The sequence below is a fragment of the Varanus komodoensis genome, unplaced genomic scaffold, assembly GCF_004798865.1.
Source record: "Varanus komodoensis strain SLA01 unplaced genomic scaffold, ASM479886v1 scaffold6_4, whole genome shotgun sequence".
NCBI classification, from domain to species: Eukaryota; Metazoa; Chordata; class Lepidosauria; order Squamata; family Varanidae; genus Varanus; species Varanus komodoensis.
This window is the reverse complement of record NW_025336347.1, coordinates 19,451,564-19,593,973: the sequence shown is the minus strand read 5'-3', so window position 1 is coordinate 19,593,973 and position 142,410 is coordinate 19,451,564. Positions and strand designations below refer to the sequence as shown.

Below are 142,410 nucleotides of genomic sequence, written 5' to 3'. Positions count from 1 at the left end.
GGAGATTCCACAGATGGTTTGCGAAATCCATGTTACAACTGCACTAGCTGGCAAGAGAGGAAGGTGGTACAGATACAGCTAGGATTGCCCAGAGGCCTAAGCCTAAGATGTGGTTTGGACTCCAGCCTCCATCAGCCCTCGTCAACATGGCCTATGGTTAGGGGTGATGGGTGATGGGAGCTGTGGTCCAACACCACCTGGAGAGTCACACGCTCTCCAGCCCTGCTTTAGCAGTAACTCAAGCATATGGAGACGCAACATGTCCCTCCTTGATCTTTTTGCATGGCTTACTGTCACAGGGGTTGTGGGGCAGGGTGAGAATCCTGAACGGCTGTGTGGGGAAGATGGGTTGTCCACCCTTTTCCCAGCCTGTGTTCTTGCGTATTAAAATCTGCTCTGCAGAAATCAATAGGCAGACAATGCTCAAAGTTCCATGTCACAGAAAACTTCCTCTATGATTTCTACTTGTGGATGGAAGACCTTTGTTCTGCTCAGCTAGCAGCCCTATGGAAAAGCTGGGGCTGGTTCCCTTTCCACAGCAAGGGGATGATTAAGGAGAGGCCCCTTCTCCATGGCAGGGTCTCTGTAATCCTGTATCAACTTTCCCCAACTTGGTTCCTTTCAGATACTTTGGACAACAGTTCCCAGCATTTCTGAGCATTGGCCACACTGGCAAAGGATGGGAGTTTTAAGACCAGAAATATCTAGAGGGCACTAGGTTGGGGAAGATGGCCTTATATATGGATCTTTCAGTTCACCATAAAGGCTAAAAGGAACATCTTCTACGAGGGGACATAATTCTGTGGAAAGAATCTGATTGTGACTGCTGTTGAGGTCAAGCTGCAGCCCCACATTGAACTTTGGGGGATCTGGAATGTTTCTTTTCTGATTTCTTGCATCCCTCATTCATATCCTGCTTTCCTTTTCTGCACTCTAGCGCAGCTATCCAAATGTGCTCTCTGAAGTGATTGGAGAATGATTATTAATCTGGAAAGCTTGACGGACAAACCAGCCTGTTTTGTTTTATAGTATAATAATGTTATTGTAGATACTGTTTTGTGCAAAGTAGGAATTTTATCATGAAATGAGAAGTTTTGTCTGTAAATAATCAGTTTAGATCCCAGATGACTTTATCACAGAGCAAAATTCTTACACGGTAATTCAATAAACTTTAATATACAACACAGACAGGGCTCTGGCTGCTGGTTTCCTTTGACGGTGACTTCCTTAATGATGCATTAAGAGCCACAAGTGAGGTGCTTTAGGATGCTTGATTGCCCATTTTTTCCCTGCCTATTATTCTGAGTATTTAACAGCAGCAAACTCAGAGAAGTTGGCAAGTGAAGCTTTTCCAAATACTTCTTTATGTGCCAGGAAAAGTTCCACCAGCTTAATTTCTGGATGTCAAACTGCTGTTAAAAAAGCTGGCCCCTGCAGTAAAAAAAAATATTCATAAAGTAGAATGCATCTAGAGGAGGGAGGCAAGGATGACAAGATGGCTGGAGACCAATTTCTGTGAAGAGTGATTGAAGAAGGTATGGTTAGCCTGAAGAATAAAGGTGGTAAGATGCAATAGAAAAGCCGTCTAAAAACCTTTGAAGGACTATCACATGACTGACAGAACCATTTTGTCTATGCCTCAGCCAACCCACAGATTCAAGCTACAAGAGAAGGGATGCAAAGATTGGAAGAGCTTCCTGACCATGTGAGCTGTTTGTCAGTGAATAGGTTGCCTTGGAAGGTGGCCATCCAGTCTTTGCATAAAAAAACTCTTATCAGGGGCGCTGCACTGGTGGAGCCCTATGTGGGCAAGGGGGTGGACTAGATGACCTTTGGTATCCCAAGTGTATTATTCTAAGCTCAGTAGCAAAGCCAGTGAAAAAGATGGCGAGCCTTCTTTGGAAATGCTGCCAGGCAAAATGCAGGCCTGCTTCTGATAACCACTTAATGTCGTTTAGGTTTATTACCCGCCCCACCCTGATGCTGCTTTGCACACATGCACATTAAATAGATTAAGCTCCCCCAACACTGCATTGCCAGCCTGGAAAAAGCAAAATCTTGCACCTGTTGCGTTTCTGCTCGCCTCAAAGGCGCATGAAGCGAGCCCCTCAACCGTCAGAAAGACGGTGGCTCCTCCACAAGCCAGAAGGCGCTTGTTCACGCTTGGGGCTTTCGCATTAAGGCCAGCGGAGGCAGGGGCTCTTTCTCTCCTCGGGCCCGTCGGCCGAGCCGTCCGGTCGGGAAACCCTTTCGGGGCTGGTTCCGAGACGGGAAGCGGGATGTGGCACAGGTTTTCCCCGCCATCCCTTTGGCTGGCGTGGGACTACAGCTCCCAGGTGCCTGCGAGCCCGCGGTTCCCTCACAGATGGCTGCCGCCTCTGTCGAGTAAAGAGCGGGTCTGGGGCGGTGGCGGCCGGAGGGGAGCGCCTGCATTGCAGCGGGTGGCGCGCAGGGGACGCGCGTGGGCAAGATGTCTGGCGCCGGGGGGGGGGGGATCGGGGGACGCGCTACGTTGAATAGAAGGGGGAAGCCTGCGGCGATCCGTCCCGCCCACCAACATGCATCGTGGTACGATTTGGCCAGACAATAGCGACGAGGTCAGGGCGGGGATTAATTCGGATCCGAGAGCCCCACACAGCTGCAGGATTGGGGCACAGGAGGCGGTGTGCTTCCGGGCTTGGCACATTAGCGCTGAATCCCTTCATGAAGGAAAGCCCAGCTTTCCCCAGCAAGGGATGCTCAGTGATTGCCAAGGGCAACACTTTCTCTGCACTAAAGGAACCGCGCTTCTTACCAACTGCCGCAGCGATGTTTCTCCCATAATTTTCTATAAAGTTTTGACGGGATTTAGCAATGTTGAGAGCCTCGATCCCATATCTGCTCTGATTTGTCACTGGAGCTCAGATGGATGTGCAGTAGAGTGCATCAGCAGGGTGAGTTGAGACAACTGCACTCTGTGCATGTTCAGAAGTGCACAGGACGTGTCCAGAAAAGTGCTACCTGGCTGTTAAGCCCTGGGGCTTATTCTGTGCTCCTGCAGCAGGTGGTGAAAGCAAGGTAGTGGATCGGGTGGTGTTTGCAGGTCAGGGTCCCTCATGCTCTGCAGTTCACAAATCAGTAGCTCTGGGGACCCTTGAGAAGCTAGGCAGGGTGTGGCTCGAGATTTGCCTGCAAGCCTCCTCCACGTTTACTTTTGCAGAAGACGAGGAAGGAAAGGAGGTGCACTTAGTTGGGAGGAGTTTGCCTTGTAAGATGTGCACAGAATTGCAAATTGAAGTTGGAGTAAAACCTGGAAAATGCCATACAGTAGGCATAGAGGAGTCTTTTTATCTCATGCCAGAGATAGGTAGGGCCTTACAAAAAAACAGGATGGGTCAAAGGTATGCTCATAGTCAGACACAAAATGATTTGCAGTTATAGCAAAAGCAAACAAACCAAACCTACAGGGTGGGGAAAAGAAAAGAGGAAGCAAAAAGGGAAAACATGTCAAGACAGAACATGCATTCCAAACTCTTTGGGTTACCATTGATAAAAAGGAAAAAAAGATGAAACAAGATTTGGCACTTGTTTCATCCTCACTCATACCACAGCCCCACATTCATACATATAATACATGTCCATACTCGTGTGCACAGAGACACACAGATATCCTGGGCTGCAGTTAGTCTTGGAAACGGCCACTGCAGTGAAATGCTTTTCCTGGCCTAACTGCTGCAGTGGAGGCAAGAAGGGGGGCCGGCAGCCGCCAGGGAGGTTAAGTGGGCCAATGGGCTGGAGGTTCCCCATTCATGCTTTGCAGCTTCTAGAATTCAGTATTTCAGCAAGATCTTTATTTTTTATTTCGTTAGAGTCATTGCAGGCTCTGTCAGCCCTGATTGTAACCTCTCAAGCAGGAACACCCTTCAAAGCCCGGAGGATCCATGGAGACCCTCCTCTTATCTATCTGCACTGCTTGTTTATATCTGATCAATTCATGGTATAACGAATGGATGTGCTCAGCAAGCTTATAAAAGAGCTGTCCTGGGGACTGCAGCTTGCTAAGATGATTGAGGGTCCTGCTGCTGATTCTAAACTCCCTTCTCCTCCAGGAAGGGACTGCAGAGTCAAGGCAGAGTGCTTGTTTGCATCAGAGAGTCCCCGGCACCCACAATTTAAGGGCCAGGGGGCAGGTTGACAGGGAAAGGACATCTCTGCCTGAGACTCTGGAGAGAGACAGCCATCAAAGTGGACAGCAGGGGGCTACAAGGAAACTTGGGCTGCCTTAGTGCAAAGGAAATTCCCTCCCTGCAGAGCCCCGGGGACCGGGAAGCAACCATTCCCAGACTGCACCCTGCTGCAGTGCCTGGTAAGGCCCTCTCGACCGCGCCTCCATCTCTCCGGCTCCTCATTCTGCAACACTCTGTGCCTGCCCGCCGCACAAGCGGTGGCCATGTCCCCGAGGGGATGTAGCACGAGCTTGAAATGCTCCGCGGCAGCTGCAGGCAGGAGGGGAGGGCGCTTCCAGGAAGGACTGAGGCACGGCCGGCAAGAAAAGAGGAAGGCCTCCCCCTGCCTGTGCTTGCTTTCCCAGTGCAAATCACTCGCACAGAAGCCGCTCCTTCGTGGGTGGGCAGGCGCTTGGTGCCTGGCCTGTCATGTCTGGCCTGGGGACATGCAGCGTTGATGGAAGGGCTTGGCTCCCATGCTGTGGCTTCAGCCAGCTGGGTTTAGAGGACCTGGGAAATTCCAAAGAAAGACTCCTTTGCCACAACCACCCATGATAAAATGGTTTTCCAGCTTTGGTGCAGTTATTTCCACACCCAGAAGATTTAAACGTGTCTCCAAAGGGTTATTTGCTGGCAGGAAGAGCTTTCAGCTAACATGCGGCTAGGCATGGCCCCTCCCAGTTTCCATCCACCACTGCAATGCAGCTTCTCAGGAGCTTCTGCAGGTGGAATCTGGCCCTTGGGCTGAAAGGGGTCCAGCCCCCTGCACCCACAGACATGAACTTGCAGTGCAGCTGGGGAATGGACTCCTTCAACTCGGCTTCATGCAGAGTACAGTCTATCTATCCCATTGCTCATGCAGGCGGGTTGCCTCTGCTACAGAAAAAGGCAACACTTTTGTTAAAAGCTGCTGCAGTGAAGCCTCGCCAGCCTTCCCCAGCCTGGCACACCCAAATGATTACAAATCACCCCCATCTGCTGACTGGGGGCGACCAGGTTGGGGGAGGTCAGTGCAGGCGATTTCAGCTATAGTTCTCTAAGAAGAAGAACAAGTCTCTCCATCCAGTGCCGCCTTTATGAATAAAGCACTACATAGTTTCTGGGGGTGGGGAGGCCAAGGTGGGGGAAGGCCCAAATTGGGTCAAAAAGCAGGAGAGAAGCTGTTTTACCTGTCCCTGAAGAATGCTTGAATGATCCCTCTGGGAGGGTCTGCAATTCAAAATTCAATATAAAACAGGATTGACATTTTGAAACCATACTAAAAATTGTAAAACACATGGTAGATCATAAGATATACATAAAATACCTATTTTTCATCCTACTGCTCTTTGCAGAAAAGAATGAATGTATGTTTAATATTTTAATGGTTATGATAATTTATAGGAAGGTGGGGCATCAACGTAATAAGTAAACTCTGCTTTGGCCACACACAATACTCTATAATTCCCTCTGAGATCAAAAGATTCACCTTGACCTTCTCCGCTTCGCTATCTTTTCTTTTCTGTCCCAGTCTGCACAGTCTTACCTGTACCTCGCAGTGGATCGGTGCAGGGTGGGGGAGCGGGTCCAGCTCAGCTCTACCCAGCCTCTCTGTGTGGGTACCAAAGGGCTCATTCATCCTTAGCTGGTGGCAGAGCTGCATCTCTGAAGTGCCCCTTGCCATGTTCCTCAAGAATGGGACCTGCCCTCCAGTCTCTCTGACGGAGCTCCGTGAGACGAAGCCCTCCGCCCTCCTAGTGGAGCGGGCTTCTCTATAACCTGGAACAGGAGGGATGCCTTCCCATATCAAGTGCTGCCTTTGCTTGGCAACACTTTGCTCCCCACCACAGCACGTTTCAGGCTCTCCCTGAGAGGAGGTGACCCCTCAGACCATCTCACTGTGAGCAAGGTCCACCGGATTCTGTGTCCCCACAGGAGGCACCCGGTGCCAGCAGGTGGCATCCTTGGGCAAAAATGCAGGATCCGTGGGTGCAGATGTAGCCTCTTGGGCCCCTTCCCCTGGAATGTTTTCAATCAGCGCTGGGAAGCTGCCACTACAATGGCTCATGTGGGCATTTCGGCAGTCGGCCAGCACTCGTTTGTGGGCAGCTTTGGAGAGTCCGGGAGCCAGTTTCCTGCTGCTGGAACCCATCCGAGATGAATCCCTGCCACTGCCAAAATTTGGCAATGCAATGACATCCCTGCAGCAAAAAAGGTGGATTTTTTCCCCAGAGCAATGTGAAACTCAGGGAAATCACTCCCCTTTTTTTGCTGCTGTACCACCAAATTTTGCTGGTAGATTCAGATGGGAGAACAGAAAAGGCTAGGGGAGCACAGTGGGGAGCCAGTGTAATTGACTGGTTAGACTGGGCCTGTGGAGATCTTGGTTCTAGTCCCCGCTCAGTCCTGAAGTTCACTGGGTGACTTTGTACCAGTCATGGACTGTCAGCCTAACCTACCTCACAGGAGTGTTGTTGTGAGGATAAAATGGGGAGGGCGAGAAACTTGTACCCTGCCTGGGGTTCTTTGCAAGCAGAGGAAAGGTGGTGCATAAAAGCAATGCAGGAATAATAGCAGTAATCTCCTCCTCCTCTGCATCAGAAGAACGCTGATGCTTTGGGCCTCCCCAGTGGCCAGCAAACCCACCAGCCCTCACATCCGACGGGGAGAGAACATGCAGATGTCCCAGCAGATATCCCTGAGGGATCTACCTGGAAGGGTTAAGGGATCATCGGAGTAAAGTGTGACCAGGCCCACAATATACTTTCAGTGGCAAACCAGGGCAGCACTGGCATGGCCGAGGCCACAGGCCTGGTGCTACAGCATGCAAACACTCCCAGTTCAATCTTGGCCATCTCCAGGCCGGGTGAGGAAAATCCAGTCTGTGCCAGCAGTGCTGGGCGAGGTGAATCCATGGTCCAGCTCAGCAAGGGGCAGCTTCCTATCTTCCCTGACTCTCAGTCATGTGCGGAACCAAACCAGGGTTTAAGGACGGTGGGACTGGCGGTGATCAAATGTAGGGCAAAATTAGGGTACAGGGATTGGTCTGTGCTGGCGAAAGGCTGCCAGACATTGTAGAATGGGTGGGTGGGTTGGAAGGATGATGCAGCTGCCTTCAAGTAATAGGTGGTGGAGGTAGGAGGAAGGGCGTGAGATGATGATGATGATGATGATGGCTACTATCACTGCCACTTCTTTCCTCTTGCAGGGAACCCAAGGCAGCTTCGCTAATTGTCCTCTCAATTTAATCCTTACAACAACCCTGTGAGGTATGTTAAACTGAGAGTCACCGTCTGGCCCAACATCATGCAGGGAGCGCCATGGCCAAGTGGAGACCAGAACCTGCCTCTCCCACATCCCGCTCCAGCACTCTAACCACGATGCCACACTGGCTGGTGAACAGAAAGGTGTGTGGGTGTTGCTGGGTGTAGAACAGAGGTAGGAAACATGTGGACTGCAACCCCCAGCAGCCCTTGCCACCATAGCTGGTAGTGAGGCATGATGGGAGCTGTGGGCCAACAACATCAGGAGGGCCCCATGTTCCCCGTCCCTGATGTACAGCCAAGGTGGAGACAGTGCAGCTGGCAGCGACGCCCTGCAGCCGGCCGGGGCAAGGGGAGGGGAGCTTGCCTGGGGAGCCCACTGGCAGGCCAGGAAGGCAGTGGGCCATTCCTACTGGTAATGCACCTGGCCTGTTCTTTGGTGTTATTCCTTCTCTGTGCCTACTAGCACGGGGTGGGGGCATTGACCAGGATGGGAGGAGGAGGACTTTGCCCCTCTCTCCAAGCACCTTGGTACCCAAGAGCAAACACTGATGCCTGCCTGTCTCTTTTAACTCCTTGGCTTGGCATCCCACAATTTGAAACAAAATGTGTGGGGCTTAATTTATAGGGCAGGGGTGTCCTGCAGTGGTCACACCTAGTCCCCTGGGCTTTTGCCAGTGTTCCACAGCCTTGGAAGCAAGTCCTGTGGGCGCAGTGGACTTACTCCCAGGTCTTAATCTTAAGACAACAGCCTCACTGTGAGAAGCGGCTGAGGAAGCCAGCTGTACAATGCCAGCGTTTGCACTTGCATCTCGGCAATCTGCACATGCTGATCTATAAATAAGCACCCTCCCTAGAGATTCCAGATTTTGCTTTGGTAGCAGGGCAGAGAGGGAGCCAGGAAAGTATTAGAGAGCAGAGGCAGGAAGCTGTTCCGACAGGTGCAGGGCGAAAGGAGGCAGTAAAGTGAGAGCCCCCCCAGCTGTCCCAGGTCCCTGAACTGTTCCGAAGTTGGTACCGTGTTTCCAGGGTGATCCAATCCCAATCTGCTCTCCTGGCTGCAGCTCTGCTGGGGGACTTGGGACGCCCCCTTCCCTCCGCCCCCTCTGCAGCTAGAGGACTAAAAAGGGAAGCAGTGGGTGCTTGTTGGACGACACTCCCCAGAGCTCAGAAGCCTGGCAGGTCCGCAAGCTCAGGGCTGCTTTGGGGGGGCATCCAGAATGAACTGAGCTGGGCTGATTAAGCCTTAGAACACGGCGCAGGTGAGTATCCCACATTTCCTACATTTTCTAAGAATGGCACACCTGGATGTCATTTGGTCCTGTACCTTTTTATTAAGTGCTTGAAAGAAAGGGGGGAAAGGGTGTCTTTAAGACAGAGACCTTCAGGCTGCAATGGCACTGCTTTTTGATCCCTAGACTTTTTGTCTTCTGCTAGTCAGTGAAATAACAAAATCCATGAAAGTCTTTAAAAAGATATTTTGAACTGTTGCTCACAATGTGACCCAGCCAACAAAAGGCACTCTTGAATAAAGCGTATTCTCAGAAGTTGAGACAATTACATGAGATGCGTTGCCACAAATGGGAGTATAATGGCATAAATATGCCAATTTTCAACACTTTTTCTATTGGTGTTTCTGTGGCGATGTTATCAGATCATTTTCGCATTTCTCGCACGTGTGGCCCTCATCAGGAAGAGGACACCTACTTTGATGTTATTAGTGCACAGTGCTAATTTTTATGCGCGATGAAATGTTGAGGCTTATCATGATGAAATCTTGTTTCCCCCCCCCATTTGCAGGGCCAGCAACTCCATCTGGGGAGGTGGCCATTCCAGGGCAATTACAAGCTCGTTTAATTCAGGGGTAGGCTGGTTCCCGGTAGATAGTTTGGGCCACAAATGCCATAGAGTCTTATGCCCATGCTTTTTGGGGCTAATGGGAATTATAGTATGAAACAATCAAGTTACTTACTCTTAGACTTGAACTCATCGTGAAGTGGAAAGCTGAATTGATTGTTCTGTATAGCGAACAACAAATACTCTGGGTCGGAACCAGATTTAGGTGGGATCAATTGCTCTGGTTGATGTGGACTTGCCCACACGTTTCCCTTTCCAGCTCTTACAGCCCCCTAAAAATGCTGCACAGAGACTGCAGTTGCATGCAAAGAGGCATATCAGTGGAAGGGAATCCCCAGTGTGGGGCACCCAAAAACAGAGACCTTCCATTCATGGAAGTTCCTTTCTTACAGAAATCAGATCCTGGTCCCAGTCCTCTGTATCACCTGAATTTGTACACCAACCCCCACAAATACTTCTGCTAGAATGAATTTTGCACAGTCTGGATTTACACTTAATATTTACATCTTTTTATAATAATTCTCACACAACAGTTTAGCCAGATCTCTGTCACCTTCCAGATGTTTCCTTGGGTTTTTCTACATGAAGAGTTCAAGCTGAGTCCTCCAACCTCCCCTAAAGACCCTGAAACATGTGAACTGTGTGACTGGAACATATTAATATGGTGAACGTGTGAGAACAGCCTCTTCTTTCTGCCTGAGTGAAGCCAGCCCCTCTGGGCTCTCCCACTCGAAGGCCAGGCCAGCCTAGGTTTCCAGCAGGGATGCCAAGGCCTTTCCTTAAAATCCTCTCTAATCCATCTGAAAACCCAAGCAAGGGCAGCCAGGAAGGAACTTGAGAATTCAGCTTGGCGTCTTTCCAGCTCTGCACAGCACGGAGCAGCAGTGGCTGGGCTGCCAGCCATTTGAAAAGCCCCCGCACAGACCCCCAAAATAATCTCTGCTATGACCCTTCCAGAAATGCTAGGAATTCTCCTGCAAGCCCTGCTCCAGAAATCATAGAAACAGAGGCAGGAAACTCAGAAGGAAGTAACTGCAGATAGAGAATCCACATCTCAGAAGAAAGGCAGGCATGGTGGCCCTTTTAGTTTAATAACAACAACAACAACAACAACAACAACAACAACAACAACATTTCTCCCCCCCCCTTTTTTTTTGTTCTTGCAAGGAACCCAAGGCAGCTTACAAGGTTCAACTATTCCCCATTTTATCCTCTCAACAACCCTGTCACGTAAATTAAGCTGAGTGTGAGTGGCCCAAACTGGCCCTATGTACTCCAGTGGCTGGGGAACATGGGCAGGAGGGTCCTGTAATAATTTAAAGAGTTATGGGACTGTGTTCCTTTAAATGTTGGTAAGTTTCAGAAGAGCAAGGGGGTAAAAGAGGGGGATGAGTGAGGTGACAGATTAGTGACTGAGAGTGTGAGGGCAGAGCTTGGAAGAGTGCAAGGAGAGAAAAATAGATACTTTTTCCTCAGAGAGGTGCTCTGTTAGCAGTTACAGTCAAGTGTGATCTGTCAGAAGTTGACAGACAGGGTTGTGGTCTGTCAGCAAATCTACAGAATCTGAAGAGGCAGCCTTCTCATTGGAATCCTATATAGTGCTGTGGGAACCATTTAAGCTTCTAAAAAAGGAAGCAGAATACTTGGAGGACACATTAGTGACTAGGGAGAGTTGGAACCTAATATGTTTAGGTATTATAAGTGTGAGAGAAAGAGAAACTGACAGTAACCTGAGTGCAGGAGAGAAATGAGGATCTGTGTGTGAGTGAGATATCTAAGTCAAAAATTATTCGTATATGTTGTTTTATTTGCCAAGGAAATACATTTTAGATCATAGAATCGTAGAATAGTAGAGTTGGAAGGGGCCACGAAGGCCTTCGGGTCCAACCCCCTGCTGTTGCAGGACACCAGTTTACACTTTCCCACTCAGATGACCGTCTGGTTTCACCTTGAATGTCTCTAACGTAGGAAAGCCCACCAGCTCTCTAGACAGCTGGTTCCACTGTCGTATTGCTCTGACAGTGAGGAAACTTTTCCCAATATTGAGCCTGAATCTGGGTTGTCGCAGCTTGAATGGATTATTCCATGTCCTAAACTCTTGTATCAGCAAAAAGAGATCTTGACCTACCTCTTTGTGACAGCCTTTGAGGCACTTATAGAGGGATCTCATGTCCCCCCTCAGTCTTCTCTTCTCAATGCTCAACATGCCCAGTTCCTTTCGTCTCTTCTCACAGGACAATGTTTCCAAACCTGGATCATTCTTGTTGCCCTCCTCTGGACCCTTTCTAATTTTTCTGCATCTTTCTTAAATCTTGGTGCCCAGAACTGGACACAGTATTCCAGATCCATACTTGAAGCCATTGGGCTTATTGTACAAATAAAGTTTTATTTTGTTTATTGTTAACTCAGAGTCACAGGCCGTTTGATTATCAGTGTCTCATCCTCAGGACCACATAGTCCAACGAAGGCTAATTAGTAAGGCTGGAACTAAAAATCCTGGTGGCGGCAATACATACGCAGAGAAAGAGAGGGAGATATCAAGAGAGCTAAAGACAGACCCCATCCAAGCAGGGAGAAGAGTGGGCCTGTGGGCCGCGGCTTGTCCATGCTGCGAACAGACTGCTGGACGAGGTACCGGCTTGGCCTGGCCCAGCTGGCCTCTTCTTTATGTCACTCCATGAGCTTTCTTGGCTGAGCAGCTCTCCCAAGCCGCAGTTGAGCTCTTCAGCCACCACGCCATCCTGGCTCTTGTTGATTTGTTAAACGATGGTGCACTGCAGCTTTCCTCACCCTCTAGATTTGCTGGAATAGGACCCTCATCATTCCTGAGGCCAGAGATGCTGGGAGTTGTAGTCCAGCACATCTGGAGGGTGTGCTGGACTACAGGGAAGGCCGATGCATGTGTCCATTGCATTTGTATCCCGCCTCTTTCCCATGGTGGGACTCAAGCTGGCAGATGGGAGCTCAAGCGGCTACTCATCCAGGTGCAGACCAGGCCTGTGCCTGCTTAGCTTTGGGCAAAGGTGCTGCATTGTGTGCCTGTGGAGCCTTCCTTGGGGACAGTGGTTCAGAAATGCAGGAGGACTTCCAAGCAGGATGTTCCAGAAAGTGCTGCCCCTGATGGGCGAGAGAGTCGCTACAGTGCTGCGGGCTGCTGCTGTCAGGGCAGGGCAGGAGCTAAAGCCAGAAGAAAGAGCACGAGAAGAAGAGCACGCCAAGGATCCATCTGGTCCAGCATTCGGCTCACTCAGTGGCCAGCCAGCTGCCCATGAGAAGCCCGCCAGCAGGACAGGCGACCGCGGCCAGTGGTGGCCTCCTGCTCCATGAATTTGTCTAATCCCCTTTTAAAGCCACCCAAATTGATGGCCATCCCTCATGGAACTGAATCCCACAGATAACTATCTATTGTGTGAAAAAGTCTTTCCTTTTACCTGACTTGATCCTCCCATCAATCAGCTTCATGGGATGACCCTGGGTTTTAGTAGTATGGGAGAGAGGGAAAAATCTCTCTCGGCTTTCTCCACACCATGCACAATTCTGGGCACCTCTATAATTTATTTATTTATTTATAAAATTTGTATGCCATCCATTACTTGCGTCTCTGGACAGCTTACAACATAATTTCTCCCTTTGCCTTTTTTTCTAAATTAAACAGTCATGGCTGTTGAAATAGTTTTTCATAGAGATGCTGGGAATTTTTGGCCCAATGTGCATTAATTTGCACTTGCTTAAGTGGAACCACATTTGCCATTTTGATGCCCATTCCCCCAGCACGGAAAGACGGATCCCCTAGGAGCTGCACACAATTGCTTTGGCGTTAAGCAACCTAAATATTTTGGTGTCATCAGCAAAATGCAGAACCTTCCAGGGACCCGCACTTCACCTACCTCTATTGGTATAATGTAGAGCTTCTTCCCACTCTCCGCTTTCTGCCCTTTAAGCAATTCCTGCTCCGTAAGTGGGCCTCCACTCCTATTGCGTATCAGGTAAGTTTGCCTAGGAGTCTTTGGTGAGGGACTTTGTCAAGAGCGTTTTGGAAGTCCAGGGCTTCGTTGCTCAGTTGAAGTCCCTGCCCAAAGAGGAAAGGGCTGTAGCACAGTGGAAGAGCACCAGTTCTGCATGCAGACGCCTCCAGGTTCAATCTGCAGCATTTCCAGGTAGGATGAGGAAAGACCCCTGCCTGAAGCACTGAACTGTGAGTCACAACTGCTAGTCAGTGCCAACAGTTCCTGCTCAAGTGGATCAATGGTTCAGAAGGCAACCTTCTCTTTCTTATGGGTCTACTCTAAGAAGCACTAGTGTTGGCTGTCACCTGATGGTTCTTCTGACACTTTCCATTTTGATTCCACTTCAGCCCAGTAGCAGTTTCTGTTTTTTATCCATCCCACCCAAAATGTTCTGTGATCCAAGTGGCAGCAGTTTTGCAGAGTTTGGGGGCATCTCTCTATGAAGCTTGTAATCCACCCCCTTACTGAGAGATAGAAACATAGAAACAGAGCGAGTCAGAAGGGGTCTCCCAGGCCATCTAGTCTGACCTCCGGCACCAGCCGGCTCCGCTCACGACATGCCCACCATGTGGACGTCCAGCCTATCCTTGAACACCCACACCGATGGGGCCTCAACCACCTCCTGTAGAAGCCCATTCCACACCCTTGGGGCCCTGACTGTCAGGAAGTGCTTCCTGGCATCCAAATGGAACCTGGGTTCCCTGAGCTTTGCTCCGTTGGAGTGCGTCCTGCCTTCCTCTGCAGGGGAGAACAGGTCTCTACCCACCTCCGTGTGACATCCCCTCACATACCTGTATGTCGCGAACATATCCCCTCTGAGTCTCCTCTTCTCCAGGCTGAAGAGACCCAGTTCCCTCAGTCTCGCCTCATACGGCATCCCCTGCAAACCGGCCACCAACCTTGTGGCTGCATTGGCTCCTTCACATGAGTGTGGGGAGGTGTCACTAGGTGGTTCTGTGAGACAGTGCATAAATACACAAACTTTTAATCGGACAATTTCCAAATAATACCACACTTCCTTCAGTCTAAAAGAAGCCATTGAGGTGATTGCAAACAACAGCAGATGCCCTGGAGGCGGGGGTGGGGGGGGGGAGATTGTGCAAAACTCCCACAATCTAGTGTGAGTGTGGAATCGTGCTCACGAGAAAAGCTCTTGGACTGAGAAAGCCCCCTTAAGTGAAGATGCCACAGACTGAGCCTTCGGCACATGTGCCAAGGAGACAGGCTGTCCCCCAAATGCAGTGTTCTAGCCAGGTGAGTAGTCAGCTCATTCTTGACTGCTCCTGGTCGCTCCGCAAAGGAGTGCTGCTTCTAGTGCTGCTGGTCAAAAGTTACTGTGCAGCTCCTCCATTTTCCCCTCCTGAATGCATTTCTGTGGTGAGAAAAAGAAGTGATGGGAAATCTGGGGACAGTGACCAGTGGAAGACACAGTTGGCTGCACCCCTGTAAAAATTTGCTGCACAATAACAATTTCTCCTGGTCTCCTGTTTTAAGTAAGTGGAAACTGACAGGATATTTCTCTAGGCCTAGAAGAAATAGTTGTTTTGAACTAAAGCTCCCAGTATCCTTAGCTACTAAAGCCAACGGTCAGGGATTCTGGAATTCTTTCCCCAAACATCTGGGCAGCACCTGATTGCCTTCCAATCTCAGGTGTGTCACAGAATGCACTACATATTACAATAATAGCAAGATGAAAGCATAGCATCTGGTACACCATGATATGTCTACACTACGGTCTTCCTGTATGACATGGGCCCAACCAAAAACCCAATCTAACCTGATGCCAGATGCCGACCAAGTTTGGGGCCAGCATTCTATGGGTGGGATGCTGTCACCAAGAAGACCCTATTCCAAGTCCTAGAAGTTCAGACTTAGGTAATGATATAAGCAGAAAGCGTGGATCCCAAATAATGGCCTGGATGAAATAGATTGTTGTAAACCTTCCAAAGAGTTTCAACTATTGAGTGGTACAGAAATGACAAGAATAATAATAGTAACATGGGGCAAGGCACCCTTATGGGTAGCCAAACCTTAAGTCATTTAGGGTTTGATACCTCTAAACCAATACTTTGAATTGAGCTTGGTGACAAAGAGGCAACACTGCAATATTTTAAAGGTCATGTAATATGAACCAGCCAACACCTGTGCAGCTACATTTTGCACCAGCTGCGGCCTCTGGGCTGTCTTCAAGAGCAGCTCCATGCACAGCACGTTACAATCATCTCACCAGGAGGTCACCATGGCACGAATCCAGGGTCGGTGGTATCTGACAAACCGGCTGACGGTCTGTGTTGGGGCCTCCATGGACAAGGGAGAATCAAGGCGTGTCCCAGACTGCGTGCCTGTCCCAGCACGAGGGCAGCCCCTTCAGCACAAGCTACTGCCCGAATTCCCCAAGCCACGAACCACACAGTACTTGTGTTTTGTCAGGATGCAGCTTCACCGAACTGGCCCTCATCCATCCCATGACTTCCTCCAAGCAGGGAGGGAACTTCTGCTCCACTTCAACTGGCTCTAGTGCAAAGGAGGCACAGAGCTACTGAACGCCCCTTGCCTCATTCCCCACTGTCTGCTCCTAACAGTTGCTGTAACCATGGAGCCAGTGCAGTATAGTGGTTAGAGTGCTGCCCAAAACTCAGGAGATTAAGATTCTAGTCCTCAAGTGGCCTTGAAGTTCATTGGGTGACTAAGGCCAGTGGCTGACTCTCAGCCTGTTGTAATATGCTCTATGTGGGGCTACCCTAAGATGGTCTGGATATTTCAATTGGATCAGAACAGAGCTGCCAGGATGTTAATGGGGACTGGCAGGTACTCATATATAACACCAGACCTCTGTCGGTTACACTGGTTGCCAGTTGAAGTCTGGGCCCAATTTAAGGTGCTGATGATGACCTACAAGCCCTAAACGGATTGAGTCCAGGACACCTGACGGAGTGCCTTCTTCCCTATGTGCCCTCCCAACCCTTGACATCTGAGGGGGAGGTCCTGCTCCGGGAGCCCTCCTTGAAGGAGATTAGGAGGGTGACTACCCGGAGGAGAGTCTTCTCTATGGTGGCGTCTCATCTACATAGAAACATAGAAACAGAGCGAGCCAGAAGGGGCCTCCTGGGCCATCTAGTCTGACCTCTGGCACCAGCCGGCTCCGCTCACGACATGCCCACCATGTGCACGTCCAGCCTATCCTTGAACACCCTCACTGATGGGGCCTCAACGACCTCTCGTGGAAGCCCATTCCACACCCTCGAGGTCCTGACTGTCAGGAAGTGCTTCCTGGCATCCAAATGGAACCTTGGCTCCCACAATATGCTCCCCAGAGAGGTTTGCCTGGCACAGACATCATATTCTTTTCGACATAAGGCGAAAATCTTTTTATTTTCCCATCATTTTAATGTTTAATTGATTTTAACTGGGGTTTTATCATCTTAAATTGTTGGATGCTGTGGTGTTTTGTTTTATTCCCTTTGTTTTTTTATTGTAAGGCGTCCCAAGACGCTAGTGGTGGACAGGTTGGGAAAGCTTTTAATAAATAAATAGGAGGCAGTGGTCCATGCAGGCCACCTCGAATTACTTGCAAGAGAGAAAAGGAAAGGATAGCAGTGTAATGATAGCAACTCCAACATGGGGCCAAGAAGGAATTCTGCAGGACTCGCAGCACAACCTCCCAGGGGCTGAACAGAAGTGCCCAAGATCACTTCCAGAGGTAGGCGTGGGATCACAGTGATCGTGTACAGTGATTCTCTGGCTCCCCCTCTGCAGAGACACTCCAGAAAGACCATGGCCCAGAGAGACCAAGGCAAATGAACAGGCCACACCCCTGCTGTTCCTCCCCCAGTACGAGACATCAGTAAGGGTGGCCAAAGCCATGGCAGTGCCAAAACAAGCCCTGAAGCTGGGCTGGAATGGGCTGAATCCCCTTTAACCTCTCTGGCACATTTGGGAACCCGAGAAGCCCCAAAATGGCTCTGATGGATACAGTGGCTAGAGACGCACGGGCTGCTAGTCAAGGGTGAGCTACAGAGGTGGGGAGGGGGAAGCAGTGAGGCAAGAGGCTGGGAACGGGGAGAAACCGCAAGGGAGGGAGAAATAAAGAGGAGAGGAAAGAGAAACAGCAATGCTAGAGGCTGGAAAGGGAGAGAAGGAAGACTACCCTAATATTTTCCACATGTTTATTGAAGAAAAAAAGCAGCGTGCTAAGGAGGTGCTGTTGGCGGTCCCTTAAGGTGTCGAGGTCCCTGCAGGCACTGCATGGGAGTCCCCTGGTTCAGGTAGAGACACACACGCACTCCCCGTGCATGTAAAGCCACGGAATGACCTTGGCAGTCAGAGAACTGGCACCTGGCAGAAATGCCTTTTCAGGCATGGGTGCACTCCGATCCCTCCAGCTGGCTGACAACTGGTTAGGATGGTCGTGTGGCTTTTACAGAGGACAGTCCTCACTCTGAAAGGATGCCTGGTCCACACCTGGTTCAAGAGGGCAGGACAGCAGTGGGCATCTGGACAACAGCCTGAGTAGCTGGCCACAGTCTTCCCCAAGATGGCCAAGCGTCTTTCCATTTACATCCAACAGGCATTCTTTCTAAATATGCGTGTATCCATATGCTAACCCATGCAAGAGTTATGTAGATTTGCCCCTTTCCCCTTAATGTGTATGCGGCTACCATACAGCCATTCAGAATAAGATGTTTCTGCCACAGATGTGAACGTCTCCCTAAATGAAACAGTCCCGAGGGCCTGGCTGCCTGCAGAGAGCTGCGTTCCTGCCATGGACGAGGGCGAGTGGCAAGAGGGGGCCCCCGCAGCATCTTGCGCAGGTGAGTCGTAGGCGGGTGGCAAGCCTGGTTCAGACCACCTTGTAGATTCCTTTGTGTCATCGATTACTGCTCCAAGGAGCGTACGGCCCCCAACACATCCACCCACCCTTTTCCTCTCCTCAGAACCAGCTGTGAGGTGGGTCAGGCTGAGGACACTGACCCGTTGGAGCTGACGCAGGAAATGTAGGGACTTCTAGCCGCTAGCCAGCTTGGCGAGTGGAACAAAAGAAGCTGGGACAAGTGGAATGCCGCGTGGTCTTCCACTTGGTTGCTTGCTTGTTTGTTTTAGTAAGCGCCGAACAAGCATTGTTGGCATGGTAAGCATTGGTTGGAGGTGTCAAGTTCTGCTCCGAAATGCACAGCAGCAAACTCTCCAAGCAGCAGCATCAACGGCTTGCAATTTTAGAATGCCAGCTGTTCCCCTTAACAAACTTGTGCTTTTTTTTGTTTAAAGCATATATAGAGGGGGAGGGGGAGGGAGTCAGTCAGACATTTCCTCCACCCCCACATCCCTCTTGAAATATTGATTAAAAGCAAATGACTTCCATAAAAGCAATTTCCAGTGCAAGCATTTTCTATGGTGCGTGATCTGGGCTGCTGGCCATCTATGGCCACTTCCTATCATTTTCAGGGCTGCTCCTTTGTTTTTCCATAAATCCTAGCCTACTCACAGCTGAGGGAGAAGACAGCCACAGCAATGTACCAAGAGTGAGATAAGGACTGTTTAACAGGGCAGATGACATACTATGTAGCTGTCAACAGAACTGCAGGCTTCTCTGCAGCTATTACCGGTGACATAATGATTGCGCCTCTTGTTATTTTTAAAAATTATTTCCCCAGTTATTATTTTGCTCCTATGGCACCAGAAGTTTTCTTTAACCTTGAGATGCTTATACTCTTTGGAACACTTGCAGAACCCCATAACCTCACTGACTTTTATTAATGTCTATCGATGCTTATCCCTCTTCCTTTCAGCAGAAGGGTACTATCCAGTGAGGAAAGGAGAGACATTCAACGGGAGATACCATGTGGTGCAGAATCTGGGGTGTGGCTATTTTTCAACAGTCTGGCTTTGCCAAGACGTGGAGTGAGTAAGCGGATCCTGTGCCTGTTACTCTGGAGAGGGGTAGCTCAGTGGCAGAGATGCTTTCTGCATGCCTGGCTTGCAGAAACTCCCAGGTGTGAACCCTCCCAATTCTGGTGGGGCTTGGGAAAGATTCATGGGTAAGACCTTGAAGAGCCACTGGCAGCCTCTGGCCATGTTCATGTTGGTTGTTGCCCAAAAGAGGATCAGGCTTATGATGGGTTGCTGGCCCCCTCCTCCTCGCTCCCTAGCATGTCATCCAAAGGACCAGACAAGATGACAACCCATCATAGATACGTACAACAACCCATGGGTTGTTGGGGTAGCTTGTTCCTTACGAACAAACCACTTTGGAGAAATCAGCCTGGGTTCACTGGCCACAACAACCCATTGTGGGTAACAGCTGAGTTGTCATGCCCTGATAATTCAGGCATTGAATGGGCAATGCTGGGTCAGATGGACCAGTGAACCAGCTCATTATAAGGTAGACCCTTTTCTTGCTATGACAGTAGTGGATGGACTCTTATTCTTGTCTGAGACCTTCAGAGGGAGGCTGTGGCACTCGCGCAGTCCGGGCCTTTGAGGGGCTGCAATGCATGCTTGTCAGACAGCCATTGGCAAGCCATTAGCACTGTTAGCACAGCATCAGAATCAGGGATGATGGGAGCTGAAGGCAAGAGTCAGGCTACCCGGCAGAGGTGCAAGCAGGAGAGCAGATAACCTGGAGTGGTTTCTTCAGGACTGTCCTGCATGGGTAAGAAACCACTGTGAAGAAGAGATCGGGGCTGGCATTGTGTTTTGAGCTGTGCCTTCTGCCAGAGACGGCTGGCATCTTCTTCTGTCTCCGGCCTGGCTTGGTGGGATGCCCACCACCAAAGCCGTTTCTGGGGAGGGGTCATCCGAGGGTGCTGCCTGGGCAATCTTTGAAACAAAACCTGGAGCCCGGCCCCTGTGGGACGTCTCTTCTGCCAGAGAACTCTCCACAAGGGCTTGGCACTGGCGATTTCTGGAGATGCCTGCTATGGAATCCCCTTCAGCTGGAAGTACAACTTGGGGCAAGTTTCTCGAGACATGTGCATGTGCACCTACTGTGGCCTGACCTTCCTGGAAGGACCTCAGGGCAGCAGACATTGAGGTCCTCATCCCCTTTTATCCTCACGACAACCTTGTGTGAGGGGTTTACACAGAAAGTCTGGCCCAAGGCCGCCCACTGGGTTCCATGGCTTGGTGGGAAGAGCCAGCGCCCGCCCTCGAGGCAGCTCATGTTCGGTGCGAAACTGCTCAGAGCCCAGAGAGGCTCTGATCTGCTCCTGGCATCGATGCATGAAAGGATTCTTCTTTCAGGAAGAAGAGGTGTGTAGCGGTGAAGGTGCCCAAGGGAGGGGAGGATTTTGCAGAGGCAGCCCTGGATGAAGTCAAGCTCCTTCGCTGCGTATGTAACTTTGAACTCACCCCTCTTCCGACCACCGGAGCCTCTACGTGGGTGATCAACATGTGGCCCAAGGACCGCATGAGGCTTAACCCCATTGCAAACCTGGTTCAGCCTCTTGCAAAAGCAACCCTGGGCAGCCCAGTGGAAGAAAGGGAGAAGGAGAGAGAGAGAAATGGGGTGGCAGAAGGAGAAACGGGGGACCCATCCATGCTTGGCTCTGCCCCACAACTGACAGTGGAACCCCACAAGGGAACGCAGTCATGGCAGGAGGAAGGCTGCCCCCCCACCGCCATCCTGCAAGAGGGCACCGATTAAGACATTGTTGGCCATCTCCCTTAACTTCAAACTGGATTTCCTCCCCCCAAAGCCTCATTAAAGAATCTGTCCAAAGTTCTTCTTTTTCTTCTTGTAGGTGAACAGCAAAAGGAGGAAAGACTGTGCTAGTGATCACGTCATCCGATTCCTGGATGATTTCAAAATGATTGGAGAGAATGGTTTCCATATCCTTTGATTTAGGCCACCAGGACACAAGAACTGGATACGGCATTGTGTTAAGACAAGACTGCCAGTGCCCATCGACTGAGTTCAGACAACATAAGTGACACTCAAAGGTTGGATTCTGGTTGCAATTGAAACAAGGGTTATTGTGTTGTCTGAACCCAGCTGTGCTAAGAAGTCATGAAGAGAGACCATCATTTGGTGGGTTGTGAACTGGGGCATTCGCCATGGTTTGTTACCCAGTCATGGAAAATGTGAGACCCTGGGCCAGTAGATCGCGCACCTGCTGTGGGAATAGTGAAGGCAGCCTTCCCCGGCCTTATGTCCTCCCGAGGTTTTGGGGAGCACACTGACCGTGCTGCTTTAGGTTGACTGAAGCTCAGGTTCCAAAGCACTGGAGGGGCTGGTTGGGGAGGCTGAGCTGAAGGGGGAGCCAAGCTGAAGATGGGGACATGAGGTGCAGGATCAGCCAGGGGCACTGTGGTAGCCGCTGGCGGCAAAGAGATGGCAGGGGCCGTAGTGCTCCGGGGCGTGCCTGCAACGTCCCTCTGGTGCCACATCCGAGGGCCCTGCAGAAGGGGGCCACCTCGCTGACCGTGGCCTGACTTGACTTTACGGATAGCCGCCATCTGCTGGCTAGATGAGCAGGGAACCCACGCGCAGACGGAGGTCCTGCGTGCATCTGGCTCTGGGGCAGAGTACCCGACTGGGTCTTGGATCAAGGCCTCGGCTTCTTCTGTGCACTCGGTATGAGGCCCTCTCTCCTGCACACTGTCAGCGTGAGAGCATGAGGACCCGCTGCCGCCGCCACCAGAGCAAAAAGGCCGGGAAATCTCTCCGTTAGCAGCTCCCTGACTCAGTCCCACATGTGTGCTTAGTGTTTGAGCTGCTGGGGCCTTCGCTGCAGTCCCTGCTGAGCAGCCAAGGGCTCCAGGGCCTCCCGCTGCCCTTTGTGAAGAAAGCCACACAGGAGGTGAGTACAAGTGTTCCGGAGGAGCAGAGCCAGGCTCCCATCAGGCCCGACCAGCACCTGGCGCCTGGTGCATCTGAGGGGGAGCCACGCGCCCTGGCAGCACCCTCTGGCGCCGATGCCTTGCCACGTCTGGCCTGGCCTAGCCTGCACCCAGGGCCCGCCAGCACTTGCCTCCCAGCCTCACACCCCTTCTTGGCTCCTGGAGCACCGCCAATTGCTGCCACTGGGCCAACCTGTGGGCAAGGAGGAGGTGAGTAGCTTTGGGGGTTTGCTGTGCAGGCCGGAGGGGCAGTGGGAGGGCCTGCTGGGCAAACCCACCCCAGCCTTCCCAGATCTGGATCCTGGCTTATTTGCTGCTAAGTACAGGCAGCTGGTCTAGGTTGTTTTTGAGGGAATGGTGGTGCTATGTAACATGGCATCTTGGTGAGCCCCTAGGGGTTAGCTTTGCTGAAATTCATACGCATTTGGTGAGGCTAAGCCCTCCTGTATTTCCCCACGAATAGGTGCAAGTTCTTCTTTGCACCAGACCTTGGAGACTTAGAGAAGAGGCTGTTTAAATTCTGTCCCCATTCTCCTCTGCATCACCATGTGCAAAGCGTGTGAGCTATCCTGAAAGGTGCTTACAAGGGAGTGCAAGAGGCCCCAGCAGACAAGGAAAGAGTAGCTGGGCTTGAAGGGCTATTAATCTGGAGAGAAATGATTGGGCTTTTGTTTTAAAAAATTCTGGGATCTGTTTCTGAGCATGTGCAGAATGATTTTCTCCCAGTACAAAGGGCGGATATTTATGGGTATAAATAAAAGTGCATTTCCTTTGTGAGAGCAAAGCTTTCTCACTTGGAAGACTAGGTTGGTGTGCTGTGGAAGCGGGCAGCCTGTGCCCCCTCACTCTCTGTCTGACTGCCCAGGCCGGCCAGCAGCATCCCCCTAGCGAAGGTGCTGCCTGGGCTGACTCGCTCACCAGTGCAGCTGAGCAGAGGGCCTCTGGGCTAGGCCGCGGCTACGGGTGGCCACCTCAAACCTAGACCTGGAGGGCCTGTTCCCCAGTGTAAGGCACTGAGGAAGGCAATAGCGTGGCTCCTCATCGTGGGAGGCCGTCACACGGGCTGCCAATTGCCAGGGCCGATACTCCTCCTCCCACCCTCTTCTGCGCTCTGGTTCATGTAGGTGCTGCAGGGCTTGCATTTCCTGCACAAGGAATGTCGCATCATCCATGCTGACATCAAACCAGAGAACATCCTGCTTTATGTCACAGAAAAGAGTCTGCAGAGCCTTCTGCACAGTACAGTTTCCTTGGAAAGCAGCGTGGGAGTCAAGTCAAAGAGGCCAGGTAAGGAGAAAAGGCTGCTGAGATTTTGTTTGCTTGAAGTAAGATCGAGTTTACCCACATTCCCTGAAGCATGTTTGGTCTCTGGTCTCTTTGGTCATGGCTGTTGAACTCTATCTTCCATCATCCCTGAGCACTGGCTATGTTGGCTGGGCTGATGGGAACTGGAATGCAACAGCATTGGGAGGACCACAGGTTTCCCTGACCATCATAAATGCAGCCCTCCCCTTCTTTCCCTTAGGCTCCAAAACACCTGCCCATCTCTTTGCAAAGCAGTTCTTGATTGGTACTTCACAGCTGCAAGACAAAGTAACTCTAAACACACTCTAGTAAGGTGGGAGAGGCCTCTGTGCATATCAAGAATGATAGTCAGACCAAATCTAGAGACTTCTCCCCAACCCTCCCCTTTTAGTAACTCTGTGGGCTCAGGGTAGCTCCTGCAAGTGAAGACCCAGCTTCCCTCTAACTGAGGAGATCATCTCTCCTAACGCCTTGGCATGAGGTCAGGGACGGGGCAAAGCAACCGCTCTCCATCCTCCCCTTCTTCAACTCCTCCAGTCGCTTCCAAAACATTCCTGCTCTCCTGGTTGGCCTGGGAAGCTTCTGGCAAGAGACACAGTGCTTGGAAGTGCCCTCCGGGTCGCTGCCAGCAGGTTCCCAGGCCAACCAGGAGAGCGGGAATGTGCCTTTAGTCATGCTAGATATTAAGTATTGTGGAGAGATGAGGAGAGACAAAGCCCGGCTTGCAATAGAAGCCACGCAGTCTGCATTTAGACATAATTTAGGATGGACTGTTGGGAAGCAAAAGCAGACTTAGGATATAATCTGATGCATGTTTAAACATGAAAAAAGTCTTACAAAAGTTGGCTGGGGAATGCTGGGCACTGGAACAGGTTTCTTGTTGCACCTGGGAAAGCAAATAACTAATGCAGTTTTTAAAAACTGACCCCCCCCCTTTACCTGGATCTTTTTTTAGCCTTAAATGAAACACATCTTCCTTATCATTGCCCTTGGATCCCATATGAAGAAAGGGTGTACCCTTGTGGGTCTGATGTACTTGAAAATCTGCCTCACTAATTAAAACCTATCATGCTTAAAAACAGCCTTTTTTTGCAGATTGGTGGGTGGCTCAGGTTCCCAGGTAAGTGGCTTTGGCCCTGCCCTGGACAGGGTTGCTCTCCCTCTAAAGGACAGGATTCTCAGCTTAGGAATGCTCCTTGACCAAGAACTGTCCCTGGAAGCCCAGGTGACGGTGGTGGTGAGGAGCACTTTCCTTCAGCTTTGGCTGATCCATCAGCTGCGTCCTCACCTGGATGAGAACTGCCTAGCAACTGTGACACATGCACTGGTTACCTCCTGCTTGGACTATTGTAATGCGCTCTATGTGGGGCTGCCCTTGAAGACGGTCTGGATACTTCAGATGGTGCAAATAGAGCTGCAAGGATGCTGTCAGGGACCGGTCGTTATTCTCACATAACTCCAGTCTTCTATCAGCTCCACTGGCTTCCCATTGAAGTCTGCGCCCAATTTAAAGTGCTGGTTATGACCTATAAAGCCCTAAACGGCTTGGGACCAGGATACCTAAAGGAACGTCTTTTTCCCTATATGCCCTCCCACCCTCTAAGACAGGGGTCTCAAACTCAACTTACCTGGGGGCCGCTGGAAGTAGAGTCTGGGTGAGGCTGGGCCGCATCAAGTATTCCACCACGCGGTGGTGGTGGGCCGCTCATCCCGCGTCATCCCGCGTGGCTCCCGGAGGCCGGCCCGGGTGCCGCCGGCGCTTTGAAGGCCGCAGGGCCCCTCCCCTGTGCCCTGCCCGTCCCAGCAATTGGCCCGCGGGCCGCGAGTTTGAGACCCCTGCTCTAAGATCTGTACCGGAGGCCTCCTCCGGGAATCAGGAGACAGAATACTCGGAGGAGGGCCTTCTCTGCAGTGGCACCCTGGCTATGGAATGTGCTCCCTAGAGAGATCTGCCTGGCACTGTCATTATATGCTTTTTGGCACCAGGTCAAGACCTTTTTATTTAACCAATATTTTAATGTTAATAGATCTTAATTATGATTATAATTATTTTATCTGTCTAACTTATTTTAATAATTAATTTTATACTTCAGTCATGGGATATTTAATTTATTATTGTTTGGGATATGTACTCTGTATTTTTAGATTTTATTGTAAGCTGTCCTGAGACGAAAGTGATGGACAGCCTAGAAATACCCTAAATAAATAAATAAAATACAGATCTAGATCTTTCATTCAATTGATTAATTTCTTCTTGGGGGATAATTTCCCTTGTAGTTTGGAAAAGGTGGCCTATTTTGCTTTTAGAAGGTCACTTATAAGGAAGAAAATTGGTAGTGATGATAAACTGCATATTTTAAATGAATAATTGTACTTGCTGGAATGTTGACTTAATTTTTATTTTAGTCATGTATTTTAGCTGTTATTTTTATGGTTACACAAAAATAAACCTTACATGTTCCTTGTGGGATAGAGGATAGAAGAGACAATTTTTCTATTATCAAAGCTAAAGCTTATGCTAGGTGACAGACTAGATAAAAGAAAATTAGGAGAAAAGTCATTAGAAGCCAAACTGGGTAACATTACTTAATGGATGGAGGGCACAAAACTGTCTAATGTAAAGCCCTATCTATAGGTGATAGAAAATAATCTTTCTCCAGGATTCGAATGCCACTCCTTAATTGCTAAATTCATATCCTACAAGACATAAGTTTTTGCTGTCGAGAGATCACACCTACAGTAGGCGACATCAGGCTGCTGTTGGAAACTGGACCTGGCATCCTCACTTGGCACCGATCTCTCCCGAATGACCACGGGGAGCCCGAGGGACACAGCAGAGCAGGCAGAGATGCTGCCTTTCCTTACTCTTGGACCTCTGCTTTCCATCACACAGAGCTCTGCATTCTGTGGCCACCCTGACCTCCTGTTCTTTACGTGAGCAGGCATGACTCTGCTCCTGCCATGCGCTCCTGCTAGGCACGCTTTCTACACAGAATCCAGTGCCAGGCTTTTCCAGCAATGTATTCTTCTTAATAAACCTGCTTTCCCTTTTTATACTAGGCTGCCTCCTCTGTCCCTTGAAACTGGGGCACACCAAACGGGGCATTAAAAGCCCGCAGGGCAAATCTGATGCACTCACTTGACCAGCACAGAACTTCTAACAGAGTTCTCTCAAATATACATCTGACAATGACAACTCTACACTGATTTTGAACTGGTTTTCCTCAGGATGGGACATCATATCCTTCCAGTTGTTTCAGGATTGGTGTGAGGGTAAATTCTAGAGCTTATTTCCACATCTTTGTCCCTTCCAGAGGATGACATTGCTACTCTTTTGGATTGTTGCAACCTAATGAAAATGGGAGTGAAAATTGCAGACCTGGGAAGCGCATGCTGGACTGTGAGTATATTGCCAACCACTGGCTCTTATTTATTATTAGTTATTGATCGCATTTGTATGCCGCCCCATGGCCAGAGGCTCTCTTATGACCAGTGTACCTGATTCCCTCCTCCTGCTCCTGCCTCCTCTGTTGACGTGAGCAGGCAGCCAGCTGTCCTGGCAAGAGGGCACCATACTGAAACAAGAAAGAACGGCATTCTGATGTATAGCACAGAACATGTGCAAGAGGCCCACTTCTTGGTATAGGTCTGCATCTGGTCTATTGTGCTGGGAAAGAAGCAGAGCTTGCTACTAGGAGGACAGGCAGAAAATAAGAACAACATCCCTATTGCAGGGACTGGCAACTTGTGGCCCTTTACAACTTCCATCTGCCCTAAAAAATGATGGGGTTGATGATACCAAAACTTTGGGAGGGCTACAAGTTGCCACAGCGGTCTGATTGGCTTTGTTCCAATATCTGTTTGGTCAAATATTCATGCATGCTGTGCCCCACAGTGGCCTTTGGGAAGCCACAGGCAGGATAAGAGTACGGTCACAGCTTTCCACTCATGTTTTCCAGCGGCTGCCTGCAACTTTGGAGGTGAAATGGAGCCATCATAACTACAAGCTTACCCTCCATGAATCTGTCTGATCCTCTTTTTAATCTTACCTAAACTGGTTGAATTCTAGTATTTCTGTATATCTACTTTGTCTATACTTTGCTTAATTTTATAAGCCTTTATCATGGGCCTGCTCGCCGTGCAGTCAGACATGCTTACTCAGAAGTAAGTCCTACTGGGTTCAATGGCACTTTCTTCCTGGTAAATGTGTTTAGGACTCCATCCTTGCTTACCTTTCTTCGGCACTCAGAAAGCCTAAACCTTTAGCCCTCCAAATGACTTCGGACTCTCAGCTTCCATTACTCCCGGGCAGCATAGGAATGATAGAAGTTAGATGATAGACTCCCAATGAGAGCAGTTTTCCTCATAGAGAAAATCCTTGCATGAATATCTTGTAGCCAAGCTCATTTTTCCCCTTGGCCCAAATCCATACCATACTTTGGTCACCCTAAAGATGCATGCGAGGCTCCACCCTCAGTTTACCCGTTGTTACTGTTGTCTCTTGCAGTACAAGCCTTTCTCCAAAAAGATCCAGACTCAGCCCTACAGAGCTCTAGAGGTCCTTCTGGGATTAGATTACAGCACCCCAGCAGACATCTGGAGTGCAGCGTGCCTGGTAGGAACACGGTCCATCAGCAACTGCAGTGTAAATGTAATGATGACACTTGCCTTTGGAATCTCAACCATCTGTTTACCATCACAACCTGAGATATCAGGGCTGCCTGCGAGAGATAGGAATTGATTGCCTGTCAACTGATTGTGCTTCCTTAGCTTCCCGAGCCGCTTGACAGAGCTTTGACCCTGGGCGTCCATAACTGCCAAGAAACTCAGGCACCGCACCTGCTTTGATCTTGTTGTCCCCCCTCTTTTGTTCTGGTTACTTATTCATCTTAAAGCAGATAAGGAAAGTCCGGCCTATTTTTTCATATTTCTATCCTTTCTGACCGCATGACCATGGATGCTAAAAGCAAAACATTTAAGGTGCGATCCTGACAGTTTCTCTGGGGTGCTGTCTCCAAGAACCTGTGATTTTGGACATGGGCCCCCAAAGGGTGAGTCCCCACTCAGCCCCTTTGCACCTGGCACGGAAACAACCATGCCAGCGGCCCCCACACCTGGGAGAGCAGCCGGGCTTCGGAGGAAGAAAGGGTGGGGAGCGGGAGGGGCGGTGAAGCTGTGCCAATTCCAATCAATGCCCGGGTCTCCTTCCCACTAGAAATACCGATGACCAAAACCGCGGTCAAGAGGAAGTGTGGGGTGTGGAGAGCAGTGCTGCTCCACCTCATACCTTCCCTTGGATTCTCATAAGCCTCCAAGTTGGAAGCAGCATAGAAGTACTGTTAACAAATAAAGAAACCTGAAAGTCGTAAGCCACATGTTTGTAGCTTAGCTTTATGACAGATGAGCAAGTTAAAAAAAAACTAAAGCTCTCTAAAGATGTATAGTTTAGACATGCCCTTGGAAGGAATAACTGAGCTATCCCTGGCTGTGGAGCTAATCTTTCAACTCATGACCCGGTCCTAAATCTTCCTGCAGTTCTGTCCCATTTCTTGTGCTCCCATTTAGCACGAGCTCTCACTTTCACACACAAAAGGCGCTTCCAGATGCAGCTTTTATGGTCCTATCGTCTTGCCTCATTCACAGAAATTTAGGTGGAGTCCAGACATTCTCCTCTTCCACTCAAAACCCTCCCATGTTTTTTTTCACTGCTTCTTCCATATTTTTTCTTTGTATGTGCATGTGTAGAGAGAGAGAGAGCATGAGAGAGAGAGAGAAGGGAGGAGAGGCAAAAGAAGTCCACGATGTATCTCCATTGATACTGCCAGGAGTCCCCAGCCTGGAAAACCCCCGTCTCTCACTGATAGCAGAACTTGCTTATGCTCTGGATCGCTGCTCATAATGTAGTGCTTATAACTACTGTGGAAAGAGGCTCTTGAACTGAAAGCTTGTTGTCTTCCTTACTGCAAAAGGAAGGCTCCTTAGATCATCCAGGGGATCGGGCATGCCTCTGGAAGCCTCAGAGAAGTGCACACGGATGCAGACAAGGGGCAGGTGACCAGTTTCAGATGAGGGCCGGAATGGCAGCCAGGGGATCCTCCATGGGCTGCGCGGTCTCCTTGGGCCCTCCATTGCAGCGCTCTGTCACCCTCCCCGCTGGGAGAGGCATGACGTTCTGAGCAGCCATGCCTCCCAGCACTGGCGGGGTCCCCAGAAGGCACCCCGGTGGTTCCCTCCCCTCTGCGATCAGAGGCAGCAGCGGGGCTCCCCCAGGAATCGTGCGCTCGCATCCTGCCAGGTGTCAGGCGCATGCCCGGGAGGCTACTGGCTTGGGCAGGTCTGACAGATCAGAGTCCAAAGATGAGATTGTTTTTGAAACAGTGCAAACTCCAGTTGCAAGTCAAGGTTCTGAGACTCCGCAGCAATTAGCTGGGGAGGAAGTTAACCCAACGGCAGACAAAGGGGCCAGTCCGCTCAGCCACGGGCACAGGGAGGTGTTGCAGGTCAAAGGGGGAGATGGGGAACTCCTGCCTCCTGAAGAGGTAGACCCAGTTGCTAGACATCATGATGGGAGAGCGGTCCAACTAAGGGCACCACGGAAAGAGCAAAGGCATGCCTGCTGTCCCAGCACCCCTCCCCAGGGGTTACGATGCAGAAGAGTTCATAAAAAGAGTTCTGGATAATGAATGGCAGAAAGGGTTCAACATTCACTATGTGAATGCTCAGAGTCCTGAATTTGACAATAAAAGATTACTAGTGGAGATACACTGTAAAACTGCAATTGCTTGGGGGGAGAAGTGTGGCTTACAACAGGTGGGGCTTAAGGAGGCTGGGAGGGGAACCTTCATGAGCTGGAGGGCCCCTTTCCATGCAATTGACCTAATTCACAGGTTTTAAGATCTTTACCCATAAAAAGGCTTAAACAGCACTAGCCAGTACAAGTCTCAGCCATGCAGTCAGAGACGGCTAGTTTTAAGACCTTCAATAAAATAAAATAAAATAAAATAAAATAAAATAAAATAAAATAAAATAAAATGCCTTGCAGAAGCTCGAGGGCCCCATACTTTGGATTTCCAGATTCTAAGGAAATCATATGCTTGGATTTGCCTGATCCCATTAGAGCACAGATCTCACAGCAGGCGGCCACCTGCAAGCAGGATTGCAAGCTCATGTCAGAAGTTGCATTTCAGGTGCATTGCGCACATTTCAGCCTGCACTGTGCTGAACGCACTGTCTGCACTGGACCATGGTTGACTGACGCGAGGCTCTTCTGTGTCTTAGGCTTTTGAACTGGCCATTGGAGAGCGGCTCTTTGAACCCCAGGCTGGACGGTATTTTTCCAGAGATGATGGTAAGGCTGGCACAGGCATTGACTTCCGTGAGTCCATTTTACAGGAGAAACCTGCAATTTAAACCCCTAAACTTGCTTTCCACCCATTTCAGATCATGTGGCACGGATCATCGAACTCCTGGGCAGAATCCCACCCAAAATTGCTTTGTACTGGAAGCAGGCATCACAATTCTTTACCAGGAAAGGTGAGGATGTAGGGGTGGTAGGCCCTCCGTCTATCCTCTCCCCACAACCCCTGCCATTTGCAAATGGAGCAAGTTGCTCTGGGCACCACACTGAAGGCCAGATTAGAGTTTGCACTTGCCTGATGCAATTGTGGAAGCACAAATATGTGAAACCTTGTAATTGGGAGGAATGCATGATGTCTCCAGATCTCGGTGCAGCTGTTCTCTTCTGCTCGTTTGGCAGGTGCTCTTCTGCGGATGTCCTGGATCTCCTCCTATGACCTCTATCATGTCCTCACGGATAAATACAGCTGGCCAAAGCCTCAGGCCGCCCCATTTGCCAGTTTTCTCCTGCCAATGTTGGAGTATGCTCCAGAAAGAAGGGCAGCAGCTGAGCAATGCCTTCAGCATCCCTGGCTCAGTCCCTAGGAATTCTGACACTCTTGCTGTGTGCCAGTCCCAGCTGGGGACCAGAAGCAGGCCGTGCTCATCAAAGAAATGCCTTAGGGCCAAACTAGCTGTAAGGTTTCTTGCATGAATTTGGTTAACATGTACATGTTGTTTGTTTCTTAAATATATATTGCAGCCATGGGGAAGCTGGAGCAGCTCCAGGTCCATGAAGAAAGGGGGGTTTGATTTCTCTTCCCACCCCCATAGTCTTAAGTAGGGAAAGTCAACCTGCAGCCTCCAGATGTGTCTGACTACACTCCCATCAGCCCAAACCAGGATGGGCAGTGAGCAAAAATTATGGGAATTGCATAAGCATCTGGAGGCAGTGGCAGGGAGAGGGTTACATGCCCCCTTCCTTCCCTGCTCTTGACAGCTGAGCTTCCCCAGCTGTTCTTTATGACCCATTACATGCCTAGCTAAGTGCATTCAGGTAACTGACCTCAGGGCTAGTTTGGCCTTTGGTCTGTGAAGGGTGGGGCTACAGCCACCTGTGGGACAGCTGGTCACATGATCCAAAGAGGTGCTATAATATTGGCTCTTCCTGCAGCCTCTCCATCCCAGGTCTGTGAGATTTCTTTCCACTAATATGACACAAAGTAAAGACAGGTTGGCTTCCTTCTGGATTCACAACTGAAATGACAAATGTGCATACTAGAACATCCAAAGTTGCCTCTGCTATCAGTCCTGCCCCTCCTATGTCCTCCCTTCCAGGCAATTAAAAACGATGACGTGTTTCGGGAACATTCTGGTATTTATGAATTCATTGGTTGCCAGTTGTTTTAAAAGGCAGAATGGCTCTGGGGGTTGAGAAATGTGTCCTAGTGACATCATTGGTTGTGGGGGAAGCAGGTTTCACTCAATTAGCACAGCAGCTTCTGCTTCAAATATGTAGAGCCATTTTGTCCATGCTCAGCTCTCAAGGGGAAAAATATATTTGTGTGCAACACAGTGGATCATACTTCCAGAGGGACCCTACTATTGCAGAAATGTTAGGTCTGTCCTCCCCACAGTCCTTCTCAGTGTATTTCTGCATCTGCTCATTTTTTCATGGTTTTTACCAGAAATGTTGGCTGTCTTGAACACCTCATCAGCTGCCCTGATCTGAGCAACACTCCAGTTCCAGCTTACTTAATGTGAAAGTATCTCATGAAAAGGGTTTTGACCTTACCGTGATGTTCCCAATTTTGTTGGGATAAATGTTGCATTTGTCATTTGTTTTCCCATACTACTTCAAAGCTTCCCCCACTTTATTTTTGGGGGTATATTTTTCTGACCATATTCATCTATCTATCTATCAATTAATCAAGAAACCTACTCCAGCAGACACTTTGATTTCTTTCTACCTGTATAGAGCACTTGGCTTCTTTTACAACCTATATGTCTTAAGATCCAGTGTCTCACCTGTAATTTCCTTGGGAAAGTTATTTTGTTGATATCAGTAGGGCAAACTTCCCCAGTCTAATGCCCTTCAGATGTTTTGAACTGTGACTTTCAGCAATGCACTGGCCATGCTGACCAGGGCTGATGGGAGTTAAAGTTTAAAGGATCTGGAAGGCATCAGGTTGGGGAAGAATGCTGTAGGGACACACATGTAACTTGATTATCCTTTTTAAAAGAAAGAGAGAAAGCAACCACAAAGAATACCAATCAAGGGACAAGGGAAACATGTGCACACATGATGTACAGGCAACAAGCACCTTCCAGATACATGTGTTGTTTTTAGTTATTTAGTGCTGAGGTAAAGGTACCCTGCATGAGAACTTGGCCATGTGCTAAAACCAGGTTCTAGGGCTGAGCCCTCTTAAGTCCTGGTTCTTATCCTAGGCAAGTACTATGCTTGAACTACCTGTGGACTCTTAAGGCCGTCTTCTTCACCTGGGACCTCCCAGATCTGGAAGACCCCTGGTTGGTAAGGGCTGGCCTAAAGAGGAAGCTTATATTGGCCCAAACCATTGGTCCATTGTGGCTTATTATTGTGAGGCTGAGTACAGATGTGCATATTTCTAAGGTTCTGCACTCAGCTCCCTTTTTGGCCAGGCATTCAAGATTCTTCTCAGGAAACTGAGCTCAGGAGCAACCAGTTCTTTCTGCTTTCAGGTGAGTGTGCAGGTTGATTGGCTGGCCCATGTGACAATCACAAAACCACTTTCCCACACCTGCAGGGGCAGCTGAAATGGAACCAAAAAAGAGCACTGTGTTTTCTTTCTTTCTTAACACTCAATAAACTGCTAACCAGATAATACCATGCAGTTGGTGATTTTTCTAAAAGGCTGACAGCTTTCCTGAAGAGGCAGCTTGGGGGCCAAAATCAGCCCTGGATTTAGAACTAGATATATTTGGGAAAAGAGGGGAAGTTGGGGCAAACAGATCTTGATCAACAGCAGGGGAAAATGCACCATCTTTCAGTATCTACATTAATAGGTACCTACCTGGAATTTATTTTTAGACAGTGGTGCACTAGGTTAAAAAAGTGCACCACTGCAAAATTGGGAAGTATTTGAGGATTTAAGAAAGGGTGCAGTGAGGGGGTGGCTTGCAAGCAACCAAGCTGTTCCTTTAACATTAGGTTTATTACTGTGTTTTGGCCCACACAGATGTTAGCAGTGGTGGTGACAATTTGCTGTTTCTGACTACTCTCTGTGGCTAGAATGCACAGTCGCTCTGTGAATGGCTCTCTTCTGTGGCTTCCTAGGCCTGTAAGCTTCTTCTACCCCTTTTCTTTTTACAAACAAATAATGATCAGAACTGCAGATGACACAGAATTGGGAAGAATGGTCAGTCAAAGAAATTCAGAATTATCTTGATAGATTGAAATTATTTTGATTACATTAGACCAGGCCAAAAAGAACAGAATGAAGTCCTGCACTGAGCAGGAGGTTTGACCCAATGGCCCTTTTGGCCCCTTCCAACTCTACGATTCTAAATACAAATTTAGACGTTTTTCATTTAGGGAAAATAAATAAAATGCACAGGTAAAAGATGGGGGATACCTGGTTTGGCAGTAGTACATGTAAAAAGAATCTTGGAATTGGAATTGATCACAAGCTGAGTAAGATTCAGCAGTGTGATGAGGCTGAAAAAAAAGAAGCAAATCCAATTTTAGGTTGCATCAGGAGAAATACAGTTTCAAAATCATGGTTCTACTATGATTTAGAACTAATTTCAAATACTGTATCCTGTTTCCTGTACACTTTAAAAAGGATTCAGGAGAACTGGAATGAGTTTAGAGAAGGGCAAGAAGAATGATAAGGGCAACTAGAAATAAGGAAAGATGGAATGAGTGGGTATAGAATCATAGAATAGTAGACTAGGAAGGGATCAGGATATGAAGGCCAACCTCCTGCTTAGTGCGGGAGTTAAACTATACCTCTCAGGTGACTCCAGTTGCCTTTTGATGCCTCCAAAGTAGGAGAGCCCACAACCTCCCTAGGTAATTGGTTCCATTGTCCTACTGCTCTAAAAGTCAGAAAATTTATCGTGATTTTCTGTCAGCAATCTGACACTTGAGCCCATTATTGCATGTCCTGGACTCTGGGATGTTCGAGAAGAGATCCTGGCCTTCCTCTTTATGACAGTCTTTCAAGCACTTGTGAAGTGTGATCATATTTCTCCCCAGTCTTCTCTTCTCTGGGCTAAACATGCCCAGTTCTTTTAATCTCTCCTCACAGGGCTTTGTTTCTAGTCCTCGGGTCACCCTTGTTGCTCTCCTCTGAACCCTTTTCAGCTTGTCTGCATCTTTTTTAATCTGTGATGCCCAGAACTGGACACAGACTGAGGCCTCCAGACTGAGGCCTAATCAAGTACTGAGTAAAGGGGAACTAGCACTTCACGGGATTTGGAAGTGATACTTTTATTAATGCAGCCTAAAATTGCATTTGACCTTTTTGCAGCCACAACACAGTGTTGACTCAAATTCATCTTGTGATCTACAATATTTCCAAGATCCTTCCCACTTGCAGAATTGTTGAGCCAAGTATTCCCCATCTTGTAAGATGAATTCGGTTTTGCCTTGAGGAGAGAAAAACAGAGTGAAGGAAAATATGACCCCACTTTTCAAGAACCTAAAGTGTCACACAGAAGAGGGCTGTAACCTGTTTCCCATCATCCACACCTGTAGGACAGCGAAGTTATGGGAAGGCAGATTTTGGATGAGCAACAGAAAAAACTTCCAAAGGTTCTTAGCAGACAAGACACTGCAACCGATTGCCTGGGGGGTCTGCAATTTGCTGGAGGTACTGTAAAGACTGGTGGTTGCCAGGGATGCTTTAGATTGAATTACTGTCCTGCAAACTGGCTTGGATTTGTTGGCTTAAATGCCCCCTTCCAGCTTTAAGATTATACAGCTGCTGTACGAAAAGGAAGTCCATTTCCGCCAGCATAAGTGATCTAGCATAATTCAGATCTATCCCATTGCGTGTCTAAGGAAGCAAGTCTACGCCTAGCTGGCTGGGGAATGCTAAGTGTGGCAAGCCTTTTTCCTGTTAAACATGCACTGAATTGTGCCTTCAGTGTCTGTGTACTTCTAGTAGATGTCTGAAGGCAGAAGGAGTGCCATTTAATTCTAGCTCATTTAAGCTTTCCACACTCGCAATGCAGCCAATTTAAGCCACACCAGCTTTAAGCCTCCAGCGCCAGACCTTCCCATCGGCGCCACACACGGCAGAGCGGGGCTCCAGCGCGATTGCCGAGACTGGAGCACGTTCGCGCGCGGCGGAGGGAACCGTCCACTGACGCCGCAGCGCCGCGTTCGTGAACTTGAGGAGGCGGACGTAGAATTCACGCGCTCCGAAGCCGAAGCTCACTCTCGGCGGGCGCAGACGCCCGCTGACACTCTCGCTACGCGGGCTGGGTGATTGGTCCACCGGGTTACGACAGAGGGGGCGGGTAAGTCCTGATTGGTGGGGAGGCGACCGGCGAAGCCAATCGGAGGGCAGAGCGCCGGCAGCTGGAAAGAATGGAGTCGCAGCCTCTCGATTCGGACTCGGGCGTGGACGAGTCCCTCGTTGCGCCGCTGCTGGAGCTGGGGATCCCGGAGGCTGCGGCGCGGCGGGTGGGTCGCCTGTGCGCGCGGGGCCGCGGGGGTGGGCAGGCGGGTGGGTCGGTGGCTGCCTGGGGGCCTGTTCCGCTGACGGCCGTCTTTTGCCCCCTTTCCCCCCACAGGCTCTGGCGCTCACTGGGGGTCGATCTGCGGAGGCGGCGGCGCAGCTGTACTTCAGTAGCGGCCTCGATTCGCAGGTACTTTCCGGGATTCCTGCGCTCGGTTCCCTTCTGATCCTGCCGGGACTCGATTTGTGGCCTAACCCTTCTGCTTTTTTCCTCGTTTCTGCGTCTCCTTATGCTACAAAACCTTCTTGCCAGCTACGGCTTTGAATGCCAGTTTTGCAAACCCTTTGGAAGGTGTTTTGAGTACGCAAAGAGTTCTTTCCCCTCAGCATACAGCAGTGCGCCTGTGTTGGAAGGTGTGACTTCCTGAGATGATCCTGAGTTCAAGCAGCTCTAACCTATTATTAGAAACTGGCTCCCATCGCCTCCTTAGGGGCATGCTTATGTGGCCTGCGTCTGGTCTTTTGAAAGGCCTGTGAATGGCTACACCTGAAATACCCAAAATGTAGAATGTAATACAATTGCATAGATCATGCAGCTACAGCTTCACTGGGATTCTCCATTCTGCCACTCCCAATTTTCTCCCCTCCAGATCAGGTACACTACTGCAGAATGTTGACAGGCATCACACCGGGAAAGGCTGACCTACTCCAACCTATTTAAACACACAGTATGTACATATTGCAGGATTCACAACCTTGGCATCTAACAGTTTAGTAAACAGCTTCACTGGTTTATACTAAATGTTATAGATAACCAGAAAGCCTAAAGCTGCAAGAGTATGCATGTCTAGGCAGAAAGAAAGCCTTATAATTCCCAGCATGTTCCCAGCCAGGGTTGGGGTATGCTGGGAGTTCTGGTTCTCTTCTTCCTGTCTAAACATGCATAAGATTGTGCCCGAAGAGTAATTAGTAACTGGACATGCACGGTATGCATTGCGGACACACTTCCATGTGTTGGACTGCAAACTGATATGAGGTGTCAAGCTGGGGAAGGCTGACGCAGACCAAAAAAACCTCCCTGGGCAATTATGCACCTGATCTAATGGGTGTGTGTGTGTGTGTGTGTGTGTGTGAGAGGGAGGGAGGGATGCACAAACATTGTTACTGATGCCACGCTACTGGTTTTGCCTCTTGTTTTACAGTGTTTGCTAAGCTGAAAAGATAGTTCCCTGTCCTTCAATAGTTTTGCTTTCTCAGTAATATGAACAGTGGCAGAGGATAACAGAAAGAGGGGCAGAAAGAATGTGAACAAGTGCAGTAGGGCAAGGCTAAGTTTAACTTCAGTTGGGAATGAAGGAGAAAATTGCTTGCTTTTGTTATTTGTCTTTGCTGTCTGTTCATGAAAATTAATGGCAGGCATGTTAAAATGTATTGGATATTGGTAACAAAGGGTGTGGAATGTACATTTTCACTCCTATCCTCATCTTTAAGACTTCAAAGTTGGGCCCACTTCAGAAGGGTAATAATGTACACATTTTAGGTTTAACAGTACTGGAAGGTATTGTCATGCACACATAGGTTTAGCCTGAATTATGAAGGGTGGCTGTATGCGTTTCTGTCAAGAAACCTTTCCCAGCCTGTAGACTGGACTGCAGCTCTCATCCTTCCCAGCCAACATGTCCAAGTCAGGAGGGCACGAGTGATGCCAACTGTTGCTCCAGTTTTTTCCTTCAGACATGGAGGAAGGATGAAGCTTGTGTGTGCCCTAATTAAGAAAGCAATGCAAATCAGGCTACCAAGAGGTGTTTTCTCACACCCCCAAAACCTTGCATTGATTAAAACTCCTGAAGAATTGCCTCCTCAGTGGGAGGAGATCCTTGTCTCACTCTAGTGAGGCCTGATGTGCAAGATCAGAATAATCGCATGTTACGTGCAGCTCTTTGGGAGCAGCATTCTTGCAGGGTGGAAGAGGAAATTGCTGCAGGTCCACTGTGTGTGCACTTGGACGACTCTCTCTGCTTGAGGCCTCTTTCATATAAATTGTGCATGTTGAGGTTAGCGGCCCTGAAATTGCGCATACCTGCCTTGCTGATGGAACCAGTGGAGTTTGTGAGATTGACCTTGGAGGGTCCTGCACATTTCTTTCCATGGAGAAGTGGCACTTAATGCTTGCAGGTCTGTGGGGGACATGGCTCAGACACCAGAGCTCTGCCTTGCTTGAGGTGGTGCGGGGCCATAGCTCAGAGAGAGAATGCATGCTTCGCAAGCAGAAAATTCCAGGTTCAATCTCTGGCTGGAAAGAATTTCTGTCAGATACCCTGGAGAGCTGCTGCCAGCCCAGCATGAGACCTACTAATGTCTTGGTCTTGCTGACTTGCAACGATCTCAGAAAGCAGCAGGTGAGGAGGACTGCATAGGAAGTGGACGAATGGTCTGACTTGATATAATCAGACAGAACACTCAGCCTCTGAGGCTGCCCTCCAGGTGACACGTCCAAGGAAGGATCAGCTGGTGGCAACAAGGAGGAGGGCCTTCCCTGTGGTAGCCCCCAAATGATGGAATCAGCAGGCACCAACTCTACTCTATTTTGGGTGCCAGGTTAAGACTGCTCTCTTTGCCAAGGCACTCAGCGGCACCAAATGGCACGTGGTGGGGGTGGGGTGGGTTCCCAGCTGTTTTTAAACAGGCCTAGTTGTATGGACTGGTTTTAATTGTTTAGTTGTTAAACTGTGGTTCTAAATGTCTGCATGTAATTTCATGATGTTTTGTTGCTGTTTTAGTCTATATTGTATTTTATGTGTTAACAGCTGTTCACTAACCAGGGAACTTCTACCCTTGGGCGATATAGAAATTAAATACAAGGCAACTTCCTAGGTTTCTAAGTGGAACAGACCATCAAGCAAGTCAGCCTTGACTACTTGTTCCAATAAATTGTTATTTATGTTAAATATGCTTCTGTCTTTTTGTAAGCCATCTTAAAATGACTTACAAAAATAGAAGGATTATGTGTGTTCATGTGTGAATAAACCACATTTTTATATAAATATATTTCACTAACCCTTGCACTTCACTATCTTAAATCTGCCTGGGTATAGCAAGGAAGATTTTTTAAATTATTTGCTGCACTTACTTCCTGCCTTTCCTCCAGTGACTTCTAGGCAGTATACATGGTCCATCCTCCATCCCTCACAACAACCTTGTGAGATAAGTTAAACTGAAAGCTGGAGACTGGCCCAAGCTCAGCCCCTGAGCTTCCTAGATGAGTCGGGATTTGAATAAGGGTCTCCCTGGCCCTAATCCACTCCAACTGCTACACCATTTCATACAGCTGCTATGCTACAATAGAAGGGACTTACTGTCAAACTTTCTTTCTAGGAGGAGGAAGATATACAAGGCAGTGGTTACTATAAGATGGTCTTTGTGGTGAACATGGAACTCTCCATGGGAGCTGGAAAGGTAAAACCCCTCAGGTGTCGTTGCCTCTGTTTTCCGTTGGTGGCAGCCCTTCTAAGGTGGCTTCAGGTGCTGATCCAAAGCTGAAGAGAAGTGAAAGCAAGCAAGAGAGTCTTAATAATCAGGGCCACTTGGTTTGTTTTCACCTCTTTTGATGCACCTAGGAATTGCAATTGAGTAGCAATATTGATTATTTGGCAAAAGCCACGTAGGGGAGCCGATTTTCTTGATTTGCTGTGTTTCTCGTTGCAGGTTGCTGCCCAGGTGGGGCATGCAGCAATTGGCCTGTACCAGCTGATGCAGGAGAGACCTGCTCACAGGGACATCGTTAATCAGTGGGATGAACAAGGGTAAGGATTAGGCCAGAGGTGGACACCAGCCTCCTGAAACTTCGCCCAGAGTTCTGGGCGGGGTGGATTTGAAAGGTGGTTTGGTTGGAAGAGTTCACTTTGGGGTGCAACTTTACCTCTTACTGAAGAAAATTTTATTCAAAGAAGACTTCCCTGATTGACCACCCAGAGTTTATTGGTGTCATTTGAGTTTAAATATTTGAACTCTGTATTTTGTATCTTGATCCTTTCTTTTTATTGTTCAGCTGTGTAGGTTAGGTTTGAAGCAGTATGTGAATGCTTGAAATAAAATAGAAAACCTCCCTCACAGCATCGTATCATGACTGCAGCAATAAACCAGAGAACACACTCTTTAAGTTAGACTAACATTGGAGTCCCATTCATTTCAGTAGGTCTACTCTTCTTGAGAGTCAGGGTTCCTTATAGAATTGTGGACCAGAACCTGGGAGATCCAGGTTGATTGTGAGGCTCACAGGTTGATATTGGGCCAGACATGGACTCTCAGTCTGCCCTACCTTGCAGGGTTTTTGTTAGGATAAAATTAAGCAGAGGGGGACTAATTAAGCCGCCTTAAGTTCCTTGAAGGGGAAAAAAGACAAAATGGAAATACAGTAAACAATATTAGTTATAACCTTTAAAGACCACTGTGCAACTATAGGAAGGCTTCAGTTACACCAGCGTGCAGTTGCCCTCCGTTCCCAGCAAAACTTGCTTGGAATGGCAAGGAGTGGGCATGACTTACTTTGCAGGCCCCTTGCCTAGCTCCTGGGAGCATCGGCTCACACGGCAAAGTGGCTCTGGAGTTCTGACCCAAGTTAACAGCACTTCCCGTGAGGTTGCCTGCACTACACCATCAGCCTGCTGAACCTGATGCCAGAGAGCAGCGCCTGCATGTAACCAGTCATGTTTGTGACGTGTATGTGATGGTCGTGGGGTGGGAACGGTTGCACAGGCTGTTGCCTGGCGCCAGGTTTGCATAGGCCTGGATCCCCAGGTGTTCGCTTCAGCTTTGAGTGCCACTCCTCTTCTGAAAGGAGTTTAAGGGATTTAAGCACCAGCTCTGAGATGTGAAGAACCTTAGGCCAAATCCAGCCGTTGGGGGTGCCCAGGCAGTCACTGGGTCTCCTCCCTGCAAGCCAGTGGCTGTTTCCTCACTTTTGTGTGATTTGCCTTCCATTCCAAAAGACTGAAATATTTTTCCTGAGGCTTAGTTACTGGTGACAAGAGCCTAAAACTAACATGCGTTGGCATTCGTGGTATTGCTGGCCAGTCCGTTTTGCCTCCAACTGTTCCACCCACCACTGAAATGTGACCCCTGAACTTCTCCAAAATGGAATTCAGGCCTCCTTGGGCTGAGAGAGCTTCTGCAAGCACCCAGCCTGCTAGGTGCCCAGCCTTCTTCTACAGAAGCATAGCCAAGTAATTTTCAGTTCTACGGCTGGGATTCTGACTTGGCTCTGGCTAATGGGAGTATCCTGTCTGGAGTTCTGATGGGATGTTCCTGCCAGCAGAAGAAGGGGGAGGTGGCTTCCACCGATCTCCCCCATGTCCTCCCCATCCAAAAATTTGCTCCCAAAGGCTGGAGATCCTTCTGGAACGGTAGTGAGAATGGGTGAAATTGGCCTCCATTGCTTTCCACTGGCAGGATCCTCTCTTGGATCTCAGTTGTATGTGTGAATGGAAGGCGCTCTTCCACTTGGAGCAGCCCGATTCAGGGTGTAACCTCTGTTGCTGTGCCTCTGTCACCTGGCATAGAAGCTGAGCCTCCTTTTGCTGAACATGCAGGCCCTCCCACCTCGTGCCTTACAGTCTCCATCCTTTGCTTCAGTCAGAATCTTGGCCGCAGGTCAGTGGCTGTGTTTGGGCAGGGGCTGCTCTCACATTCAAGTTTGTCTTGCCTTTCTCAGGGCCAAGAAAGTCGTACTTCAGGGACCCAACACTGACCAGTTGCTGGAGCTGCACGCCTTGGCGCTGAGCCTGGAACTGCCAACATACTTAGTGCAAGATGCAGGGAGGACCCAGGTAATTAGCAGGATGTTCTGAAAGGTTCTGCTTCCCCAGGTGGGCCGTCTTGTACCGAGGCAACATGCCTGGTTTTTACAGTCTCTGGGAACGCCTGGGAGGCACGCGCGGCACAGAGAAGGGGTGGTGTTGGTGAATTTTCCAGTGGCATGAATTAGGCAAATGAAGCATGTTCGTTCGCAGATACGTCTGCTTCTAGTTGCAAAACTTGGGATATTCTGTTTGCTTTCTTGGGGTCACCTGTATTGTGGGGGGACTAAGAGATCAGGGCGCTAGCTATACAACGGCTGAAGACTAGTACTGAATGTAGAAGTTTTGCCATTTGAGACTTAAAGTGCTGTTCTGGGCCTGATGTTACAAGTATGCAGCTCGCTTGTGTGCAGTCTCTCTCTCTCGCTTGTTCTCTCTCTGTGTGTAGTGCTTTTTAAAGACCTCTGTCTGTAGGAACTGTGAATACTAGAAGCAAAGGATCCTAGTAGGCTATAGCTCAGGCTTCCCCCAAACTCCTGCCCATCAGATGAGCTGGACTGCAACTTCCAGTATCCCCAGCCGGCAGGATCAGCCTAGCCTAGAAAGGAATATGTGATGGTAGCTCTTTTGGTGGCCACAGCCTGGCTGTAGGAGGCTGTGGCGCATTGTCCTCCTTGTACTTTTCCCAGTAAGCAGTGACTGCTTTATTTAAGGAGGCCTTTAGCCTTTAAGTGAGTCAGGTGGATTAAGGCGCTGTTTTTAATAGTAATTTTCCTAATTTTTTATGCTTCCTTGTTGTAGTCCAGATGTTATCTCATCAATGTAGAATGCCATCCTATAGAGATGAGCGGATGCTCTCTTTGCCTTCCTGCTCTGCATTATTTCCACAGCTGTTTTCTGCAGTCTAAGTGATGTGAGGGGAGGCCAGAGTGGCTTTGCCTCCTTGCCATTCTAATCCCTCCCCCTCCTGCCTCCCAAACCACCCACTGAGGTCACTTTTCCTCAAAGAGCAACCAGCATGATTTTTTCTGTGTGGACTGCATGACGGCAGGGGAGGGGCAGCAGCACTTCCTCCTGCCCAAAAGGCCGTGTGCTGGGAATCCAGCCACCACGCTCAGGCTCCTCAGACAATATCTAGGTGCCTTAGGATTGCTCCCTTAAGGTCATGTTTAAAACATCTTTAACTGGTTTTCCAAACCACCTCGAATGCCTTTTTTCCAGAAATGTGACAACAAATTCAATCAGTCAATCAATCCAAACTGGGAGTTGCAGATCATCTAACACATCTGGAGGATATCAGGCTTCTTCAGCTATTGGTCTGAAGCACGGAACAAAGCCGCACGCGTGCTGTTCCGCTTTTAGCTTTTGAAAGCGTTCTGCCTTCTGAGAGCTGGTTGCAGAATGTGGCTTTCGTTATGCATTTCCAGCCTTGTGCCTCCTGGGCCCCGAGGGTCAAGCTACAAACGAAGGATGTTTACAGTTGAGCCAAGCCTTCTAAGCTCATACCCAGTTTAAAAAAAAAAATAATTTCAGTTTGATTTTTAAATTCAGCTTGAAAGGCTGTTGATATTGATCATGTCTTTTGAAGGCAAACGTTTAAAGCAGTGATGCTGAGAATTATTTATTTCAGTATTCTATCCCCTGGCTGTATTACACATTCCCATAACTGGAATGTTAAAAAGTAACTCTCATTTTTGAAAGGATATTTCAGCAAGAACCGGAGAAAAGTGTTTCACAGACTCCTGTGCACTGTTGAGCAGGGTGGGGAGTCCCTTTGAGCCACAGGGCTGAATCTCCTTTCAGAGAAGACATGGTGCAGTGATGGGCCAAGGCAAAGGTCAAGGGGTCTGAGCCAATGTATCCAAAATACTGGCATGTTTTAGGTTAAACTCTTATTGCCAATAAATGAGCAGAGGCATTTCAGCCTTTTAGAAGGGGGTGGGATGGAATTCTTCATGAAAGTGGGCAGGCTCCAAAGCACTGGAGGTGGGGGGAAAGGGGTCACCCGTTTGGGGAACTCCGTCGGTCTGGTCGGATGCACCCCCACCCTAGTGCAGACTGGCAGCTCAGGACAGTAGTAATCTGGCCACTACGGTGAGCTCAAAGGCAGTACCATGTGCTGAGCGGCTGGCCCCAGCCCTGGCCTGCTCAGAATCTGTGGAATTTGACTCCTATCAGCCCCAGCCAGCATTACTGATGATCAAGAGTGCTGGAAGTTGTAGTTCCAAGCAGCAGAAGGCTACCAGGTGGTGGAAGGCTATACCTCTGCAGATCCACCATGCTGAGCTAGAGCAAGGAGTGTGAAGCCGTAGTGGGACCATCACCCGACTTTCACCTACTGGTGTGCTTGTCCAACGGTGTCCTGTCCTTCCTGTTTCAGATTCCAGCTGGGTCCCACACGGTCCTTGCCATCATGGGGGAAGAAGAGATGGTGAACCAGGTGACAGGCCAGCTCAAACTGCTGAACTGAGAAGTCCTTCACAGCTTGGCTCGGTCGTGTGTGCCCTTCTTGGAGCAGGGGGAAGAGCGAGCAACACAAGGCCCACCTGAGCAGCATGGAAAAGCATGGGGGCAGCTCTCCTTTAAAAGAGGAGTGCTCCTTTTTATGAAGCGGAGGCTGTACAGATCTGTTGCAGTTGGATTGCCAGGGGAGTCCCAGCTGGGCTTTGTAAGAAGATGGGTCTGTATTTTCTGTACCGTGTACAAACTAGGAGAAATTCCTGGCAGGTATTGCCTGGGTTTCTTTTTTGCACCATGGAGAAGCCATGGAAGGAATCCTACCATGGGTGGAGCTTATTAGGTGCAACCCTTCCCAGCAGCAGGATATCTTGTACCTACAGCACACTCCCAAATTATCCTCCTTTCTTTTAAAGGAAAGGAAGGGAAGCTGCAGCTTCTGAAGGCATCTTGTTCTCGTTCAGGACCATCCTTTCTGCTTTAGGAAGCTGTACATTCCCTGTTTAGTCCCAGTTCTACCCCTCCTATCTTTCCCTGCCTCTACTGCTGGATTATTTCCCTTCTTACACATCCTTTTAGTTACACAGTCCAAATGGCTTTAAAGGAGCTGGATTTTTCAGGTCGCACTGGCTTTGTGTTGTCCTGTCTCCAGCCCATGGCAAACTAGAGAATAGCTGTGCCGGCTCCAACCAAGAATGGGCTTTAAGTGGAGATTGTGTGGTGGGAGGCAGACCTTCCAGCAACAGAGGGGGAAGTGGGAACATTTGGCTGAGTATAGCAACCACTTCAATAAATGAAGCAACGCCTCTGAAGTAAAGCCACAAGAAGGAAAGCTCTGGGGGAGTTTGCTGATGATCATTGCTTCACTGGTACTAGCCAAAACACATTCATGGCCATTCCTTCAACCACACACATACATGTGCATGCATGCGTCTCACACACACACACACACACACACACACACACACACACACACACACACACAATATATATGATGAGATGGAATGTCATCTTTCCTGTGATGTAATGGTGCAGTTTTGAGGAAATTGGAGAAATGTCCAACCATCTTAATGTTCCTGTCCCAGAACAAGAGTGGGAAACCTCTTGCCCTGCCCTGCAGATATTGCTGCACTTCAGCTCCTCTTAGCTCTAGTGGTGTCGCAGGTGGTCAGGAATGATAGAAGTTGTAGTCCAGAAACATTTGCCTGGCCAAAGCTCCCCGTCCCTGAAGTAGGCTAGTGTATTGTCTCCTCAATAATGCATTTGGGCTGAGAGGCCCAGGGTCGTATAGCAGGTCTGTGGCAGAGGCTAGATGGTAATCAGGCTCACTTGCTTTTCTGGTTTTGTGTCAAAACAGTTGGCCATCAACCATATTCCTTCTCACTGCCCTCTTCTCTCTTCCTTGTTGGTGGTTGTTGCAAAGGTACCTACTGGTAGCCATTTTAGATTCCTTCTGATGGGCCAAAGCTGGGGCAAGTCTAGATGAGCAAGGAAGCATAGAATAGTGTGGTTCATCTTAGCTTTTTTAAATGGATAGGCTGACCAAGGCTTAGAACGTGAGTGGGTCACTAACCCAATGGCTGAAGACTCACACTTTGACCAGCTTGCATAAGCTTCATCTTTGTAAGTGGAAATGAGCAAATCAGGTGGCTTGACCAAAAATTACCTGCTTTTATTTCTGGCAGGGCTCCTGCACCTTCTAACAACTGCCAGAAATTCAGTAATTGCATTTTTCCCTCCAGCATGCAGATATGGTGAGGAGAAAAGGCTTTTGCTTTAACTTTGTGTTGTATGCAATTATTAAAGACACAGGCAGCTCTAGATAACACTCATGGCACATGCCCTGTCTGTTTTGTGATAAAACTGTGTGTTCCTGTTGGTGCAGTTTTCAGTGCATGCTGAAAACTATGCAAAGTCTTCCTGCAAATGTGCTGTCGAAAATATGTTATGATTCCTCTAATTGAGTAGGTTTTCTTTCATTTGCAATCTGAAATGGGTGGTATAGCCTCAAATGCATAGATGTGAACTCGGTGCCTTCCAGATGTTTTAGACTACAATTCCCATCATCCCTAAACATTAATCATGCTGTTTGGGATTCAAAAGAGTTGTAATCCAAAGCACGCAGAGCCAACCTGTGCCCATATTGCTCTGGGACTGCGATTATGCTGCATTGGTAAACGTGGTGTGTGCCTTTTAGATCAGATTTTTTTTTCCAGCAAAGGCCACCTACAGCAAATCTGAAGCCGCACAATATCCCAGAGCAGTTCTCTGCTGACATCAGTCTCCTTCAGAACAGGGCACAGTACTCTGACTTGGCCCAAGATCCTGACCCTGTTTAACAGGTCAGAAAGAGTGCCTCCAGGGCTTCTTTCTGAGTAGGTCATGCAATAAAAGTGTTTGTTAGCTTGTCCCTGTAACCCTGCTCTTTAGGTCAAGTATTTCACCAAGCAGTGACACAAATTACTGGCAGAGGCCCATCTTGTGGATGGCTGTGGAAGACAACCCCCCCCCCCCCCGCAACTAGGTTAAGAGCTGCTTGGAATAAAAGGCAACATGATGTTTACAGCAAAGTCATAAACCCCCTGATGGTTTGAAGTGACTCGTGATGCAGGGTCCTGCTGGTGGGTATACAATTTGCAAAGTTTTATGTAGCAGGAAAGCAAACAAATTGCTTTTGGATATTTAGAGGGCATGAACCATGTGGCTGGAACAGTCACAGAGCAGGCTGTTTTCATCTCTGCTTTATAAGCAGGCTTCCCCAACCTGGGGCTCTCCAGAGGTGCTAGACTAGAACACATCGCTGCCAGCCAGTACATGCTGGCTGCTGGTGAAGGGTGCTATAGCCTGGCCTCTTTGGAGGGCCCAGGTTGGAGAAGACTGCTGCTTTTCACCAAGCATTACAATCTATAAAAGCAGGCTGGCAGGCAGAGGATGGCAAGAAAAGGGCCAGTGGCTGAAGGAAAAGAGCAGTAATGTTCAGCCAAGCTTTAGCAGCTTTTGGGTTTGCCACTCCAACAGTGCTACAGCATCCATTGATCACTCAAGATCAATCACTGTGCAGTCGGATCCTGTGCCTGCATACCTGGAATTAGATTCCATTTAGTTACATGGGGTTCCTATATAAGTGTCAGTAGGATTGTAACCGTAATCCATTGCTAACAACTACCCCTCCCCACTCCCTCTCTGGCTACTGCTATGCAGTCTTTTCCCACTCAACAAGAGTAGTTTAGCTTGCCACTTCCTCCCTTCCCTATCTCTTTATTTTGATGGGGTGTGAGTCCACTGGCTTTTAACACCTATGTGCTATAAAACAGTGTTGGTATTGTCGAAGTCATGACCATTCCTTCCCTGCTTCTGACTGCCAGATTGGCAACTGAAGAGTAGATTTGGCTCAGTGCTCTCACTTGTGGAGATCCTACAAGTCTCCCTATGACCTCATAGTACCTGTGGTTGCCACTAAGTTATAGATCAGGTGGGTGACCCTGCAGGTTGTGGCCTGGTTATACGTTGGCTTACATTTGAACTACCTTCTTTTTCTCAAGTTTTGCCTGGCTTCTTGTCAGTGCCCAAGAGTTGGGTGCCTGAGGCCCATCTGAAGCCTCTGTGGCTCCTCAGCTGGGCATGCCCCCTTCCCTGCCTCCTTCCCAGCGACTGATTGATTGCCGATTTCCTGGCTTTTGTGCAGACCCCCACACCACTTTACAAGGTTAAATGCTTCTCCCAAAACTTAGTTACAAGCAGTAAGAGCTTTAAGCTACAAAATGGTGGAATTTTGGCCACTGGTAGAATATGCCCCTCCCCAAACCTACTCTGGGAAGGACTGAACCAAGTTCTTCACCCCTGCTTTAGTTCTTACCCACAATGCAGCAAAGAAGCCTTTATGTTTAGCCACAGCTGCCCACATTCTGCATTATCCTTGCCTCTCCTATTCTTCCTCTCTGGTTTTATCTTTACTTCATGTCCATTGATTCTCTCACACTGTCAAAATTTCGATTGCAGCATGGGGTCAGGGCTAGCAACCTGTACTTTTTTCTTGTCAAACTCCACAAAAGGTCCATGTACATTGATAGTGTTGTATAAACAATAATTAAAATGTATGCAAACTTCCAGTAGTACCTGTTCTATCACCAGGAGGACTAGAAACATTAAACAAACAACATTAGAGTTGACAGGACATGGCAGCTAAACAACACAATAGACATGAGATCAGGATACTTAGGTGGCAGCCCTAGACACATAAATATGTGCAGATGTTTTTCTGAAATCAGAAGGATTTCAAAGGAAATGGTTTTAAGAGTGGGGCTTTATAAGAGGATCTGCCATGAGGGAAACCAGGCCACAAGGCATAAAGCTTGGTCACAACAAGAACGATAACCAGGACACTTAACTACTAATGTGCAGGATGGATTGTTCTTTTGATTATGGAAGTCCGGAGAGATTATGTGAGGTGCCCATGTGGTCCCCCTTCCAGGCACAGAGCAGACACGGATCTGGTTACTCTCAGGTTGCACCATGTGCTCTCGTCGCATGCTCTGGGACCCATTTTGTGCTTAGAAAGCATTGGGAGCTGTGTGTGTGGAGAGGTGGAGCCACTGTACTGCATGGAGGGAGAGCGACCCACAGCTGCGGTGGTGCAGCATGTGCTTTGTGTGGAGGAGGTCCCAGGTTTGATCCCTGGCAGCTGCAGCTTTCAGAAGGGGATTTGGTGAAAGTCCTCTGCTGGAGAGCTGGAAAGGCTGCTACTAACTGCAGCAGAGCGGCCTTCTCCAACGGGCACCCTCCAGATGTGTTATGCTACAGCTCTGACCTTGCATGACTGTGCAGTCTGGGGCTGACAATTGTAGTCAAGGGTGCCAGGTTAGGGAAGGCTGGGGTGAACTAACAGGATGACGGAACAGGCAGTTTCCCATGATGTTCCTAGGACCGTGTCGGGTACAGCGGAGCGGGGCTGCGAGCACAAATGGAAGTGCTACACGGACTCGGGGAAGGAGCTTTTCTGCTCACGTGGCCAGATGCCGCCCCAGGGCACTTTCAGGAACGACTTTGAAAGCGATTGGTCGGCCCCAGTGCACTGCAGCATTTCTGCCACCAGATGACTCCCTTGCCCACTTGCCACAGACCAAGGGAGCCGCCGTGCCAGCTTCCTGTTCTCTACATCCTGGCAGCGGAGGAGTGAGGCTGAACTGTTGCATTGTGGGCCTGACAGGACAGGAACAGGGCTGTGGTGGCTTGGCGTTTTTTTTCCTCTTCCCTTTTTTGAGGGAAAGGCGAGGGGTGGGGGATGGGCCTACAGAATCTCAGCCTACCAGAAGGCAGTGCTGAGAGTAAGCGCATTACATCCTCCAGCATGCACGGTGAATGTTAAGCCAGGGAAGGAGCTGCTGTTTTGAGAGGCCTCACACAATAAAGCATTAAAATAAGCCTTGCTCTACCTTCACGTGGCTTACAGGTAAGATTGGCAGAGCTTCTGCAGGTGGAATGAGATGGCAGATATTTCATAGCCCCGGGGGAGCCCTCCCAAGGTTCGCAGAAGTACCTAGAAAAAAATCCTGAGAGGAAGGGGGGTGGGTAAGCTGAGCATGCTCAGTGAACAAAGAATGCAGAAGAGAGGGTTAGGAGGGATCAGAAATGGAGTATCCTGGAAAAGAACGTGGCTGGCTGGTACCCCGAAGGGGAGAATTATGCAGGCAACATTTTGGTGTCCATCCCTCTCATTTATCAATGTTCCTGAACGCTTCATGGCATCCATGTAGATTCTCTCCCCTTTACAAAAACAAAACAAAACCGAATTGACATTATGGTTTCTGTGTTAAGTTTGTTTCCAAAGTTCACATGTTAAGATTTCAAAATAAGCTCTCTGTATGAAATCCACTGTTTGATGTTACCTTGGGGTTCTTGTAAGAGCCATAGCTGGATCCCTATATCTGGAAGCAAGGTCCATGCACATAAGCTTCCAATTTTTTCATATCTGCATGGAACTAAATTCCAGTGAATTCTATTAACCTTCCACTATGTTTTTAATAGTAGCAGTCCAGCCCAACTTGGGTTTATAATTCCATTGGCTTTCCTGAAATTCATTTCCATGCAAACAGTACATGTGATCGAGCAGTAAATGCACTCAAATGGGTTATCCAGCAGAGTTTCACTTTAAGACTTCAGATCAATGTAAAACAATTGAAATGCTTCAAAAGATGGAAACTGTGCATGTTGTTACAGAATGGTCAATTACAGCAGGTTTTCCATAGTTTACACAGGCTAAGGAAGCAACCAAATGGAGTCAAGACATCTAAGCAACTATAACACTTTTCTGGATTCCCATATCCAAGATAGGAGACAGGACTCTTACCCTGGACCTGAGAATTGGAGCTCCAACATTCCCCCTGCCCCCATGACAGTCATCTGAGGAAGAATTACCTTGGCTGCCCTCCATGGTTGGAAAAGCAACCTGAAGGATGGAGGAGGGAAGAGAAGGGAGGAAAAGGACAGTGAGGAGACCAGGAGATCAAAATATCCTGAAGCCACTCCAGTCTGCTCCTCTCTCTCCCCAAAACATCCCAGGTAGACAGGCAAAAGAACCTATCAAGCGAAATGTGCAGGGCTAGAGAACAGCGAGGCAACTAACACCTCTGCTGGGTTTCCTGTTATGCATAGGACCACTGTAAGCCTCTGAGATGAAGGCTAATATTCTTCACAGTAGGATTGCAGGCTAACACTGCTTTACAGAATGGCAGTATGGTACTCTCCCGATGTTTTGGACTATCACTACTATCAGGATTCCAGTGCAGAGTCCGTGTGATCTCCTGGACTGGAAATCAGGAGACACGAGTTCTAGTCCTCACCCAGCCACAAAGATGACTGTGATTTGGAACTTGTCAGAGGCTCCTTCTAACCTACTTCATAGGGTTGTTGGAAGGAGAAAATGGAGTGAAGGGTCATGTATACTGCCTTGGACTTCGAGGAAAAGCAAAGTATAAATTTAGGAATAAATTCTGATCATGTAAATTACAACTAGAACTTGTACGACGTTAGGGAAGGCTGCAGTACCATTTTTATTCTGGGAAATCTGAAGAGGGAAAAAGCAGGTACTGAGAGAGGCCTATGTCAAGAAGTAGATGACAGCAATGGAACAGGCTTGATGCTGCAACCTTGTGCTTTGTGACTCACTTTCCTTATCACTGCAGAAGTGGAAGGGCCGACTAAGCAATGTCCACTGGGCACTTCCATCCCAGGGCAAACACCAGCAAGGGGATCAGTGCTGCCTCAGTGGACACGTGCCCCTTTGTTCCACCATTGTCAAACTGAGCTACCTTCCACTTCCACAGTTCCATGTTTATCTTTCAATTTACAAGCCTAAGTTTCACAGAAAAGCAAACTTGGAAGGACCATGAGGTTAAACTTTCCCTCTCAGATGGCTCTCCATATTTTCATTTAGATACAACACCCAGTAACAGTATTGTAAACTGATTTTTAATTCATCTGAGATGTTGAGGGGGACAATCCTTGGATCAGACTGGGGAGAGAAATATAACTATGCAGTTAAATGGGCTTACGCCCATTAATTTCCCTATTAGGACAACCAATTCTGCATAGGATCAAAATCTCCCCTCCCCCACTGCAGCAAGCTGTGGTTAGGACAAAGTTTATTGCAAAGCCAAGCACTAGCAGAAGAGACAGTGACTCAGGCTTTCAGCTGCAACCTGAAAATGCAAGCTTGAAAAAGGTACTGCAAGAACCAAGGCCTGCTCTCAAGCTGGATTGAGAAGATGCTGGACTATAATATGTATAAGGCTAGGGGTCCTCATGGGCAGACTGACAAGCAGCTATGATTCTGTGGCCGCCCTTTCTGCAGAGTAAGACTTTCTCAATTGCCACCAGGAGTAGCAATGCACTGTGTGTTCCACAAAAAAAGTGTGTTTGGATTGGAGATAAGTTTACCTTGAAGGGGTCAGTCTCCTCATCACAGAGATATATAAGCGGAGGTAGCCCCAAGTTTAGCTTGGTGTGCAGGGTCATTTAATCAGTAGCTTCTTACTCAGCTCATTGACCGAGCTCTCTTTCGAAATCACTGGAAACCAGGAACCAAGTTCAGCATTGTATCAAGGCTCCCAGTGAGCGACTATTACTCCAAGGTCATTGCACCACGACCGGAGAGAAACCCCATAGACACATTTTTCATGCAAACCCTGCTTCAAACCGACCCTCGCACGTCCGTTTATTCGAGTTTTTGCTCTTCATCTTAACGCAGAGAAGGAAAGCTTTGTGCAGCGGGGGAGGGGATAAAAGGCAAGGAAAAAAAATAAGGTGTACGCCCAAATCCAGGTTATGAGGATATAATTGTTAATAGTACTATCGATATACGCGATGCATTAGTCGGGGCATTTCTAGACGAGATCTCCATTGTGCAATCGCATTCTCGGAATGTTATGGCAGGATCTGGATGGGAAAGCATTCAGACGGCATCATTCTCCATTCGTAACCCTCTTGCAATTTTCCCACTGCTGCTTCCGCCTTTACCACCCAAAGAGTCACTTAAGCAATAGCTGCACAATGCCTTTTGATGAGTAACAGCAGGCGCCCTCCCTCTGGACGCACCCCCAGGAGCCAAGCAGTCCCTCCTTCGCCGCCGCCGCCACCCAAAGAAGCTTACGCGGAGTCACCGGAGAAGCAGGACAAAACCCGTATCACCAGGGCGCCCGCCCTGGGAAGACGGACTGGGGAGCAAGTCCCAGTGAATTCCGTAGGCCTGGGCCCCGAGAGATGTTTACGGCAGGACGGGGCTGCAAGTCTGAGCGCCTGGGGAGGGAAGGGAGGCGCGATTCACGTGAGGCGCAAAAGCCGAGCGTGCAGGGCATATGAAGGGGGGGGGGGGGGAACAATAGCGTTCTTGTCAAAGCGCGCCTGACATCCAGCAGCCATACGAGCTCTAACCTGTCCTAAGTAGCGAAAGCCTTCCCAGCCGAACACACGCCCTCTTTCCTGGCGCGAAACTCCCCCGCAATCACCCCCAACTATGCCCCTTCTTTCACCGCCTCCAGCTCAGCCACCCAGACTGGCGCATGCGCCGTCTGCGCAATGCCCATCCTCCCAGACTAGGCAGGACTTTCCAGCGCCAGCGCTGAACCCAACCCCACCGCCCCCTCTTTTTTTTTCGGTGCCACGTGTCCCCAAGCAGCACTTAGACCCACGTGGGACTGACCAAGACGAGCCAATCAGAAGGTAGCCTCGCCCTTGAGCACGTAGAACAGCAGACCCACGTGCGCAAAGTCGCGGATAGAAACTCAAACTCCGCTCGCATAACCTCCTCCTCCTCCTCCTCCTCCTCTTCTTCCTCCTCCCCACTCAAACTAAGTGTTCGCTCTGAACTAGTGGGGGGGGTGCCGCGTTTTATTTATATAGCCCTGCTCAGTCTGACGCAATTAGAGCGGCATCCTTAATAACCAATAGAGTAACGGACCCCTGGCCAGGGGGGCATACGGAGGTTGTGGAACTCAGCATACAGGCAAATGGGAGGGATTGACTGCTCTCTTAGAATACGGGGAACAAGTGCAGCCAATAGGCGGTAAGAAAGAGTCAGGAGGTATCGCGGAGCGAACGAAGGGAGTAGAAATCGTGCGGGAAGCCCAGCCAATGACTAGAGCCGGTGGGCGTGTCTGGGGCGCCCCTGGCGCCAGCGCTGGGAATCCCCGTGCGCTCAGTGCCGTTTCCGCCCGGCCTGCTGAGGAGGAGCTGTTGGCCGTTCACTGTTGCCGCGGAGGGGGAGGGGCCGTGGCTGCTGCTCTGTAGAGCCTAGCGCTCGGTCCCGCCTGCCGTCTAGGAAACGCCGTGGCGCCGAGCAGGGCCTAGTGCCGGGGGCCCGGGCAACGGGCCGGAAAGGTCAGCCAAGGCAAATAATGAAGGGGTGTGTGCAGGGCTGAAGGGCCCGTCTCTGAGAAGGGCGCCTGTGGAGGGGGAGGGGTGGGAAACTTAGAAGGGGCTTCTCTGTGGCCTTTGCTCTGCTTCAACTGCCAGTCAACTTCTCCTTGGTCTTCCAGCAGGCTTCAACAGCAGAACTCTCTGTGTATCCATCCTACTTGGAGGTACGGGAGTTATATGCCTGACAAGGTGGGAGATATGTGTTGGAAATGGTTCTTCCAGGGGGAGAAATGGGGCCTCTCGCATTTTTTGCGTTTGGGCAGAAAGAAGGAGCTCGTGCTCTTTTGCTTGTTTCTGACATCCTGGTTTCTCTGCAGCTTTGGAGGCGTCTGGCTTTGAAGCGTGTTCCGTGTGCGTGCGTACGTGTATGTGTGTGTGTAAGGAAAGGGATGCGGGGGTATGTGAGTGGGGAATTCCCATCGAGTTGTGCTCATAGGGAAGCCGGGGAGGAGGAGGGGGAGAGGTAGGGCTGCTTTTCATTTCGCTCCCACCCATCCCCCACCCTGCTTGTGGGGGTGGGGATCAGTCTGGCCAGTGCCAGGCGCTGGAGGAGAGCGGGGGCGTCATGGCGATCGTGTTCCATCTCCTGTGTGTCTGGTCTTGGGGGATCGAGCAGCCAGGGGTGGTGGAAGGTGTGTATGTTGTGGAGTGGCGAGGGAAAAAAGGAGAATTTTAAGAGAACCTTAGCATTTCACTGGACTTGGGTTCCCAGGCAAGAGCCTTGCCACACAGTGGTGAGGAGGAGGAGGTGACGGCGGCAAAGAGCCTGTTAAGTCTTTTTTGGAATGCCTACAGTGGGAATGTGAGAAATCCTTTCTAGGACGATGGCTTCTACTTCAAAGCAGCTGTTTGCCAGGAAATGAGAGAGAGAGAGAGAGAGAGGGAGCCTCTCTGCTCCTGTGTGAGTTCACCATTGCCTCTCCTCTCTTTCCATCCCTCCTCCTCCATGTGCTGAAGCAGCTTCCCCTGAGCTGCTCCTTTCCTTCCTGCCCCCTCCTTTTCCTCGGCTGTCTGCTTCTGACTTGCTGGCTCCTTCAGGCAATGGGGGAGGAGGTGTTTGACCTGCATTTTCTGCTTTCTCATGGTGCTTGTATGGCGATGGTGGTGCACTTTAATCATCTTCTTCTGCCTGCCTGCTGTAGGAGGCTGTGGCATTGATTTTCCCCTGCTTTTTATTCTTTGAGACATATGTGTTTTATCAGGGTACATTTTTAGTGTCCTGTCTTGATCCCAGACCCTTAACTGGCAAGACAATTCCTTGTAAACACGGTAGTAGTACTGTAGCAAGATCTGCAAACCTCATCTCAGAGATTGTCCTTGTGGGGTAACCATTGGCTTTCTGTTTGGAACGGAGGTCTCCTGTGTTTTGAGATGTGTCCTTTTTTATGATTTTAGGGGAATGGTTTGTTTGGTATTTGGAAAAGATTAGTAGCCCCCATAAAGAATGCCAGGAGCTTCTTCTTTGAGAATAATACAGTTGTGAGAGGGTTTAGTTGTTACTGTTAACCAGGAGCTCTCCTCTGCTTCAAGCAGTAGCCCCCGTGTTCTTTGTAGAATGTAAGGAAATATACTATTGAGATTCCTTCTGCTGAGACTAGTGTTACTTTAAGGAGATAATGGCCCTTGCAGGGCGGTCTCCTGCAGTTTCCCTCTGTGGCCCATTATGTAATTGGAGTATTTAAGGTTCAGAGGCAGAGGCTGTGGGCAACAGAATGAATTGATTTTGTCTTGTAGGGGGATGGGGCCATGGCCTCAAAAGGCATCATTTTTGGCAGCAAATACATATCCTGGATTGCAAAAATATTTTCCAAATGAGTTTTCAGTGGAGACTTGGGATATGGGTTACAGGCAAGACAAAGGCATACTACTTCCTTAATGGCGCACAGGACTCTCCCTTTTCACCTATGAAGGTGACATCAGACACTTTTTCCCCTACAGCTGGCCCAGGAAGTCGGTTTTGTTAGCTGCAGCACAGAGGTGACTGAGGGTGTTGCTTTGCTTTGGATCCTGTGGGTGAGTGTTCAAGGCAGTAACAAGCAGCTAATGTTGGCTCTGGAGCTCTGGTTGCTACGTGAGAAGCTTCAGTAGTGTTGGCTGCTGTCTCCAGGGAGGGACAGCAGCACAACCTCCATTAGTACTGCACTTAGGAGATGGCTGGTTCACACACTAGGAAGGGACTTGTCTTTCTAGGGCATGGAAACCCTGAACCAGAAGGCTGTGAATTTAGCCCAGCTGGTTAAAACTACAGCCTGTTCTTTTTTTCTACACCCCACCCCTTCACTCTTTGGGAATGCATTAGGATGTAGCCTGATAATCCAGAGATGTCTTGTTTGCAGCCTTTGCAAATCCAAGACAGAGAGAATGGATCAAATCTTTCTGAAGTGAGAGAAATACAACCTTGGATTTGTGATTGCAGTGTCTGTCTGACTTCAGTTTCCCTTCCAGTAAATCAGAGAGCCAGATGCTTTTCTTATTGTTTGTAGGTCTCTTTCCTCCCCTTCCATTGCCTGGGCCCCACTTGCCTTATTGACAGGAATTTCTGCTTTGTGCAATGGGTGTGTACAGCAGACACCAGGCTCTTAGCGCTGAGAGGATTTTCCAGTCAGGACTACAGTGCAGGCAAAATATGACACATTTTGCTATTGCAAGTGGCAGCAGAGTACATTTTAAGGAATTGTCCCTTCTAGCTAGGTAGTTTGGCAAAGCATATATTGAGCTGATTAAGGCAGGTTTATAGCAAATAGTGTTTCCCCTGGAAGTACAATTGAATGGTAGTCTTTCTCGTACTTATGACTGCCCCTTCCCAAGTCTAGTAGGGCTGTTCTACTCATGGTTCTTGAAATCTGCTAGTTACTTTAGTCTAATCCCATAGTAAATCTTATAATGCAGACTTTCCTAAGGAGGTACCCACAGTTGCTATGGGAGGTCTGAGCTGTTAGAGGCGTTGTTATATGCTTGGTATGTCAGGAGGCAGAGTGCTTGGGGTATCTTCTTCCAAATCTTAAAGCACCATCAGCTGTCTGACCTCAATGACGAACAATATTAGGGAAGAATGAAGGAATTGGTGCTTCTTTTGCAGACACTGTAAGACATGTTTACAAATTTGTCTCACTGTGAACCATACTTTGAGCTACCTTCTTGGGCTGGTATTATGCTACTTACCTGATTTGTTACATAGGCTGCAATCCTACACACATCTTCCTGGGAGTAAGCCCTGTTGAACTCAATGGATCTTACTTCTGGATAAGCAAACATAAGTTTACAATGTTGATCTTGTGGGAGGCTAATAAGAGTGTGGTTTTGAGACCTTGTGTAGATGTTGTTCTACCCCCATGGAAACATTCCAGAAGAACCTGACATCATCTGCTTAAGTTAAGGGGTGGTGTTTTTATGCTGATAACCAACACTTTAAATTTGGTTCTTTGTTTCCTAACATAGCACTAGAGCAAGAGCAGACTCCGGGATTTCAGATAAAAATATTCTTTTTACCTGCAGTACTGTTTACAGAAACATTGAACTGGATCATTACTAATTTTAGTAGTTTTATCTTTGATTGTGAGGAAGGTATTGCAATGTTAGACATTGACCTGGAGTAGCTGAATCCAAATGTAGCTTACATAAAATTGGCCCTGAAAAGTACAGTGTATTTGAACTTAGAAATCTCATTTTCAAGACTGGAAAATGGTTGAAATTCCTGAGCCACAAAATTAGACTTTTTGGAAACCAGCATTAAAGGAGCCTTAGCAGCCATACACTTAGGCTTTTCCAGTTTTGATGATTGCACAGTGCAGGAAGCCTTAATAAAGTTGTGTGATGTAGTTGCACTTTGAATTTGAAGGATCCTGGTAAGTTTTAAGATAATGAATGCTGTTTTTACGAAAGGTATTGGTTTGGCTCAGGTGCCACAATTTTTAATTTATAATGCTTTTCTGTTAATTTAGCTGGGATTGCAATAGATGCTTTAGCTTAGCACTATGCAGTGCCCATGTACTTTGGCACTTGCTTGTATTTTATTTTGGAATATCTCTGAAATGGAGTGAATGTGATCTATTCAAGGGGCAAACAGAATTAATGTAGAATGACTTAGTCTTTGGTTCTATAGTCATAATTAGCATCTTGATTCAATGATTACTGCAAACAGAATGTGGAAAAGCAAGGACATGGCATTTAGGTATCTTCAACTTGGCTTGGAGCACTTATTCTACAGAAAAGATGAGCTAGGATGTCTTATAATCAGTCTGCTATCCACTACCATTTCCCATTCCTCTAAATTAGAAGGCTGATGTCAGGACACAATTCAGGAGAATGAATGAGGGTAGTGTTGACTTTTAATTCCAATGAAATAGATATTTGTTTTTTTGGAGGGAAACTGGATATGGTTCCTGGGTATCTACTGTATGGGCAGTTTAGCCCTTCAACCCTCTTGCATTTGGTACCCTGTAGTACACATTTTGAGTACCCCATGGTTTTGGTTTTTATTTTGAAGCAAAGCTGAAATAAAAGGATCATAATGCAGTGGTCCTCCCAGTGTTGTCAGATCTTTATACATGTATATCAAGAAAACATGAGTGGTAGAAATCAACATTGAACAAGTGACTTTCAGTGGAATGAATAGTGAGCTTCTAATTTGAGGAATGAGGAACTGAATTAAATGATAAAGACTGGATAGCTTCTAAGTTCTCAGTTTGAAGATTGACTAACAAAGTAGATAAGGAACTTGTTTTGAAGTTTTTTTCCCCTCTGACAACATTGCCATAAGATCAGAGGGTCAATAAGACATTTGAAAAGAAATGCAATGGGTTTGGGAAATTGAAAAGTTAGTTCTGTTTCTCTGCTTTAGCACATTGTATTCATGTTAGAGTTCTGAAACAATTTCTATTGATATCCAGCTGAAGACAGTGGGACTACACAAGTGTAAAAGAGGTGTGTGATTGGATTCCTTAGAAAGCAGTTCTGGAATTCATTTATTCTTGCAGTTATCTGTGTTGACCATCAGAGTAGTTCTGGAGTCATGCTTATAGCCTGTACCCTTTGTTTAAATAGTATACTAGGGAAGCACCATGGTTGTACAAATTAAAAATATTACTCAGTATATCTTGAAATAAAATATCTGGTACCTATTAACTATTTTGGCTACATGTGAGTGTTTCAAGTGTTGCCTGCATACATATGACAAATTAATATATGAGTGCTGCTATTTTCTTTTTTCTTCCTTTTTTTTTACTCCATATCATTTATTTGGAATAAATATCAGCATGTCAGCAGCTCTGGTAAGCCAGACTCTCTCAGAAGATGGATGAATATAGAGATACTATCAAAACATACACTGCCTAAGTTTCCATTTTTAAAGTCAAATACATCTTGACACCTTTAACCTAAAAACCACATCTTGAGTACTTCATATGTTTGCAACTATGGCTTAGTAAATCTCTTTCAGAGAAAACAGATTTGGTATTCTTTGGTGTAGAGGAAGAGTTTCTTCCAAAATGTGCATCCTTGTTAGTAAGACTTAATAGAGCAGGACTTTCTCTTATCTGTTGCCAAGATGTTTCATTCTCCCAAAGGAATGACAGTCCCCTAATGTGTGTTGTGCAGAAGTTGCTACTACCACATGGGTAGAGTATGACTAGTGAGGGTTTACAAGACAACATGGTGAGGAAAATTTGGAAATAACTGAATGCCACTTCACAAAATCTGATCTTTAGCTGCAGAGGCTGTGGAGTTTATTCTTGTACAATATAGTTGGATCAAAATAGGACTTCTTTGTGCTCAGCTGCACATGATCACACCTTTCTAGGTGTTCTAAGCCTATTAATAGATGAATAACCTTTGGGTTATAGAATTAAAGTGAAAGTTTGACACTGTTCTGCTGTGGAAGATTCCCTTCTCTTTCTCCATTGACAATATTTAGCAGTAACTTTTGCTCTACTGGGCTCTCCCTACAGGTAGGCATTGAGTCAGTTGCTAGGAATCTTAGTATATGCTTTTAGAGCATGCTCAGACAGTTCCTAATACTCAAATTAATTTGTTTATGATTTAAAGGGATTGACTTCCTTTTCCAAGTGTTACATAAATCTGGAAGAGGGGTTTGTGCATTCAAACTGTAGCCCCAGAGCTGACATTTTCAGAAGAGTGTCACATTCTACTCCAGCATTTCTTATTCTGAAAGCATTTAAAAATTAAAAAACTTAACCTTTATGGGAAAAAATCTGAGCAGCTTTTTCTTATTGTGGATTGAAAGAAACCAAACAAAGCACTGAAAAGTTACTAGCTGAATGTGATGTTAGGGAATTGTAGAAGAATGACTTAAAGGGTGCTTTGTTTAAGCTGTAACTGCTGTTTGATGCAAACAAGTTTGCTCCTGCTAGTCCTTCAGGGCTCATGAACCTCAAGGTGTAGGAGTTAGAGTCTGTTGTACCCTGTGCCTCCGTAAAATTGTCAGTGAAAGTTAGGGTAGAAAATGGCTGTTTCCAGCCACAAATCACACACTAAATTTGACATGAACAATTCCTTCTGCAGGGCAGATTAATCTTGAGAGGCAGGGCACAAGAATACATCTGAAACATTATATTGGGGTTCCTGATACATGGGGATCAATATATGCACTCATGATTCATTATTAATAATAATCATTTTAGTTGAACTAATTTGTTCACATTAGGAAAACTTCTGTTTGTACTTATACTTTGGTGATAGGTTAGGCCATAAGACTGTACAGAAAGCACAGGATTCTTTAAAAATAATAATTTTAAGCCCCACTTGTCAGTGGTTTGTTCTCGTACAGACCTGTTCCAAAATATATTCCTGTTTTTGGATGTCTGTAATATAGAAATTGTTTTTATTCTGTGTATGTCAAGTGAGATTTTACACAGAATGAAGGGCAGGGTAGTTAAGGATATGTGCCCAGTGGCATCAAGTACTAAATGATATATATTGTTTAAAAGGGTATGGAGGAGTGATATCACATTTTACTTCCCCCATTGCTTCTTATATAAAATGGTCACAATTATGTTAAATCCTCCTTCCCCCAGGCCAGGCATTAGTCAGGAATAGTCAGGAATGCCTGGAGTTGTTATCTGAAGTATCTAGATGGCACCATGCTGGAAAAGGTTTAATGAATTTATTGCCAAGTATTATGCTGCCCGTTCAAGCCTGTGGTCTGCTTTATTCTCATGTATAATTGGAACATAAAGTAACAAGACACACAAGTATCCATGACTGAAGTTGCTTTATCTAATAAATTGGACTGCAATACTTCTACAATTGTTTGCATTTAATAGATGCTGGATGAACTCAAGCTGATGTCTTCCAGTCTTAAATTTAGTTGACTTGTTCATTAAAAAAAAAAAAAAACAATATAATGGAGCAAAATGGAGGGTTATAGGAACCTACCAATAGGTTCCTACCAACTCACCAACACAGGTTACAGCCAGTGCATAAACATGTCAACATGTGTTCACAAGTTATTCTGAATGTATTCTGAAAAGGTGTAAATTGGGTTCTGTAGGAACTGCCATGTTCACCTTTCTCGTACTTTTGTGATAGTTATGATTGTTAGAAGACAACCAGTGATGGGGCAGTCATGATTGGGTCTCAGTCACTGACACTGAACTTAGCATTATAGGGTCTTAATATTGTGATTTGTATTGGTTTAGTGAACTGGTTTTGGCTAATGCCAACCTTGTCTGGACACTTATTTTGGTGTTAAGAACAGCTTATTTTGGATTAGCTTAAATCTTTTCCTAATTGACTTAGTTGTGACTGAAATAGATTTGATAAAATATAAATACGCCTTCATGCAAAGGTTTGTATTAGTTAAGTTGCATTAGTTGATAAGACAAAAGCTTTTAAACCAAGATAGCCATGAGGCTGCAACATTTCAGTATATACAAATTTGCTTTCATAATGAGGTCTTCCTGTTAAGCCTGGGTCAGTTTTGAAATTTGTTTACTTGAAATTTGCATAGATAAGACCTGCTGTTTCTGTAAAATGTTAATTGTATTTTCCCTTCCTTCATTTACTTAATGGTCTTTCTTTATCCACTTTGGCTCAGTCTTTCTCTTGCTCTATGTATGAGGAAAACCTTAACATTGAAATTAAAGTATTATTTGGAATCTGTTCACTACAATCCCCCCCTACACCACTGCGTATATTTTGAAAAGAATGTAAGTATGTGACATTTCAGTTTGTTACTAACAAATTCTGTAGATTAGTCACTCGAGTGATATAATAGATGACTGTACACAAGTGCATGGGGGGAAAACACAAAACTTAACAAAAGTCAGGAGAGTTTGAGGTTTGAACCTTGATTGTTCGATAAAAAGGAACTTCAAGTAGATAATAAAATAAATCTGTAGCTGGATCAATTTTAGCAAAGTTCAGTCATATGGGCATTGGAGACTTGTAAGAGGCAGAAGTATAACAACTTGTTTTTACTGCATTTCTGCTTAGTGGCACTACAAATCCCAACATGCTTCATTCCACCTTAAATCTTATTGCATGCTGGGACTTGCAGGGTTCACTGTACCCCAGTAAGATTAATGGCTAGATTAGTAGCTCTTTGCCACAATCAAGCCACTTCTAGGCTTTGGTTGTAACCTTGAAAAGTGTTCTCTTTTAAAGGTAATTTGAAATGTGTCTTTCAGAGCAGTAATCTGTTGCAACAAAGAAAATAATCCTGTAGTACCTTAAAGACTAAATAGTTTATTGCAACATGGGCTTTTGTGCAGAAGGGTCTATTTCATTATAATTTTTTAATTATGGAACCATAGGATGGAGGGGAGGACATCTGTCTATGCACAGACATTCCAAGGGAAACCATATTTTGCAAACAAATTTATATGTTATTTCTCACTGTTGCTATAGTACAACTGGCAGGTTGACTGTGTTGGATAAAAGCAACGCTACTTTCTGTGTTAGATCTTTAAGAAGTTAAAGTGCATGATTTGAGCTGAACTGCCACTATCTACCTTCTTGAAGTAAAATTTCCAGTTGTTGTTCCGTTGTGCATGTTGGCACTATGATACTTTGATGACCTGTTTAGGGAATTAAATTGTTTATATTATCCAATATAGACAGTCTTGTCAGTGCAAATCTTTGCACTGCATCTATTATCCTCTGGCTTTTTGGATTACATTTTAAAGTGCTGCATATTTCTTGGGTCTGTTTCTTTTCAGCCCTATAAATGCTGAAATCCTGCTCTAGGATGTCAAAAATATTCTTAAGGTTTTCTGAGACATTTAAAAGTGCCAGTTAGTTGTCCAATCATGATAAGTGAACCAGATGGCCACCTCTTTTTGCTTACCATATTGATGATGTTACAGACTGCTAGAACAAAGTTGGAACTGCAAGCAGCACAGGTAGTTATTGGTACAAAGCTATTGGAATGTCCAAGAGGTTCATAATTGTCCAGGAGGTCAATTGAGGCTCTCTTCGGCTCTCCTAACTTTGTGTAAGACCTTTCTCCGGATAGATTGTTTGTTTGATGTACTGAATCCTTCAGTCTTATGTAGTGCTGTGTTGATTTGGGATACTTGCCTTCTATGCAGGCTAAAGCTTCAGTTATTGAAAGTTCAGAGATCTTCTTGAGTATTGTGGCTAGATGAGAGAACAGTTAATGAGGCCATGTCTGGGAAGTAGGTTAGGAAGTGCTGGTTCTGAAGCCATGGGGAAAAAGGTTCACTACCTCTGTCTGGCAGTGTTGCAGCTCTTTTTCTCCTCAAGAAGAAAAAACTAGTTTTAAGCAACAAAATGTCTACCTGTAGAATGCAGCAAAGACCTATGTGGAACCATTTACATCTGATGAAGTTAACTGGGCTCACAAAAGCTTATGGTATAATAAATTTGTTGCAAAAACCTGTTTTTCTGTCTTAGTCTTTCCTCAGTGCATTTGTTCATAGTTAAACTCTTTCATTGACTGTCTAGAAACAACATATTTTTTTTAATCTTGGGGGAATGTCTTTCCTAGACCATGTATGGGAATAAATAAATGTAAGAAATCACTTTTCAGAAGTTGTGGCATGGAAGGGATAAACCTTCCCAGACTCCAGAGTTGATTAGTAGTGAAATACAAGCATTTGTCCAAGATCTGAACTAAATAGTGTAAATATGCCCTTTTCTGAGTGCAGACTACAAAAGGGTGCACCACTGCCTTAGTTCTTCATTATGATATTTATGGTCAGCATGGATCGGTCATTATACAAATGTTATAAAAAATTACCGGGATTAACACCATGAATAAAAATTAGCATGCAAAACAAGAACGTCTATCAACACTGTGAAGTCAGGAGTGTCCTCCTGTTCCTGTGGATTTGGGAAAGCTTTTTATTTAAAAGTTATTTTAACTGTTAGTTTATTATTATTGTATTTATAGATTTTAATATATAGCCGAGATGGTACCAGTTTTTAAATTATTGATTGTATTTTTATGTATGTTGTGAGCCGCCCCGAGGCTTTGTTGCGATGGGGGCAGCATAGAAATGTTTTAAATAAATAAATAATAAAGCCTCTGCCAAATAAGTATGGGGCCTGAAGACAGCCACAATTCAACATTTAGATTCTGGAGGTATTGAAAGCCCTTCAATATTTAGTAAGACGTACATCCCTCTTAAATGGTGTGAAGAACAGGGTCTGTCAGAGCAATATATCTGTGCACTTTAAAATTTGAGCTTCAAGTTCCTCCTCTCTAACAATATTTGGACTTAGTCCTTCTGCAAAGCTGAATGATGGAAGATTAACAACACACAATAAGAAATACTACTTCACACAGTACTTAAACTACAAAGCTCAGGCTATTGGGTAGCACAGAAAAAACCAGTCATGAGAATGATAAAAATATAGAATTGGATTTGGCAGGATATGGTGATAACCACTAGCTTAGATGACTTTATAAAGGGGACAAGTTAGTGGAGGAAAAAAGGCAATCAGTGTGTGGGGTTTGCATGATTGGGAAAGGAAAAAAAGCAATCATACCTTATATTCATAACTGTCCTTGTTGGACTCTGTTGTGTTTTCTGAACCTGCAGGGACAGTTTACAAACTGCCCCATGACCCAAGAACAATTCATGGGTTCAGGGGTGGCTTGTAAACTCACCTATCCACATATACCCTTGCCAGGTTTGAACATGATAAACCATATGCAGCAAGCATAGGGGTAGGGAGATGATCTACAGTGACTTATTTTCCTTCCCTAAACCCAATCAGTGGCTTTTGGTTATATGCGTCTTCCAATCACTAAGGAACAACAGTGTGAAAGGACCAATGAAAAACCCATTGTGGTACATTGATTGGTCTGGGACTTGAGAACATTGGTTTTCCCACTGAGCATGAAGCTCACTGGATGTCTGAGTCAGTTATTGACCCTTAGCCTAACCTACCTCAGTGGTTAGTTGTGAGGATAATATGGAAACAAAGAGAACCATGTTAACCCTGTTGAGTTCCTTGAAAGAAGAAGAAAACTGGGATATAAATGTAACCATCTATGTTGTTGTTAGGGGCTTCATTAACCTTCTGATCAGGAAACATGACTCCTTTGATATAACAGTTTCATTGAATACTGAATGCAAAGTGCTGGTTATGACTTACAAAGATCTGTATAGCTCGTGGCCTGGGTTGCAAAATCTTTGAAGTGAGCCTTCTCTTGATATCAGCACCATCAGAAACAGATTTCCTGAGGACACAAGTGACAGTTTTCTCAGTGGCCATTCCCAGGAAGTCCTTGCCAAGTAAAACTAGGTTGCTCCTTACTCTGTTGTCCTTCCAACAGCAGGCAACCTTGCAGGCATATAAACTGGTCTGCTGCTGAAGGGGTGTTTAATTGGTTGGTGCTATTTATTTAGGGAGGGGTCGTAGCTCAATGGAAGAGTACATGCTTTGCATGCAGAAAACCCTAGTTCAATCCCTGGCATCTACAGGTAGAACTGGGAAAGAATCTGGAGAGCTGCTGCCAGTCAACAATACTGGGCTTGATTAGGAAAATGGAATGTTGGATTAGATAGGTTTTTGGTTTGAACTAACAAAGTACATAATATGATAAGGTAAAATTTCTGTGTGGACCACTATTATGGTAAGAGTCTGCAATTATCTTTTAAGCAGTTATTTGTGTACTTAATCTGCACTGCTGGTTGGTCCTTAGATGTTCACACCTTCAGGGAGGGTACTAAGACAAAGAGGTGGTAAATTGACATAGGTTCCTTGCATTCATTTTAAAATGATATCTCTGGGTCCCTTTTTGCTGTACATTCCTTCTTAGATTGAGAGTGCTTCATGTGTGTAACACAGTTGTGTTGCATGTTTGGTCAGAAGTAAATGATCCCTAAAAAGTTCTTTGGATTCTAGCCTCAGTCCTATTCTCTGCACTTTAACTCCCTTTTATTATACTTTTAGACTGAAGAGAAGACAAATAGCAATGCAGACAATACTATGCTTACCACAAAATGTAGGGAAAAAGGCATTTTAGTCTGGCCACAACTTCCACTTGAACCAGCCTTGCTTGGGACAGTTCTGTTTTCTTCTTTGGCACTTAGACCATTTTGTGATTGTTAACTAGACTTATAGCCCTGCTATATGTTACTTCTCCACATGCAGAGGATTGATTTGCCACACTGTTGGCATTCTCTTCAGATGAGTCACTTGTCTCTGTTTTGCTACCTGTCTTTCCTGAAACTGTCAGTTTATCAGTGTCTATTCTCACTTTAAGAATGTAGCTGCAGAGATTTAACAATAGATAGATTTTTATTTGGTTGATAGAAGGAACTCACGACCATTTTGTTCACTGTACTCTTAACATTTTCTGAATAGTGTTCACTGGATATGTTCACATGAGGCAACAGTTCACCCCGTATATAAGCTGTACAGTATAGGTTGTTTGCCCTTTCCTTTCCCCTGGCCTTCCATGTGGTATCCTAGGTCCTGCATGGTAGGATCTGTATTGTTTCCCTTGCCATGCTCTGAATACAACCCCTTTTTCTTCTGGAGCCCTGTGCTGCTATCAGTGATAGGTGCTCCCTGATGCCAAAGCAACACTTTGGAGTAACCGTCAATGGCAGGAGCAGCAGAAATATACAGAACTGAGGGTCCCCCCCCCCCTTCAGATGTCCAAAATTCAAAATCTTACCTGGCCAAAGTTCTGATAACATTTGTCTATTGTCACAGTGCAGTAAGTAATATTCATGGACATTGACAAAACAGGGCCTACATATAGATTAATTTGCATGTGCTTGACAATATTTCATGCCCCCCAGCCCCCATGCTCAAATTTGCCAGATAGGATTTGGAAGCTGTCAAAAGTATGTGCTCATAAAAAGGGGATGAGAGGTAGGCACCCTTTTCTGAACCCCCCCCCATCCTTGTTTTTCAAGTGAGAGCTCACTGATAGCTCTCAATTATGCATTAATCAATCTGCATGCAGCTTTGCCCTGTCCATGGATGTAACCTGTGCACTCTGACAATGGACACTTACCAGGAGTTTGGTGAGACAAGAATTTACTTTTTGGGCATTGATAATTAGACATTTATGACTGAACTAACTTACTTATTTAGGGTACACTCTCAATTATGTGAATTTCTGCCCCTTCTGCCAAAGTTTATTAAGCCAAAACTGGTCCTTTAAAAGTGCTTTTTGGTCATTGGTGGAGTGGCGGCCAAGGATTTTTGTACTTGTGTACTTGAATAGCTCACTTGCCATTTCCTGTAATCTGATTGGTCTCCTGGGTTTGGACAATGCAAGAACCCATTGTAAGTTAAACAACCTCTATAACAAACCAAAAATTGTCAGGGTGGCTTGTTGCTCCATAATAAGCCACCCTGTGGGAAGTGGTCTAGATTCTTGTGTCATGCAACAATCTCAAATGTCATATTTCATGCATTGTTGTTGTTAAGGAATGGTACCAGTTATTTCTTGAAACTAGGCTGATCCTGCTAATCTTTATTATTAGATTATTGGGTTTTCTTAACTGCTGAGGAAGGACAGAACTGCATGGTAACATGGTAACAGAGCCAGTAGTGGTCTAGTCAGAGTCTCAGTCTCAGTCTCAGTCTCAGTCTCTCTCTCTCTCTCTCTCTCACACACACACACACAATTGCCTGCACAGTGCCTTACTTTCTGTATATTAGCCATTCTGTATGAGTGTCCTATGCTGTAGCTTCCTAACAAGCAAGCAACTGCTTGAGAGATACGTATAGTTCCAGCCTTGCAACCACTAGTATGTAAGATTATGTTCAGAACCTTTGCTCTGATTGTACTGGTTTGACTTTTAGAATATTTCTAGAAACTGGAATACTAAATCTAAAACTGGTGATGCCTGTATATAGTAGATTTCTGGTGTCAGCTGTGGTACAGGTATTTCTGTTTACTAATTCAGGATTTAGTTGTATGTGAAAATCCAATGATTGTCAAGGAGAAAAATGTATAAAGTAGGTGTGTGGGGTGGAGGGTGTGGAGTACAATAATACCCTTTAACCTGCTAAAGTTGGGCATGGGTCAATATTTTTGGTCAGTAACACCAGTTGCTTTTCTTGTGGCTACTATGGTTCTAACCCTACAATAGCTTTTGACCTAATAAATTCCAATTTTAGGGAGGGAAATGTATCATCTTGGATAACCAGTGTTGCTGAGGGTATTCTCATATGAATATTTGGATAGGATAGCCACCCATCCTTTAATGTGTTTCAAGCTTTTACTTTTTCACTTTAAATGATATTCAGAAATTAGTTCTAGAATTGTCCAAGCTGCTGCTAACTGTACTGGTTGCTGATGGTTTTTTGTTTTAGTTTTTTTGGTCATGGCTGCCATAATAGTAAGTGCTTGCAATAGTTGAACTAAAGTGTGAACACCTATTTCAACCATTTTGATTATACACAGAACTAGTTTTCTTGTTTATAGGGCAGAAATCTATGAAACACTCAAATATAATTTAACCAAAGTGGAGGGTACACCCATAAACCACAACCTCCAGCTTCTTGAAAAACTGACATCCATACACAGTATGAGATAGGGCAGGGGTCCTCAAACTTTTTGAATAGGGAGCCAGTTGAAAGGTCGCAGCAATGGGCGCGGGCCGCCAAGGTGGTGTGGGCTGTGGGGGGGGGGCGTGTGTGCGCAGAAAGGCAGGTGCATGGCTGCGCAGAGATCGTTTTCTCCCAACGAGTCCAAAACCATCTCCGTGTGAGCAAGCCAGCGCCTTGAGGCCGGCTTGCTCACAAGGAGATTGTTTTGGACTTGCTCGGAGAAAAGGAACTTCCGGCAAGGCACCGGCTTGCTCGCAAGGAGATCCTTTTCTCCGAGTGAGTCCAAAATGAGCACGGTGAGCTATGGCGGGCCGGATGAATTGGCATGGCGGGCCAGATGCAGCCCGCGGGCTGTAGTTTGAGGACCCATGAGATATGTAAGTTGGCAGTGATACGATAGGAAGCTCATCTGTAGTCACTTAAAGAAGGTCACTCAGTCCTCGAACCTACACTGCACTTTCAAGGGTGCTTTCACATCTTCCCCCTTTGATGTCCACCTTTGCTTTGGCTGGTGAAGTTTTTGTTATCATTTACCCTCTTGTTTTTGGGTGCAATAAATGACCAAAAAGATTTCTGTACTTTGAAAGTCTTGGGGAAGTTTAGTAAGGTGCACAGCTATGTTGCAGTAGAGCTCTGTGTCTGGAGATACAACTTTTGAGCAGGTCTCTGCTTGTTGCTGCTTTACATTAAACCAGTTTAAAGACTCAGCCTTCTGCTTTTCCCACATGTGGCATGCACCACTCCCTGATTTTGTAAAATTTGGCTTACCTGTGCATGCATGGTCATACAAGTTCTGTAGGTTATCGATGGGAATCTAAGAATTTGGGAGGAAGGTTAAGAAGGGATTGGTACATTTTCCATAAACATATGGAATTTATGTCATGTAGCATCTGCACATGGACGAAGTAACTTTAAGTGGTTGCCTATTTAGGTTTGCATTGTTCCCCAGAAACAATTACATTCATTTGTAGGGAGGGTGCAGCAGCATGTTGTCCATGAGGAACATAAATGTCTGCATATATTCACAGTAAATACATTTTTGCAGCAATGTAACATAGCAAAGATTCATTCCAAAATTGACTGTAGTGAATGTAACTGACCATTCAGCATCCATTTGTGCTATTGTCTTGTATTTTCCACATTGAAGGCATAAAGCTGATTCCTTATGATTGGCTTCAAAATCATACAATAAAGACAGTTTTTTATATTAAGGAGTGTTCAAACAAGAGTAAAATGTGTATCTGGCACCCTGATTATCTTTCAGAAGCTTATAGAGAAGTTCCCAAACTGTTGTTTCTTCATTAAAATGCTTTGATCTCTGTTCTTTCTGTGTATCTCAAAACATTCCAATATCATCCAGTTTAAATTCCATTTTGAACACTTTCAAAATAATGTGAGACCCACGGAAATGATGTGTCTGCATACTTACGTTTTTCTTTATTTCTTAGAGCTTCCACCCTTTCCCCATATCAATTTGTCAACAGTCTGCAAAACATACACGACCATTTGAAGTATTATTTCTTGCTAACTTTTAAGAGGAAGGAGGGTTAAAATAAGCTTATAATGGAAGCAGGGGCTGAACTTTAAGTATGGAGTAGCTGCCACTGCTCCATAATTGCTGCACTGTGTCGTGTTGCCATGGTTCCCTGTGCCTGTGTCTCTGCATGGTTTCTGAGAGTGGGGCCAAAGCAGCCAGTTACAGCAGAGCTGTTGTGTACGTGTTTGGGGAGTTGAGACTTTTACTGGTAAGGAAGAGGGCCAGTGCTTATGGTATTGGGACAGGAGTTGGGTATTGCCCACCCCAAACTGCATATGTTTCTGTTTCTTTGCATTTTCTTGAAATAAATTGTGGGGGGAGATTATAAGACAGAGTAATTTTACTTCCTCTCCATCATCCCTCTGGCATGGGGCAATAACATGAAATGTGGGATCCCTTCCTCTAGCAAATGCTGGGGTGGGGTAGCTGTGGGGAAGGGAGGCTGCTGTTTTTGGATTGGCTCAGGCATGTTTTCATCAGAGATCCTTGGCTGACTTGCCATCTGCATAGACTGTGAATACTTCTCTCTGGCGCAGACCTTGTTCCTCGGGATTGCATCATCTCTGGGAGAGCAGCCAGGTCCGGAGCACTAGTACAAAGACTTTGTGAAGCAGATGCGGCCTGTTCTGTCTCTGATGCATTCCTCCTCCTTCCTGTTCATCCTTCCCACAGGATTCCAGAAAGAGAGCTTGCTCTGAGAGCCTCTCAGTAGGTCAGCTGCCCTTTGGACTCTGAATCCCAGCTGCTTCCTGTACACCTGGCTGATGCAATGTCTGCCTTTGAAATCCCTGCTGGAATTCACTCTGGAGCTGTTTTGTTTGCCTTTTCTGGGAGTGGCCAAGCAGGCAAAGTGTGCCTGTCACATGGTGTCCTTGAATATAAGAAACATACAGCCAGACTTGCAGATACAGAGCACTCTCTTTTCCAGTCCTGCAACAGTTCCTGGCGTCCCCCCGGCCTCCCTTCCGTTGATAGCAAGCATACAGTAAATGTATAGTACAATTGCTAGCATTTGTATCCAGTAATTTGTTGTGGCCTATGTGAATTGTCCTGGGAATTTTTGTAGTGTTGAAATGAACTTGAATTCCAGTCAAGCTGAAGGCTGCTTGCTACATCATTTTTGTATGACCCAGTGTATTGCATGATATTTTTTAAAGTCAAAGTTGTCTTCTAAACAAAATGGGAGCAATACTTTACTGACAGGGTTTTATAGGATTCACATCTGCAAAACAGTTTTCAAAGTAAAGACCTGCACTAACTTTTTCCAATATAGTATTTTATTTTAACCTTTCAGCATTTTTTTCTATTTAGATTTCAATAATATATTGAGTAGCAGAAAATTCAGGAGTGCTTGGCTTGGTGTTTTGATCCCTTTGCTTTTTACAGTGAATCTCAAAAGACTTGGATGTTAATTATTTATGTGTCGAGTTCCCATTTTGTGAGTTACTATGCAAACATTTCAAGAAAATTTGGATGGACAAATCTTAGTGCTAGAGCATGGACCTTGCTTTCAAGGGTTCTAGAATTTGTCACTGTTTACATTCCCAATTAAATCTCTCTTCTCAGGCTGCCAGACAGAGATTGGTTGAGTCCTATTTCCAGTCAGGGTTAACTGCTAGGTTGGATGGTACATTATTCAACTTTGTAAGACAGTGGTTCATTTTGGTCCCTGATTTGTGTCTTTGTGTCAGAGATGAAAAGCTGAGGGTTTTTTTTTTTTTAACAATGTAGAGTATTCTAGTTTTCATTTTTGTAAGTGTCAGTTTGGTCTATGAAAGGTTTTGGCTACAAAATTATGCAGTGACAGTGTTTTGTTTGGAATGAAGAAGCAAATAGCAGTCATTGATTAACCTATCAGAATTTTCATATGTTGACAATTTCAAAGGAGTAACTCTGGTTTTTCATGTCTGAGACAACTGATTGCAGTGTTGAGGATACTGTAGGATAAATGCAGTACATCTGGCAACATGCAACTAAAATATGCAAATTAGCTGCAGTCCTCTAGCTCGTAATCTATTTCTAGCTCAGCCTTCAGTGCTGAAGTTATTCACCCACTTTTTTTGTACATGTCATCTGAATCTCTGTTTTCTTCAGTTTATTCTATACTTTCCTTATTGGTCAGCTCTTCCAGACTATAGCCAGTAGAAGGCAGGATTGAGTTTTATTTATAAATCACAGAACATAGGAGGAAAGACCAAATAAAGCCTTTTATCTATGGATGAATTTGCAATGGCACTGTCTACTGTTTTCCTCTTTTCAAGCACTATAATTATAAAGCTTTTGTTAACATTTGACATGGCAGCTCTAAGAACTACAGCTTCTTATTATTGTATACTGCTCTCTGGGTAAGCTTTCTGGTCAGTTCACAACATTTAAGTCACCTGTCCAGATTTATAACCAGGCCTGACCCTGCTTAGCTTCCATGATTGGGCAGGATCAGGCTCTTCAGGCTATATAGAAGCCACACACACACACACCATATTTTCTGTACAACATACATCTATGAAGATGCATGTTTTGTACCAACACTCACATTTGACCTGTTACCTGTGTCCAGAAGCCAGTCTAGATATAAGAATCAGACTGAAAAAACTACTCGGGCAGTTTTTTCTGCATTACAAAAGACTTGCATCCTCATGCATTAAGTTTACACCTGTATCTAAAAAGTTGGCTGTGAGAAGCTGCATTAAAGTTAGTTCTTACACTTTAAAAATTTTAAACTAATTAACCTATCAGAAATTTATTTATTTATTTTTATTTTTCAATTTATAGCCTGCCTTTTTCCTGCAAAGGGCTCAAGGCAGCTTACATCATTTCTCCTCCTCCATCTTATCCCCACAACAACAACCCTGTGAGGTAGGTTGGGCTGAGAGTCTGTGACTGGCCCAAAGTCACCCAGTTGGCTCCATGGCTGAGCGGGGACTGGAACCCAGATCGCCTGAGTCCCAGTCGCATGCTCTTAACCACTACACCACACTGGCTCTCAGATAAGGTAGCATTAGATATTGGGTTTTTCTTTGCACTGTTTTTCAGTTCCTTGGGTGTTTATCAGATGCACATGTATGTTCACATGCTGTAAGTGAATACAAGGACCTCTTAAGAGACATAATACCTGTCTTCATGCTGTTCCAAAACCATTCCAGCTGTTTTGTTGCTTTAGCTGATACCAAGCTAAGATCTAATTGCCGTATGCTGGCTTCCATGTTGGCTCTTTTACCTCTGAGTGTGGTCTGGGAAAATGAATCCAGAAGTGTTGGATGCATTTTTCTTGTTTAGGGCATGAGTGTGTATATACTTAACATTGCTGGACTCTGATTCTCATTGAATCTACTTTAATATCATATACACATTTTGCCTCTGTTTGGGTCATTGACCCAATATTAGTTTTCTAATCTCCTCTTGTTTGCTTCTTTCTCAATTTTAGTACATGTTTTTCTACTTTTAGCCAAGTTCTAGAACCATCTGAATGACATTTTCAGCACTAGTTGGGCAAAGCTGCTGCTTTTCCTGTTGATCTTGCAGAGCTATCAAAACTGCAAGAGCAGATGTATATTTTAGGAAGGACAATATTAATGACTAGTAATATTTCCATCTCTTTATAGTCTTTACTACAGTGTTGTAAGTGACCATGGTGCTTTTGATAGATTGTTGAGTTTGGAACTGGGAGAGTCAGGTTCAACTCCCTGCTCAGGTATGACACTAATGGTGACTTCGGGTGAGAGCTGTACATGTCCAAACTTTCTCCATAGGGCTTACCTGATGGGAAAAAAGGGGATATTGATCTTGAACTTTGGGGACAAAATAGGGAAAGGTTTAATTCAAAAAAATAATTGCAGCAACTTGCCAAATGGATTAGACCTATGATTGAATGTAACCTCAAAAGCATAGTTTAAGATCAGATTTAAAAAGAAGATAATAGTTTAATGTAGATTTTTTTTTCTGCAAGTGAGTTCTTTAGACTTCTTTAAAGCTTTCAGCAGAATGTTGTAGGGCTTGGGAAATTTCACGCGTCTAAAAATATTTTGTCAGCACTGGAGGGACAAAAATTTGGCTAAGGAAATCATTCATTCTGCTAAAAATTCAGAGGACCAGTTTAACTTTGCATCTATTGAATCCTGCTGCTCTTAGGGTATAGCCAGTATAGTTAGGTATTCCAGTAAAGAAATGGTAAAATTGTAGTATTGACAAGTTTCTTCAGACTAAAAAGTTCTTTATCCCTCTCATATATTGCAACATGTAAAGTCATAAAGACTCGACAGTGTCCCTTTTTCTTTGGACTATAGGACAGGATTTTCTGCCTTGAGAATTACCAAGTATGAAGGAGGATAGGGCATGAGGCCACATTTTTTAATAAAAGGAATGATCATTGATAGTTTTCCTCAGAATTTATACAGGGTGGAAGGCCCTTGGCCTCTGTCCCCCTTCAGCCCCAGTCATCATGGTCAGTGATGATGGGAACTGAGGTCCAACGGCATCTGGAGAGCTACAACTTTTGTAAGTATAGTTTTAAATTATGATCATATTATATGGATGAATCAGGTTGTAATCAAGTATATTCTACCTTTTAAGCTCAAATTAATTAACCAACATACTTAAATACTGAAAGGTGTCATTTTAATTGTCTTCCCCTACTTGGTCTAGTTTGTTGTGTATGTGTAACTGAGAATTTCAGCTATAACTTACAATCTGGTTGTTCTAAAACAATTTAATTATTCCGACTGCATTCAGTTTGTATTGATACTATAAATCAAGGGTTCTACCTTCTCCAGATTTCTGCATAGAAAACATTTTGTGAAATACCTTTTCTGGCTAGTTCAGTCTTTGCTATTCCCACTTCAAGGCATTGCCTCACTCAGTTTTTCCTTGAAGCCCTATTAGCAAAGTTTCTGTGGAACTAAATGTTTAGGGTTGAAGTCCAGGTTGGATGGTAGCAAATTTCAAACAGAACCAAGGAAGTAGGCAGAGCTCAGTAGAGTTGACAGGAAGCAAGGAAAATGTTTGGGAAACTAAATGGGAAAAGGTGTCAAAATGTAGTAGAAAAAAGGCTAGCTGAACAAAGGAGCATAGTGAATTCTGCAGCAAGAGCTTGAAAGAATGTATGGATGGCAGAGGCCTGACAGTAAAAGTGTGTCAAGTATGTGGATAGGGGCAATCCAGTAGAAATTGTTTACTTGGACTTCAAAAGGCTTTTAACCAAGTTTCTCACTAAAGAGTCTTGAGAAAAGTAGCAGTCGTGGAACAGGAGGGGCTGTTCTCTTATGGATCAGTGGCTCACGAAAGAAGAGAAAGCAATGAGTGAGAATAGATGGTAATTTCTCCTAGTGGACAGATGTAAATAGTGGGGTCCCACAGGATTCTAAATTAGGACAAACACTCTTCAACCTATTCATAAATTATCTGGAATTAGAAGCGAACAATGAAGTGGCCAAGTCTGCTTATGACATCAAACCGTTTAGGGTGTTTAAAACCAAAAGGGACTATGAGGAACTCCAAAGGGGTTTTTCCAAGTTGAGAGAATGGGCATAAAAATGAGGGCCAGTGTGGTGTAGTGGTTAAGAACAGAGGACTGGGACTCAAGAGATCTCTAGGCCCCACTCAGCCATGGAGCCAACTGGGTGACTTTGGGCCAGTCACACACACTCACCCGACCTACCTCAAAGGGTTGTTGTTAGGATAAGATTAAGAGCAGGAGAAGGAGAATTGTGTAAGCTGCTTTGGGTTTGTTGCAAGCGAAAAGGTGGGATAGAATTCAAATAAATAAGACAAATGTGGTTCAGTGTAAGCAAGTGTAAAATAATGCACATAGAGCAAAAAATCCCAATGTAAGAATAGGCTGATATGGTCTGAGCTTGCAGTAATTGTGGTAGACAGCTCAATGAAAATGTCAGCGCAGTGCACAGTTGCTGTGAAAAAATTAAACTCTAGGCATCATTAGAAAAGGAATTGAAAAAAAAAAACACTGGCAATATCATACTGCCATTATACAGATATTTAATGTGTGAACACAGAATGTTAGGTGCAGTTCTGATTACTGCACCTTTAAAAGGGTACCTCGAATTGGTGAAAGTGGAGAGAAGGGCAACTAAAATGAAGGAGTTGGAGCAACTCCCTTATGAGCAGGATTAAATGAAAAGGTGGAATTGTTATGATTAGAAAAAAAAGGTAAGGAGAAATGTGATTCTGGTGTTCAAAATTATACATGCTGTGAAGAAAGTGGAGAGGGAAACCATTTTTTCCACTCCTATAATACTAAAACTCAAGGTCATCTCACAAAGCTGATTGGTGGTAGGTTCAGGTCAGATAAAAGGAAACATTTCTTTGCACAGCACATGGTTAAACAATGGAATTCACTCTACAATACAGTATATCACAGAAGTGAGTACACCCCTCGCATTTTGTAAATATTTTATTATATCTTTTCATGTGACAACCCTGAAGAAATGACACTTTGCTACAGTGTAAAGTAGTGAGTATATAGCTTGTATAACAGTATACATTTGCTGTCCCCTCAAAGTAACTCAACACACAGCCATTAATGTCTAAACCGCTGGCAACAAAAGTGAGTACACCCCTAAGTGAAACTGTCCAGATTGGGCATTATTAGCCATTTTTCTTCCCCAGTGTCATGTGACTCGTTAGTGTTACAAGGTCTCAGGTGTGAATGGGGAGCAGGTGTGTTAAATTTGGTGTTATTGCTCTCACTCTCTCATACTGGTCACTGGAAGTTCAACATGGTGTTACGCTCCCTCTCATACTGGTCACTGGAAGTTCAACATGGCAGCTCATGGCAAAGAACTCTCTGAACTCTCTGAAAATTGTTACTCTACATAAAGATGGCCTAGGCTGTAAGAAGATTGCCAAGACCCTGAAACTGAGCTGCAGCACGGTGGCCAAGACCATACAGCAGTTTAACAGGACAGGTTCCACTCAGAACAGGCCTCTCCATGGTCGACCAAAGAAGTTGAGTGCACATGCTCAGCGTCATATCCAGAGGTTTGCTTTGGGAAATAGACGTATGAGTGCTGCCAGCATTGCTGCAGAGGTTGAAGGGGTGGTGGGTCAGCCTGTCAGTGTTCAGACCATATGCCGCACACTGCATCAAATTGGTCTGCGGGGCTGTCGTCCCAGAAGGAAGCCTCTTCTAAAGATGCACAAGAAAGCCCTCAAACAGTTTGCTGAAGACAAGCAGACTAAGGACATGGATTAGTGGTCTGATGAGACCAAGATAAACTTACTTGGTTCAGATGGTGTCAAGCATGTGTGGTGACAACCAGGTGAGTACAAAGACAAGTGTGTCTTGCCTACAGTCAAGCATGGTGGTGGGAATGTCATGGTCTGGGGCTGCATGAGTGCTGCCAGCACTGGGGAGCTACAGTTCATTGAGGGAACCATGAATGCCAACATGTACTGTGACATACTGAAGCAGAGTATGATCCCCTCCCTTCAGAGACTGGGCCGCAGAGCAGTATTCCAACATGATAACGACCCCAAACGCACCTCCAAGACGACCACTGCCTTGCTAAAGAAGCTGAAGGTAAAGGTGATGGACTGGCCGAGCATGTCTCCAGACCTAAACCCTATCGAGCATCTGTGGGACATCCTGAAACAAAAGGTGGAGGAGCGCAAGGTCTCTAACATGCAGCAGCTCTGTGATGTCGTCATGGAGGATTGGAAGAGGACTCTAGTGGCAACCTGGGAAGCTCTGGTGAACTCCATGCCCAAGAGGGTTAAGGCAGTGCTGGAAAATAATGGTGGCCGCACAAAATATTGACACTTTGGGTCCAATTTGGACAGTTTCACTTAGGGGTGTACTCACTGTTGTTGGCAGCGGTTTAGACATTAATGGCTGTGTGTTGAGCTATTTTGAGGGGATGGCAAATTTACACTGTTATACAAGCTGTATACTCACTTTACATTGTAGCAAAGTGTCATTTCTTCAGGGTTGTCACATGAAAAGATACAATAAAATACTTACAAAATGTGAGGGGTGTACTCACTTCTGTGATATACTGTATATAGTGATGGCCATCAATTTGGATGGCTTAATGGGGGAATTGGAAATATTCATGGTTGAGAGGCTTATCGATGGCTGTTAGTCTTGCCTTGTTGGTTGTATGCTTCCTCAATTATTAGTACTTGGGTGAGGGGGGGTGTACCTTTCTTGCTTGGGGGATCCTGTGGGCAGCTGTTTTGCTGCTGTGTGAACAGACCGCTGGACTGGATGGCCCATTGGATCATTTGTTCTTATGACTGGGAGAAATACTTTTTGGTATAGTGACAAAAAGGTGGGTGCTGGTGACTTGAAAGGTTAAATAAGGAAGACTGGAAATTGGAACTTGTGGATCTAGAACCCACTGAAATGAAAATGAAATCTGTGACTATATTCTCTTGCTAGCATTTTCCCACCACTTTGGTGTTGTGCTTTGTATATCATATATTTGATGAATGTATGACACTTTTTAACATTATTCAAATACAGAGCAATAGTTGCATCTTAACATTAATTGAATGGGTTTTAAAATCCAAGAAGCTGAAAATCATAATTAATATGGGTTTCTTTCTCATCTTTGCTATCTTAAATGCTTGAAGCTTATTTTAAAACAAAAGCCAGAATGGTGTTTGAACAGACCCTTCAAGCTTTACAAAAATGATTCAGGTTCAACATGAGTTAGACAGACTCTGCCACCACTTCTATTTTGTACCTTGTTTTATTTAGCTAACATGCCCAATTAAATGTACAAAAACTCAATATCATTCACCCTAAAGGATGAGATCAACATGTTGGTTATGTTGCATCATTAAGTCACATATACTAAACTCTTAAGTCATTCTTTTGTTCTGATTTCCTTCTTCTCTTTGATAGCAGAGCTATTGTAATTCCAAATCTGAATTTAAGTTTACGAGTTTTGTTCTTGACTATTCTTGTTCTTGACCTGAAATGGCATCCGATCATGTCACCTCTTAGGTGACAAGCTGATTCTATCCATATTGTAATTTGTTTTATAACTGCAAAGTCCTAATCATCAGCTTTGATAAGGATATAGGAATTAGACTGAGAGGCATCTTAGGTTAGTAATTACTTCCAAATAAGTGTATCAGTTACACTTGTAAGTGTATAACTGACTTAATTGATTCGCTCATTAGAAGGGGCAGGTATAAATGCCCAAATAAGTTAAAATTTATTCATTTGATTAGTACAGTGCTCAGCACATGAATGGGTTACTAAAGTATGAGGGTATAAAAACACCCTCATTTTGTTTACACTATTTTCTTGGTTCCTGGGTTGTTGAAATGGGCTTTCCTTGACCAGCTTGGTTATGTTCTCTGTCATGAGAGAAAGTTAGTGATTGTTTTGTGTTGAGATCTGTGCTTTGCAGGTGACAATATAAGATACACATGGATCTTTCAAGGTATCCCTTAGTATAAATCTCACCATTATAAGACTCTTGAAATACTCTATATCTGCCCTGTGCAATGTCAAATGAAGAAGTGAGATCAGCACAGGAGACCTTGTATAGACTGATGAACTCTTTATTTTTTTCAAGTCATTTCATTAATCAAGTCTATCTTGATTCCTGTCTGGCTCCCTCTCTTGATTGGCAACTCAGTTTTCTAAGGACAGATGCCCCTTTTGGTCTTTAAAAGAAAGGTGGGAGTTATCACCATTGCTGTGCATTAAACATTTCCCAGAATGTTTGCTGCTTTGTATTTGGTGTATTATGTAGGCCAGAGAGAATTCTAATGCTTGGACATCCTTCTGTTGCCCCGTCTGGGGCTCCAACTAAGCTGGAAACCCTGCCCCCTTCTTTTTGAGATTCAGAGACACAGCTCGAGGGATTCAGTAGAAAAGGATTAAGCCCCCACAGAGCCGTCCTTTTGGTTTGAACCCAGCCTAGTCCAGGGGAGGGGGCACCCAGCTTCATTGTCTTATTGTTTTTATAGACAAAACGTTTCAGCCGGCTCTTCATCTTGCTCCCAAAGTCTCAGCCACATCAGTCATATAGGAGTGGAGAATAAAAGGAGATGGTTGAAACAAAGATTGCACTATTCTGTTGCTCTTGCATCCTGAATGATGAGGTAGCTCCAGATTTGATAGTTGCAGACTTGAGATGGCAGAGTAGCCTTCTTAGTCTATTTGGGCAACTACCATACAGCATCACTTGGACAAATTGATGCTGTCCTCTGTGCCTGGAGCAATGTTCCCAGATCTAGTTATCAAGTCACCTCAGTTTTCTTTAGATTGGCAGCCTGGTTGTACCCTGCCCATGCTATTGCATAACTTGCTCTTGAATGTGAACAGGGCTACATCCTAATTTTGGCTACTTCCAGTGTGAATGCTGCAGAATTCTACCACAAGGCCAGGAAGTATCTATTCCTTTATCAAGTTCTCTTTGCTTTTTTCACCTTTGTCCTTTCTATTATCTCTATTTTTTTAGAGTCCCCATTACTTTGTTGTTGCATTCAGTGTCTAGCATATTGCTGATGTGTCAAAATTAAATAGTGACAGTGCTGGAGATTAAAGTTGCCTAGTTCTCTTGCTTCTGTCCTTCTAATACTGAAGTCATTCCTACAAGATTCTGTCCATAATTATTTTTTTGCCTTACATTAAGGATTAGTTTTGGTGTCCTTCCTAGTTCCCTCTGTGTATAATTTGGGAGGGTTGGATTTAAATAGCAGGTCTGTTTGTCACTCTGTAGAGACCTCTTGGAAGTAGGGAAAAAGGTGCTTACCATTCTCTGTAGCAACATTTCTAAACTGTCATTCAGTGCAGGCAAACCCATATTTGGATAGTTTGGTGAGCCTGAAAGGAATCCTTGGGATTGCCATGCCTTTGCCTGTGAATATGTGGAGCATTTTTCCCCCTCAGAGTGCTACTGTAGCTCACATTCACAGTTGAAGACAGTGGTAAGCATTTTTATAGAGAATGAAAGCCTTAAAAGAGGAATTTCATTCATTTATTTTCCTCGTGTGTGTGTGTAGGAACCCATCTAATATCTCAGTTAAATTATTCTTTTGCAGAAATGTTCAGTACATGAAATGTAGTCCTTGAACAGGGCTGTTCCTTTTATGGATGCAGACAGCTCTCTTGACTATGCAAGAACATCCTGAAGAGAATTCCCAGCCCCTCCCAGCAGGATGATGTGATCCCCCTTTCTCCGCCCTCTTTCAGTGTAGAACAAGTAACAGCCTTTTGTATGCTGACCTATCAGGGAAGCAATGTGCCGTGACACCTGAATCTTGCTTGCTGAAGAGATGAGAGTTGAAGTTGCAGGCCTTTGCTGTTTATCCTAAGCTATGCTAACACTTACTACATGCTTTGAAGGCTTGTTCCTTGCACAAAGAGTAATACTGGTGGCATGACTAGCCTGAAGAACTGGAAGAAAATACAGAGGTCTGACCAAAATGAATGTGCAACTTCTGTTGCTCCCCTTCCCTCTTTCTCTACAGTTATCACAGAAATTTCATTCTTGCATATGGGTAATTTGTATTGGTAGGGAAGTTCTTGAAAGACTATTGAGGTGGTTAGCAGCTGTTCAAATTTGATGCGGTAGGGATGGATTACTAATTGTTTAGCTTGGTAAAAGTATCATTGCTTCAGCAAGACAGTTTGTGGAGTCTCCATTACTTAACTGATGAGTTTTCCCAGTCTGCTTTAGTCCACAAGTTCCTGCTGCCTTCCCTGATCTTGGATGCAAGCACCTCCTACAAGTATTCCTGTCCTATTCCAGTAGGACTGATACCTTTCTGGCAGTCACTGATGCACTCACAAGACACATATAAGATACCTCTTCCTTACTGGAAGGCATCTAAAGTTGTGTAGAGCAGACATAAGCCGAATTAAATTGAATTTCCATGTACTCTTTCTTACCTGTGTTTCTTTTTCTCAATTGGCCCCATGTCAGTACCACTTCTTGCTTGACATTTTCTAGCAAATGTTAGATACCAGTAAACAGTTTGAATGGTGTGTATGTGTTTTAAGTGCTGCTCCTCTCAGAAAAAATGTATGAAAATTGGAGTTCACTCCTTTGCTGATAGCTATTTGTATGTATTTTTCCCAAGTACAATAACTGTTTAAGTATTTATGTTGCATTCCAATCTAACACGAGGCACCAGTATGTTGCACTGTAGTATCAAAGTGCCAGGCATTAATGGGGGCCCCACCTTGGTTTTCTTATTACTCCCTTGAACTTGCAACTCTCTTCAGCTTTCAGATATACTCCCCCTCATGCTTTTGTGTTATCCTTGTCCCAAGTGTCAGTGTAGATTTTGGAAGATTGATATTAATCTTCTGTACAGCAGTAGCCCTCATTCACTGATTTTGGCTAACAGAGTTGTCATGAGGATATTTCTTACATAAACTCCTACTATGCTGCTTCCTGTTTCTTCTCTTGTTGGCTGCCCTAACTAAGACTGTCTGTTTTCCCCTGCAGTTCCATACACAGTTTCCCCTAATTCTTACCTCACCCTCCAGCAGTTCTGAGCTTTTTCTCTTCTACTGGTAGTTCTGCCCATGTGAGTGTTTCTTGCAAGACAGGCCTGCAGACCGGTCACCTGTGCTCAGCAGTCTCTTCTGTGGCACAAAAAGTTTCTGAAGGTGAGCCAGGTAGCCATGTTTGAGAGCAGATTATGTAAAAGTAAGACAAAGGCAAGAGACAGCATGCATCACCTGAAGTTACTCATTCTCTCCCCCCTCCCTTTTAAAGCTCTCATGCCTTTCAACTTTAGGATGATTTGCAGAGTAAACCATATGTCTGTAGCAACAATAAATAAGAATGCAATGCTTTGTTTCTTTCCCCTTGGCAGGTTTCCCCATGTCCGTGACGTGTTGGCCGAGGCTTTGCGGCTGCTCCCCGCCCTTGGAGCTGCCAGTCGCTACCCTTTGGACTCCGTGATCCCTGACAAACGTCATGAGCATTGCAATCCCTCTGGGAGTCACCACACCAGATACATCTTATTCAGATATGGCTGCTGGATCTGAGTAAGTGTTGCCTTGCCTGTTAGTATGCGGAGGGCACAGACTCAGGCCTCGGTCTTCAGACCTCAGCTATCCTGGTGAGCCTGGGATAGAAAAGAGTAGTTAGCTTGGAAACAAATAAACCAGAAATCTGTGAGGCTGTATCTGGTACATACTAGATCAAGATACAACACCAAAGAGCATCTTTGTCCCTTTCCCCTAAACTGCATCCAAGAAGAAGCACTTTGGCTAGAATACTGCTTTCCCAAAGATCTTTAATTCACATCTGTTGTGTAATACCTTGGTTGATAGGTGTCTCACAAGATATGAGCCCTGACAGTACTCTTCTTTTCCTCTCCTGTAGCCTAAGTTGCATGGTGCTGCTGATACAGATGGCTGTGTGATGTGGGTAAGGAGGATCTTTCAGGCATCGGCCCTCTTGCCTATCTCAAACTGTTATGTGGATTTTTATTCCTTTAGTATAGTTCTCTTTTCCTGAGGGAGGCTTGTCAAGTAGCTTGCGGGAAATTTCCTGTGGTTCGGGACATTATGACCCATAGCACAAAACCCCAGATGAAGTGTCCACAGAAAGGCAGGTGCCCAGAGCTGAACTGCTCCTTGAGCTTAGTCAGGCATGGAAAGAAGACCATGCCTTCCTGATGTTCTGTGTTCATGCTGTGGAGTACTGTGACTTAGAGGGTCAGATGCACTACTTAAGCCACCTGTTTTACAGTGTACATGCAAGTGGGACTAATCTCTGTGTATCTGTCCTCTTAGCTGGGCTTTTATCAAGTTCTAGCATACACAAGCCATTCCTTTTCCTTGCACCTTTTTCTTACATGGATACACAGTGTAGGAACAGTCTTCCCCAACTTGATGCTCTACAAATTTTCTGGACTACAGTCTCTAGGATTCCTGACCACTGGCTATACTAACTAGGGTTAAAGAGAGGTTAAGTTCAAGATTTCTAGGTACACTTTGGATAAGATTACTGTAGGACAGCACTTCTGATTTTATTTCATAGCACAGTATATTAGGTTTCATTGAGATAGAAGCACCAGCCCAATGCGACTTCAATCCTATGCAGCTTCCCACAGAACCAATATCTTTTACGCTGTTTCATGTTAATCTGTCCTGGACATACATCTGTTTTTGCAGCTTATTCCAGTCAGATCTTGTTTTGCTAAGAATCATTGCATTGTTTCATTTTACTTGGCTGTGTTCGCACTCAGGGCTTCCCAGAAACTTTCAGGGCTGTATTCTATGATATTATCAAGCTGCAGGGTCTTACAGTTTGCCATCTGGCATAGAGAAGCCTGAGAGGGCTCTTTCTATTATACTTCTTGTCTCTGCCCATCTTGATTGTGTGGAGGTAGAAGCGGCTGTGGCTACCAGTAATGGCTATGAAAATATTGTTTTGAGGTGGTCGACTTCATGTTCATGAAGTCCGTGAATAAAAAGTCTATCAATTCCTGTCCTGATCAATAGCCAAAAGCCACACTTACAAAAGGATATTTGCTTGAGTCATGCAATTTTCCAAGGGCTAAGAAATAAAGAACTTAGACCAGGATAAGGAAGTGAGGATATGAGATATAGGAAGGGAGCTGTTTTCACCAATAGAACAGCAGGAAAGGACAGATGAACTTAAGATAAAGCTTTTATAAGTAGAGAACTTATTAGTTTTATCAATCCCAATGCCTCTGAAGCCTTTTCTGCTTAATTTACTACAATAGGGTAATAGTTATGAGAAACATGCAGAGATCTTACAGAGACAGGATTTCTAGTAAGCAAGCATTTTCTGGTCAGTCTTTTTCTTCCTGACAATAGCCTTTGAAAGTTGACTGCAGTAGCAGAGGAAAGAATTTCCTAACATATATTCCCAATGTATGCTTGCACTGGTGGCTCCTCCTCTTACTCTTCCCCTCTTGCTCCCTCTAAAGAGAGCAATTTCTCCTTCTGGCATCCAGGCTTTGGCTTCATCACCTACAGCTTTTCCTGTTTCCTTTTCTATAACAAGGACTCCCACAGCCTTTCACTAATTGCCCATTTTCTATCACATTTTGAACTGATTTTTTTCTGCCACCTTGTGGTAGAAAGTTGTAACTTCAGTTAGTAGCAGTTGGATGGGCCATTTCTTGTATAGTCATTTAAGGAAGCAACAGACCCTTCATGTTGTGACTTAGTAGAGTTGCTGTCTATCCAGGTCATAGATATTTCTGTAGTCCTTCAGGGCATGAAGTATGCATGTCCTATTGTTGCCAAGTTGACGCAGGTACTTCTATCACTTAGAAACTGTGTCTGGGGTCATATCTTTATTAGGTTAATAATAACAGTTGGAGAAGCTGTAAGTAGACCTTGTGTTCTGAAAGGTATTTCTGTCTAAAATCATTGAGTGAGTGGGGTACAGAATTGTGGTGATAATAAAAGGGGACAGTTAGAAGAGCAGACCTGTTAATTTAAAATTCACAAACCGATTAAATGAATTGAGTAGCTAGCACAATAATTTAAAGATAAGCATTGTCAGTAGCTTTTTCCTTTTGGTTGTTTCTTGCTGTAGCAAGGTTGTTATACTCCTTATCCTTATCCAAGCTGCCCTGTCTGGAGGCAACTGTCAGTCACTTGTCTCTTCTCCCTTTTTTTCTTTCACAATTTGGCCTTCATGGATTCAGTACCTCACTTTTCCCTCACAAGTGTTTCTATTCTTGGCTGAATAGCTGTATGGCATGGGAGAAAACATTGAGATCTTGTTAATTATTTGAAAAGAACAATTTCCTCTACTGATTGGTTCTGCTTTTGGCCCTTTCTGCAGCCCAGAATCTGTGGAAGCTAGCCCAGCTGTTGGGGAGAAAAATGTTTACGCAAGTCATGGTTACGGGGCCTCTCAGAGGCATAGCTACCGAGGGTTGCCTTATGCAGTGAGTACCATCTTTGTTACTTGCAGTAGATATGTAGTTCACCCATCCCCTTCTCATTTCCTTCTGGTTTGTGTCCCATTGAGCTGCATATTCTCTTGGAAGATGACAGATTTGCCAAGCAATACTGTGTTTCTAGTACTAGGATGGGGTGTTGTGTGCTTTTAGAAAGCTTATTGCAAATGTAGTATGGGAGTAAAAACTAAGGGGGTATTTTTTGGTGGCTTTTGTGATTCTGATAGAAAATTCTACAGTAGAACTCCCTTAATTTAGTGTTGTTATTTTAATAAATGTTGTTGTTAAACATTTTTATGATCCCCCCAAATATTCTGACAGTAAACATTCTGATTTTAGCATCAGGGGATTCATCTGACTTGGCTTGAGGGCTTCCTGTGCCGAAAAATATAGAATGGTTGCGTTTATTTATTTAATGCAATTGCATGCACTTGTACCTTAATAAATCAAGTTGAACCTGCAACAAATTGTTGAGGTGTGGAGTGTTCCAGTTCAGGTTTCCAGCTACATTATATCATTCAATCTTCTCCTCCCTCCTTGTTTTCCATTCTTCTTCAATAAGCATTCCATGCCCTGTGCGCATGCCAAATCTTCATTGGGCTTTGTTTGGGTTTTCTTTCCATTCTTAGAGTATTGCTTTCCCTAAGAATTTTTGTATTTCTGCAAACTATGTGGTTCTTTCTCATTTGTAGCAAATCATGATTTGCTGCATGTCGTGAGCAGAGCCGGCTAGAGCCGGGGGTCAGACTAGATGGCCCGGGCGACCCCTTCTGACTCGCTCTGTTTCTATGTTTCTATGATGTTTTGGTTTTATGTAGATAGGCATTTGAAAATTGAATTAACTATTAGTATATGTGCTATTCTGTAAGGCACCTGGATTCAGAGCTTGGGGATGGACAAAGAGTACAGTCACTCTACACTTCTAGAACAAGTCCCTGGTTAAGTAAATATTGAGGTAAATATTGAGGTCCTTTCTTTGCTAGCCTGAGTTTAGATCACACCCCAAATCTTTGTGTACTGGATAGGCTTTTGAATGTGTATTTAAGCTAAAAAGTAGAACATCATACCTCTTTCTTCTCTCTCCTGCACTTTTTTAATGTAAATAGCACTGATGAAAATCTTTGTTTTCAGGATCATAATTATGGAGCCCCTCCTCCTCCAACCCCTCCTGCTTCTCCCCCTGTTCAGACCATCATCCCTCGTGCAGAACTGAATGGCCTACACTCTCATGATGAGGAGAATTCTGGTGACACAGAGAGCTCTTCAGAGGCAGAGTCTATTCCTAGCTGGTGTCACTGCAGTCTTTCCCAAGATGGCTTCCTCATCAAATGTGAGAAGTGCAGGTAAGATTTTGCCCACAGATAGCCTGATGAATGGGGCAGGGAGGAGCATGTATAATAGATTTCTCATTTGCTCAGTAGACCTTCCCCTTGACCGCCTATTGCCCCATTAATATGGGAGGTAGTCAAGAAACTAATTTGCATTCAGTCAGAAAGCAGCATTTCACAAAAAAGCCAAATCCTGCAATAAATTTTGTATATATTATAATTCTCCAATAAATTGAGTGCAAAACTTCAGACCAAGTAGTGAAATGATCCCTGAAAGGCCATATCTACTTTCCTAGTCACACCTCCTTCATTGTGTGGCTTGCTGGCTTTTTTACTGTTTTCCTCCAATTCTAAAAGGTAGATATGCATCTTTTAAGGTTTAGTGCTGGTGATAAGAGGCTTGCCCTAAAGTGTGCTGGTATATTTGTTTCCCCTTTTGCCTTTGGACCTGTTTACTGCCACAGTGTGGCCCTTGAGAGCTCCAAAATGGGATTTGATCCTTGGGTTAAAAGAGGCTCTGCCCCCGTGGTCTCCATTTCATGTGTTTGAATTAACCAATTGTGGTTCTTCGTTGTGGCCTCTGTACATCACACATAGGGGTGCTGTGCCTGCGCAGTGCCTTTGGCTGGAAGATTGCAAGCTAACAGTTTTTGGCGGGAAAGCTCCGCTCCCCCTCCCCCATGGCCTATAAAGAGCGGAGCATCCGCTGTTTTGTTCAGTCTTTGCGACCGCCGTTCACTGTGCCTCGTGCCGCTTTCGACTTTCGCTTAGAGCTGTTACCTTGCTCTCGATTGTCCTTCTTTCCCAGTTTTTTCTTCTGAAACAAGAAACAAAAACCTTGCTCCCAGTTCATTGTTCCTTGTAGTTTTTCTCTTGTCATTTCTACTTTCGATCTATCTATCTAAAAAAAACAAAAACAAAAATATATACTTACCCTCTGCACTATCCCTCTCTTCTTATTATTCTGCGATGGCGCAGTGAGCGGCTTTCTGCAAATGTGTGGACTGCGGGTCAAAAATGGCACCAACTGACCCGCATGACCTATGCCTCCTCTGCCTGGGAGAGGGGCATAGGACGGATAAATGCGCTCATTGCCTGGCCTTCTCCAAGCAGGCCAGGAAGAACCGCAAAAACCACCTCTGGAGACTCCTTTGGGATCGGGCTCTGATGCAATCAGACCCGCTTGTTGCCATCCCAAAACCTGGCTCCGCTTCTGTGGCCCCACCCTCACGGCCTTCGGATTAAGGTACGTCTGCTTCGGTGGCTCCCTCTGCTTCACCTAAAAAGAAGCATGGAAAGCGGAAGCATGCCGAATCCGAGAAGTCGGCAGGCATAAAAAGGCCAGGAAGTAGAAGGTCTCCAAGCCTCCCAAGAAAACCAGGAATTCGGACCATCCGGACCATCCCCGACATCGGGACTCGGTTCTGATGGGCCCCTCGGTACCGGTGGCACTTACGGTACCGACTCCGCCCGAACCGGTCCTCCAGGAGGCTATGCGGATAACCCCTCGAGGGTCTCCCCGCCATGTGGTTGACCTGCCTGCACCCCTTCCAACTCTACGAGGTTCAACATCCGACGGGGAAATCCAGGATTCCCCTCCTAGGACGAGGTCACCGACACTCATGCCCGCGGTCACAATGGAAGCGGACGTTGGACTGTCCCCACTGGGGAGCCGGAAGAGCCCCTCTGTAGAGCAATGTCTGGAGAGCTGGCGTCGCCCCTACTACCATACTTGGGGTGATCCACTCTCCGTAGGGTACTACCCTGCTCTCAGGGCACGATCCTCTCCTCCATCCCGTGAACAACCGCGCTCATTGGATCCGAGGCGGGTGTCACCTCGATCCTCACAGGGTGGAAGCAGCCACTCCTTCTCCCTGGTGGAGTCATAATCTTCGGCCCCACCCTACTACGGGGCCGACTCGGAGGTCGACTCAACCTCTCCGGACGTCGCTGTGACATCCCAGGGTCCTGCATTGCCTGATGAGTCCCACGTCTCCTTCGCGGAGCTGATGTCTAGACTTGTCCAGTCCCTGGACATCGATGCTGCCCAGCACCCGGGACCGACGACGGACAAGTTCTGTGATGTCGTCCGCGGAGAGCAATCGACATCCATTGTCCTGCCACTCAGAATCACCTTGCGGCAGGCGATGACGCAGCCCTGGGACTTGCCATCACATCCTCAGCCGACGTCCAGGAGATATGAGTCGATGTACAGGGCTCGGGAGGAGGACATCCCCTTCCTCCTCCGACATCCCAAACCGAACTCTGCGGTCGTCGAATCCTCCCAGGGCAGAGAGGTGAGAGGGCACATGGCACCGAGAGATAAAGAGGGCCGAAAAATAGACTCCCTGGCTAGGGAAGTCTACGCTGCTTCAGGCCTGGGGCTCCGTATATCAAATTACGAGGCGACGTTGGCGAGGTATCAATACTTTATTATGCAGCACCTGCACAACGTCGCCTCCACCCTCCTGGACCACCAGGGTGACCTCGCGAAGGTCCTGATTAAGGAAGCCATGCAGGTCACGGTGCAGCAGTTATCCACGGCGAGGCACCACGTGGATACTGACTCATGGGCCTTGGTCGGTGCCGTTTCTCTCCAAAGGTATGCATGGCTTTGGAATTGTAATTTTCCAGAAGAAACCAAGCGCCGGATTGACTGACCACAAGCTCAAGAAGCTTCATGAATCGAGGATGATGGCACGCAGGATGGAGATACAGTCCCACGCCAGACGTAAGTGGTCCTGGAATCGTCCATCCTACAGGCAATCATATCAACTGAGGCAGCAGCCACAACACCGCCAGCAACAGCAACAGCAGCGCTGCCGTCCTCAGTCCCAACAGCGCTTCCAACAAGGCTGCTGTCTTTTCGACAATCAGAGGCAACGTTGACGGGACTGGCGAACCATTCCTCACGCTCCACCAATACCCACCCCCCTCTCATCTGGGGATCGGCTTCGAAGCCGACTCCCCATTTGGGAGTCCATCACATCTGATCGGTGGGTATTGTCCATCGTTCAACACGGCTGTCAAAAAGAATTCAGCATAGTTCCTCCGTCGAGTCCGATCCGGTCCACTTCATGTTCACCGGTACTGCTCAGTGAAACACATCAACTTCTTCGTAAAGGAGTGATTCATCAAGTATTCCCATCTGACGGACTTCACGGATTCTATTCCAGAATTCACGGAATTCTATTACTTCACGGTCCCTAAGCGGGATGGTTGTCTACGTCCGATTTTGGACTTACGGAACTTAAAATAAGTTTATTGTACCAAAAACGTTTCGTATGACTACCCTTCAAAACATTTTGCCGTTGCTAAGGACAGAGGATTGGTTCGCCTCATTGGACTTGAAGGACGCCTACTTCCATATTTCAATTCACCCAAGTTACAGGCGTTTCCTTCGTTTTGCGGTTGCAAACCAACTTTATGAGTTTACAGTTTTGCCTTTTGGACTGGCTACGGCTCCGAGGGTTTTTACCAAGTGCATGGCTCCTGTCTGTGCCTTCCTACACCTCCAGGGCATACAAATTTATCCATACCTGGATGACTGGCTGTTGGTGTCGCAGTCCAGAGAAGGGCTCCTTGCGGCCATCCATACAACTTGTGCCTTGCTCAATAGCCTAGGCCTACATATTAATACCGAGAAATCTTCTCTTCTCCCAACACAGACGCTCACCTTCATTGGAGCCCGCTTGGATTCGACGTTGGCAAAAGCCTTCGTCCCTCAGGACAGACAACAGACTCTTGCTCGCCACATCCATCGAATCCGACGAGAGGGAATGGTCCCGGTGAGGTCTATCCAGAGGATCCTGGGGCATATGGCTTCCTCAGTTGCCGTAGTTCCACATGCCAGGCTTCGGCTTCGCCCACTGCAACTCTTTTTCAACAAGGTGTACCATCCTCAAAGAGATCCGCAGTCGAGACTGATTCAGATCCCAACTTCCGTGCTTCACTCTCTGCGTTGGTGGTTGGAACAGACCAATCTTACAATAGGAGTCCCCTTCAGGGTGCGACCTCCTACAATTACCCTTGGTGCCGACGCGTCTCTTCTAGGATGGGGAGTGATATGCTCCGGCCTATCTACCCAGGGTACGTGGAATCATCTAGAATCCACGAATCATATCAACTTCCTAGAACTACTGGCAGTTTTCAAAGCCTTGCACTCTTTCGAGGACATCCTTCATCATCAGATTGTTCAGATAACTTCGGACAATATAGCTACCGTCTTTTATCTGAACAAGCAAGGGGGAACAAAGTCACCGACTCTAGCCAGGCTTTCTATGAAAATTTGGGACTGGTGCATCCGGAGACACATCATGCTGATGGCTGTTCATCTAGCTGGTGTAGACAATGTGCAGGCAGATCTTCTCAGCAGGCACATGTTCACCTCTCACGAGTTGGAACTGGATCCCCGTACGCGCAACCACCTTTTCCGGCGCTGGGGGTTTCCCGATGTGGACTTATTCACTACCCAACAGAACAGGGTGTGCGAGGCTTACTGTTCGAGAGCAGGAATCGTACACGCATCCCTATGGAACGCATTCATGATCCCTTGGAACAATATGAACTTCTACGCCTTCCCTCCAATCCCTCTTCTGATGAGGGTCATAGCAAAGATAGTGCACGACCGAGCATCGGGGATACTAGTTGCCCCTTGGTGGCCACGTCAAGCGTGGTTTGTGAAACTACTCGACATCTCTCGTGAGGAATTTCTTCATCTTCCATCGCTCCCATATCTTATAACACAGATGGACGGCACACTTCGCCACCCGGATTTGCTCTCATTGAACCTAACAGCGTGGTGAATTCGATGATTGATGTTCCATCGGTGCCGACGACAGTTTCAAAAGTTACGAATCCGACAGCTTCTACTAATCCATCGGTACCGACGATGACTTCGACCACCTCGGATCCGATTGTCAAACCCAATCACTCGGCTGCTTCCCCCCTCTCTGGTCTCTCTGTACTATCCGGTTCGAGTCAAGACCCGTCGAATCCGAATCCGATGTTTTTGCACCCTGATATTCAGCATATCATCGACTCTGCCTTAAAGCCGTCCACAAGGAAGTCATATAAGGCTAAATGGAACCGTTTTTCCGCCTTTGCCGAGTCGCGGTCATTCTCTCCATTCCTCTCATCCATTCAACAGATTCTTCAGTTCCTCCTGGAATTGCGGACCATTCCAGACTGAAGCCGTCGTCCATTAAAGTGTATACAGCTGCAATAGCCTACTACCGTGGCTTAGTCGACGGATCACCTCTGTTTTCTCATCCGATCCTCAAAAGATTTTTGAAGGGACTATATAATCTTAACCCATCAATTAGACCGGTTATGCCCACATGGAGCCTCTCTGTAATTCTACAGGCCCTTATGAAGGCCCCCTTCGAACCTTTGGCGACGGTGGGTCTTCGATTGGTCTCTTGGAAGACAGCGTTTCTTGTAGCTGTCACTTCAGCCCGGAGGGCCAGTGAACTTTGCGTGCTTCACATAGACCCTCCTTATTTAAACTTTCACAGGGAGAAGGTCGTTTTACGCCTCGACCCATCTTTTTTGCCTAAAGTGTCTACACCTTTCCATACGGGACAAGACATTGTGCTGTCTGCCTTTTTTCCATCACCGTCGACTCCATTGGAAAGATCTTTGCATTCACTCGATGTTCGCTGTTGCTTAGCCTTCTACCAATCGCGAACAGAGTCTATTCGACGATCCAATAAACTGTTCATCAAATATTCTGCTAGGGATCAGGGCGATCCAGTCACTCTGCAGAGACTTTCTAAGTGGATAGTCCACACTATAGTCTTATGCTATCAATTAGCTAAGCTCGAACTGCCTTCAGTTCCTCAAGGCCATTCTGCTAGAGCTGTTGCAGCCTCGTCTGCATTCGCATCCAGGGTCCCGATTGATGACGTCTGCCAAGCCGCTACTTGGGCGAACCCTTGCACCTTCACCAGGCACTACCGTCTCGATGTTCGAGCTCGACAGGATTGCTACTTTGGTAGAGCTGTTCTCTCCTCCGTTCTTCAATGAGGACACCTTCCCTTCTCCTTTATGGCAAGCTTGTTAATCTACCCATATGTGTGATGCACAGAGGCCACGACGAAGAAAAGCAGATTGCTTACCTGTAACTGATGTTCTTCGAGTGGCCATCTGTGCAGTCACACAACCCACCCGCCAGCCCCGCTCGGTGTCGGTGAGTGGACACATTCATCGGTACCGAAAGTTTCCCTTTTTTTCTTGGTACCGATCCCTTTTTCCTATCTCATACTGAAATTTTTTCCACAAGGGGGCGCACGTTTGGTCGTCAAAGACTGAACAAAATGGCGCACGCTCCGCTCTTTATAGGCCATGGGGGAGGGGGAGCGGAGCTTTCCCGCCAAAAACTGTTAGCTTGCAATATTCCGGCCAAAGGCACTGCGCAGGTGCAGCGCCCATATGTGTGACTGCACAGATGGCCACTCGAAGAACATCAGTTACAGGTAAGCAACCTGCTTTTGCTGATACTTTCTGAGCATCATAATATCTGAAACCATGCCTCTCTGTAAATTAGGTGTGAATGAGAACAGGTCTAGGCTGCATAGAGAAGGACAAATCTGTTAAAAATACTCCAGGCCATCACTAGATCGACCAAGGCATTTAAATGATACAGCTTTGCACTCTCAGTTTATCTCCACAATTATACAGGATAGAAATATGCTCTTTTTAAAACTGAAAAATGAGTCTCTTGGGCAATATGGACATTGTACTGGTTTCAGAATGCATTATTTGCTAAAGAAATGCCTTGAATATAGATACATGAAGTTAAGATTGCCATTATAGTCATTTCTACTTTATGTAATTCTTCAAGAGCACCTGGTATACAGTGCCAGCTTCAGGTTTCTATCATCCTTTTGCAGGGGAATTGGCAGGGGGAAAGTGATCAGACTCCACCGCCGGAAGCAAGACAACGTGTCAGGTATGTTCAGAACTGGCAATTGCCAGCAGACTCCTGGGACTTATGAATGAGGAGTTGTCCTGATGCAGACTTACTCTTTGTTATGCCTCATTGCCTCTAATAACTCATTTCCATGATGAACACTACTTGCCCTTTCCTCATCTGCTTCACACCTTAAAGGTTAGGGTAGGCACATTGGAAATGCTGAGGGGGCAGATGTAGAGCAAGCTGTCATTGTGAGACATAGGTGATGGGTCTGCATGACCTCTCCTTCCCAGGAGAGAAGTATAATTTCAACTCACTTTGAGGGCAAGCAGAAGATTTTTCAGGACAAAGGAAGATGCCAGTGTGATGTTTCTCACTGCAGGTGGAGACAGCAGTGCAACTGAGAGCTGGGACGAGGAGCTTTCTCCCTCCACAGTGTTGTACACTGCCACACAGCATACCCCTACAAGCATCACTCTGACAGTCAATCGAGTTTGCAGAGCTAAACCCAAAAAGAGGAAAAAGAATACCGAGAGAGCTCGTACTGCACCAAAAGCCAAAAAAATCAAGGTATGTGAACAGAGATAGCTAACAGCAAATCCATTGTTGTAACAGATAATTTGAGTTAAAAGGAACATATTGAGCTCCCTTATACTGAGTCAGATGGTCCCATTTTGTCTAGTACTGTCAACAAACCATGGGGTTCTGTTCATGTGTAAACTAGGTCAGTGACGTTGTTCACATGACACAGTGTGGTTTGTCATGCGTTATTTAACCCATGCTGAGTTGTGTCTGTGGGCACTACTTATCCGACACTCACTTGGGACTTGTCATCATGCAAACCCAGTGAGTATGGATTATGTGAGGATTAAACAGCTGTAGCTGAGCACATGGTCTGTTTTAGGGTTCTGTAAGGGTTCTCAACCCCCACTCAGCAGGTTTTACATGACACAACTACTGGTGGGAGTTGAATATGCTAAATGGAAGCGATTCTTGCTGCAGTGATGTAGTGCACTGTTATGATGTGGAAATGGTCCCAGTGTGTTCCACTGCTGCCTGAAATGTAGTCTGGTCACTGCACATTTGGAGTGCCACTCCGCCACCTTATACTGAGCTGTAACTATGGCGGAGGGGGGAGAGGGTCAGTGTTCTTTGAGATGTCCTTTTAAAGCATTTTACCTATGGGGATTTATTTATTTAAAGTATTTATATGTCGTCCTGTCACAAAAGCCTCAGGACGGCTCACATAGATAAAATACAATAAAATATAACATAGATAAAATTATCGACCCACACTGGCTGCATGAGATGCATGAATTTACCCAATTATTTAGTAAAAAAATAAGCTGGCCAATCTGTTCCGGCATTCTAGCCAGTCAGTGTAAAGGCAGTGGGATAAATCCTGCATGCTTGGTACTTTAATAAAAGTATCAACGCGCTCTGAAACAACTTTAAGCAAATTACTTGTATTTAGAGCTTTCCAGTTTCGCATTAACCCCCACTCTGCACAACACCTTACCTTCTGGTTCTTCTCCCACAAAATTACTTTTGGATTAAAAGTCTGTAGGCTGAAAACTATGCTTTGGATTTGAATACAGCAACGTCTACTAAGTCTAACTATTCTTGAGATTGTGTATACATGTGAAGTTGTTGCTATAAAATTAATGAAACATTAAAGATTTTCTTTTGCTTAACTTATCCCATTCCGTAAGGACATGAAACAGATCTTCAACTTGGGTGGGGCTTTTGATACCCAAATAAAAGCAGAAGATTTCATTCTGCTGCTTGATAACTACAAAAATGACATTGGGGTGGAATACTTCCATAATGCTTGATGTTGTGGCTCCCTTGCTCTTCTTGCAGATGCTCTTTGCCCAATTGATTTTTGCTCAGTAGGAAAGTTATTTGGCTGAGACTCAGCACAAGTGAAACAAGTAATCCATGTGTGTGGACTGAAGAGGCTCTGGAAAAGATGATTTTCAGGGGGCATGGCTGTCTCTTCCTGAAACATACATTTGTTCAGTTCTTCTCACCTTAAGTATTGTAAATTCTTGGTCCTTCACCTTTGCAGTTTAGAAGCTACAGCATTTATTGAACATGAGCTCAAATGTATAGAGTATAAACACTGATGGCTGTTTGTCTTGTTTTGCTGACAGGCTTTTAGAGAAGGTTCACGGAAGTCTTTGCGGATGAAGGTGAGTAAAACAGTGTTTCTAATCCTGTTGGGCACCTCTGCAAGATCACCCAAAACATGCTTTATAGGATGATCACTGATCTATACCTTATATAGGGTATTGTATATATTCTGAAAATCTTGGTCTGTGATATTGTTTTAATGTATTTTGTATTCAATGTTGTAAGCCGCCCCGAGGCCTTGGCAAGGGGCGGCATAGAAATGTTTTAATAAATAAATAAATAAATAAATAAATAAATAATATACAGTGGTACCTTGGCTCATGAACTTAATCCATTCCGGTACTCTGGTTGTGACCCAAATTGGTCATGAGCCAAGTTAAATTTCCCCGTAAGGTTCAATGTAAATAAGGATGATCCGTTCTTATTTTTTTATAAGAAAAATTTTTTAATCAGAAAAATGTGAAGCAAAGTGACAAAGAACAACATAGATCGCAGCTATCACCCCACCCCACCCCAAGCACGAGCACAGCCATCTCCCTGCCCCCCAGCACAACCGTGATCCCACCCGTCATCCCTGTACACGCCTGTCATCCCGGCGTGCGGGGTGGGGGGAGAGAGACGGGCGCAATCGCATGTGCACTTGCGGGGGGGTAGACGGGCGCAATCATGCTGGGAGGGAGATGGCCAAGATCGCGGTTGCACTCGTGCAGGAAAGACGGGCGCGATGTCGGCAGTCTCCCCCCTCCCAGCATGATTGTGGCCATTTCCCCACTTGCCACTTGCGGGGGTGGGGAAATGGCCACAATCGCAGTTGCCACCCAATGTGGAGTTCGTGAGCCGAGTCTAAATTTTTATGAAATTTTTGTTCGCGACCCGATTTGGTCATGAACTGAGGTGTTCGTGAGCTGTGGTACCACTGTATAGCTGATTGTTCTTCTACCCTAGCTCCCAAAGACGCTGCTTACTGAGCATGTGAAACCTTAGCCTATGTGAATCCCCATGGTGGTTTTTTGAACTGGTCCAAAAGAATTGTGGCATCATTTTTGTGAGAGGGACATATTTAAAGAACATTTATATCCATATCAGAGGTAACATTTAGTCTCCTGTGGGATATGCTTGAAGTGCATGTACAGACTCTGCATACCAGTTGTCATTTATGGGTGCCGGGGTAGAAGAACATCAGGAACATGGAAAGCTGCCTTCTACTGAGTCAGACGTACAGATGTCCATCTAAACCTAGTTTGCTGATATTGGTTGGTAGTGTCTTTCAGGAATTTCAGGCAGAGTTCTTTCCCAGTTCTACCTGGTGATTTTGGAATATTCATAAAGAACAAGCGCTCTGCCCCGAGCAATAGTCTTTTCCTTGAAATTGCCAACCAAAATGCTGATTGAGGCCAAGGCTTACTTAGAATTAGATGCTTTTTTTTTTCTAGTTCTAGGTTTTTCTATCACAAGCAGGCCAGTATATTACATAGAGCCTTATATCTTTTAGCAATGGAGTTGATTCATGTTTTCTACAGAACTCTCCTTCAGAAGCCCATGCCCTGGATGAGAATACAGCAGAGGGGTGGGAAAACCGCATCAGGCTCTGGACAGATCAGTATGAAGAAGCCTTCACTAACCAGTACAGTGCTGACGTGCAAAATCTCCTGGAGCGTCATATAAATGCCAATAAAGAATTTGTGGGCAAGGCTGCAGTACTGGATACAATCAATAAGACAGAGCTGGCTTGTAACAACACAGTGATTGGATCCCAGATGCAGGTAAAGAAGTAGATCCAAAAGTAGGGATAAGCTATCTGATAAGCCAGTGTGGTACAGTGGGTAAGAGCATGGTCCTGGCACTCGGACAGTCTGGGTTCTAGCACTTGCTTGGCCATGGAGCCAACTGGGTGATTTTGGGCCGGTCACAGACTCTGAGCCCAACCTACCTCACAAGGCTGTTGTCAGGATAAGTTTGAGAGCAGCAGCAGGAGAATGATGTAAGCTGCTTTGAGTTCTTTAATGGAGAAGGGTGGGATATAAATCCAAGGAAGGAAGGCAGACCCAGGTTTGAAAAATGCTCTTTTGCTCCTACATGCAAACCATCATATATAAGTGCAGCTCAAAAAGATACGAAACAGCCCTTTTCTCTGTGTTCTATTTATCTGACTCATTAAGTAAAATTGTTTTCACATGTAAGATTTTCCTTGTCTAGCAAGCAGTGCTACCTTGATTTTCCTCTACTTATATCTTCATTTCATGCATTCTGATGGACAATGGATAACAACAACCCAAACGTGTTAAAGTGCATACAACTGTTGTAGTTAAGTTATTACCCTCTAAGGCAATGGTTCCCAACCATTTCTATGCACCATGCCCCTAGAAAATGTTTGATTTATGTTCGCACCCCCTACAAAAGTAATACCACTTCTTCATCGTCAGATTATTTCTAATTTGAACCACAAATTGAATTGCATGCAGTACTGCGGGTGAACAAATTGAACTCAAATAAGCTTTTAACTTAGTGCATAAAATTCAAATATTAATTGAGCAATTAGAAAAAATGGTACACAGTAAAACCAATCCCAATTGTGAACATAGAATTCCATTTTTCCCCTTCTTTGTTCCTCCTTCTCATTCATGATTTTGTCAGAACATGGAACTTCCTTGCTGATTGCGATCCACAGGTCTGTCGTAGGTGATTTAGAAGAGCTTGTCTTGATTGACAAAAGAGAACTGAATCCAAATGCAAACAACAACAATAATTAATTTTATTATGATGATCATTTTTAGCAAAAAACATAAGATTTGCCAGTTTTGACAAATCTCTATGTGGCCTTCCTCTTCGTTGCTTCCCCTGAAATGCCACCTCGCACCCCCTGTGGGTGCAGGCACCCCACATTGAGGACCCCTGCTCCAAGGTTATGCACAAGTCATATATACGCAAGTTTATTACAGTTGTCTGAATTACATTGAATAAAACGAAAATATGCAATGCCTGAAGACTAGTGTCAACACCTGTGAGAGATCCCAGAGCTGAAATCCACATCTAGCATTAAAATAAAAACACCAAATTTTAAATTTCTAAATTGGTAAGAGTGTGTTTTTAAGAACACAACACATTGACATAGAAAAGTGCAAAAAAATAGAAAAGGTGACTCATATAACCAAGTGAAGCAAAAACAGTATTCCTGGGAAAACAGCATGCTGGCTAACACTGTTGGTGTTGTGCAAGCAGCTTCGTATGCATAGTGGTATATACATTAATAGTTGCCCCATTGGAAACTGCCCATAGCGTCGGCATCTAGTAATACCCAGTTTTGTTTGATTTCATCAGATGCTGTCCTGAAATAATAACTATTATTCATATACTGTATAATGTTAAAACATTTCCTAGTATAAGGATTCAAATGATTCCTAATAAATTCAAATATACATGAACAAGGAAAACATATCTGCATGTAGAATTCACAGAGTATAACAATGACAGTCTCAAAAACTAAAGTAATATGTCTTTAAAATATAGCCTTAAAACAGTCTGTATTCAACAATGTTGTTTCAAGACCGTTTATGTACCAATTAATATAAGGAAGGTATCCACCTGTGAACAGCTGCAATCTCTTTCCACCACTCTTCCATTGCTCTCACAATAATGACCATCAGTTGCCTAAAAGCAAAGGTTGTCTTAAAAGCATTCTCAAAAGTTTCTTCTTTTCACCAGTAGCTGTCATTCAAGACCAAGTAGAAGGCGGTAGTCATAGGATTGGTGCTGCTGCATGCTAAGACAGAGACCCATTTAAGTTTGCTTGTAACAAATAGCCCTACCTTAAACTCTGCAGATAATCAGTGACAGTATGCTGGGCTTTGTTTACCCTCAGAGGTGATAAGTGGGGTAGTGGCACTGTCAATGATACAGTGATAAAACAGCAAGTGCAGACCTACTGTGCAATAGAGATAAATATAAACAGTGATTTACAGTCAGACACTGATTCAGTAAGCATTAAGCATTTGGTAAAAATCAAATACTAATTCTATTAAGCATTTAATACCTAAAGTTGGAAATCTCAAAAAGAGGAAGGAATGGGAGGAAAGCAAAATCCTCAAATAACCATCTTTGAAATATATTCAAAGAAAGGAAGCAAAATCAAGTTTAGAATTTAATTTTTAGGGCTAGTTGTGTCCGGTTTAAGAATCAAATCTACATCCTTCCTACATAATAATGAGTCAGTTATATTCATGGGACTATATCGTATCATTATCCATAAATCTAAAATTTGTATATTCATGGAAACAGTCACTAAAGCTACATCTGTAATTCTGTTTTTAAACTTGGATTGATGTTCCACAGTACAAGTTCTAAACTAGTCTCTTTTGTTCAAATGCAGCCCTGCTCACAGAGCTGATCTGCATGCAGTAGGTCCTAAATTGTCATTTCCACTTCACAGCTACAGCTAGGGAGAGTGACACGGGTTCAGAAGCATCGGAAGATCTTGAGGGCTGCCAGAGATCTGGCTGTGGATACCCTTATAATTGAGTATCGTGGGAAAGTGATGTTGCGACAGCAGTTCGAGGTCAATGGGCATTTCTTCAAAAAGTAAGATCACAGAAAGATTACAAATGCAGGATAGAGGCATTTTATGGGATTGGTATGGGTGGGAGGGTTTCCACAATTGTTGGATTTAGAAACACAAATATTAGGCCCTCCCCACAGTCTTGTGCTTTTCTAGAATTATTTCTTAGGGTGAGCCATTGTATTTGGCTGTGCATAAGTGAAAGATAAGTTGTACAGTGATGCTCCCAGCAGTCCATGAAAGAAGCACCAATTTGACTATGTCATGCCGATTACAAGGACTGTTCTTATTTCCTCAGACCATATCCCTTTGTGCTGTTCTACTCCAAGTTTAATAGTGTGGAGATGTGTGTGGATGCTCGTACTTTTGGCAATGATGCCAGATTCATCAGGCGCTCCTGTACACCAAATGCTGAGGTAAATGATAATGGAGTTTTGAATTTTGTGTGCAACAATTTGGGTTAAATTGGTAGAGCTTGTGGAATGCGGCTTCAAAGATAACACTGCCTTAAATAAAATGCAGAGGCCTTTGTTCCAAGGCCCTTTGAATGTTAAAATTCCTGTGCTGTAGAAGAGCCAAAGTTCATAGGATAACTTGCAGCATCAGTAACCACAGAAAGAAAAACACTATGACCTTGTAGTCCCAAGTAAGTTTAATCTCACTCCACACATTCTGTACTATATACTTTGGGGGCTATGCTACATTCACTAGCAATACGCTAGTTCTTCAGAACAAAACCTCAAATTCCACAGCAAAGCAGAATAGTTCTGCCCAAATGTATACAATGAATGTCAAGTGCAGATTTTGATACTGAGCATAGATGGGCATTTTTTTCTGTTGATGGCACATTCTCTTCAGAATAGTTTGTTGGGTGTTGAACGAGAGCAATGGGCCAGCTCTTTTCATTCTTTTTGCCTCCCTTCTTTTTGCTACTGTCTTTTCTTTTCTGACAAGCAAGCTGTTGGGAATGGGAAAATGTCCATTTGCAAGAAGTTCCAGCTGTTTGTGTGCAAAGGACTTTTAGAACTAGGCCTAGGGCTACAAGTGGCATAATCTCAAAGAACCAACATTTGCTAGAGGGTCTGGCCTTGCCTCTCTCATAGAAAACGTTTGGTTTTTTGTAGTGTGACACCTGATTTTGTTAGCAGTTCTCTTTGTGTGTTGAAGGTTCGTCACGTGATCGCAGATGGGATGATTCACCTGTGCATATATGCCGTCACCTCCATTGCCAAGGATGCAGAGGTCACCATTGCCTTTGACTATGAGTACAGTGTCTGGTGAGTCTTCTTTATGTTACTCAGTTATTGGAAATAAGCCCTCCTCTTGGTATTGCCCATTTTTGCCTCTTCAGTGGTGCTCCTTGGAGCAGGGTTAGCTGTATTTCTGACAGCATCTTGTGTAGTAAAATCAAATAATGGGAGCAAATCCCTTATGCCTTTCTTAGATAATTAGCCCAAAGTATGCATTTATGTTGTTTCTCAAAACTTCAGGTAATAATACAAATACTTTCTGTCTTTTGTGCTGTGGCAGCAACTATAAAGTGGATTGTGCCTGTCACAAGGGAAACCGGAATTGCCCTGTGCAGAAACGGAGCCCAAATACTGTGGAGCAGCTACCTCCACCTATTCTAGACACTCTGATTGGAGCAGAGACTAGGCGTCGGAAAGCCCGCCGGAAGGAGCTGGAACAGAGGGGCGCTGCATCAGATGAGAACAGCAATCCACAGACAGAGGAAGTCCCTGAGGGACTTGCTGCAGCCAGTGATAATGAGGTAATGTCCTTCCCCTAGAGTAATGGGTGTATGGAACACTAGGGGAACTTGTTTCCAGAGAGAATTACATCTCCAAGCAAAGAGAACAGGCACAGCCCAAGTCAGATGCTGAAAGTTCCTGGTAACTGCCCCCATCTTGAAATAATGACTGCTGTTGAGTTCTGTTTTCTTATGTTTCAGCCTGCAGACAGAGAAGAGAAGCAGGAAGAAGAGAAGGATGCATCAGTAGATGAGCAGGGTGGCCTCACTCAGAATAGGCGGGCAAGTGCCTTTTCTTCCTTTTCTACTTGTTCTTGTGATGGGTGCTGTGTTTCTCACCAGGCAGCCGATTTTCTTGCCACTTTCTCACACAGTATTGCTCAGCTAACTACTCATCAGCCCTCCCGCCACCATGCCATCACTGTTTTCCTGTACCTGTTTCTCATGTTCACAGCTGCATTTGCTGCCCACATAATGTGCTTTCTGTAAACTCTAATGGCGATTTTCAAACTGTCTACATTCAGGAAAACCTTCTACTTTGACATGCCACAGAATCCTGCACATTGCAGAGCAGAGGATTCTGAGGAATACAGTATGTAATGATGGAAAGGAAGAATAAGAAACTCTGCAGGCTGATCCTGGAGCACTGTTGAGGAACCAAGGAACTTTGGGGAAATTCACTAATGACATTGTTGTTCAAATTTCCTTATGGCTATTGAAAGGGGAATAGAAGCAAAATGGCAGCAGCTACATTCATGCTAAGTCTTAGAGCAAGCAGACTAGGAAAGAGGGAGCTGAACCACAAGGAGAACTTTCAAGGGAAGCCTTACAGGTACAGGGAACTGAAGTGCATTGAAAACAGGTTGAAACAATGTTCATCAGTGCTCAAGTGGCATGGTTCTGTCAGTACATGCATGCCTGATGTAGGGCAGAAAAGCTTGTATTTTTCCCTAGCAGCACTATGAGCTTACTGCTTGTGTCATCAGTGTGAATCCCCTGAAGAATATTCATGGGAAAAATCGCATCCCCTGGTATTATAGAAAATGTCTGGATACCTTCATTTCCTTATGAAGAGCCAGTGGAGGCATAGTTATTAATGCATTTCTGTCATTGCCTTTATCCAGAAAGGTTCTTTTGTAGGAACATTCTTCTTTTCTGTTATATTCTGTTTTTCTCACAGATAAAATCTCCCCTTCTCTCCCGTGTTATAAAGTATGCTAAGCTTCTGTCATTCAGATAGCTACTGCCTCTTAATGCTTTCTAAAACATAGACAGACAACATATGCTTCCACCTGGATTCTTTGTGAGATGGAAGACCAGGTGCATTCATCTTAATTTTAAAACCAGCTGTTTTGTTTAAAACTAAAATATGCAGAATTATAGAGTATTTGTTTCATGTAGTAATCAAACTTCTACATTCATAATTAAAATCCAAAGAAAATATCCAGAGAATGTTCAGAAGATCATAAGGTACACTTGAGGTTGACTTGGTTGGGAAGTCTAATAAAGCTGGAATACTTATACCCACTTACATGGGAGTAGGTCCCATTGAACTCAGGATTGTGCTTTAACAATCCAGTGAATTAGTTATGAAAGAAAGTCCCTTGAACAGTCAACCATATTGAATATATTTAAATGTGTTTGTATGGCTATATATGTATTTTAATAATAACTTGTATTTTCATATGATTTTGAATCGCATAGGCAATGCTCAGTTTGCTTGTTCCCCTCCAGCAGCAATGCTATTTCAGCCACCTTTTAAGTATTGGTGCATTCTGTATTAGAGAATTAGCATCTAATGGTAATCTCTGCCCTGGCAAGTTGAACAATAAGGAAAAGAAATCTGGACAATATTGGAATGCCTGCTAGTTTGCCATTACTATCCTGCTTCCTTCTCTCCTCCTCCCTCATTTGGTCTGCTGCACAGATATATGTCGTTTTCTGCCCCTTTGTTCCTTTAAGGCTGACCTTGATTCTTGTTTGTGTATGATAGACTCGAGAAGATAGGAAAGTAGAAGCTATCATGCACGTGTTTGAAAATATGGAAAAAAGAAAGAGGAGGAGAGATCTACCATCTGATCGGAGCAGCACTGATGCAGAAGTGGTAGTTACTGCAGAGACTCCAGAACCAGAGGAAGTAAAGTCTGAGTCAGCTGAAACCGAAGAAAGCAGTTTGGCTATAAATGTTTCTGTGCCAAGCGCCCCAACCAGTACCAGCAGCGTTGGAGTGAATACACGGCGTTCTTCACAGGTTGGGGTAAGAGGAATGCTAGACGTGCTGGTTCTCAGTCCTAGTTCTCTTGGGAATTACAGGGAGATTGCTGCTTTCTTGACTATTATCTCTCGTCTCCAGAAACATACCAACATGTTAAACCTCAGGTTGCCTGCTTTTGCTTGTGAAATTTCCTTTTGTATTAGAATGTTCACTGAAAAAGGGGTAGGCTGTGGTAAAAGACAGCATGGTTATTTGATAGTGATATATTTATTATTCCCAGGCCTGTAGTGGCTAGGAAGGACTCCTTGTTTTATTAAGCTTGTTGATACAGTGAGAGAAGATACGCCTTGTTTTAAGATTCATATGTCGGCAACAAAGACTAGGAATCAGTACAGCTTTTTACACAGGCAAAAAACATGTTCTAGTGGCCTTGGATACTTTTCTTTGGTCTCAAAATATACTAGTTGGTCCCAGTCCTGCAGGTGCTTCAAACAGGGGAGTAATATTCAGAGGAAGCATTATATTAAGATACTAGTGGGACATGTTTTTTCCAGCAGGATTTTAGAGTCAAAGACATTTATTTTACACTCCTGGAACCAAACCTACATAGCCAATTCACATCAGACCGTTCTTTGTCAAGGATAAAGGAGTGATTGAAGAGGAGCAGTTTCTTTAACAATCCATAACTTACACTGGAGTTTGCATTGCAGGAAACAGTGGCAGATAAACCAGTCTCTAAAACTGCACCATCAAAGCCAAGTAGGCCACGGCCCAAAAGCCGCTTTTCCCGTTACCGGAGCAGTTCAGCACAGCGTCTGAGAAGGCAAAAGCAAGCCAGTTCCCAACAGTCAGAACTTTCACAAGCAACTCCAGACGAAGGAAGCTGCATGAGCACAGTAACGGCAGCAGAAGTCAGCAGTGTAGAAGGTCAAGGAGAAGGGAAGCAATCAATGGGTTCTGATCCAGCTGTGACTGCAGTTGCAGGATCACAGGCCACCCGGGCGGCACTCAAGTACCCTAAAACAAAAAAAGTAAGTGGAGTTTGAGTGATGGGCATTAATTTTAGATGCTACATAGGAGATGCTATGTTAGATATATCCTTCTCTGAAGGGGGAAAGCCTTACTTCTGGAAAAACATGAATTCATTTCTCTCTGGGCTGCATGCCTGATAAAGTTCATTAACAGCACAATCCATTGGGACTACTTTTAAGCTTTTAAACTTGGAGAATTATGGACAACCTGTGCAAGGTGGGAGAAGCATCCATTGCTCCTCCAAAGTTGGTTGTATCACCTCAGGGAGGTGATCTGTGTAGTTCCTTCCACACTGGTTGCAATTGATGGGGGGTAGTTCTCAGTGTGGATACCCAGCCTATCTCAGAATCTAAAGGATCCTGTGGTCCTCTAGGTGCTCAGTCCCAAAGAATTGCTCTGTAAGCCTCCAAAACATTGTAACAGTACAGTTCAGTTTCATTTGAACAGTTCCTTATTAATCTCTCCATTGTATGCATCATTTTCTCAGTCAATATACTAATAACTTTGTGGCTTTTTTTCAAAATTCCCCAGGTTTCTGTATGGATCAGGAGAAATAGGGTGGTGGTATTCTTTAAGTAATTAAGGAAGCAAGTATGTTCCTAGCCTCAAGCAACCAGCCTTGGAACATCCTGATAGGGTGGTTCAGGGCTCACAGAGGGAAGTGGTTGGAAGTGAGGAATGGACATCCTTTTAAAAAAAAATCAGTTACCTGAAATCTTTCCTGTGTAATACTGAAAGACCTAGGCTTGTAGGTGGGTGAAAACCACAAACCTGAGTCCTGCCTCTGGGATAGGCAATACTAGGGTACACATTTTACAATGTTCTAGTGTTTGTGTGGGTTGTATCCTCACCTCTTCTTGCCTCTACTATTTTTGTATCCTCCTCAGCTTCTACAGCATAGTAAGATGCTTCTGTTATTTCTGTTTATAGTATTTAGTTACAGAGTGGCTAAACGACAAGGCAGAGAAGCAAGAGTGCCCGATTGAGTGTCCTTTACGAATCACCACTGACCCAACTGTTCTGGCCACCACCCTCAACATGTTGCCAGGCCTTATCCACTCCCCACTCATTTGTACCACTCCCAAACACTACATCCGGTTTGGCTCTCCCTTCACCCCAGAAAGGCGAAGACGTCCGCTTCAGCTGGATGGGAACTATAGCTCATGTAAAAAGGTATGCCTGCTTTCTGATGTGGTCATGCATTAGATCCCAAAGAAATATAGATGTTGAAATTACCAATACATGTTCTTGATGAGAATAAATAGCCCAAGATGAATGAGAGGGGAGAAATGCTCACTTTCTTCCCCTTCAAGGAAAGAGAGTTACAACTTAAAAATGTTTGGCTACTTTATAGCCTTTTCAGTGGATAATGAAGGAATGATTTATCCCTTCTTTCAATATTGCCTCATGGCACTTAAAAAACAAATCTTTCGAGTGAAAATATATGTCCTTCATGCATCTGTTCACTTGCTGTTCCTAGATATGAACAAACTATGCATGGCATGTATTATTGTTAAATGTGAGCAGTAGCGTACCTGTTAAAACAATCTCTTCATAGCATACATTTTTGAAATGCTTAATGTATAAAGTTAAAAATAGAACTGCAATCATAAGCATATCTAAAAAGTAATTGTTAAGGTGGTAACTATCTAAGAGTGCTCTCTAGGAATCTTGGATTTAGTTGCTAATTAAAAGCTACCAAGTATAGCTGTGATACCCACTTAAATAATCTTGAGTTCATAACTGTTTTCCCCTTCTACCCTAAACTACAGAGGAACTGGGGCTGTTATCTATGCTTTTCTCCCTAAATAATTTTTAAATGAATTTTGCCTTGAACGATAATACCAGCTCTGGTGAGAGTGCTTAAAGTAGATTGGTTTCCTATGATATGAGAAGCTTTATATTGTAGACTTGGCAGCTGAGTGTGTTGAGGCCTTTAGATGCAAAATATTGACTGCAGGCTCAGGAGAAGCTTTATATTGTAGACTTGGCAGCTGAGTGTGTTGAGGCCTTTAGATGCAAAATATTGACTGCAGGCTCAGGATGCCTTCCATGCCTTCAGAGTCACCTAGCTTAAAAAATATCCTGGTGACAACATAAATCAATAGTTCAGTAGATTTCAAACTAGTCCCAATGTTTAAGTAATGTAAGTAGTTCTCTTGAAATATGGCAGCTTTTTAATGTCACTAATGTTTCAGTATCTACTTTTGGTATGGAACAAGATGGAGGAGGAGGAAGAACAGGTAGTCAGACAGGAAAAGGAATTTGGGGAAGGGATATGAAGGCATTCTGGCTTTTGTCCTCTGGAATTTCTGTAAAAGCCTGCTTTCTCAGTAGACTCATTGTTCAGAGGGATGAAGTCTTCCCTGACCTGCCAGGTGGTTACCATTCCCTCTTCCATTCACCCTAGACAGGTTACTCTGTGCACAAGTCCCTGCTCCCCTCACTGTTATGTGTCTTATTTTCTTCCTATACCATCATAACTGCACAATTCAAATAGGCTTTAGTATAGAGCATGTATTTACTTATTTACAGTATTTGTTTACCTCTCCATATCCAGGCAGACTCTGGAGCACTGAACTAAACAAATAAAACATATAAGTTAAACACTAAGAATAGATAAAAAGAAATAAGGCAATATATTAAAAGCAAGCTAACATTAGAACTGTGGCTGCTCAGGGACAGAGATATCTTCAGCAGGTGCTGAAAACAGCAGTGTTAGGCTGACCTCCCAAGACAGGGATTTTCAAAGAAATGAAGCAGCAACACTAATGCTTTTTTCTCCTAGTGGACTCCCAGTCAAAACATTGGTATATGTGGTACCAGCAGGAGAATATCACCCAGTGAGACAGGTTGGTAAAGGAAAAGGCATTCTCTCAAACAACCTGATCCCAAGTTGTTCAGGGCTGTCAACTGAAACAATTCATGTAAACTGAGCCTACCTACAAAAAAGCTGGACAAAATTTGAGTTGGTATTGACTGATACAGCTGGTAATTTTTGACAGTGGTGTGTTGCAAGTCTATGGAATCCCTGGATGGGAACCTGTGCATTGAACAATATTTGTCTTTACAGCGCTGGATGAAGCAAGCTCTGGAAGAAGGGATGACTCAGACCTCAGCTGCTGCCCCAGAAAATCGAGCCCAGTGTCTATACCAAAGCAATGAGAGCAGTAGCACTTCTGGCATCTGCAAAGAAAACACAGGTAGGTTGAGATGCCTTTGCATGTCAGTGATGCATTGGGTGGATGGGGTGTTGCTTTAGTTTCAGTCCTTGAAGGGGTATGTTAAATAAAAGCAACCCATAGTAAATAGGCTGCCATATCTAACTTTGGCAGCCCTGTATTAACTTAAATAAAATAGTTTTGCCAGCTGTACAGGGGTTAATGAGCAGTAATATATACAGATAGTAAACACTATGTGCTGCTGTCTCTTGATGCAGGCTTTGTGGTAGGTGAGAATTTAAGAATGCCACCAGCCCCAGCATATGCATCTTCCCCTTCCCGGCATGATCATAGGAGTTCTGCATATCTTAGTTCACCAGCTACTCTGTTGTGGGGGAAGGCAAAATCAACAAGCAGCAAAACTATTTCAGCTATATGAATAGTGTACCTTATGTTCACTGCTTATTCTGAATCTTCTTTAGAGGGAGATTAACAAGCCTTATTTAAAGTCGACATCCAAGGAAAGGAGCCCTCTTCTCCACCAAGAACACAGAACCTCATTGGGTTCCTCAGAAATCCATATTTGTTACCCAAGAGCAGAAATGCACTCCATGAAAGCCAGTCTATTTTGCTTGGTAGTTTTCTATCTAAAACATTCTGGGGAAACAATTAATTAAAGAGTGGGCACCTGGTTACAGAGTGACCACTCTGCAGCACCAGAGCTTACATCTGTGAGCAAAGCAAAAAGCTGAGTTTTAAAAATAGTAACTTTGCATCTGTCTTTGCAGAAGAAGAGGGTGGCGATCTACCCAAGTCAGGGATCAGTTTTCCAAGGACGCCAGACGAGGCCCTAGGCAGTATACAGATAACTGTTTGTTGCACAAAGGTTAGAGGCATCTGAAGTGGACAAAGCACTAGTTCTGTGCAAATTTACAATTTTGAGTGAGTGAGCAACAGCAACAACATATAGAAGTCTCTGATGTTCCTTCTGAGCAGCTTCAATTAATTTGGTGTGGGTTCTTTGAGACCCACTAAAGTGGTCTGGTAGCATTTCAAAAGACCACAAAAACATCTGGCTTTCAAGTGTTCTCTTGTGAGTCAGATTACATTCTATTACAGCGTGTGATACATTGCTGGGAAGGGCAGGCATTTGTAACTCTTCTACTACTAAGGTTGTGGGAAGGAAAGAATCAACTCTTCTTGTGATCCAAGAAGAAAGAGGGAAGTGTATGTCTTTGTATAAGTTTCTTGTTTGGGAGATTTCCCAGTTCATAGAAAGAAGTCAGCATCTCAGTTGGACAGCTTGGAGACCTTGCAGCACCTGGAGATAGTAATGGGGTTTGAAATATGACTGGGAAGATAACACTGCTGGTGATACCATGCCAAATAACCTTGCACTGGCCGTTCACAGCCATCATGGAGCCAGTATCAGCTAAGAGTGGAGAGAAGAGATAGATAACAAATGTTGGAACGATGCAGTCTCCACTGGAAAAACAAGCTCTTTGGACGGAGGACAACTTTGTTCTTTGGCAGATGGGGAGTTATGGCTTTTAACGGGATGTAGGCTATTTGAATTTCGCTTTAGATATTCTTCTGCCAGTGCAGGAGCTGATGAACAGCCCCCTTGCACATCTAAGAAAACATCCAGCCCTGTATGATCATAGGGATCTTGGAGACTATCTAAAGTACTCCAGAAGTCCCTGAGTATTTTCAGTGTAACAAGAGTCCTAAAATTCCTGTGGGCATGTGCAGTGTTCTAAGAAATCTTAGAGATCAGATTGTGTGTTCAGTGGAAGGAAAATGGGAAATTCTAAGTCCATTTAATTCTTGTCATTAAGAATAGGCTTCTGCTCTGCCAAGAGACTTACTGTTTTCCTAGAGATGCTACTGCAAGGGGAGCAGAATCTGAGATGATGGAGGCTTATCAGTGAAGTGTGTTTATACCTTGGGAATGGGCATGGCAAAGAACAAACCCCCTGATATCCTGAGAATAGTTTCAAAATCCTGGGAGGAAAAAAGTGTGAAAAGGCCTGGATGGTTGTCAGCAGGAACCTGGCTGCAAGGAAACTTATTAAAGAGCTTGTGCGCATTAATGCCAATATGGCCAGAGGGATCATGCTGGATTAGTTATCAGTCCTTCAATCTTTATTTGTATCCTTGCCAGATTTTCCATCTGCCAAATGAGTGAGGAAAGTGCAGCAATCCTAGCTCAGGAAGGCAGGTAAACCAAGGCAAATGGCAGAACCAAGTGTTGTTGTGTGGGATAGGGAGAGCTGTCGTGCAAGGCTTGTGGGGATTACTCTATTGGCTCCAAACCCTGTCTTTGGGAAGGCGTATGCTGCTGCATTGGTGAGGATGGGGGAGTGATGTAGAGAGAGCTGGAGATTGCACTGTTTTACAACTACAGCTGTCCAGACATTTTTCTGTTGGTCTTGACAGTAACAAGACTGGAAATAATTGCTTTTGATTTGAACCATTTTCTCACTCCAGCATCACTTTGCCCTGCTTTGATATCGGTCCTTCTTAGAAGAGTTTTATTACAGTTGAGGGCTTGTCAGTGTTGCAAGATCTAAAGTTAAAAATTTGAGGAGTGATGCAAAAGCTGATGTGCAGAAGCCACAGGCTTGCAAAACAAGTGGGATTCCACCCACTTTCCCTCCCTGTAGTAGAGTTAATGAGCCAGACCGCATGAGGTGGGGGTACGAATTGTTGCAGCATCGTGATCTGCAGTGCATGGACAGCAATCCTGCCTCTGAGATTCTTGTTTTCTCAATGCTGGTAGCCATAGGGGTGAAACAGCTGTCTTTTTAATAATTCTGGGCTGGGAGAGGCTTTCACTTCACCTGCTCCAGTGCTTCCTAAGTATCTTAGCAGGCAATTTAAACCTCTCTTCGTACGTTGACCTGTGTGTGCATCTGAGAGGGTGCGTGTGTGTGTGCATGCTCATATGTGTGTACATGTGCAGTTGGTACACACACCCTCCCCCAACTCTGAAGACAGAGTTTAGAGCCAAAGAAATTGTGCATCCCTGATATGAAGGGAGATGATCTTGAGGGTAGATCAGGCCATTCTAATGGCAGAGTCACCATCTGTGTTGTGTGTTACATTTCAGACTTGCTGAGCCCCCTGAAGAAGTGGAAGTCTCGCTATTTGATGGAACAGAGCGTTACAAAGTTATTGAGACCACTGTCTCCTGTAACACCCCCGCTTCCTGACCCTTTGGTTCCAGACTCACTGAGCCCACACCTCACCACATCCTCCTCATCTGTGCCAGGGGAGGAGGAATGTCGTAGTGGCTGCGCTATGATCTTCTCGCCGATTCCCTCTTTGGCTGCTAGTCGTTGCAATACTCCACTACAGTTTGAGGTAAGTTGGGGCAGTAGTACTGCCTACAGACCTAGGACATGCATCAAAATGACTTAGAGGGGCATAGTAAGGTTCAAAACATGTGTGGAAGATTGTTCTTTTTTTAAAGACAACTTTGATTATTCAGAGTATCAGGTACCCAATAGAATGCAGTCCCCATTCTCCTTTATTCTTGCACACAATAAATAGATGCTAGAGTATGCAGAGAATCACAGCAGGCACAACTACTTCTCTGTCTTCTTAACCCTAACTTGAACAGTCTTCATCTCCCCTACCCCACAGCCTTGGCCCTCTAACGTATGCATAGATGTTGCCAATTTCTGGACTGTTTCTCTCCTGCATGCACCTCCTAGCAGATTGTAAACTTCAGCTTTAGTGCATTCCAAGATTTCTCCATTTGCATGATGCAACCCTCGTTTAACTGTTACTCATCCCCCTTACAGCTATTTGCCTCCTTTTTTCAAAATTTTAGCAAAACTTTACAATGCAAGGCAGGTGTGAGCTGTGCTGATAGTATCAACCAAAGCTAGGGCCTTCATTCCAAAGTATCACATTATCTTGTTATGTCCCATCAGTACGCTCAGGGTGCAGCAGTTTTCAGTTTGATGTTTCAGTAGAGGAAAGTACAGGCCATTAAACTCCTAAGATCTGCTGCTGTTCTTATCAGAGCTCTGTTGAAATACTTATTTTGATGCCAATTGACTTAACCATACTTGGGGTTTCTAGAGTTATGAACCTATTTAGAATATTTGATATAGTTGTATTAGCTTATGATCTTCTCATTGCTGGAGACTGGAATTGAAGCCTGGGCTGTACATTCTCTGCACTTCAAAATTCTGCACTGAGACAACAAAATTTTGCAGTCTTGCAATTACACAAGTTACAAAAATGTGTACACTATATTTGCAGGATTCTGCAGTGGTTACGATTTTTGAATAATATATTTTGTTGCTTCTAGCCATGGACAGGTACCATATGCCATTGGAGATCTTACCAATTGCTCTGGCTTCTGAGATCCCATTGGGCCTTACCAGTATATACACAAGAATATCTTCACAGCCATGGGAGAAAGAGATAACCTTGTTTCCTTTTTTAAGATAAAATACAAGATTCTGACACTGAATTTTTTGTATCCCATGGCTTTTTGACAGACAATCCTATAGAATTTTCTGATTTCCACTGCCCTGATTATGACCTTTTGTTTGAGCTCAGATGTATACAACAATTATATTAGTTTACTATCCAGGTCACTAGAACACTTGACCATAATCTTAATGCCTGTCAATTCAGGTCTCAGACTTGCTCTATTTTGTCATCTCCAGTCAACACCTAAGTAGAGACAGGGGATATTAAGGTCATTGTCACTAGAGGCCATGGACCTGGGTGCCCATAATCATACTTGATCTATGGGGCTGGGGGCTGAGATGTTACTAGGTTTTTCTATCTTGAAATTGGGTGTTGATCCCGATTTGCACTCTTAATTTGAAGTGGCATTTAAAGAGTGTTTGCCATAGCAAACCTTCGGCTTCAAAGGATTCTGTACCTTCTAAGAAAGTTAACAACTCCTGCTGCTGCTGCTGTTGCTGTGGCGGCGTGACTAAATTTCTTGCTCATCCAGCCCTAGCCCATTTTCTTTGTGTAAAAGAAAGAAGTTTTATAATCTGTTAGATTGCTTCCATGCCCCTGGGGCCTTCCCAGTGTTCTGTATTGAGGTTTTTCATTCGTGATTATTTTCTTTTAACTATTTCTTTACTGCCTTCCTATCAAAAATGGTTGACACAGTAACTTAATATACTTTTTAGAAGTGTCTTTAGCTATAAAAATAAAATGTAAACAGCAGGTAAAATTAGCCATGTGTCACCAAAGAGCAGATAAAACAGTTCAAAGCAGTTTGAGCAGCCATTATGCCTAGCCAAACAACCCCCACCCCATTATAAACAAGTTACAAAAAATAGTAACCACACAAAACCAGTCAATATAGATGCCCTCATCCAAAGTTCAGGGTGAACAGAATGGTTCTGACCTAACACTTAAAGTACTTATCCCATCCGGCTGTTATGTTGCAGCCCAAGAAGAGACCTCACTGTGCTGAATATTTTATATCAGGCACTGGTGACCCTGGGAAAAACCTGCGTCATGGTCTGTTAACTTAAAAAACTTAAGTTAACTTAAGTTTTCTTACCTTGGAGCTGCTGAGAAATTAAACCTAGTCCATTATTTAACCAGATCTTGAGAGAGACTTCCAAAGGGTAACCTTTGTGGCAGAAGGGAATTCGGACTTTGTGACATCCACTTAGGCATGGGGGGAATTTTTGATATGGTTGGTATATAATAATTCATCAATTTAAAAACCAATTTACAATCAGCTCCTTTAATGGGATGTGGAGTATGACATCTGAACCATGAGCTACCTGCTCAGCTGTTTAGTTAGGTTGATCTTGATTTGCATGTCACCCTGCACAACTTGCAAAGGAGCTGATCATGACTTATGTGGTAAAGCTGTAGATTTTTAATGTTTGGGATATTTTATCCATTTCTTCATGAATATACATATAGTACAGGATATGCCATGTAGCCTACACACTGAAACTGGCTGTTTGTACATAATGGTCCATCAGTTTCACAGCATTTCTCCCTTAGAGATTTTGCTGTAAGCCTGGGAAGTGAGCCACATGCGGGAACATGAAATATAAAGTTATCAATGGCTACTAGTTTTGAATTATCTCCAGTATAGGCCAGTATGCCTCTGTTTAGAAATGGCTGGGGAACGTACGTGGAAGGGTGCTATTGCATTCATGTCTTCTACTTATGGGCTTCCCATGGTAATTTAAAATGTCACAATGTGAATAGAATGTTGGACTAGAAAGGACTTTGGTTTGATTCAGCATGGCTCTTCTTACCATTCAGTGTAGTCTCTTCTGTAACCCATGTCACCTCCTTTATGTGTAAACTGGTACAGGCATATTGGTTGGGATGTTCTTGAGGTAAGGAAAGCAGGAATGAGTCATGTTCTTTATAATGTGACCAAGAGGATTTAGAACCAATTTGCTGCTGCTCTTGCTTTTCTCCTAGCCTTCTATGGCTTGAACAGTTCTCAAGTATTCATTGGCCTCTGATAGCTACCTGACAGACATGTGCTACATCCAGGGCAGAGCTATTGGCCACCATGATCCTCCTGGCTCTGAGAGTAGGGCCCCCTTCTACAGTCTGTACCGGGTAGATAGAAGGTCTGTCTCCAGCACTGCATACCTGGAAGAATCCCATTTTTAAGGAGGACACCATACTTCATAGAGAGTATGAAGGGAGACATACTGTACTGTGGGAGATAGGCATAAAGTACAGGAAATACCTTCCTATCTTTCCTCACAAAGCGAGTATTCTAATATCTACTGTGATAGCCCATCTCAAAGAGCAACAAGCTGAGGGTTTTCTGCATAATACCTTTGGTAGTCATGATGACTTTATTTATCTCCCAATACCAGTTACTTAGGAACATGAATGGGAGGGTGCTGCTGTGTTTATGCCATGCTTGTGGGCTTCCCCTTGGCTAGTGAGGAAACAGAATATTGAGTGAAATAGGCCTTTCATCTGATCTAGAAGCCTGCTCTTAGGACCAACCCACAGGGGCCTGATCTAAAAGCAAGGCAGTCTAGATAGAGAATGGAGGCAGCTCTGAATTGGGTGATGATACTAATCAAGGATTGCTCAAGAATTTCCCATGCTTTGTTAGGCTTACTTTCCCAAATGCAGGCAAACATGGAACATAAAGAAATAGAGACTACTCTCTGGTTTCTTTGTGTTCTCTGACTTGAATCGTAAAGTTGTAGCATGAGATGCAATAACCCTATCCTGTCTTTCTACTTTTGTCAGCCTTTAAAATTCATATAATATATTTAGATCCCTAACTGTTGAGGCCATCCTCAAGTAGTCTCTCTGTTGGTTTTTGTTTTGTTTTGTTTTTTCAGAATAGCTGTGGCTAACCTCTATGCTTGTTTTTTTTTTTTAATTTAATTTTATTTTGCTTCTTGACTTGTAAAATTAGATGAATAACAAGATGCTTTTCCCTCCTAGAACGTATCCTCCCCTGAGAGTTCCCCTGCGCATAGGCCCGAGTCCCTGTCGCCCGAGGTAGTTATCACACCATCTCAATTGGAGGCGGAGAGTGTGTGTAGTTTGTCTGTGGTGAATGAGTGTGCGTGTGCTTGGAGGGAGGAGGGGTAGGGGGGAGCTATGGAAGAAAGGAACAAGTGGATGGGGAGGAAGGGGCTAGCCAAATTAGACTCCTTTGTGGCTGTTTGAGCAGATTTGGATAGGAAATTGCAGGAAAATGTGAAACTCTTGCCAGTTGCTCCTTCTGCAGTAGCATTTTTCCAGCAGCTGAGGGAAGGAGGAGAAGCTGAAGCAGCATGAGCTGGGGTACCAGACCACAGTCTCTTAGTTGATGGTGGCTGGCAGCATTTTGCTGCAAGGAGGTGTGTTCTATTTATTCTGTTTGAACACATCTTACTCCGTTTCAGTGTAGGCATTGCTGATTCTGCTCTGGGCCAAAAGTCCAATTCTTCAAGATACAGATTCTGCGCTTCAGTTACTTGTGCAGATTAATGAATGTAATGCAAATGGTGGAGTGTTTGGTGGGTTTGCATCTGAGGCAAGAAGCAATATTGCTTTAGACAGGAAAACAAAAAGGACTAAGTGGTTGTGGATGTATTACAGATGCAGAGGGTATTTTACTGTAGTGTTGGGTATTTGATTGCATTTGTGTATAGATGCTTTATTGTTTTATAGCAAACCATGTTGGGCATAGTCTCCATCAGGAAACAGCACAAGGATTTTATAAAAGAGACCTCTAGGTAATGAGACATATGGCCAAGAGGAGGGAAAGGATGAGTAGCCATTCAGGATGCTGAAGCACTAGGGCTTTTTCAGGGAACTGCCTGCACATAATGAAGCTTCAGAGGGTTAGAAATTTAAGTCGGGCTTCCTGAAATTCACCTAAACCAGTGTGCTAAAAACCACATTCAATTTGGAGCTGCAGAAGACAGCAAACAGCCCTGAGCCTGTCAAAAAAGTTCCAACCAGGAAAGTAGTGCAGTCCTGGGTCTCACACTTACCTTGTCTGTATATAGTTTCAGTAGGGAAAAAACCCCATTCGTTATTTCTGCATCACATCACAACAGACACACACACACACACACACACACACACACAAACACAAACAAACCCCTTTGCTCAGAAGGTAGACTGGTGTGTTTTATGTAGGGCTGCCTTTCAAAATGGTCCAGAAACTTGCAGTTGATCCTAAATAGGGCTATAAGATTATTATTAAAATAGACTGGTCATTCTGATCTTGTGTAAGTAGCGCTTTATCATTATCTGCTCTGACTTACAGTCCATTTCCAGGTCCAATACAATGCACTGGTTTTAATTTCTGAAGCCCTTAACGGCCTTAGACCAACTTATATGAAGGATTGCCTTCCTCTGCCCAAAACTTACAGTCCTCTGCTGTGTGTACTAGCACCAAGCAAAGTGAGGCAGGTGGCTACTAGGAAGCAGTGCATTAACCCGCCCACCCCCCCCAACTACTCCCTTGGCTCACTTGATGTCTTCCTAGTGACGGTGGTGGTGATTATAATTATTACATTTATGTTCTACCCTTTTTCCCCTTGCAAGGAACCCCAGAAGGCTCTCATAGCTCCATTTTATCCCCACAACAACAATCCTGTGAGGTAGGTTGTGCTGGGAATGACTGCCAGGCCCAAAATCACCCAGTGAGTTTCATGACCAAGTGGGGACTAGAACCCAGAATGCCATAGTCCCAGTCCTACACTCTGACCGCCATATCGCACTAGCTCTTTATGGCACTAGTTGAAGCCCTTTACTCACCCAGACCTTTTGAATTATTAGTATGTGGGGGGCAGATTAAGAACTGGCCATATTTTTCTGCTGTCAAGAAGGAAGTATGGGCCGGGGGACATTTGACTGTTGGTATTTTAAATACTGTCTTTTTATTATATTCTGTAAGGTGCCCAAGATAATATGCTGATGGCAGTCCTATAATATGATGGATAAACTACCAAGTGGATTAGTCTTCGCATAGAATATTTTAGTATATGATGCCACCCTAATATTTCAAGTCAGTGAGGCTACATGTACTAAACATACACTTTGGATGTTGCATTTTGGCATAATTTACTACAACTATGTGGAAAAGGCATCCAAATTTCATTTCTAACCCAAACTGTGTCAAGAATAGAGGCAGCAATTTGTGAATTCTTAGAAATAGTGCTTTCTAATAGCCCCAGATGCAGGATATTAAAATGGCATTCTTGGTTCTTTGTTTTGCTTTAAATCTCTGGTTCAGCAGAGAGTATAAAACACCCTGGTGTTAAGCAGTCCCCTATTCCCCCAGTTGTGTTGGCCACAATATGCATTCAGATGGAGTGTGACCAGGAGTTGCGCACTAGTTACCTGAGTGGATATCATTTGAGAGAGTTGCCTCTTTAGCTGATCAACATGCCAGCACATATTGATAACTGCAAATGGGGCACAACTATGTTTGCCTGCTAGAGTCAGAACCTAGTAATGGGGTTATCTCCAAAGAAAGCAGGTTAGCTTGAGTGTATTAACAAGAGTTTAGTGCAGTCTTCCTCAGCTTGCTGGAATCCAGGTCACTGTTATAGTCCAGTATGTTTGGGAGGCACCAGGTTGGGACAGACTGGTCTAGAGTATTAAGACTTTTGAAGTTACCCATTGAGACTTAATTATGGAATTATTTTTATGGTTCCATTTCTTATTCCAACTAGAAAACTTGGGACTTCTATAAAATGGACAGCTTGTATTGGAATGGCAATACTGATTAAGAAATGGGGGTTGGAGCAGTCAAAAGGTTAGGGAGTAGTGCAGGAAGCCCATCTTGACTGAGAAGCCCCAACCAGCAATTCTGCTCTTGTTCTCAAAGTTTCCCTTTGCAGTAATGAGAGTTGGTGGCCAGTAAAATATGAGCAGAGATTCTTTCCAAGGCTTATGTTCTGTCCTATGGAGGGCAGATTTTGCACTAATAAAGGCCACACATCTTTGCCAGATCACCTGTTGCAGAAGAGGAAATCACTGAATGTTATGACGTGTGCCTGCAGTGTGTGATTGTGATAGTTTTACTATTAAGAGGCTGGGTGATAAGAGTACAAGAGTACTTTGTGTGTGGTATACCTGCTTACCTTGACCTTTTCTGTTGATCCTTCACCTTTCATTGAAATGGTGGTGACATTGAATGTTACTTGGTGGCCTTGACAATAAACCAAGTCTCTCTTGAACATCAACATCTCCATCCGAGTGGGGGAGGGATCCTGCATTTTTAATTTTCTCCAGAAAGCCTTTTGTCTGGAGGAAGAGAGTTGACTGTGCTAGAAGAACAGGCAAAAAAAGAGAGCATAGTAAGACAGAAAGGGGCCACAGGGCTTGGGGCCAAGGGGTGGGGAAGCAGTGCGTGCTGCCGTTGGAAGGGGAAATATTTCCTGACTTACAGTGTTTCTCTCTGTCTGCCCCTTTCACCTGGCTCTCTATCCTGTTCAATATCCTCTCCCTCCCTACCTTCCTATACCCTCATGTTGGCTGTTCTAGCTCTGCCTCAGGACGGACCTTGACATGCCGAAGGCAGGATTCTTGGATGCCAGCACTGCCAGCTGCCTAGAGAGACCCGCGTTGCTCACTATGGGGCACTCTGATCCAGCATCCCAACCCTCAGAGACCAGCTTTCCAGGAAAGAGTGGGGAAGCACAAACGCTGCTAAGAAGTTCTGACCAGGCTTTTCGGACAGAGTTTAACTTAATGTATGCCTTCTCCCCTCTGAATGCTATGCCTCGGGTGGATGGATTGTTACGAGAATCTCCTCAGATGGCCGATGGGAAGCTTCTGAATCCAGACAGGGGCTGCTGCAGTTCTCCTGCAGAAGGATATTTTGGCAGACACGAGCAAGCACTTCTTAAAGAAGCAGCGCATGGATCCTTGGCCCTTTGTGGCGAGAGGACTTGTGAAGGAGTTAAATCCATCCCTCAGAACCCCCCGCAGAGGAAAAAGGCAAGTACCTGACAGGAACAAAATAAACAGGGTGGGCAGAGTGTGTGTCTGTAACTGCTGACAAATAGGAAGTCCCGAAGGGGGCCGAGCAAAATGCAAGCTCAGCAGACTGGAAAGGAGGGAACAGCTGGAGGCTTCTGTCAGAAGTAGGGATGGATCAAGTTCGGAGCAGTCATTGTAAAGATGCACAGTGTCTGTTCTTGAAAGGGTAATTTAGCTCTGTCCTGTGCTGTGCATTGCTCTTAGACTCCCAGGGAGCATTGCAGGTTTGGCTGTGCTTTTTGTTCCAGTCTACACTGGAGAATGAAAGCAAATTATTAGCTACCATGCAAACTCTAGATCTGGTTCAGTGGCTGCTAATTAACCATAAGCTGGAGAGCAGTTTCTTGCATGTGTGGCAAGCACAGGATACATAGAGCATGCAAGGCTTTGCAAAGCCTTTCTGAATCAATGCATAAGCTGAAAACCGCTTTGGAGTTGGTCTCAATAGTTGGCTGTTCCCTGTCTGTGAATGACTAGCAGTTAAGAGTTCCTGGCCTGTCACCTAGTCCGCAAGGCTGATGATAAATTTTCTCCCATAGGTTTCTCTGCTGGAGTACCGGAAACGAAAGCAAGAAGCTAAGGAGGGTGGGGATTCTGCTCGATGCACAGGCACACCTACTCGACTGGGCAGCAGCTGCTCTGGGGCAGATGTAGATGCTGGTGTTGCACCAGGCCCAGGAGGCCGCACACTTTCTTCCCCGCAACATGGTTTCTCCCCCTCGCATTCCTCCCTGTCTCATCTGGAGGAAGTCAGCCCACCAGAACCAAGAGGGACCACGCACTGCAAATCCCAGGATAGCATCAGCAGTAGGTGGTGAGTGTTAGCCTGATGTTGAATCGCAGGATGAAGATGTGCAGAAGTCATGTCTTCTTTCCACGAGTTCCTAGAAAGGTCTGTCTTGGTTCCTTGTCCTGCAGGCTGGAAGCATCATACTTGTGTCAAGTATAGTATACCACTTGGACAAGATGAGAAAATAAAATGTTCTGTTCCCCAGTCTTCCCATCTTGCCATATGCTAGGTAAACATGTGTTATCTCTCACTGCTGATCACTCTCTTTTTTGGGAAAATTACTCTTGGAGGAACCTGTTAACCTCTGTGACTGTAATGTGTACTTCGAAAGTTGTTGAGGGTGCTGGAATTTTATGGTAGAATGTCACTGCTTTGGGAAACATTTTTCAGAGGTTCAGTCAAGGGGCCTAGGACACTCAGACTTGTCCTCATCCCAGCATGGTTGCATTCCAGTTAGGAATCCCATCCCAGCAGAATCAGTCTTTACTAGCAGCTGGCTTTTCAAGCTGTAGAGTTATGATTTTTGTTTTGAGTTGCTATATGTTGATACTGCTTCTCATAAATTGTAGCTGAGTTCAGTGGTTCCCAGTGCTGTGTTGCTCTCTGTGTGCTCAACTGTTGGTTAGCTTTTTCATTATCCTCCTCCCAGTGCTAGTGGACAGTTTGGGGCAGGTCTGCTTTGCAGATTGGAAAACCCATACAATCCAGCTTGTTGGTTTCATCTGAAGGACTTCCCTCTGCTTCAGACCCTGTACATGGGACAGGTTGGACTTCAGATTGCACAGCACACTTACACAAAAGCCTGCACATCTTTGCTGTCTTCCACAGTGACGACGCACAATTTTCATTTTAAAAGAAATTAAGTTTCTGTTTTCTTTAGTTGCTGGAAAAACTGCCTGTGCAATTTTAGCAGGAAACTGTTTTCACCCAATTAATAGCAACAAATGGATGAATTCCCCCCTCCCATAGAGTCACTGGTGTCTGTGAAGTATGAGTGATTCTGCTGCTGCTTTGTCCTTTGTAGGATGTGGCCATTTGTCCAGACAGCACATTTTTTTGAACTAACATGGGAAGTTGGGATACTAGTATATAAACTTGTCAATACACTTGGGACGCTAATGTTGATTGTGTCATAATGGTGGGATTTAAGGAATTAAGCAGAAATACTTTCTAAATGGCTCGCAAACATAATTTTAAAATGTGCTTAAATTCCTAGAAGGATCAAATGGTGACTGTCATAATTAGTCTTGCACTTCCAGTGTATAAAATGCTTTACAATCTGCCAGTTACAGACTCACTGCAAATATGGTCAATGCATAAATGTTTCCATTTACTGATTGTGAAATGAAACTCAGTGGCCTACCCAGAGTCAGTTCAGTGAGTCCAGTTCTTCCTGGCATAACAGGTTATTTTTAAGGTGTTCTTTGTAGGAAGGTCTAGCAGGTCTGTTAGGAATGAACGTTTTCCAGTGTGAAACTACCTTAGTAAGACGATCATGGTGGAAAAGAGCCCTTTGTTTTCTGTGCTTCAGGACAACTCATGCTGGAGACTTTCTGGTACTCAGAGTGCCAAAAATTGCCATGCAGTGCTTGTATTTATAGATCCAAGCCTTTCTAATCAATGCTGCAACCATAACCACCTCCAAGACTTTTAAAGAAAGAAAGGAGGATGTAGTTGAATGGACCTAATTTGAGTCCTGAGTAGTGTGTGTTCACACACACGCAGTGTGCTTGGGACTCTTACCCCAGGGTGCTTGCCACCTGTCCCTTTGAGTAACACTAAACGTAATCTGCAATGTTGCCACTTGACTTTTTTGTTTGCGTCTAATGATTTCTCTCTAGCCATTGTGAGGCAAGCCCCACTCAGTCCCAGAAGGAAAAGGTTTACTGTGCACAAGCCTTCAGGTGTGTGCTGTTCAAACTGAATCATGCCTGTCAGAAGAGGCAGCAAGGCGAGGCACCCAGACTGCGAGAGAACCTCCTGGAATTGTTTCTTTAAATATTTAAAATATTTTTATCCTGACATTCCTTGAGCATTTCAAGAAATATTAAAATACAATAAAAACACCAAGAACATTGTCACAGTGTGTTGAAATTCCCATTTTCACTCCCTTCTGTCCTGCTGTAGGATGGTGCCTACCTCAGTGGAGCGGCTTCGAGAAGGCTGTGGCATTCTGGAGAAGGTTTTACGCAGCAGCGCTAAAATATGTCAGAGAGGAGAGCCCTCACCCACCAGGGACAGCATAGGGGAGAGAGAAGCAGGTAAGCAGGCATGTCCAGAGAGCTACCCTTGCAGTGTAGCAGGAGGGACTGCACCTCCTTGGGAAGACAGACGCCAAAGGCATGGCACCCCTTGTGGAACAATGATGCCCACTGCCATCGACACCTGTGCTTACAGGATTTTCACTCCACTTGGAACAGGCTGGCATCAGTTCAGACAAGTGAAACCTTTCCTGTTAAGTTTGTTTTCAGGAAAAAGGATCTAAGTCTTTATATTCTGAATTATTTCCTCAAGTGCTTATAGTTTAATACATTAAAATGAGATATTCAGGCACAGGATGAATGGCCAGCTGTTGAGAAAGCTTTTCTTCTGGATTCTCTGTATCAAGTCAAAAGATTGGACTGAGTGACTGCAAAGCCCCAAGTAACTCCATTCTTCTCAAAAAGACAATTTTCTCTGACTTTTCCTTTCCAGCTCTTGAATGCTGCTCAAGTTTTTTTTAATGTTTGTCCCAGGCTTGAGGCTCTTCAGAGGGGCCTTCCCACCCCATCTCTGCTACAGAGTTCATCTCTCTTGTTTTCCTGACCTCTCTGCTCTGCCTTCTAGATGCTGTGGAAGGAGATACAACAGACCCCCTCAGTTCTTCCCTCAAGGGACCAGCTGTTTACAGTCCTTCTCGCTATAGCTATCAGGTACAGGAGGCACTATCCCTTTCTGGTTGTGATGTCTTGGCAGTTAACTGTCTGGTTTAGACACAGTCTGGTCTGCCATAAATAGGGAGGTGGGACAACTGAAGTGGAGCAGAACAGAATGCATCAGTTTGTAACCACGTTGTTCCTTCCCTTTCAGCTCTTGCAATCTGACAGCCCCCGGACAGAGTCACAGACCCTCCTTCAGAGTTCTTCCCCTTACAGAGGACACCCCATCCCTTCACCTGGATACAGCTACCGGTCCCAGTCCCAGAGAACAGGACACCGTCCGTCTCTCAGCTCCTCAGAATCCTCCATTTCCTCTGCCCCCGCAGGCTCCACGGACTCCTCGACTCTCTTTGCAGGGAATTCTGGATATTATAGCAGCCAGCCACATTCTGGCAGTGGTGTCCTGAAGAAGAGCTGCCCTGTAACTGCTGCTCCCAGTCCTGCCCAGACAACAGCTGTAGACTGTTTGCCCTCTGAATCGGGGCCTCATCCCTGTGTGGGAACTGGTGGTTGTACATCCTCTTCCTCTAGGTCCTCCCAGTCAGACTTGCGGACTATCAATCCTCCCTCCTCTGGGCAACCTCCTCTTTATCAGAGCTCCAGAGTTGCAGCACTTTCCAACTCGCAGCACTACTCTCATCGAGGGGGAGGAGGCAGCATCCATCAGTACAGACTGCAGCAGCTTCCAGGGTCAGGCGTAAAGACTCAGACAGGCCTTTCTTAGGGCAGGACGGAATAGCCCACCGATCCTTCCGGCAGCAGCTCACGGGGGAGTGATGCTGGGATGGTGAAAGGCTGGAGGCCAGGCTCTGGGATGTACAAGCATGAGGGAGCACTGCCAGCCACCAAGGCAGTGAGAGGCGGTGGCGGCAGCAACAGAGCCTGCAGCAAAGCATCTCCCTGATGCCTGGTACGTTGTAGAAAGCAAATGGTGCTGAGTGGCATGGCCTCTGTCTCCTGCCATAGCTGCAGTCGCCTGGGCAGGTAGGAGCATTTGAATACGAAACCAGTGCAAATCAGAAAAATAGGGGAGGGGGAAATGGGGGGAGGGGGGCATTACTCGAAATCCCAAAGTGCTCTCTGCAGGGTTGGGTTCCCGGAATATTCTGGGTCAGGGAGGGTGGGGGTGTAGTCCATTCGGATCATTCCAGTTGCAAATAAGAACATTTATAGTGTCCAGGCTCTGGGCAGAGAGCCACGGGATGGGGCTGGTAGCAGTGTGTATATGTATGTGTGCGTGTCTGCACATATGCGTGGGCAGGGTGTGTATGTAGATGTTGCTCCAAGCAGTCCTTGTGCCGTGTCATTGAAGAGCAAGCACTGGTGAGGGTGGTGTGATGAAAGCATTCTAGGGGGCCGTGGGGGCGCAGTGGCTTGCCACGGGGAATGGCTCGGCTTGATGGCGCCTGTCCTGGAGTGAGTCTGTGCCGCCTGCAGATGATGAGAGAGGTGCTGCCGCCGCCGCTGCTGCTGCTGTCGTCAGAAGTTTCATGGCGTGTGTGAGAGGTGCCTGCTACCACCCCTGAGGTCCAAGAGCGGTGCCAGGCCCGCCGGAAGCTCTGTCCAATTCCATACCGCTGCCAGCTTTTCTCACTTGTTTACTATCAATCGTGTGTTTTTATTTATCTAATTTTATATTCAGTTATAACCATAGTAGGTTAGCAAATATCAGGCAGGTCTAACCCCAGTGCTGCCACGGACCTTCCCCCATTCCTCTTGGACAAGATAATGCTGTGAGCATGTCTTCCCTTATTTCTCAGATGCACAGTCTCTCTTTTTGGTTTTTCTTTTTGGTTTTTAATTAGGACTGTTACAAGTTTCTAACTCACAGGAATCAGGTGTTCATTCAACTTAGGGGAGACTTTTAAAATTATAAAGGCAAAGAAGCAGAAGACAAAACTTTTCCTCAAAGTGTCTGGCTGTGAGTGTGATGGGGATGGAACTTGTCACCCGGAAAGTGGGTGTCCTATATACTGTATAAAGGGTGTCAGCTTCACTGGGCTTTGCAGCCTCCCTTTCCGTCATGCTGAGCATGCCTCCTGGGGGGTAAGCATTGCAAGAGATGATTCTAGAGCATGGCAGACAAAAATGAAGCCCTCCTGTGTGTGTGTGTGTGTGTGCAGGGTGCTGGGAAGGAGCCACCCTTGAAGCGGGAATGGGGGCTGCAGCACTGTCCTCAAGTGGAGTTGTACACTGTGCTGTAACATTTGAACTTTCACAAGAGATGTAATAATTTTGATAATAAAATACTTAACTTGAAAATCCCCTTGTATGTTCTTTTTTGCTGAGTTCTTGACTGACAAAATACAGCTTATTTTGCACAGAAGCAAGTTAAAAACTAAAAAAACCTTGGTTTTCTGCACAACCACACATGGTGGGAGGTCCAGCTTTTCTGCCGTATATGCCAAATGTCAGAGACTTAGGATTTCTGTACAGTACTTGTGTCTACTTAATACTAAACAGGATCACATGTATTTTTCCTTTTCCTTTTGTACTATTCTGCATTAGATGAAATACTTAGCTTGTAGGGTGCTGTTTTACCACCCCTTCAGTGTTGAATGTGTGTGCGTGCACTCGTATATATGTGTTTATGTGCATGCACATACAAGCCAGATCTCTCTCTCTCATTCTATGCATTAACCCATTGTTTCTGCTTCATCTGTTTTGGCTTTCCTGGAATTAATCAAAAAGTAGGGGTTGGTACTGTCCTCATACATGATGGATTCCAGAACAAATGTTGGGGTTCATTTCAACTCTGTAAATCAATGACCTGCTTCGAGGCAATATTGCTGCCTGGTAGTAGAGCACATGCTTTGCATGCAGGAGGGCCACAATTCAGTCCCAGGTAGGGCTGAGACAACTCCTCTCCCACACTCAGGAGAGCCACTGCCAATCAGTGTAGGCAATACAGAGCTAGATAGGTCTGACTTGATGTAAGGGAGCGTCTAGTGTTTTTGAGGCAAGAGGTAACTTCTTTTTGTTTTCTTCTTTTAAGGGGCTTGACTGGCCCTTTGGTACTGCACAACAGCATGGAGGCCTGTAATGCCACTCCCAGCGTGAAGGGGGACAGTTAGAGTGAGGGCCTGTTTGGTGGGATCACCCCAGCTGTGGAGCGCTCTACATGGAAAGGATTGCCTGGTGCTCCCTTGACTGTTCTTTTCGTGCCTACAAAAGACATCATTCTTCAGCCTTTTAGGAAAACATCAATCCTGTGGCTTGTTATTTTTGTTATTTTCCAGCTTTTAGCTTAGGATGTTCTTTATAGGTCAGTCATCCTGTTTGTAAGCAACTCTGATGATATGATTGAAGGGTGGTATAAAAATATTTACAGTAGTCTCCATCTGTGCCTAGACACCGGGAGATGAACAGGGTGAGGAAAGCTGGATGTTGTCAGCAAATGGAGAGCATCAAATGCCATGTCTCTCCATACAACCTCACTGAGTAGCCTCATATACATATTGAACAGGAGCAGAGACAAAACGGCACCCTGTGGAATTTCTGGAAACTGACAAGCAATTATCCATCACTGCTCTCTTGAGACCAAGGTACTGAAAATATGGACAAAGAGGCATCAAAATTCACATTAGGGGTGGTACAGCTTTGATTAGTTTAAGTGCCCGAATTTATGCTTGACGCCATGAATTCAGAAAGGCAAGCTCCGAATCCAATATTTAAACAGTGAAGGGCTTTGTATGTTCTAGGTCTGCTGACAGTTTTTAGCAGAGATGCTGATTTTACCACACATTATTGTCTCAAAAGAGGGTCTTGAAAGGTTCTTTGTTTGGAATAATCTTGCAACTCGAAAGAAGGAGAGGAATCTAATACTCAAACTGCAGATGAGTATACCCATCCACATTTTGATGATTGGAGATTCTTTTCTGGCTGCACTAGAGGGTGGCAGAATGGAAAGGCCAGGATAGCTATCTTTGAGGAGCAACAGTTGCTGCTCTATATTTGTCAAGGAAAGAGACAGGATCCGTTGCTTTGTATCATCTAAAAATTGCCTTGGATTTGGGGTGTTTTGATTACTGAAGGGCAATCACAAGCTTTCTATATTGTGCAGTACAGCTGTTGTGTAACTTTTAATCCTATGCAAATTTACCTGAGAGGAAGCCTCACTGAGCACAGTGGGACTGACTTCTTGCAAACATCCATAGGATTGCATTGGGACTGTCTCAGTGTCACCACTTTCACCAACAGCGCTCAGTAATAGGAAAGTTAGGCTTTAATTAAATATCGGAAGGGATTGTAGCAAAGGCTTTAAATGTGAATAGTTCCAGTTTCAACCCCCAGCATTTCCAGCTAAAAAGATGGTGCCTGGCTAAGACCTTGGACAGATATTTCCGGGCTGAATATCCATTTCTAGACTAGATCGAACCAATATAAGGCGGCTTCAAATGTTACTATCATGCAGCTTGAACTGACAGTGCAGATGGGAAAGTGGGCAGTTTGAACTGAAGTGATGTTCTCGTGGTTGATGGTAAGACTGGCCAAGGATAGGTTCTCTTTATGAATGCAGAGAGGGAGGCATCCTTTGCAACTGTAGGAAAACCCAGTAAACGAGCTGTACCCTGATATCCCACCCTCCTTTCTGCTCAGTTGATCAGGACTATGTCTTCCAAATGATGGTGATGCTTTCCTCACACCTGCCAGCTTCACTATGTGAACACAGGAAATCACAGGACATTCTTAACCCTCTTTAGGATGCCCTCATAGTAACAGAAAGTGAGAAAACAGGTTAAATGTGTGTTTTCTCTTTAATTGGGACAGAGTGCTGGATTACATTAGAGATGACTTCCTAATATTCAAGGTGGATTTCAGCTCCAAAGTGCAGTCTAGAAATTCTCTGGAGGCTAGAAGATTTGCATAAAGAGAAAGGGCCAAGCATGTGGTGGTGTGGAACAGCTTGGCAACTATAGCCTGAACTAAATCTCAAAAGCTTGGCAGGATATGGCCAGTGCATATTTAATATCCTGTGCAGGTATGTTATTTGGGAACATATCCACTGCTCAACTCTGTTCCTCTTTGGTAGCTTCAGAATTGGACCTGTTACTTGGTCTAACAGTAAATTCATGTGGTTCAGCACGGATAGAGCTGGAGACAGAATGGAGCAACTGAGACACCAGAGGAAGGTTTCAGTGTGCTCAAGGTTTGCAGAAATACAAAAGAGCATGGGGGAACTCCTAAAGGAGCAGTCCCCTCAACAACAGCAGCAAACCCTAGACCTAAAAGGATTTAGCATGTTTAAAAGCCATTAATTGTTGAGTGTCAGGTGGAAAAGGAAATGATGAATGGAATGGAGTATACTAGAAACAGACATTGCTGCCTGACTGGAATCATGATCAGCAGTGCACTCCTGTTAGGAGGTGACAATCCCACTTGTTAAATGCATGGTTTGAGTTAGAATGTGCGTGCTTGCCCATTTTTGTCCTGCATACGGCCTCCAGTTCTTACTATCAGCTATCTTAATTTCAAGTGGAACCTCTTATTTAGCCCAGCAGCATAAATGCTTCCTTCCCCTTCATCGCCTGCAAGGGAGTACAATATTTGATTGTACCTGGGAAGTCATGTCCAGAATATTCTACACCTGATGCCGGTTGCTTGCTACTAGAGTGTGCCCTTGGCATCAGCAGCATCATGATCAACAATCTCCATAGTTACGTTGGCAGGGTTGCCATGGAGACAGCTGGAGAAAGCCAGTAGCAGGCATCAGCTCAAGGTGTAGCAGTGAGTCACTGTGGAAAGCAGCACAGGAGGAGCATCCTGAGGTGGAAAAATGGGACGTGTTTGGTAGCTGAATTGGGCTGCTTCTTGATAGAAATGGAGGCTGCTTGATATAAAATGTAGGATTCCCTTCATTTTCCAGAGCAGAAGGGAACACACCTGTGAATTTCCATCAGGTAATCAGTTCTTATGCTCAGGGTAGGGCCCAAAATCCTGCATGAGAGCTTTGGTAAGCAGTGGCTTCTCCTTCCTTACGCACTGATGTTAAGGCACAGCTAGCCTGGAACAGCTTGACTCAAAGGCCACTTGACCTGCCCCAAACAGGCAGTCTCACATGTGAGGTGGTATGTAAGCTGAATGAGAGTCAGCCCTACAAAACAAACGGAGTGAGGAGGCCACTTCAGGCAGCAGATGTGGTTGGTAGGGAGGAGTGGCACTGGGATATAGCTGGTGGTGTCCCAAGGGAACCTGTCTCCTCACATCTATCGCATTCTACTTCCAAAGAGTCTACTAGTAGTCTAGTCATCTTCCATAAGTGGAACAGAGGGGAACCATCCTGTGCTTCTTGAACAGCAAAATGTTTGAGACCGGCTCTAGCTATAGTAAAGTCGCTAGGCTTCCTGCTATGTGAATGCATTACCAACCATGTTAAGTGGGTGAGCCTTCAAAACATCATGTGCCCCCTTGAATTGGCACAGTCCAGAACTCGTCCCGCTCTGTCTGGCAGTTCATGCTGCTGACGGTGCAGCACAGCTTTGAACTGGACACTGGGGCAGCCTGGGGAGGCAGGCTCTTGCAGCGAGCTCCACGCACGCATGCTGGAATCCTCAAACATTCTGGGGAGGATTCTCCATGTGTAAGGATCCCCCGTGTGCCAACCTGCCCCAGTGATGACAGCAAAAGAGTGTGGAGGGGTTTCTCTTTCTTTCAAGCAGGGAAACCATCATAGTACATGATGTAACAGGCTGTGGTAGAGATTCTCACTATCTCATTTTAAAAATGAACCCAGCCACCCACAACTTTGTATTCATCCTCATCATCCCCAGTCAGCCCTTGTATGGCCCTTGTTTGCCAACAAACCCTGAAATTATAGAACATGGACATTGGGTCTGAGCTCTAGTTTCCAGAGATTCTTGGTCGTGTAGAGGTATTCCCACTTGAAAGTCTTGGCAATTCTGTTGGCCATGCTGGCTGGGGACCATGGGTGTTATAGGCCACCACAAGGGAAGGCTGTTTACCCACTCTTATTTTCAAGCATGCCTTACCACTGATGATCTGAGGAAGCCCTCTTACATCCTCTTGTGTAGCTGAAAACTACTGCACTGCCTGGCATGCAGCCTTTTCAGCATTGGCTGTGGAGCTATGGAACTGCTGCTCCTGAAGGAGAAGAGCTCTAAAGGCTTTGGATTTGTAATGTAGGTACAGAGATGCTCACATTCCTGTGGTGTCATTTCCTTGGGTGGTTTTATGTTTGTCAACCCAATTTCATTGAAGAGAAGTCAATCCTGCCTCCCCTCAAAAGCTAGCAAGGGTGGTTTTCAAGGGTTAGAAATTCACACATGACATGGCCTGCAATGATGTGCCGTAAAGCGAAGTTGCTGCTGAGTGCTTAGGAGCTGTATGTAGCCCTTCGGGTGTTCGTTTGGCTTCACAAAGCATTCCTGCAACGACCATGTAAGGATGGTCTTATGGCCATTTTGTGGTGGGGGGCGAGGCTTGCCTGCGGTCACTCAATATTTTGTATGTCATCTCCCAGTCAATGTCACCCACAGCTATTACTCCTCAGTCACTCCCTCAGCAATGCTACCACTTGCCTGACAGGGCAGAGAGCCAGTGAGCAACTCTGTAGCAGCATCTCCTGTCCCTCCTCCTCCTCGCCAAAGCCACCAAGTCCAGAAGGTGAAGCAGTTGAACAAGCAGGTTGCAATGGTGGAAAGAGGGGGCGACTCCAGGGGGCCCTTGTCAGCAGACCTGCAGAGGTGTGGCTGTTGAGCAGGTGCTCATCCATGCCCTACCCCTGATCCTGGCCTCGTTTGAACCAAAGGCTTTTTGTGTCGACCAACAGCAGGATCAAACTGTCACACATGGGAATATGATTGCAGACTGATTGAAGTGAAATCAAGCGGGCCTTGAGAATTGCATCTGCAGCGTGGTGATCTGTGAGACCCCTGGATACCTGCCCAAGAAACACAGACCTACCTGATTCTGCTACAAGCCCAGGTAAGCAGGTGCTTAACTCACCTGAGCCCTCCCTCCCTCCACTCCACCCCCGGCTGGACCTTTTGTCCAATGTTGATCTCTTTTGGTTTAACTTGCCTCCTTGACATTCTTTGAGACATTCCTGAAAGACTGACAAGTGAAATTGGAATGTGATTTAGTACCTATGGTCAGAAGTCAAATCCTAATCTCAATTCTTTTTAGCCCAAATGGGGATAAAAAGATTGATCCAAAGTGGCAAGAGAAAATAATACAAAATACATGCTAAGATATCTTCTCTCCCTCTGAAACATGAAAAATAAAGATTCACGGGTCAGGATGGAAATCTTAGAAGCATAAAACAATAGAGTTGGAAGGGGTCAGAAGGCCATCAGGTCCAACACCATGCTACTGCAGGACACCAAGTTACACCATCCCATTCAGATGACTGTCCAGATGCTTTTTGAATGTCTCCAGCAAGGGAGAGCCCTCACCTGCCCCAGATAATAGGTACTATTGTCATACTGCTCTGACACTCTGGAATTAATGAGAAGAGATTTTGTCCTTCCTCTTTGGGACAGCATTTCAGGTATTTGTATAGTGCTATCCTATCTCCCCTCAGTCTTCTCTTCTTGAGGCTGAACATGCCCAGTTCTCTCAATCTTTTCTCATAGGGTTTTGTCTCCAGTCCCTGAATCACCCTTGCTTCACTTCTCAGTGCCCCCCTTTTTTTAGCTTTTCTGCATCTTTTTAAAAGTTAGGTGCCCAGAACTGGACACAGTACTCTAAGTGAGAACTGACATGGGCAGAAAAAAGAGAAACTAGTTCTTCATGTGTTTGAAAGTGATGCATCTGTAAATGCAGCCCAAAATAGCATTTGCCCTTTTTGCAGCTGCCTCACATTGTTACTTCATATTTAGCTTGTGATCTACAACAACCCCAGAATCCTTCTTATTTGCAATATTGTTGAGCCAAGTGTTCCTTCTCTTATAGTGGTGCATTTGGTTTTTGTTCCTAAGTGGAGGACTTGAAATTGGTCCCTATTAAATTTCTTGCTGTTGTTTTCTGCCCAGCATTCGAACCTGTCAACATCACCCTGTGTCTTGCCATTCCACCCAGCTTTGCGTCATCTGCAGTTTAAATTATCTTTCCTTGTACTTCCTCACCTAAATAATACACATGTCGACGAGTGCTGGTCCCAGGACAGAACTCTGCAGCACCCCACCTGACACCTCTGCCCAGCCTGAGAACCTGCCCTTGATGAGCACTCTGATTGTGCAGCCTATTGTGGATCCACCTAATGGTTGCGCTCCTAGCATGCTTTTAGCTAGTCTGGCGATCAGGGTGTCATGGGGCACTTTGTCGAAGGCTTTGCTAGAGTCTGGATAAAATCACAGAAGAGTTGGAAGGGGCCATGAAGGCCATTGGATCCAACCCCCTGCAGTTGCAGGATGCTAGTTTACACCATCCCACTCAGGTGGCTGCCCAGGTTCTTTCTGAATGTCTCTGGCATGGGAGAGCCCCCCACCTCTTTAGGCAGCTGGTCCCACTGCCATATTGCTCTTACAGTGAGGAAACTTTTCCTGATATCAAGCCTGAGCCTGAGTAGTTGCAACTTGAATTGATTATTCTGTGTTCTACTCTCTGGTATCAGTGAGAAGAGAGATTGACCTTCTTTGTGACAGCCTTTGAGGTACTTATATAGGGATATCATGCCCCCCTCCCTGCCCCCAATCTTCATTTTCATGACCTCCAAAGTTGAAGTCCAAAATATCTGGGAAGTACCAGGTTGGCAAACGCTGCCATGCATTTTCCTGGCATGTCAGTGGCACGCCTTTGGCCTCCTCCCCTAGTCCTGCATGGGCTATGCTTGCAGCCTCCTCTTCCCATCTGCAGATGACCAGTGGGGCTGGGCAAAGGCACAGTGTACACCAACTTTCCCAATCCTGGTACTCTCAAGTTCTGGACTGTAACTTCCATCAGGCTGCGCAGCAGAGTTGATGGTCAGGAATGCTGGAAGTTATAGTTCAAAGCAGCTGGGGAGCACTGCTGTGGGGAAGAGCTACTGGACACCGTCAGGCCGTTTTGTTATCCATTCTGGATGGGTGATTTTTACTGCAGAGCTGAGATAGCTGGATGGTCCCCTCCCGGGCTTTCAGTGGAACAGACGACGTGAAAGAGCAGGGCAGGGACCCCTGATGTCATCTGGCTCATGCGGGCCTGGCAGGGTGTCACTGGAATGCAAAGGGGCACGCAAGGAAATTCCTGCTATTATCTGTGATCTCAGGTTGGAGATAAACTCTATAAAGATTGGACAACCACATGTTTGGGATCTGGATGAGCGGAGCTGGCTGGAGCTGGGGGTCAGACTAGATGACCCAGGAGTCCCCCTCTGACTCGTTTTGTTTCTATGTTTCTATAACAATGAGGGTTTCCCTGATGGGGGGCCAAAAGTTCTTTGGGGCAACTCCATGCATATGATGTGCATTTGCCATTTTATTGCCCATTTGTCTGGAGAAAGAGCCTCTTGGAGCTCTTTGTAGTCTCCGTGAGTTTACAGCATTCTAATTTGGTGTTACCTGCAAAAGCAGCCACCTTGCTGCTCACTTCCAATTCCAAATCATTTGTTGACAAGTTTAAAAGCACGGTTCCTTGTTAGGGTAGCACTTACATGCCTCCACTGTGAGAACTGCCTATGTTTGTGCCCACCGTTTCCTGTTCTTTAGCCCATTTCTGATTTATACAAGGATGTCTGCTCTTCTTCCTTGCTAAGCTTGCTCCAGGGTCTTTGTTAAGGTACTCTGAAAGCTTGAAAGTCCCATGTTTATGAAGCTTAACAAGTCACCCATAGCTACACACTTGTTGACACATTCAAAGAACTCCAGTAGACTGGTAAGAAAGAAGCTTATTCTGCTTCAGCAAGACTTGTTCTTTTATACTAGGGATGGACAACTTGTGGCTTACAACTCCCACCAGCTCTAGCCAACATAGCCAGTGGTGAGAAATGATGGGAATTGTAGGCCAAAACACTTGGAGGGTCAGAAGTTGCCCAGACCTTCTCTATATGCTCAATTATTTTCCACCAATTTACCCAGAGCAGATGTTAATATAGTGGACCTGAACTCCATCCACAGGGATGCTAAGTAGTAATTAGAAAATTAAGGTCTAAAGTGGTGGACTGTTTGCATCATCAACCTATAATGTTCATGTGGCAGTAGTGGAATTCCCTTTCAAAGGCAATACATAGCAGGGTCTGATCAAGCACATATTCCTTCTTATGCACCACATTTCTAAAGGTCCTCCACCCCTTCCCCATGACCCTTACATGGATTCAAAGATGTGCAAGCAGTTGATAATCATAAATCCCATCCTCAAATCCCAACACTGAAAACATCTGCAGCTTTCAATTGATGCAACAGGTTCTGGTCCAATCCAATCCATCTTGAATTTTATGTTTTCCAGTTAAGGTTTTGTGAAACACTGTATCAAACTTTTTTTGTACTAAAATACGGATATATATTACAGCTACTGTATTCCCTTCCCCATCAGTCTTGCTGTTTCCATCAAAAGCAATTCCACTTTTCCAGCGCATGTAACTTAATGTGTACACAATTGTGTCTTGTCCTCCCCCCACCCCCAGTGCAGGCTAAACTTGCTCCGGCGGCTCATGGCCTCTTAAAAAGCCCTGTTGGCTAGTGGAGTTGCAGGCCAGTGCTGGACCTTTGTTCCAAGCTGCTTTACCATTTACCAAGATATGTTGGACTTTCCTAACCAGGAAGGTGTGACTGAGATCTGAAAATGCTAGGGGGTTTGTGTGCCGAGGCCTACAAAGTGGGAATGCCTTGATCTGGTTTGGCTATTTTCCCCCTCTTGGTAATGATTCCCTTTTGTTTTGGAGATGTGAGTTTATCCTATAATCCTGTCTGTGTTTACTCCGGAGTTAATCCCTCTAGGTTTAATGAAAACAACTCTCAAGAAAGTGTGTAAGAGACTGGGGCCTGCAGTACAATTAGGTAATTTTAGGTGAGACTGTAGTTAACCGTCCTGCAAGGGTGGCGGCGGCAGTGGGATCTCTTTTAGGTGGCAACCTGTGTTCTCTTACTTGACTTTGGGGGTAAGCCAGCCCCACTGCATTTGGGGGCCTCCTGCTCCTCCTGCTGAGCAGAGCGCTGGTGCTCTGCCCCCAGGTCTTACCCCAATGGCGTCCCTGATTACAGCTTTTCATGAGCAATGCGGAACAGCTGAGATCGCATCCATTTTGGTCTTTCCTAACATCTCATAAATTGACTGCGGCTATTGAGTGGGAGGGAGGTTTGCTCCTGACAGAGACTTTGCAATAGCTGAATGAACTAGCTAATTCCATCTTATCAGTGGCATCACCATACTTGGCAGCAGGTTAGCAACAAACGTGAACTTGAAGAGATGCAGGAGCACAATCCCCAGATTCACTGGCAATTTCTGGGTGTTTCAGCCTGATGAACACAGTGATGTGATAATACTACAATCACTGTGACGAGTTAGGTTTTCCACACTGATGAGTGCTTCACCCAGCTTATCAGTCCTGAATGGGCTTCCTTCTGGGCCAAACGAGACTTGTTCTTCACTGTTGTTTTTAAAAAGTTCGAGTGATTCGGTGTATCCATGTGAGAGGGAATCTAGTCAGGGTCCCATCATTTCCCTGCTGCAAACCGAATAATGCAGATCCACCCACCCTTCTTGGCTACTATGAAATGGTGAGAGAGCTGCACCTCCTGGGCCATCCTTTTACCCCCAGTTCTTAATGCTACAATAAGGTTTTAGTTTGATCCCCTCCCTCACCCAGGGCTCCTTTGTGCTTTCTTCACTTGGGGGTTCGTGTTTTAGGTCTACTTCTCAAGCTTGGCCATGCTATTAGACAGGATGGGGCAGCCACCCTAAAAACAGCAGATTCTGGAGTCCTGCTAACGGGCAGTAAATTGTCAGCTTTTTGGTTTATGTTTTTATTTTCATGGAGGATGCCATTTGGATTTTCTGCCTTGGAAACTAAAATGCCTTAGGCTCTCTGCATTTCCTTCTGGCGTTTCCTTCTATTCTCTGGCCTCCTTTTAGTTTCCTCCTCCCCACTTTTCTGGCTATGTCTGCCTATGGAGCAGACTCCCTTCATTCTCAGGGCATTGATTATTTTCAGCTTGAGGAAAGGTATTCCCGGGTCCTTGCCAAGGTTGCTATTGCTCGCTTCGGGGTGTCACGGGCTTTATTATGGTAATAGCTGCTGCTGGTGGGAGCTGTGAAAAAGGAAGTGGGGAGGCTTTACACAGGCTGAACTGGTCTCTGTATCCATGATACCAAGTTGCACACTTTGGCACAAGACAAGGTTAGGCCTCATCCAAGTCTGGAAGACTCTTCAGTATGAAGCCACGTTCCAATCTATTTGAGGCCCAGCTCTGGCCCGAGGCCTAGCTTGATTCAAGTGGCAGCGGCAACAGCAGCACACTGATAGGCTTGACAGCTGTATGGGGGGGGGGGGCAAAGGGTTGCCCCATAGGACCGTCTCAGTAGTCAGACCAAGCAGTGGGGGGCTGGCTTGGCTGCCACACTGTTGTCTGGAGGGGGCACGCGTGTCCCAGCGTTCGGGCTGGTGCCTCTCTGCCCTAGTTCTCAGTGTGAGTGAAAGCATGGAAATGGGGATGGGGTGGGGAGTTCTGGGAGAGGGGATTAGGTCCTTTGCTGTCATCTGCCTCTCACACAGCTTAGCCCACAACACAGGATCCTGAGGATGCTCATTCTGGCGGAGGGAAGGGGGCACCCACAAGGCCCACCTCCTCCTGTCGGGGAGACAGTTCCCCAAGCGGCGCAGGAGAGCCCTGTCCTGCCCTGCTTTCTGCCTCGAGCCATGCTCCCCTTGCTGTGGTTTTGCTTCAGATCGGGGAGGAGCAGCACCACAGGTTCAAAGGAAATGGTATTCGGCTCAAGCCTTGGAGCTGAGCTGGAACCACAGCCGGGCAGGGCATCAGCCCTGGCAGCAGACCAGAGGAAGGCCTTGCTCCCACCGCCGCCTCGTGCTGGGCTACTTCCTCCCATCATGCTCACAAGGCCTGGCCGAGGCTTACATTCAGCATTAGAGGAGCCACCCTGCAGGCCGGGATTGTGTAGCAGCCCACAGTGAGCAGAGAAAGGCCAGCCAACCAGCCCCCCCTCCCCTTCTCTACACATCAAGGTACGGCTCCATTACCTGGGCAGAATGAGTGGAGAATGCAAAGTTCCGGTGGCTGAAACCCCCACAGGGAAGGGGGATTCGAGCTCACCTTACCCTGTTCAGAGACGATTTAATTTACACACAAAAGTATCAAATGGGACAGTCTCAGGTGCTGGGTGGCCCTGGATGGGCGTAAGGGTGGTTAAAGTTGCTGAAAATGGGGGAAGAGGAGGCAAAGAGGTGGCCCTGGCAAAGTCTGTGGCAGCAGTAGCATCTTGGCACCAGCTCTTGGGAAGAAGGGGGTGGGGTGGAGGCATACTGAAAGCTTTTCCTGGAAAGCTTGAAATCCCGTTGGAAAGAACTGGTTAAAAACTCCAGGGATGTCATTCTGTTTCAGCGCAAAATAGGAGTGTGCATGTTTCCTTTTCCCCAAAGCAGAAAGTTGAGGATGGGTCAGGTTGTCTGTGTCATTCTTCTGTCCACCAGAAGCCACTCAGCAGAGGGGGCAGGAGCCAAAGCCAGCGATCATGAGGGATGGGTGCGTCTCCGGAAGTGGCGCACAGGTAGGTCTGCACATTCCGCGACTTCTGGTTTGGATGTTTTTTCCCCGGTTGGCAGCAGCAAAGGAAAGGTGGTGAGGGAGGTGGGCAGGGAGGGAGGAGTCTAGTCCAGGTACCAATTAAGAGTGGGGCCCTCCTGCCTCTTCTACATTATATCCTCTGTGGAGAAAATGCATAGTAGTGTCAGTCATGTGTGTTTTCGCTGCACAAGATTGTACAACAGTTGGTGACAGGCAGCACTGGGGTGGGGTGGACTAAACAGCTAAAATTCTGCATCCATGTAATCTAAATACCATTTCAAGAAAAGTCCAAATCGGTGGCTGCAAGTTTCGGTTGGTTATTTTATGTCGCCTTGCATCTGCCAGCCATATGAAGAGGCTAGGGTAGCCTTTCCCCAGTGTAATGTTTCCCAGAAGATGTTGGACTGCAATTCCCATCATCCCTGACAATTGGCTTTGCCAACTGGAACTGATAGATGCTAAAGTCCAAAACATTTGGAAGGCCTCAGGCAGAGAAAGGCTTGCCTGATCAAGTCAGGCTGGGTACCAAGAGGTGAATCGATGTGGGTTATTTGTTGCTGCTGGGTTCTTCTGGTTAGGGCTGCTTTGAGGCCTGGCCACCTGAGGCCTTATGCCATTCTAGCTGACTATGATTTCCTGCTGACGACTGACTCATCCTGCATCATCACTCTCACTGTGCAGTCTTGAGAGACAAAAAGGCTGTTCGCTCAGGACCCCTCCATGCCTGAAATGAATGTTTGGAAGTGAGAACAGGACCACGCTTGCCAAATCTGTCCCCAACAACTGTGTATTTGTTAGAATGTCAGAAACAGAACCGGTTTCTGCTTAAATGGAGAGCTTAAGTGTGTTTAGCTGTACACACACAGGACCTTCTTTCCAAATTTCCACTGAATGTGTGGACACCTGAAGGTGGGAGGACTGGAGGGCATGTGGATCTTGAGGCAGGTCCAGATAGTGAGGGCCCCCCTCTATATTATGTATTGTATTGCATTTATATCCTGCCTTTTTCTTCTTGAGAGGAACCCAGGGCGAGTTACATAGCTCCATTTTATCCTTACAACAGTCCTGTGAGGCAGGTTAAGCTGAGAGAGAGTGTCCCAAAGGCATCCAGTGAGTTTCATGAACAAGTGGGAACTAGGACTCAGATCTTCAAGATCCCCCGGCAGCCCTCTAACCTACGCCAGAACACACTGGCAGAGGTTAGAGGTGTAGTTTGCCTCTCTGCTTTTTGGCTAGTGTTTAAACTTGCTGTGGCAGAGTTGAGGACTTGCCGTACTGGCAGCGGGATTAATGCAAAGGCTACGCTTTAGCCACACAGTGTTCCTAGCTAAATAGAGGATGTGGAAATGTAGGGTTAGGATAACTTTCTTTGGGTAAATTTGCCTGCCCTGCAGCCATGTGGCTTGGTCATTGTGCAAACAACCTCTGGTGAGCCCTGAAAAGTGATGAGGTTCCCGGTGGGCTGTTGGCCTCATCCTCATCGCTTGGTTCTCCTGCAGGCATCCCAAGGGACACCTTGAGAAGAACAAGTATTTCCATTGCTCCTGACCACTGCAGCAAGCTGTTTTAGGCTTGCCATGGGTTTTTTTTTCAAATTGCAAAATTGGTTTTTCTTTTAAAACTTCCCCTTAAGGCAAAGTGATCTCACACTGTGAGGATGGATGTGGGGGGTGGGGATTCCCACCCCCTTTGCAGAAAAATCCTCATCTTGCTTTGGGAAAGTGCAAAAGTGCCCTTCCACCTTTTTCAAGGGAAAAGTGGTTTTGATAATTACCTGCCAAAACTTTGGGTCTCTTTAAAAAGGGGAGTTTGAAAAGAAACTGAGGATTTGGGACTGGGACATACGTAGTATAGTCCCAGCCCGAAACCATTACATTCTCACTCAAAACCCTTCCCCCCCACCCCCGGTGCAAAATGTGCCTCCCAGTGGTTAGAACGTTTAGAAGGGGGAAAAGCCTGAAAAGCCTCAGTGTGGGGAAGCCATGGCAGCTGCCTCAAATGCTGACTGGGTACTTTGAGGGTAGTTGGCACTGCTGGTTGCCTGTGAGCTCCATGGCCAGAGCAGCAAGGATATGCTGCCCCCTTGCCATGGGGCTCACTAGCTGCTTTCCCGTACCAGTGAGAGGGCTGATGGCCAGGGACTGGATGACATGAGAACTCATCACCTCTAGTGGATTATTGGGGTGCCTTGTTGCCCACATACAAGCCATCCTGGGGAAATGGGTGCCAGTCTGCATGACATGACAACTCAGCCATGTTGTTCGAACCCAGTGTGGGAGGAAGGTGTTCAGAATAACATTTGTACGGGTGCTGAGAATGCGGGAGGCCTTCCAGAGCCACGAAGAGGAGGAAATTGTGAGTGAAGCGGGGTGGGTTTGTCTAGCAGAGCCTTGCCCGGCTTGCCTC

General features: G+C 45.6%; 4 protein-coding genes across 14 annotated transcripts in view; all 4 read left to right on the top strand.

Annotated features, from left to right (window-relative positions):
* Positions 1-1,173, top strand: part of PLXNB1 (plexin B1) — a 134,957-nt gene extending 133,784 nt beyond the window's left edge. For both annotated transcript variants that reach the window (XM_044452023.1, XM_044452024.1), the window contains exon 39: positions 1-1,173. This exon is cut by the window's left edge and continues 3,605 nt beyond it. The gene's annotated coding sequence lies outside the window, so the exon portion shown is untranslated.
* Positions 1,174-8,552: 7,379 nt separating this feature from the next.
* Positions 8,553-33,661, top strand: LOC123034619 (SRSF protein kinase 2-like). Of its 4 annotated transcripts, none has more exons than XM_044452121.1 (12): positions 8,553-8,709; positions 18,006-18,122; positions 19,101-19,209; positions 20,551-20,638; positions 21,051-21,138; positions 22,003-22,109; positions 23,274-23,436; positions 26,769-26,854; positions 27,962-28,069; positions 30,733-30,802; positions 30,895-30,987; positions 31,211-33,661. In XM_044452121.1, exons 2-12 carry the CDS (start codon positions 18,074-18,076, stop codon positions 31,393-31,395), a joined length of 1,146 nt encoding a protein of 381 aa, XP_044308056.1. In that variant the 5' UTR covers positions 8,553-8,709; positions 18,006-18,073; the 3' UTR covers positions 31,396-33,661. The 4 variants fall into 4 exon arrangements, with proteins under 4 accessions (XP_044308056.1, XP_044308055.1, XP_044308057.1 ...); XM_044452120.1 differs by having other exon boundaries at positions 19,098-19,209; XM_044452122.1 differs by lacking the exon at positions 8,553-8,709 and having other exon boundaries at positions 18,008-18,122; positions 19,098-19,213.
* Positions 33,662-36,351: 2,690 nt separating this feature from the next.
* LOC123034625 (probable peptidyl-tRNA hydrolase 2) lies at positions 36,352-48,825 on the top strand. The gene is made up of 6 exons (XM_044452136.1): positions 36,352-36,466; positions 36,577-36,651; positions 39,837-39,917; positions 40,167-40,264; positions 42,172-42,286; positions 44,637-48,825. The coding sequence occupies exons 1-6, from the start codon at positions 36,371-36,373 to the stop codon at positions 44,724-44,726; spliced, it is 555 nt and encodes a 184-aa protein (XP_044308071.1). The 5' UTR covers positions 36,352-36,370; the 3' UTR covers positions 44,727-48,825.
* A 5,590-nt stretch (positions 48,826-54,415) lies between these two features.
* On the top strand, positions 54,416-126,361 carry SETD5 (SET domain containing 5). 7 transcript variants are annotated; one of them, XM_044452132.1, is made up of 25 exons: positions 54,416-54,586; positions 83,600-83,763; positions 83,973-84,147; positions 86,933-87,038; positions 88,182-88,393; positions 95,272-95,330; positions 95,677-95,864; positions 97,451-97,489; positions 98,951-99,193; positions 101,857-102,005; positions 102,281-102,398; positions 103,150-103,259; positions 103,513-103,753; positions 103,934-104,014; positions 105,726-105,989; positions 106,658-106,978; positions 107,910-108,152; positions 110,053-110,182; positions 113,253-113,506; positions 117,578-117,634; positions 121,124-121,579; positions 122,161-122,435; positions 124,539-124,672; positions 125,238-125,323; positions 125,481-126,361. In XM_044452132.1, the coding sequence occupies exons 3-25, from the start codon at positions 84,077-84,079 to the stop codon at positions 126,051-126,053; spliced, it is 4,410 nt and encodes a 1,469-aa protein (XP_044308067.1). In that variant the 5' UTR covers positions 54,416-54,586; positions 83,600-83,763; positions 83,973-84,076; the 3' UTR covers positions 126,054-126,361. The 7 variants fall into 7 exon arrangements, with proteins under 7 accessions (XP_044308067.1, XP_044308068.1, XP_044308065.1 ...); XM_044452133.1 differs by lacking the exon at positions 83,600-83,763 and adding an exon at positions 54,748-54,814; XM_044452130.1 differs by lacking the exon at positions 83,600-83,763 and adding an exon at positions 54,745-54,789.
* Positions 126,362-142,410: the final 16,049 nt, after the last annotated feature.

Bases quoted from the DNA above. Each gene is read 5' to 3' on its own strand.
- LOC123034625 (XM_044452136.1), top strand. From the start codon at position 36,371: ATGGAGTCGCAGCCTCTCGATTCGGACTCGGGCGTGGACGAGTCCCTC. The intron at 36,467-36,576 runs GTGGGTCGCCTG...TTCCCCCCACAG, and splicing joins CGGAGGCTGCGGCGCGGCGG to GCTCTGGCGCTCACTGGGGG. The intron at 39,918-40,166 runs GTAAAACCCCTC...TTCTCGTTGCAG, and splicing joins TCTCCATGGGAGCTGGAAAG to GTTGCTGCCCAGGTGGGGCA.
- LOC123034619 (XM_044452120.1), top strand. From the start codon at position 18,074: ATGGACGAGGGCGAGTGGCAAGAGGGGGCCCCCGCAGCATCTTGCGCA. The intron at 23,437-26,768 runs GTAAGGAGAAAA...TGTCCCTTCCAG, and splicing joins AGTCAAGTCAAAGAGGCCAG to AGGATGACATTGCTACTCTT. The intron at 28,070-30,732 runs GTAGGAACACGG...TCTGTGTCTTAG, and splicing joins TCTGGAGTGCAGCGTGCCTG to GCTTTTGAACTGGCCATTGG.
- SETD5 (XM_044452129.1), top strand. From the start codon at position 84,077: ATGAGCATTGCAATCCCTCTGGGAGTCACCACACCAGATACATCTTAT. The intron at 95,865-97,450 runs GTATGTGAACAG...TTTTGCTGACAG, and splicing joins CAAAAGCCAAAAAAATCAAG to GCTTTTAGAGAAGGTTCACG. The intron at 110,183-113,252 runs GTAGGTTGAGAT...GTTACATTTCAG, and splicing joins CATCTGCAAAGAAAACACAG to ACTTGCTGAGCCCCCTGAAG.